This window comes from Hirundo rustica, chromosome 5 (genome assembly GCF_015227805.2).
Source record: "Hirundo rustica isolate bHirRus1 chromosome 5, bHirRus1.pri.v3, whole genome shotgun sequence".
In the NCBI taxonomy this organism is placed as follows: Eukaryota; Metazoa; Chordata; class Aves; order Passeriformes; family Hirundinidae; genus Hirundo; species Hirundo rustica.
Genome location: NC_053454.1, coordinates 47107815 through 47251993, shown reverse-complemented (window position 1 = coordinate 47251993; position 144179 = coordinate 47107815). Strand labels below are relative to the sequence as shown.

General features: G+C 36.5%; 1 long non-coding RNA gene across 1 annotated transcript; it reads right to left on the bottom strand.

The window, feature by feature from the left end:
* Positions 1-41419: 41419 nt before the first annotated feature.
* Positions 41420-74713, bottom strand: LOC120753338 (uncharacterized). Its single transcript, XR_005701058.2, has 3 exons — positions 74558-74713; positions 44631-44841; positions 41420-41539 (listed from the first exon to the last, which is right to left on the bottom strand). It is a non-coding gene; the product is annotated as an uncharacterized LOC120753338 (long non-coding RNA).
* Positions 74714-144179: the final 69466 nt, after the last annotated feature.

Here is a 144179-nt window from a genome sequence, read left to right as displayed (position 1 = left end):
TGAAGATACAAGTCTGCCCATGACAAACAGATGACTAAGCACTCACCATTTATCTTAATTAAAGTCTGTCTTAATCAAGGGACTGTCTGTGAGATATAATGCTACTTAAGACTAAGATTTGGGCATAGTTGCATTCTTAGTAATGCACCAAGCTAAATGTATAACTTCAGCTTAGTCCTGCTAAAAACAAAGAAAGGGAACAAAGAAATGCAAAACATAATGAAAGATAGATAGTTTCTTATCCATTGCTTAACTCCTTCAAATAGCTACTATGCTACATCACAAAGTCATTTTTATCCTCACTGCTTTACATACTGTATATTTTCAAGGGCCTTTCCCAAATATGTATTCCTAATTTAAATGAAATTATTGCTGAATTCTTCAAAGAATAAAGAACAGAATTTGATCCACCCTAAAGATTTTGGTAAAACTGAAATTTTAAAATTATTTTGAAACATTGCTTCTCCATTTATGTAGAAGTACATTCAAAAAGTAGGAAGAAAGGTCACACTGAAAGAGAAGACATTTCACTTCCTAAAAATTCCCTCTTTCATCTGCTCCACTTTGAATCTATAAATTACCTAGTTTTAACTTCAGAACATATGAATCCTGTGCCAAGAAAAGAGTTTTTAGATGATCAGTAGATCCTTTTTCAGAAGGATGAAAACCAGCTTCATTTGTTCAAGAATTTGTTCGAGTTTCAGAACATCAGCTGCTTACTAAGGTAATGGAAACAGGCAAGAGAAAATTATTATTTCATATTCTACTTTTAATTTCTTTTTCTTCTGCCTTCATTCCAGAAATCAATTTAAACTGTGCTACAGCTGTAAGTTCATGCTTTTCAATGAACTGTGTCACTCAGCCTATAGAGAAGTGTCCTTGGCTGCATGAGTCTACACCATGTACCTGGTGTACATTCTTGAGAAGTGTGTTCCTTTACCTTTAAGAACTCTGGAAACGATGAAGAGGGGATCTCAGAGAAACATGTTTTTCCTAGGGACAAGGATAGTTAGCAATTCAACAATGATCTCACCAAACAGCCTGCCTGATTCTCAAGACTTAAAAATGAAATAAGCTGATGAGACTTGAGCAAGTAAACTCCCACAAAGGTGAAAACTCTAAAAGAGAAGGAAAATAAGATAAACAGCTCGACACTGTGTATCCATAAGCAGCAGATGTCAAAAGAAGGATGACAATCAGAAAGCGCCTACCCCTCCAACAGAACATTTGGGAGCTCTCAGTGGGTTTTAAATTTTGCATTAATTAAGAATTGGAAATCAATCTTAAAATTCTTAGAGAAGATTGGGGAAGATTAACATGAAAGACTACAGGAGCTGATACTGGGGTTACAGTCTAGAATAAAAGAAAATTCTAAAAAAAGCAGGTGACAGATTACTGGTGTGTGCACAATTACCCAGGACAAGAGAATTGCAATTCAGCCTGAAAAGAACTTTCCAGCAGAAAGGAAGCTCTGGGCCCAAGCGAAGATTATAACAAACATTACTAAGAATGCCAAAACAAAAGGAGACCTAAAGCTGAAAGAAACACAAAGACAGATTAAAATCAAACTTTGCAGTTATACCTGTTAGAATAAGTGCAAGCTCATTCTAAATGCTGGCCCATGGCCTCTTGTCATTACTGGAATGTAGAGCTGCCCATTTTTTCTGCAATTTTCACTATATTACTGGCCTGAGGCTACAATAGCAAGTAAAGAATAATAAAATAATCTGACCTAAGTTAACTTATTTCTTTCCAAAACCATTCCTCTTTGAAGTATGTACATATCTGGACTTATATTTAAAATTATATTTACTCAGATTTAGTGCCTGATTTCCAAAAGCAGCTAACTGAGACACAGTACTGGTAACTTCACCAATTACAAGGATTTGCAGCTGCCATTGTTATTTCCCATTACTTCCAGTATAGACCCACTGCTGCAGATATAAAACCAGCTCAATATTAATTTCTCAAAGAATCATATTCCTCTACTGCTTTTTTTTTTCCCTTTTCCACCTTTTAGACTTTACAGACACAGTAGAGAAAAGAGTGTCTCCCATTGAACTTGCTGTTGTTTTAAAGATTTGAAAAGAAATAAAGAAGAACAACAACTTCTTGCTTAGGATGAGAAGACAGATCAATACTCATTTTTTGGCATTAGAAAAACGCGAACAGGGGTTACTATTTCCTGGGCTTTCATTTCAAGAAGAAAGGAGAAAGACTTGGAGAACTGCATATATCAGGATAAAAATCTATATTGTACTGACCAGCAACCATTCCTTTTTTCTGTGGGTCTGCATAGAGAGACGTAAATTTGATATATCCTGAGGATCCTCAAAACTGACAAAAATTACACTACCACTAATTACTACGAAGTAGTTTAATAAAAGATGTGAAAGGAGGCAATATTTTATTACTGACTTAGGAAGCAAATCTCAATTCACAGAGCTATGACTTTCAACATGAAAGTCATATCAGAAAATTAATATTATATTGGAACAAATTCTTCTCAAACTTTCTGGATTAGCTGTGCCAAGGACAAGACTGAATAGACATTTTTCTACCCTTCATTATACATTAAATAAATCATGAGGTTTTGGCACATTTAGATGATTGACTTATTAAAAGACATGCCATCAGGTTTCCAACATGAATTCCTAAAGGTTATTGTGCTCAATAAAAATATTAATTCAGAATTTAAATAAATGCAGCAGTAGCACCAGAAATTAAAAACTGAGTATCATCTTTAAACCTAAAAAAAAAAAATATTTTAAATCAACTAAAAGGTTTAATTTTATCTCATTGCACTAGAATGATGAAGTTACTGGATGTAACTCAATAATATTGAAGCTTCAGAAAGCTGACAGGACCTAGATTTGTCATGGGAAAAGCAGGCTTGGTGTTCAGCTGTGTGATGCAAACTTAATTTTTACAGCAGGTAAGTGCTGCTATTGCTAAGGGAAAGCATAAATACAAGAGTTTACAAGTTACATGATTTGCAATTCTTCTGAGGCCACAGTAAATATTAAAATAGAGACAGACTTCAGCTTTTATATTGTTGGAGATATTGTAGCACTGTTTAGTCTGTAATAACTTCAGCAACTTTCCCCACAGAGGAGACCATCCTATTACTCAATCTGACTCTACCATATAAGTATCACTGAACTCTAATGAATGGTCTGTTGCCTTGGCAGGGACCCATCAAGAATTTAAAGAGCTAGAAGCTAAATGGTTTTTTCCATGGTTAACACAGGCATTACTATGCAGTAATAGAGTAGCAATAAAAACTCTTACAACCAAAAAATAAGAGTTGATCAAGCATAGTCAGCAAGCCCTCACCTCCTTCAGATACACTTTACCCTGCAGTGAAATTCACACTCATTAAATTATTAGTTAGTCCTTTTTAGTCTGGATCAGAGGTGATAATCTGGAGTAGTGAATAGGATTTCTCTCCTGTTTCAGGATGCTGTGGGGCTCTGCTAATGTAAGCCAGTTCTAAGACAACAGCACCTAAACTTCACTTTGCGAGGTAGAGAATGGCAACTGGAAAAATACCACATCAGTCTCATTGTCTGGGAGTAAAACCGATTTGCTAGATTAAAATCTGGTGGAATCTGGACTCAGCAATTCTTAGCAAACCGTTTTTGCAATCAATCTCTTTGCTGACTGGAGAACAAAGGAGGTCTGATTTCTATAATACACTTCCATACAATTAAGCTTTTGTTAATGCAGCTATGCGTATGCAAATATACAAACATGCAAGCACACAAAAATCCCCAGTGGCCAGAAGACAGGACAGAAAGAAAAGTTTTTCTTAAAACTGGATTTCTTAGATTTCTTAAAATTTAATCATCAAATGATGCAACATCTACTAACTTTATTATCCCTTGTTAAAACAAGTTATCTTTTGATTAAAACTGTTATACTTTCATTTCCTTCTCAAACACCTTTTAACGTGTAACCGGTCCCTTGCTCCACCCTCAGTGTTTTTCCACAGTTTTTCCAACAGCAAAAGTGAGTCACACACAGTAGTAAATTCTAACCTTGTCTCTAAGCTCAGTCTTTCATTCACCAGCCTTCAACAAATCCTTTAATCTTTGCCTCCACCTTATCCATACAAAAAGCAGTGCTGGAGTTGCTCACAATGTTTACCACAGAAAGGCTTTAATTAAACATCCTCTCTATGTGCTGGAATCAATTTTTTATTGTCTAGAAAAGGAAACACACCAATCAGTGATCATAATTTAAAATAAGCGTGCCCAGGGCCTTTACCCAAGTTTTTTCAAGCAGTCTACAAGTGCTATATAGAAGCTCTAGCTAGGTTTCACAGGTACTTTTCTGTAAAAAGGTGAAACACTTGGTGATGTGCAGCTGGCTTGAAACTGTCAGTCCCAGGGACTAAAAATCATGACCCTGTTTCTACAAAATCGGAGGAGTGAACAGGAAAAAAGCAAATTCAAACTCAGATCATGTCCCTTTTTGACAGCTCTTTTTTTGTTACAGATTGGCCTGTTTGTGAACACCAAAGAATGTCCTCAATGCCTTTAGGACAGTATTACTCCATACTTTTAAACTTTTATGTGCAACACGTTAAGGCTGAGATTTCTTTTACTGCATAACTGAATGCCAAGGATTTTTGTACAATAACATTTCAGCACCTGGAAAACACTGAGTTTTTAATCATGAGTATTGCTGAAATCTTCACATTACCTCACCAAAGGGGATCTATGCCTGTTTTCTAAACCACACAGACATTACTCCAAAACCCGGTGGAGTAGTGGCTGCAGTACCATGACAGCCTGGGGTAAACATGGCAATTGCAGACCTGGCAGTCTCAGGTCATGGATCTAGACTCAAATATTAGAAACAACATCCAGGCAGCTCCTGTGCCAATTTTGGCCGAAGTTCTGGGTGCTGTGGAGGTGTTTTTTAGGATGCACCGCTTGCATGAGTCCCATTCATAATTTATATAAACGCTTAAGGCACAGAATGGCAGAAATTAATCTGCTTAAAGAGAATTGAGACCTTAGGAGGGTGAAAAGCAAAGAGAATGATTCTGGAAAAAGGTAGGGTGTGTAACTATGCAAAAACTTGAAATTGGGTTTTAAAATTCTAAGCAAAAATGGTCTACCTTGAAAAGAGAGCAGATAATGAGCATGAATCAATCTATTATTCTAATAGAATGGAAATATTTAATGGAAGGCATGGATAAACATTATCGTGAATCACAATGCATTTAAAAAAAGGCAATTACACATTACAAGATGATAAAAATGCAATTACAGTAAACCTTTTTGAGAGATTTTTCAATGTTATGAAACAGCACGATAATATTATTAAGCTTGTTTCTTTTTAGAATTATTTTAGCAATATTTCTTTTTAGAAATATTTTAGCAATACTTAATATCTTTTTCTTCAAAATTAACAGTAAACTATTTTATCTTAGTTATTAAAATGTTTCTTAAGTAAGTTTTACATTGTTTCCTATTTTTATATAGAAGATAAGATATATGCTGGTAACAACATACCCAAGAACTGGAAACAAAAAAAAAAAGGAAAAAATGTGTCAGATCAGATAAATTTGAAAAATCTGTGTTTTGAGTACGGAGTAGCAAACCTTTGATCACTGAAACCCAAAACTTAATGAAAAATTACACTTTGTGTTTCTGTCAATTAATTTAATTGAATGCCCTGTTTCTGGGAAAAAAAAAAAAAAAAGGCATGGACTTTTCTATTTTTCACCTGTTACTTGAATCAGGCCTTGCCAAGAAAAAGAGGTACATTACAGTGGAAGTGCCAAGAGGAGATCCAGTGCTAAAAGTCTGACTGCTAAACTTCACTAGCTCAAGACAGCATGAATTAACATTACAGCTGCTAATCTTCCATTTAAAGTGCAGTAAAGTTTGTCCAAAATCTGAATTTCTATTTAAAACATTGTCTTTTAGAAGCAGAGAGCGGGGAATATTGCCTGTTTCAAAGTGGTTTGAAAAGGTTAATTTAAATCATGTTACCATTAAAAAAAAAAAAAAAAAAATCAAAACCCAAACTTTCTAAAGTTGGAAAATTTTGTTCTGATTATATTTTACTAATTATCTATAAATGTTTTATTATATTGCTTAGATGCATAACTATGCCCTAAGAATTGCTTGGCGCATTGCCTTGTTATAATGTGAATAAATTAGGAAGTCTCTGAGATTTATAACAAAAGTCTTAATGAGTATATCAAATCATAGAACAGTATATCTAGTTCTTTCAAGATAAAGTTGTGTAGATCAGAAAGAAACTCCATTATAATCAGAGCTATCACTAGACTATAAAATCAAAGAACTAACTTAGATAGGCAGTAAAAATCTCCATTTGTTGCAGATATTGATCCATTCTACACATATCAGGTCTACTCTCATGTTACTGCTTTGCCAATAGAAGTCCTAGATCAGCAGAAGATGAAGCTGCTGGAAACTTTACACTCTTGGAAGAGGAAAAAGGGTCATGTAGACCTAGATCACATGTTGCAGATACAGCAAAGAGAACAAACATGGTTTAAAACAAGCCTGCTGCCAGGGAAAAAAAACCAGATCAGAACCCTAATCATTCTCTCATCAAAATCATGTCCCTGCTGAGTCCACTGCAAACTGGATGAACAACTAAATACAACTCATCATGCTCTACTTACAAATTTGAAATCTCTTTGAAAGTTTCCCTTTTTTTTTTTTTTTTTTTTTACAAGACACATATTTTATGTTAAGAGGTAAATAGGTGTTGCAAATTGATTAGTTAAGCCACCTGAAAGTTAAAGTTGATTTTTATAAGGAGGGAGAAAGAGAAAAAAAAAAAGAGAGGACAGAAGGGGAATCATAACAAAAAAATGTTATTAACTTGAGGCCAGTGAAAAGACCCACTTCAGGGATATTGACTTTACTGTGTATTGTGCTGGCAACGTAAAAATGACAACTGTGCGTTTACCAATTTATTTCCTACTGAAAGCAAGCACCATCCTCAGCTTTCAAACTCAATCTATCCTAGAGTGTTCATGGAAATATTTCTGTCTGTTCATCCATTTCTTACCTCCCATCCCATAAATTCTGATATCTGGTTCATTTCAATCAATTTCAAAAGGAGGCAGCAGGAGGACATGAGTTATTGCAATGCATTCCATAATGGAATACAGAGGATTCAGGTTTGTTTTTTCCCAGCAGACATGTGATTCAGGTTCAATATTTTTATATTCTCTTGATCTTTCAGTTAGCCAGTCACAAAATGCACCTCTAATTATACTTCATGTACTTTGGAGCTAACCTCTGCATTCACTGCCACTCACCACAGCAGTACTCAAAGAAGAAGAGAAATACATGAGAGTATGATAGCAGCCTTTAAAGCTGAAAGAATCTGGAAAGGTAACATTATGGGAGGAAAGGTTTGTGATAGACAGTTGTTTGCTGCAGTAGACATAAATAGACACAAAGTATCAAAAATGCGCTGCACAGGCTTATGGCACTAATACAGTATGTACACCAGCTTCCTTTTGAATTTTTTACAGTTCACTTCAATATAGAAGAATTTATATCTTTAACAGAAAACAGGAAAAATATTAGTTTCCTTCAAAATCTACCATAAATTTAGCTGATTCTGAAAAAGTGTAAACCACAAATTGGTTATTGTCCACATCTGATTTTCTTCAGGGTTGACATTCTTTACCCATACCCAGTCATACAGGATCAGAAGTAATCTTTCCTTACGCTTATCAAGGGACAGTGTTTGCTGGGAAGCTCCCGTCTTCTGTCTAACCCTAAAGTGACACATCTGCCATTTTATGGTATTTCCTCCCATCAGTGCCACAATGGTTGTAATTACGTCCCAAAAATTCCCTTAAAGATGGATGCTTAATAGAACTGACTCCCACCAGACAAGTATGAGAGAAATAAAGGCATTTCCTGATAAAAACAAAATTAATCTTAAGGTCGCCAACAATAACCATAACTCAAATAATGTTATATAAATAAAATTTCCTGCAACGTTCTCCTTGCAAACAAGAAACTTTGCATGCACTGCTTTCCCTTCTTTTCCCCGTACCCTTGCCACAGCTTGCAAAGCTCCTTCTCCACTAATCATATTTAATGTGCGCAGGAGCATCCTCAGGCACTGCTAGTATCCTGGCACTCAACTGCTTTCTCTGTAAACTCTCTTGTGCTTTAAGGAGAGGTGACTATTTCCAAACTGCTTTTTGGAAGCTGTCACTCTCATATGGCACCTGAGAACCATCTGCAAGCCTGTGGGTCAAAACTGAGGCAAGACTGTTCCAACAATTTATCAACATGACAGTCAAGTTCCAGTGCCTGGAACATTTCAGTGTTTAATTTCCTCTTGTTTATGTAGCCTAAATTTTAAATAGCCTGGCTCAGGTCCACTTTTTTTTACAAAGACAAGTTTTATTCCTAAGTTGTTATGTTTAACAGTTAAACAAATGCCTTGAGAAATACTTTAAATAAATAAACTTGATGACAGCAGAAATGTCACAAATCCATTTTAAGTAAAAATCAATATACAAAGGGGAAGTCTTTCATGCTGTCCTTTCATTTTCTTGTATTGCCTTAGACTTATGCTCTATAATTTCATGAGAATTAATTTCTTTTACTGGGGCCCTCCACTGTAGCCTTCATCCTACTGATGGCCTATTGATAAATAGCCACTCCTTAATACGTTTTCCGTTTTACTGAAGTCACTGAGTAATTTCAGGACTAAATACTATACTGCCAAGTGCCAATGTAATTTTTATAATTCAGTAGAGAAAGTTTAGGAATTGAATAGTATCATTATTAAATCTAACTTTCCTACTGCTGGCTGGTGTACTAGCTTTAGAAAGTTAGAACATCAAAGAGGTAGCAAGAGTTGAAAGTTATGCAGGACTTCAACTAGACCTTTGGATAATTGCGAAACTTGTTTGGAATTCAATAGGAAAAAAAAGACAGATAGTTATATGTATTCTCTCCACTGTAGTCGGCAAAATGAAAAAAAACAAAAGATACTAATGATCCACTATTCCATATAAAAATAATGTGTTTCAGAAAGCTGAAGCATAAAATTATTTTAATATATACTAAACACAAAATAATTTTATTCTGAAAAATAAAAAGACTTATTTTCCAAATGGGAAAATAATCCTGATCTAGAGTAAAAAAAAAATATTTCAGTAACTCACATTTTTTAATACCCCTCCCCAACTTATCAAAGCCTCTCAGATTCTAAGTTATGAATAATTTTAATCTATCAAATGCCATATATCAATAGAGTAGTAAAACATAAATAAAGATTGGGGAAAAAAATGTTATTTTTACATAATCAAAGAGTAAAAAAAATGAAATAGATGATTGCATCCACAAGCATAAAACTGCAGATGAATAAGCAAGGAAACTGCACGGTACTTGCAAATACACAACTTACAGCTTTCAAATACTAGCACTCTGGTGAGAAAGCCGTATCATACACAAAGTATTACTCAAATTTTCTAGATAATGATCTCGGAATATATTCTAATTTGAAGCAATGTTGTAGGGATATGCAAAGCAATCACATGGAGTCAAGAGATTTTCGCAGGGTAGAGTTGTTCCTCTGAGCGAGCTCAAGGCTGAGCCAAGCCCAGAGCCCCCAGCCTGTTTATTTCTTACTTTTTATACATTTGTGGATCTGGCTGTGGATTGGCTTCTGGAGTTTTCACCCCTCAGCCAAATGGCTAAACCAGCTGTCAGTTACAATTGTTTTCAGGTTAGAAATATGCAAACAAAGGACAGAGAATGAAAAACAAAGGATTTGTTTACGTTACATGTGTGAGAAAGGTAGAAACTGCTCCTAATATTGTACAGTAGCTAAAAAGTCTGACTCTATTTTATGAACAATCAAAAGGCTTTAAAAAACTCAGAAAAAACAGGGTGACAAAGCAATATATTTCTCTAGACAATTCTAACTGTAGCTAGTCTCACCACACTCTAAACTCTATATCATTCTTTTTGGCTGAAACAATCTCGTCACTGATTTAAGACAGAATTTTCTGGGGTGTTTTATATCTGCATCTTCTTATATTTCTTAAACTTTACAAATAATAGTATAGATTTTCCTTTCTGTTATGTACAATGCAACTATCATAGGTTAGTACAGTTTAGTTTTTTAGTCATAGAGGAATGTAGAATGATTTTCCTGCTCAGGACCTAGGAATTGCTTTAAAAATGAAAGGGACCTATTGGTTAGTTGGAATATTGGCATCTTGACCACTGAACATTGTCGGCTACGACTTTGGGAAGTACCATACAAACCCCCTTGATTTCCAGCAGGTGGGGCTTTTCCTTTTATCCTTTGGCCAGAGAGAAACAGGTTACATCGAGTTGGGCCTGCTGCTCTCCATTTTTGGGGCGGAGCTGGCCTGAGACCTGGCCGGATTCCATCGGCTCCTGGGTGGCGGGGGAAAAGGAGAGGTTGCTGCTTTACAACAACTACTTTCTCTAAACTTCCCTGGAGCAGGGAGAGATCTCTGCCGGGCCCCTGGTAAGAGCTATGGGCACCATTTAAGCTGAGGCCACCCTGATTTACACCGAGGGGTGGGCCAAAAAGGCATTTATGATCCTGCCTGGTTTATTTTTATTTTGTAATTCCAGACTGCCCGAGTGCTCTGATCTCTGATGTTTCTGTGTGAGTTCTTCCTCCCTCACCAGCCCAGCCTTGAACATCTAATACCATGAGCTACAGAGAGAGAAAAGACCGAGCAGATTTAACTCTTTCCTGGCAACATGAAGCTTCCAGGGTTAACCCTTCCCTGAGAGAGAAAAGAAAGGGACAGAGTGAACATAAAGAAGAAACAGCATGAAGTCAGTGGAGCGAGAGTGAAAAGACTATTCGGACAGGGGGTTGAGGAGTTTGTCATTCCATCCTTATTGAGCCATGGAAATGAACTCTATATTTAGATCATTCCTTTAAATCATGGGAAAGATATGCATTTGGAGAGATGATTATTTAGATTTATGTGTGGATTTGAGCAAAGGTGTTTGTGATGGACTAAGTAATATTAATCCCATAAGGTGCTTGAACAGAGATAGAGATGAGAAGCCCTCTGTGCCAGTGAAGAAGTAAGAGGATATCTCTGTACCTTAAGATGAAGAATCCTTTGCCTTTAGTTACTCATACTTAAAAGGTGACACCCCGGTGTGCAAAATTCTAAGACCCATGACCCCTAAGCAGCTTGGGAACCTGCTAATGGGAGAGGTCACAAAGGCAGGTTTCTCCGGGCAGTTGTTTTTGTGACAGTTAAAAAACCCACAAGAGAACTGTTCTAAGTTGTCAGTGGGATCCATCACTCTAAGAGAGACTCTTCCCCTAAAGAATTGATGAAAGACTATTGTCAGATAGCAAAACTGACTGAAAATTACAAGTTCTGTCTCTTTATGTTGCTTTGTAAGAAAGTGAACATTTTGTAAGGGGATGGAAGAGTGTTTTTGGAGTTTCATTCTGTTTTGTTCTAGGCTTTTTCCCCCAACTTTCTTTTGCCATTCTTTTAGTGTGTGTTAATAAAACTATTTGTTCAGTTTTAAAGTTGAGCCTGCTTTGTTTTTCTCTTAGTCTCTCTCCCACAGAAAAAGAGTGAGTACTAAGACCAGAACTTAGTGAACGTGAAATCACTGCATCAATTGGTTATAGTTGTTGTAAAGTAGTAATTTCTCCTTCCTCTCCCACTTGGGAAATGATTGATTTTGGCTAGGCTTTAGGCCAGCTCCCACCCCCCTAAAGGGGGGAAACAGTAGGCTTAACTTGATGTTACTTGTTTCTTTTCGGCTAAAGGAAAAAAGGAAAAGGCTGACTTGTAAAAATTAAGGGGTTTTATATGTTACTTCCCAAAGTCGTAGCTGATAATTTTCAGTAGTTAAGACAGATACTAATATTCTAACTAACTTTCTGATAGGTTTCTGTCTTTTTAAAAGCAATTCTTAGGTCCTGACCTGGAAAATCATTCTACAGTTCTCTATGACTAAAAAACTAAATTGTACTAACCTATGACAGCAAGGCATAAACCAGATAAGAGGTTTGCTTGACTTGTACCAACTACTTACATGTTTAAATTTATATTTGTGAATTCATTTTCCTAAAACACAACTCTCAACCACAGAGCATTCTGCTCTTTTAAAACAATCCACATAATGCCATAAAGTTCTTTGATATAAATCACGTTAACTGCCAGGCTATATATAAGGAATACATTCTAGGTCTGAGTATATCTACCTTCTTTGATATGCAAAAGTATACCACATAAGGGGAAAAGAGAAAATAATTCACATTACCAGAAAACCCTGAATCCCAAAGTCAAGTTTAAAAACCTGGAGATGATCCTATGCCAACATGTCTGCAAATGCAATGTCGTCAGTAACAAAGTCAAGATCACAGCTTAACATAACACAAACTTCTTCTTGGAGACTTTTGTTTACATTGCATTTAGTGTCTACTTTGTGCTATCTAATAAGTGGGAAAAAAACAACAAAATCAAACCTGAAGACAAGAACAAAAGTATAAAAGAATATAGTATACTTCATATAGTATAATATTACTTGCATAGATATAAAAGAGAAACTAATTTTAAAATTAATTTGAATCTGCTAAAACATCATTTTAACATAAATATGAAGAACACATTACAGAACCAGAGTTCTGGCTGTAAAAAGATGAAAAAAAAAAAATCAACCAAAACCACCAAGATGATTTGAGTGATCAATTTTTGAGCTTTTAAAACATTAAACCAAATATCTTATACATTAGGCATTTTTCATCCTCTGTTTTCATTTGAGTGCAAGACAAAAAACCCTAAATTCTAAGACTGTTTTAAGAAATGGAACTGTGACAAAAAACATGCCTATATAAAACATTTCAGATTCGTGTTTAACACGAATCTGCTTTCTATTGATGCAACCAGAGTCCACAATGCATTTCAGAAATGTTCCCATAGAAGGCCATTGAAATTCTAAACCCACATTAAATTTCCACTGTACCAAAATTTATATCTTTATAGATAAGCATTTAATCAAATATTATTGAGATGGTTTCTAACAATTTTCAAAAACTATGTCATTCCTTAACTTTTTTATATACAACACCTGTATTCCATGAGATTTGGAGATGTATCTGTTTTCCTTACTGACAATAAACTAGTTATAACTATAGCTGGCAATGACTCTGTTCTTCCTATCATCACAAATAGAACCCTCAACCAAGTTCTGATTGTAGAATCTGTTATCACCAGCAATGCTGATAGATGAAACTCTGAGGCAGCATCAGCCTCAGATCCTTGCTGAATTTGATAAGTGAGAAAACAACCTGCAGATCTGAAATCTGAGAAAAAATAATTTAATGAAATTACCCAGTTTTCCTCACATACAGCTGAAATAGAATCTGGTCATAGAAGAAATTCATAAATGTTACTGCAAGCCAGCACAGAACTGAAGACAATTCCAAATCTGACATGCAAAAAGAATTAACTTTGAACTTGTACTTACTAAGTCAGAAATTCTAGGGGTGATTTTTGTTACAAAATTTTATATTGTTTTTTACATATTTTTACATACTAGCAAAGTAGAACAAGGTTTATAGAAATGTAAGTTAATGCAAATCCTTCAGAAATTATTATTGTTTCAGTAAGGCTTCTTGCTATGAAGCCCCTTGACAGCAGCTCCAATCTCCTTCTCACATCAAGTGTAAATACAGGGACCCTGAGTATATTCTGTCAAGCACAATCTGACATCCTGCCGTCGATTCTGAAATGTCATATCAAAGCACCTTCTCCAGTGTAACATGAAAGTTACAGGAGCCACAGTTCTGCAGTGAAAGTTATGCCATTAAACCACATGAAAGATAGAAAGGCAGTCCATATTGAGGGGTTTTTATCATCTGTGGATATCTTAAATACCTTAACAGGAGTTTGAAGCCAATAATTATGGTTATATCAACCAAAGTCATGAACATACACCTGGTCTTGAAACAGCATGGTCAAGAGAATCTCAAATTACTCTGACGTGACTGTGGCCCTAAAATGCTTTGTAAACTTCCATTTAAAAATGCAATACTATGACTTTCAGAGCCTTGACTGATATTTCTTTGCCATGCTAAGGGAACTCCCCTGTCCAGCCATCCAGGATCCACTCTGGTAGTCACTCATATCACCTGAGATGGGATGGAAGTCCCTCCACAGCAAGACATGCCCCACCCACAGAATCACACCAGGTGTCCTTACTGGCTCAATCCTAGGTTTTCCATCGCAGCATCTCAGATGTCCAGATCCTTAAAAAATTTTAACTTTTGTCAAATTACTAAGTAATAGAATAATAGCTTGAGCTGGTACCTCCAAGGAGGGGCTCTGAACAAAGAAAATTGGGCTTTTATTCCCTCGCAGTCTAAGGGTGCCAAAGTCTGGGGTCCATGTCTTCTGCTGTGTCCCTGAGTGTCCAGTCACCTGACTGGTCTACAGGTCTCTGGGCCCTTTGTTGTGCAAAGAGTCTGCACGAGGTTGTGGCCTCTTACCCCAGGGTCTGATCCAGAGCTCAGCCCACACCCAGGTAGTGCAGCTGCACCCATGCTGCCTGCACAGCATGGGTTCCTCAACAACTGTGAGTGGTGTGATAGAGCCAGGTCTCTGCTTGATGCCCAAGGCAGGATAGTACTAATTCTCTCAGGACTGTAGGCACTTTCCATAAGCCTTATACAGTTACTCAAGTACATACGTTGCTACATAAAATAAGGGTTTCTTAAAATTTTCCTCTGTTCTTTTGAACCATAATTCAAGTGTCTCAGAATTAGACAAAACACATATAAATAACACTCTCCTTTTGTTCTAATTTATAATAGTTACTATAAAAATATTAGTCACTTTCAGAAGCATTCCAGAAACCTGGCTTCAATGTTTATGTTTTTTGGGGGGGCTCAGCTCTACATGCTGAGCCCCAAGACCAAAAAACATTCTTGCTTTATCTTTGACTCATAAAAGTAGTTTCTTGTTGGCATTCTAAATCAAAGTATTCTCTTTGCTCATTAGTTATGTTTCTTTTGCTGATTATATTTCTTTGTAATGAAAATATGATCCTTCTCTGCAGTATTATATTGATCATAACTACTTTCTATCTACTAGATGTAACCCCAACTTGACCTTTACCCCTAGCTTTCTGGGCCTGATTAATATTTTGTTACCCTTTTATTCTTCAGTTTTCCTATTTAACAAAGGCAAGAAATACTGTTTCTTTATTACTGGATGGCTCCGTTCCTTCAGACAGAAGGTTCCTCTGTCCCCCTAAATGTATCATTACATGATACAAAGAACCCCAGAACACAGTAAGCAATCCTCTGAGATACATAAAAGTGAGTAGCGTGTATGATGTATATATTAAGCAAGGAAGGATAAAAATTCTTCATGTACTGTGTTTTATTCTTATTAATATCATCTCTTTTTTGGATCAAAAGTGAAGATGAAAGAAGGACCAGGGTCCTTCTCATTTGTGCTTGTGCTGCAAAGCACAGAGAGGAGGACTTCGACAACAAAATAAGTGTTTCAAATATGCTTTGTTTGAAGCATATAGTGAAGGAGACATAACTCAGAAGTGTTGCAATCATGCAGTTAAATAAAAATAATCAGTCCTATAGCAGCTATGAGAGACTCAGAATCTGCTTTCCTTTCCCAGCAGAATGGGACTACACTGATTTTTTCGCCTTCAAAATATAAAATAATAAATAAATACGTAAGCATCCCAAAAACATTTTGGCAAATCACCCCCACCATCTTCATGACTCACTGAGGACCTCAAAAGCTTTCTTGATAAAAGTATGTATCAAAGCCAATATGCTAATATATCAGCCCAAATAACATATTTTTTTTGCTGCTAAAAGGTGCTACCAAAAATGTGTAGCTGTGATGAAAAATGTTCATGCTAGTTAAATGGGCAAGACCTGAGATTCTAATCCAAGGCAGAATATAATCATTAAGTACATTTGCAGAAAAACAGAAAAAAAAAAAAGTGTATAACTGATGAGTTTCAGTGACAGATGGATTTGATATCACACAAGAAGGCAGGAGTTTCATGAAAAATTACAGTTTGTCATATGATTGAACATATGCTTGAGCCTACGCTTAGACTAGCCTAACACTCACTGTATTTGCAGCCTCAACCAAAGGATATTACTGAGGCTGGATGACTAGAGTGGTTCAAAAACAGCAGGACAGGCAGACAAAGCACAGTCTCTTAAAGAGGAAGAAATTACCTTTGGTTCCAGAATAGCTGAGCTACAAGTCACTAGGAGTTGGGAGAGTGATTTAGGGCAGTATCATTATATGCTTGTTCCCTAGGGTTCAGCTATTAGCTAAAGGATACAGGCTAGATAATGATTTTTTCTGAATCGAAACTGTTGATCTAATGTTCTTATTTTCTGAGGTTTGTTTCCTGAAAGCTCAGCCATAAGCCAAGTCCTTAGAGACCATGTATGATACCCTTTGAATAGAAACTGTTCCAGAAAGTACAGTCTGGAAGCAGAAAATCCTAACTACAAAAGAAAAACATAACTATCCTTGCTTTCAGAATTTAAAGCATTCACAGCATATAGTCAATGTTCAAATATTCTTTGAATTCCATAAGTATTAATAGCATGCTTTAGAAAGTGTTTTATTATAAGATTAGAAATGCTATTTAATACCCAGGCCATGGGCAAGGCAATGTTAGAAGATTGGAAAATTATTCCATGTAAGAGTTGCTTTTTGATGTTGCTTTAGCTTTTCCATAGAGAACTTAAGATTGGTTATAAGAAGAGGGGGAAAAAAGGTTTCCTTATTCTGTTTTATATAAAAGGTTCAGAGAAGAAGAACTTAAGCATTTAAATGGCTGTACCTTAGAGTAGCAAAGATGCCTATTTGACATGCTGCAGCTAGATGCTTAAAAACCACAGAGAATGAGATAATCAACTCTTAGCAGCAACTAGAAGAATATACAGAAATAATCAGTGAGGTTCCTTCAGACATGGCAGAAAACCACGGGCAATAATGTGTTCCATGCACTGGAATCAGAGATATGTTTGTTGCTAGAGGACACAAAAAGAATGATACCCACACAGTCAAGTGGCCAGGGCAAAAGGAAGAAAAGTTTATTTCTTGACCTCACTTATATAGATTCTGGACAATGACCAGGGATTGGAGAATGAGGTTGACACCTCTCTGACCCCACTGGTCAAACTAGAAGTCCATCAATTGTCCCTCCTCCAGAAAGAAACGCGCAAACAATCACTTTGTTTATGTTACAATCCGTGAAAAAACTCCACTACAAAAATGCAAACAATCAGAAGGCTAAAAAGGATAGGACAACAAGATGTGGGGGAGGGAGAGAAAAGATCAAAGACCAACCTAAATATCTAGACTACAAATTGGACGGCATGAACGTAAATTACAATGTTAGTGTTCTACAGTTGATGCAGAAAAGCTCCTGGAGATTATGGGATATTGGTTCAGTGGTAAAGGAGGTCATGAAAATGGTTGGGCTTGATGATCTTAAAGGTCATTTTCAACCTAAATGACTCTACGTTTTTATGAAAAAATATTAAACAACAAATAGGAAAAAAGAAAAATCTTCCTGCATGTGCAGAAGTTGTTCATGATACTTGACAGAACCAAGACCACTCATCCAGAATGTTCAGGGAAAACATACAAAAAGCCCAACTACTTTCACTTCCTGTTCTAATACTGAAGCTGTATTTTTCACAACACAACTTTCTATCATTACTTCAGTACATGTTTTTTGAGGACAGAAATCTCTTATCCATCTTTTCTCCCCATGAAAAGCTACTTAAGCACATTTCACTGAAATTGACAAAAACCCTGTAGGGAAGAAAATGACATTTTCTGACAGTTCTTGAACACTGTAAAAGGTAAATATCATTAGTGAGACTGTGGAGGGAAACTCTGCACACAGTGAGAGGTACATTTCATAAAAAGGAGGTACTTTTGATAAAAATAAAATTGAATGCCATATTTATTAATAAAATTATGTCTCTTAAAGTAGAAAAAAATTCATAAAGTTCCTGAAATTTTTCAAGAGGTGTTTACTTCTTCCATGTTTTACTAAAGCATTAAAAAAACTCCCCACAGTTTCAGTTAGTTCTCAGGCATGCTGACACACATCATAATCTCAGAATGTTCCCTGCACTAAAGCCTCAGTCACAGATTTTTGATTGTTGCAGCTGACATTTTGAATAAACTTTCCACTAAAGTGCTTCTTTTTAAAAAGAGGAAAGGCAAACTTTGATGTGATGGGAAATGACAGAGTTATATAAAAACTGACTGCATATGGTTGCTCTCAACCTGTGGTGGGGACACCACACAGGATTGTGGCATGGAAATCTGCTTGAGGAATAACAGCCAGCTGCCACATTACACTTTCTAGAAAAACACAAATGCAGTTGAGTATGGATAATCAAAAGGAGACAGGAATTAGAAACTAAGCATTTTCCCAGAAAACATGCTATAGCACCACACTACAGAAACGGTATACATTGGAACTTGTGTCAGAAAAGCAACAGGAATGAGTTTAAAGAGAACACCCAAGACAGCAGTGTGCTGTATTGCGATATCAGCTAAATGCAATTAAATACAGAATAATGGCTCTGTTAACCAATTTTCCCCTAGATTCCTGCAAAACTGTCATGTCTCAGCCACTATGCATGGAACTTACACAGATGATTCTCGTGTCAGGCTCATTTGTAGCTGAACCTGTACGGAGCCTTTTCCTCCTTCATAATTCCACTTATTTGACATGGTTTAACTCCAGACAGCAGTTAAGCACCCTGCAGCATTTCAGAACCCTCCCATCTCAGTGAGATGGGAAGGAGAATCACAAAAAACTTAGTGGGTGGAGATGTGAAAAATTTCATATAACTCAGAAAAAGTGATAATGATAATAATGAAAAACCATAAACTCTAAGAAGAACAAGTGATGCACAATAGAATTACAATAAAAATCATAATTTATGAAAATTTTTAATGGAATCAGAGAAAAAACCTTGAGACTTCATATAGCATATTCTCTTTAATTTACTTGGTTTTTTGACTCACTTTCTGAAGCTAAGATAAAGTTATATTCCATTTTGGATGCCATGGTTTTATATTCTTTATTTTTGCTCTGTCCTTGACTTTGTAAGTTCATTTTTCCCTAATTCTTGTTTTTGAGAAGTACAAAGAAACAGAGAGCTCACTCAGACAATTCCCTAACCCCTCTCTCTTATGCTCTAAGTGTTACTAGGAAATTGATGTGTGGCATAGCTCAGTTTCATTTTTACATGTTGGGGAGGGGGCCTTAGATCTATACAGCGTGATCTGCAAAACACCAGAGCATTCAACACTGACATAAGAGAAGATACACTGCTTTCTTTCAGTAAATTCAGCATAAAGATATAACCATAACGTTCCCAAGACACTAGATGGAATAGAGATGTGGGATAAGGATATTTATGCTGATTAAAATGATACAAACAAAGTTTATGCAGCCCTAGCCCATCATTCTTGCCTATCCCATTATTACTTCTCTTTCAAAAAATGGTATTGACTGTTAACTATCTTTACATTATTGTGTTCTGAGCACATCAGTTTATTTCTTGCTCACAATGGCACCTAATATATGCAAGTATTAGTATTACAACTTGAGATATCAATTTTCCTTGGATGTTTTTCATCCAAGAGCCAACTGTGGCCAGCGTGAATGGTAGACAGCATTCAGTGAAATGCTACTCTGAAAGCACTTAGTAACTTTCTCCTTTTATCTGTATTTTGTTTTGATACAGGAAGCAAAACCAAAAGGATTTTATATTTAAAGAAATAAAAAGAACCTTCAGATATACTAAGTCAGAAGGTCTCTAACAGAACCTAGTGGAATTCATTTGTGCTTTCAATTTCACCAGAGTGCAATATAAACAACCATAGGAACCACACAGCCAACTTTCAAATTAAATCCTACAATGAATAATTTATATTTTTAAACAAGGATTAAAAGTTCCATTCAGTTGCAGAAAATCAGGGGTGGCTTTAATAATTTACATGCTTTCCAAAGGTGAATAAAATGCCCTCCTGAACAAAAAAATCAAAACAATGTAAATATTTTCTTTGTTAAAACCACATTGTGATTGACAAAAGAGAGGATCACTGTCATAAAACTGAATGCACATTCTGTGGGAGATAGGCAGAGGAATTCAACTATCTTCAAAGTAGAAGCTTCTGCATGCACTTCCTACACTTAACCAAGAGGAATATGGAAAAATAAACCCCATTATTCACAGGGAAAATCTGCATATATTTTTTGACCTTTACTGAAAATCTTGGAGTTCTACCACATAATTTTTTGCGTGTATGCAGGAAACCACCTTGTTCCCTTATAGCAACTGAAAAAGAACTCCAGGTCAAATGTTCTCAGTATTACCAGGGTCTTCTCTGACCTTGCAGAAAGACATTAAATATAAAAGACACACACTCTGCGAAGCACTATTACCTGGCTACAAGGAACACACTCTGACTTGAGAGGACCGACTTAAACTAGAGCCACCTCACTGGAGTTTTTGTAGGTAAACTGGCTGCCTTTGCTGTAATTCACAGCCTGTGTTCTTTTCAGTCCTAATAAATATTCTCCCGCTATCTTTATCCTGAACATGTGTACCCTGCAAAAAAGGGCAAGGAATATTGTACCTGATGAAATAGAGTTCACTCCTCTGGAGAACTCAATGCAGTCACAGCATGAGTGATCTATATCTTTAATGCTCAGGTAGCATTAACGTAAAATTTAATGCAAGACAAATGTCCAGTGCTGCAGACATAGTTCATAAATTAAACACATATTCTCCTTTGATTTTCATTTCCCCATGAAGAAATAGTAAAGAATATGGCTGCTTTCTTCAAACATATAACAGAACCATTATTTGCAAGGAAATACTTTGGACCAGACAATTATTTGTAGTTTTGATTTAACACTTTTAAGAACAGTCAAGCATTTTTATTCCCTGCTCACTGTAATACAGATACTAGTTAGATCTCACATATATCATCTGAAGCAATATATGAATGAAACACAGTTTCATTTCAAGCAAATGACACTGCTTATCATAGATCCATTGTAACAGAAAAAAATAACGGCAGTAAAAAATGAAAAAATTTCAAAAACAGGTGACAGTGAAGATCAAAGTGAGTCAAGACCAAATCCAGTCAAAATATACTTTTTTAGGTTAGATAATAGTAATCTCCAACTTATATTTAAACAGACATGATAAATGAAGCAGAATTTTAAAAAATGCAGAAACGAAAGGTGGAAAACAAGTTACTCAGGAGAGCACCAGTAAAAGAACAAAAATACATTAAGTCTGAGCCTGGTTCTTAATAAACAACTCCCTGAGCTAAAGGGACCCAGTTATAAAGCAGGAATACCTAGCAAGAAACCCCAGGCATAAAGACAGTGACTTTAAAACAAGTAACAGGCAAAAAGACATCTGCTGCACTTTCACTGCTGACTTTCACTGACTTTCAAATTTTGAGTGCAACACTGAAACCAGAAGTAATTTTTTGAGAGTTAAGGTCAATATTGTGATGGTACACCAAGTCCAGTAGAAAAGATATTTGTATGGCTTTTAGAGATCATTCTTGATCTTTCTAGAGTTCAGATTAGTAGAGCTGCTGCTAGTTACCTTGGAAGAATTTGTTCTCTTAGGTTGGTCTGGAGACAGGAGATAGACAGGAAGATTTTTAAACATATTTTATTGCCTGTAGATAGTCATACATTAATTTCACCAAAGAATTAAAGGCCCCTATGTTTCTATTGTTTTACTGTCTTCCAGTTTTGTTTATTTTCCAAGCAAGACTGAAGGACAGTTATTTACTAAATTAGCTGCCAAAATACTGAACTAAGGCATTCTGAAATGCTGTAAGCACCTGCAATTTTGCTAAGGCACTTAAATAATCTTAGGACTCAATACTGCAGTATATTGAAGCACTTTGTTCCCAATCTGATGATTGGGAACAGAAATAACACTTAATTCTCATATCCCCACAGAGAGCTTTTCCTCAACCCTAAAATAATGGATCAGCACTATGAAAACTGATGAAGTTCAAGTGTGAACATTGGGACAACAAAAATCCTACAGAATGCATACACATGAAGTGACACAGGCAAAAAAAAGAAACTCCAAACATCTCCATAACACAGTGTTCAGTAATGTTTGATAGGTGGAGAGGTTTTACCACTTTCCTTGCCTTGATTTCACTTTATCCACTCTTACTCATGTGTCCTTTAAAACTTCCTCCTGAAGAGCAATTATTTTTAGACAAAAAGGTGTTTGCACCAATGTCAAGAAATTAAATTACAGCAAGATCAAAATTTTCAGTTATAGACAGAAAAACAACACAGAACTATGAGACACTTCATTCTGTATGAATGCATGCAATTTGGAGTCCTCCTCAAACAAGATTATGTCCTTATTTACTTCTCATTTTTCACAAGGTCTTGACTTTATTCAATATTTTATTCAATATTAGACTACACTGCTCTACTCATTAAATTAGGACCCTATCCTGTGAACCATCAGATAGCTCCTCTTTTATGCTATCCCTTTTCCCTCTCATTTCAAGCCCATTGTATATTAATTACTGGAAGTTTTTGTGAAGTAGTCTTAAATACCATTTTACCACCAAAATATTTAATGGGTTTAATTAATTACACCACGAGTTGTAACATGTCATGATGAGCTGCAATTTCTAAGATGCAATGCAGGGTATCCTCTACTATTCCTGATATTTTGAAGGCGTTTCACAGCTCTTGTGAATTAGTGGAATGCTATACAAGTCAGCAAAACTATAATAATTTACACATACTAATATATAAGACATTAATTATGGAGTGGGGAGGGTGGCGGGGGGGGAAATCCAAAAATCTCTTTTTCAATTTGGGTAGCAGAGCCCATTTTATTTTAAACATACCAAGAAATCTTAGTTTTCCACAGTCGTACTATGATATATTTCTGGCTGTCCAGAATTCCTGAGACATATAAATATTCTGCGAGAACAGTGATATTACAGTTGTTTTCAATTGGATGAGAAGAACCAAGCAGCTTTCAGGAGTAATACATTCACTAGTGCAAAAAATGATAGATGAGGGTGGTCAGACTGAGGGAAGACAAATATCTTAATATGCTTTCAGAATCCTCTGCTATGTGGTCAGGGCACAGCACCACCAGCAAGTCTTTCAAATCCGGTAATTTCATCATGGAAAATTCTGACTGCTGTCTTGAAAATGGCAAAATAGGAGGCAGATAAAGCACAAATGCTTCCACCCAGTCCAAAATTTTGTTGAAAAGCTAATTTAGCATGTCTTATTGGACTGCAATTATTTTGAGTAGTCAATCTCCTGTCTGGATCATTTCCAGCTCAATATATATAACATTTACTTAAGTAAAAAGCTCTCATTTCTCCAGGGAAAGTATTCCTCTTTCAAGTTATAAGACTTTTTATTATTATTTTTAATAGAAAACCATCCACTTCTTTTTTTTCTTTTTTTTAACTGTAATAATATACACAGACTGTTAAATGAAAATGGAGGGGAATAGCCATTCTGCAAAGATCATCCACCCTAGTAAAAACTACAGAAAATTGCAGAAGATAAAATATTCTTCCAAGAGTATTCTTACTGGGGGATCTCCAACTTCTCACAGCTCTGAGCTGTGAACAAGCACAGGTAAAGCTGCTGTGGGACAAAACATACATCCTCTTGGGCTAGAACACAGGCTGACCTCCTGCACTAATTCTGAAAATTCACCGTATTTAGCAAATGGTGATAGTAAAAAGAATTTCAAATTTATGTTTCTATATTTAACATCATTTCTATTTCTAAAAAAACATTCTGATCCAATAGGGAGGAAAAAAAAAGACACACACAACAGCATCCATTTACCAGATTTTATCTGATGAAAAATCTGATAAAAACTGCTCACAGAAAAATTACAACCAATAAATTTAAAAAAAAGGAAAAAAAAAGGCGCAAAAAAAAGCCCTGTAAATTAATCTTTGTGAGTTTCAAGTAAATGCTACATTGCTCAAGCTGGTATTTGTCACATACAAATCCTTAGTCCCACAAGGACAGACAAGAAATTTATTTGGGAACAGGGCAACTTCCAAGCATGCACATGAGAGAATTTGCTACAGAGAGGAAATAGCAACACAGAACATTTCTCCATTTGTGAAGAACTGTCAGCAAAGCAGGAAACAACTGGTGATGAACGAAAATGTTTGTAACTTTAAAGTTTACCAAGAAAGCAGATACTAGTGACCTAGCGTTGCTGAAACCATCCTCTTCCTTTTTCACTACGTTTCTCTTGCTTAACTTATTTTCAGGTGATTATTGGACGTTAGGGTGAATATTGCCATAAGATTCACAAACGTACAAGGAGAAAATAGAGTCCATAAATTTACAGAAGAGGACACAAAGGAAGGTACTTAGTGTAAATCCTGCCATTTTCCCTCATCCCTTAAGTTGCTGTGTTCAGCCAGGTGGAGAGAGGAGAGGGAAGCCTCTGTGTCATGCACCTCATCTGCCTGTGGGGCCTGTCCCAGGGCAGACAGGACGTGATTCCAGTAGTGTCTTTCTCTGTCTCTCTTTCCTGCTTCCTAGTCTACTCACCTCCTCCTGGAGCTCTGCCACTAAGTGGAGGAGTTTCGCTACCTGGGTGCATCTCCCACAGCTCTAATTACTGCTGCCACCCCTACTGGCACAGGAGCAAGGGCCACCCTACAGCCTGGCACCTGGGTGTCAGCTTGTTCCCACCAAAGCTTCCTCCTGGCATCTGTGTCAGCCATGGTGAGTGCAGAGCTTAGAGAAGAGAGGCCACGACTTTCTGCTGGATCATCAAGACTACTCTTCCCTGGTCAGGCTGGCTGGCAGAGCTTCAGGTCCTTCCTGCACACCCTACCTTGCAAACTGCTGCACAAACTGTCCTACCACCTCCTGTTTGCCTGCCCTGTTTGGGATGCTCTTGGCTGCTAATGCTCCCTAAGGGCTCCTATCAAGTGTGGAATGGGGGGCTTGGTCCTCAGCACTGGTGAGGCTGCGCCTCAAATGGTCTGCTTTTGGGCACTTCCCTACAAATCAGACATTGAAGTGCTGGAGTGTGTCTAGAAAAGACCCTCCAAAACACATTCAAAGAGCAATTAAGCTGGTGAAGGATCTAGAGAAAAAGGAACTCAAGCACATGAAACACTGCAAGAGAAATATCAGCCTACACCGCTTTTAACTAGTATTAAAATCAACTTGAGTCAGAACAATCAATAAACCTTCTGATGCCAGAATTTGTTTCACTTTCATTCACCATTGGTTTTCAAATGCATATGGTAAAGCACTGAACACTGGAAGGTAAAATCTGGGAATGTAAAGCAGCTTTGTGCATTTTACTGGAGATGAGAACTTATAAATTTTATTCTGCCTTACAATTTCATAGGGAAAAGAAAGACCAAAATCCAAAAAGCAGAAAATCAATAAGGGAGATATATGAATCAGGATTTTTTTTTTTTTTTTTTTTTTTTTAATCCCATAGGTGTTATTTTGAGGACCATGATGACATTCCTACTTTTCCATAAAATATTTATCAAACGTATTTGATATTTTTGACTTTGTTAAAGACCAAGTTCCCCAAAGCCTGTACTGCTACGGATGCAATTACTCATCATTATAGCAATTACACAAGACAATTTAGTAAAAATTATAGAATCTGGCCCTTATTTTTTAGTTTTAAGTGCAATTTTTACCTCAAGCTAATTTACATGAGAACAATTTGCAAACAAATATATGTATCATCAAGTATTCAACAGATTTGCATGCAAATGATCCCACGTAAGGGCTACCTGCATTATGACCTGAGGCTGCTCCAGTGCAAAAATACTTTGCCAGTGTCCAAAGAATGCGGCAAACATCTGGCTGCTTATTTTCCTTATTATAATGAGAATAACTAATGGAGATATCAAAGGCTGCCATAAAAAGAAAAGGAAGACATTTAAAGACAGTAACAGGAAAAAAGAGCGCTGAAGAACTAATATTTGCTTCACATTAGCATATGAATATCAGAAAAACAGTTACTTTTAATTACACAGACAGGAACCACCTAGGTGTTTCACAGCTAATTCCCAAACACTAGAGGTAAGCTGTGACCATCACTTTAGTTCTTTATACTCCATGTAAATGGAATTCAATAATGTAAATGAAGGACTTTCAAAGCTGATGCCAAGCATTACATGTTAAATGGTATAATGTATAGGCATGGATTTCTCATGCTGAAGTTCACTAAGAAAAATTCCTTTGGAGCACTGCTTTACTCTCACTGTTTCACTGAGGTGAGATGAAAGAGAAGTTTTCTCTGTAAATTTTAATTTATCACAAGCTGCCTGGAATCTTTAAATTCGTGTTAACCTAGATCACTCCTAGGCCCTCAACTTACATTAACCTCATCAGCCTTTATCAGCAATTCCAATATCTTAACTTTCAGAAATGCTGAAACAAGATTTTGGATAAGAATCTTCCAATAAAGCGTTTCAAGTCTTGTGTGTTATCAGATGTGCCTGATGAGGAAAAATATTAAGGTCATTGTACCTGCTTACAGCATTTCCTCAAGACTCTAGAAGTTGGAACACTACTTGAAGCAATATGCTCTCCGTATTTCCCACTAGCTAAATTTTATGATCCCTTTTGATATCTTAGGGAAGACAAGCCACCAATTTCAGATCATTTATCTGAAAATAAAAGTGTACGTTGCTGACTTGCTTATTATCTGTACATTTTTTCCCACTAGTCAATCACTCCAAAGATATTTATTTCTCTTGACAGCTACTTTTGGAAAGGCATTTGACATCAACATGCATCTGAAATCCTCCAGGGAAAGGATAATATTATAAATAAAATACATGGATCAAGGAAGGAAACATACGCACCAGCTATGTTATACACCGGTTGCTCTAGAGATCAAATCTTTGATACTAAACTGGCATAATGGAAATGTAACTCAGTGAAGACAGACATGATTTAACTTAGACCTGAAGAGAGTCCCAAAGTGTAGAAAAGCTAAAGACATAATTCCAGTTAGTTAAAACATATTCTCTCCATGGAAAACTGCTTTTTAAATTACTTCTTTCTTTCTCATAATGAACATCCAGCCCAGAAGTCCACTTTATTTTCTGACTATTAACATTAGCTTTTGGGGAGAACTTGTGTTTCTGGTTTCAGAGTGCCTCTGTTTCTCTGCTAAATTCTGTGATGCAAAGCCTTTATCATTCAGGCAACACAAGTTTCTTTTTGAATCTGTCATTTTGAAACTCCTTTGAGTTTACCTGAATAAAGCTTAAGAATAGACTTCAGGATTGTATTTATTGAATATGTTCTACATTCTTTTAAAAAGAAAAGCATTAAAAAGTTCAATGCAAATATGGCTGTGAAAAATATTCTCTCAAAAAAAAAACCAAAAAACAAAACAAAACAAAAAAAAAAAAAAAAAAAAAAAAAAAAAAAAAACAACAAAAAAACCCACACCAACAACACCTTCTCAAAAAATTTCCATATATTTAAAAAGCAAATGTAAGTGAAGGAGGCAATCAAAATTACAGACTCCAAAACAAATCCTACATTTAGTATATTTGTATAAATGCTTATGACTTCCGTAACAGTGCTGAAGTGTCCTGAGAGTCTTTGTTATATCACATAAATGCCAAAATCTACCAATTTACCAGAGGTAAAGTGTCACCATACCACTGATATTTATCCCTTGGATATCACAATTTTAATGAAAACAGATGAATAAGAGCACAAAATTGCCTGGCCAGAAAATGCCTGGGCAGAATTTTAAACCCTGGCATGCTTAACACTGTTGAACAAATCAGATAGTGGACTGCTTAAAACTGGTGGCAAAAGTTCTGTTAGGCTCCTAACAGTAAGTTCCCAGCAACTTCCTGATTTGTTGCAAACTGTTCCAGATAAATGCTTTACAAATCAGATTTTTTTTTACACTGACTGTATGATATCAATAAACAAACTGTAGAAATGAAAATAAATACGTGAATTCTACAGGTTGCCTGTCAAGATGGACCTCATGCATGTTCCTTTAGTTCTGCCATAAGAAATAGTAAAATACAGCACAGTCCTGAGATTCATCTATTTTGAACGTATCACCAAGGTTAAGTTGGCCTATGCACGACATCAAACTCTTCCATAAAAAAAAAAAAAAAAAAAAAAGATGTGTCATTGTCCTAGAAGACCTCCTTCTGGCAGGAAAAATTGTATGCATTCCAATAAGGTGAAGTGCCAAGTGCTGTACTTGAGTCTCAACAACCCTGTGATCTTAGGGGTAGAGTTGCCCAGCGTAAAAGAACCTGGAGGTGCTGGTTGATAGTGGCTGAACATGAGCCAGTGGCATCCTGGCCTGTATCAGCAATAGCGTGGCCAGGGTGGTGATCTGCCCCCTGTACTCAGCACTGGTGAGGCCCCACCCCAAATCCTGAGTTCAGTTCTGGGCCCCTCACAACAAGAAAGACACTGAGATGCTGGAGCAGCTCCAGAGAAGGGCAATGGTGTAGGGTCTGGAGCACAAGTCTGATGAGGACCAACTCGGGGAGCTGGGGTTGTTCAGCCTGGAGGAAATGAGGTTCAGGTGAAACTTTACTGCTCTCTATAACTGCCTGAAAGGAGGGTGTAGCCAGGTGGGGATTGGTCTTTTCTCTCAAGGAACAAGTGACAGGAAAAGAAGAAATGGACTCAAGTTACATCAGGAAAGGTCTAGGTTGCATATTAGGGAAATTTTTTTCTACAGAAAGGACTGTCAAGTATTGGAATAGGCTGCCTGGGGAAATGGTTGAGTCACTATCTCCTAAAACACATGTAGCTGTGGTGCATAGGAACATGGTTTAGAGGTGAACACGGTAGTGCTGGGTTAATTGTTGCACTCCAGGTCTTTTCCAACCTAAATGATTCCACAACCCTGATTCTATCTGGCTTTCTTTCAGAAATGCAATCTTCAGTGTCCTAGCCCTGACTTCAAAAGGGCTAGGGATTGACACAGATTTGACAATGCAACGTTACTGCTAGCTGGGGATAGTTTCAGCCTTATTGTATGGGAGCAAGACAAAGAATTTTGAAGTATATTGCTTTCCTGTAAATTACCTCAAAAACCTTCAAAGGTGTCATTCTAAGCAACAGTGAGTGCCAAAGACCCAGTTCTGGCTCTACCTCTGTAGCAACAATACCTTCAAGCCTTGCAATAGGCAAAACCAGCTTTGTGGCATAGAATATTTTTCTCAAATTTCCAACTTTTATTGCAATGGTTAGCATGAAACAGTTATTACTCAGTTATGTTGTGAATAACTGATAATATATTTGCCAAGGAAAGAGAGTGTAAGAATGAAATTGTTTCCTTTTAAGAAAATCTAATAATTTTCTGAAAACAGTCAAATTTATCTGAGATCTCCCCTCAAAATACATGTTTCTCAAAAGCATTCTTCTTCTGTAAAAGACAATGTAGCACTATATAGTTGATTGTTTCTTTAGTAGGCAAACTACTGCCATATTATACCTAATTTTTTACTTTAATCACAAGTCTTTTGTACATTTGCTTACCTGTTACACGAATTACTCTCTTGTGAAATATGCCTATGTACTACAAGGCTCAGGAGGTAAAAGTTTCTTATCATAAATGGATTGCACAGATGGATTTCAACAGAAGTGGAGACTGTAAATATTTTACCAGTTTTGATTCAGTTCTGTCTCTCTTTCAGTTCCTAAGTGTGCTCTGGGAAAAGGAGGCTACAGCAGCTCAGGTCTGGTACGGTCTCCAGACTACTCATTACCTTAAAGAACATCCAAATGGAAGGGCAGAATGCACTGTGTGGATAACTTCCATCCAGCCTGCAGCACATTGTCAGAAGGATGTTGTCTGTTGTATATCTAAGTCCCTGGGAATAAAATCAATGATGCAAAGAAATGGTAACTTATACAGGGATGAAAATGTAAAACATGGAGCTCACAAAGGAATTGCAATTTTCTTCTAAATTTTGCCTAGAGAAAGAAAAATCTCACATTTTTTTCCCAGAATGGAGCATTAGCAGAGCCCCACCAGGAAAAGATTCAACCTGCGTGACTAATATGGCAACCTAGTAAAGTGGCTAACTAGTGAGCTGGAATATCGATATGATATCATAGCTGTCTTCTGTAGTGGTGGGATAATACTGAAAGACAATATAAAACTGCAGTCAACATTTTTCTAAAAGGAGGTAAAAAAAACTTATCATGCAGAAGATATTTAAATTACTCCACAAACAGGAATTTTTTTTTTTTTTTTTTTTTTTTTTTTTTAGCTAAGTGTGCTTACCTCTCAGGAAGACTTATTGAGAGATTAGTATAGTTATAGAATTTATGGAGCTTCACAGGGAAAAATAAAACCCCAACAGCAACAAAGGAACACAAGCTCTTTGGGAAAAAAAAAAAAAAAAAACAAAAAAAAAACATAGGAAACAGGAACCAATAGCTGAATGATAAAATGGGAAAAAAATTAGATGGAAAAAGTATGAAGCTGTATCATGGAAAGTTCAGACTGGATGTTAGGAAAAGGTTTTTCCTTGAACGGATGATTGGTCACTGGAATAGGGGCCCTAGGGAAATAATCTTGACGCCAAGCCTGCCAGAGTTCAGGGAGTGTCTGAATTACACTTTTAGTCATAGAGTTTTTCAGATTATCCTCTGAGGAGCAGGGAGGACAATCCTTATGGGTCCCTTCTAACTCAAGGTATTCCTGATTCTATGAAATTAGGCAGGTATTTTTTTATCAGAATTATTAGATTCTGATAAAAATAAGATACTGTTGGCAGTGGAATACTCAATCTTCTCTATGTCTTCTCATTTAGATGAGATACATACATAAAGATGTTATGAACCACATAGAATAAGTCAACAGAAATTGTCAGCATGAAGGCAGCATTATACAGTGAGCCTGGCAGCTTTAGAGGTCTTCTTTTTAAAAAATATTTGACTCACAGTAATGTAATTTTTATATACTCATGGCTCAGACATTGAACAATTCTTAAAGTTTCCCTTCCTCAGATTTATAGATTAAATCACTCTTCCCTGGGTTTATTACTTTCTCTATCTCAGCACAATCAGCAAAAAATTCATAACTTATGTTCTGGTCAGTCTTGGTTTTGAAATAGTTCAAAATACCAAGAAAGATAGATTGTGTTTTATGACACTGTTTTAAAGGAAATGAATTCTTTCAGCCTGCATCCTCAGCTACCAAGATAGTGTGTATCGATTTTATATGATTGCTATCAGTTAGTTACACAAAAGAAGAACACTCAAATGGAATCAGGTAACTTCACAGAAATGTATCTAAATAGCAACACAAATAAGCTCAACAGCATGCTCAATTTTCCACCAATTCTGACCACATGGAAGAAAAGTAATCTTTAACTTATGACATCAAAGGAACAGTCTATATATAGATCCCTGAAAAAAAAAAAATTAACCTATCTGGTTTAAGTTAACCGATTCCTCAAAAATGTTCATTTCTTTCTAAACATGGGGGAGGAGGTTCCAATCATCATTCTTTGTAACTTGGGGGTTCAAACCCAGAGTGGTTTATTTCCCTCTTCCTCCTTAGTGACTGCCACAGCTCCCCGTTAGTGGAAGCTTTCTTAGGTACAATATCCACTAATATGCAGTAACACATTCAGTCCTTCCTACTGAAGTTATTCAAGTCCTTGTAGAAAACCTGAGGATTATCTGAATCCGAGTAAGCACAGAAGACTACAAAAGTCTAACATCCTCCTCTGCTGATTCATCAGACATATATGGGTGGATGGGAAGCTTGAGGTATCCAGATCAGATTTTATTACTTATTAATTTATTATTTATTACCTGTTAAGACCTGTTCAGAAAGACTTTTCTCTAGAAGCGTGCTAACTGCCACAAAGTTGGCCATTATCTTTTGAGAGAGAGAACTGGTCTCAAGTTTCCCTCAGCAGCTCTTGACATATTCCACTAAGGTGGAGCTCTCTATGTAAGGCTGTAGCCTTCCTCAGTGACTAAGCATATATCCAGCAGGTAACCTTCACCCTCATCCCCTCTAGCTTAAATCTAAAACATGTGCTATTTTGCAGTATATGTGCATGTTTGCAGAAAAATTACGTGAAAAGTTAGTTTCTTAAAGAATGAGGGATTAGGCTGTTGATGGAACTAAAACCCCTAAATTAATAAATTACCTCCCACGTCTATACAACCCAGAATTTAAGTATCTGTCTAGAGTAGCCACAGTTGACTCCAATCAGCTCTACATTTTCACTTATATTCCTTCAAAGACCTTACAGAATTTTTTCCAAAGGAACCCTAATTTGTATTCGCAATCAGGAATTGATTTCTAATTGAATGATATGTGCAGTGAATTTCATAACAGACATCTGCCTGCACACAGTGCAACAAAATAGCATCCATCACATTCAGCAGCATTTCTTAGCTCACCCAGTCTTTTCCATGGGTGTGCAGCCTCAACACATTTGCACAAAATTGCTTTTAAACATCACACCGTTTTCATTGCAAACTCTGAATATGATCAGTGTCTAATATTTAATTATCAACATACTAGTCAGAGATCAGCGCTGCTTATTAAAATTACAGTGTAGGCAACTTCCAGTTTAGAACTTGTCTAAGGCTAGTCACAACTAGGTCACAGCTGATTATCTCACTGGGAAAGGGAATACCATTTTACATAAACTATATGGCCTCCACGTTCCATAACATTTCCCAGTTTCTTTTCTAAGTTCCAAAAGTTCTCCTCAATTTTAGAACTTTTACCAATTTTTCTTAAAGCTTTTACCATTTCTACCATTATTCAATAAATAGAAACAAGCTTATCTATCCACTCAGTGTGATAATTACACAGTTCTTCACTGAATTTGTTGAATGAAAGTATATCATGGCAGCACTGAAAAACACACAAGTATTTCTTAAATAAAAAGTACTAGCAAAGAGGCAGTCAGCAAGAGAGAAAACTGACTAGGGTGAAGCAAAGGTATACAAATGATAGAAGGGATGAAATAATGCACAAAACTAGAGCACACTGATGTGAAATTACCATGTTCTGCAAGTCTTGTCTGTGTATGCTAAAGGCGAAGGGGGAGAGGAGCAGACCAGTAGAGGGCAGAATATATACTTTATATTTTTCATACATATTAGCTCCTTAGGTTATTTACTCATTTTATAAGTTTTTCAGTTGCATTATTTTAAAAGTTTGTGGTGATTTTCATACCTTTTATTCTATTAATTAAAAAATATTATTCATACAAACAAGAAAAAATAGGAGGAGGACACTCAGCTGTAAAGCAGTGTATTGAAGTTTTTTTGGCCAGATTATCTTTTGCCTGCCACACAGCTTTCTTTTTTTTCCACTTCTAAACAGTCAGCATACTAATAAATACAATCCCAATGTACCATGAAGTTGAAGTTCCACTCTCTATATAAAGCATGAACCTTCGCACATGCTTGTCATTTAAGAATGTTTTTTACATAGTGCATTTAGAGTAACCTGAGAAAAAGAAGACAAAACAAGATCATAAAATCTACAGCAAAACTGCTGAAGCCACTCTCTCCTAGGACAGATTTCAAGGCACAGCAAGTTTATACACATTCACAACTTTCAACATGAGCTGAAACAACTTAGATGCGAGTGCAACTCTGGAAACCTTGCAAAAACTTCAACTCAAAACAGTCAGAAAGCAAAGTAAGTATTAGGTTGCATAGGAGATGAGACTTAGACAAAATACATTAAAATGCCATTAATGAAACTGAAAATCTGTGAAAATTTTGTTCAGCTTGATTACCTGGTCTCTAAATGATAAGAGCAGAAATAGAATAGTTCCAAAGAACATCCACGAGCCTGGTTAGAGCACAGACAAGGTGCAGGCAGTGCTGCCAATACGCGCTGCATCCCCCCTGTGCTCTGCTGCCCATCCAGGGTTGTATGGGAACTGTTGGTGGCGGGCAGGCTGGAAGCACTTGGCTTCCTTCTCCCTGCAGAGCTGCAGGTCCAGGTGTATTGAATGCTCTGGTCATTGCTGAGAACAAGACTTGTTAGGATACCTCCGGACCAACTTAGCCCAAACCCATTATCCGGACAACAAGGAAAGGGTGAGTGATGCAGGTGACTGATTAACAGATTAGAGGAGATAATTCAATTGTATATATTTCTCACAAACAAGAAGTGCTGGATGATGTAAAGATCAAGGGCAACCTTGGCATCAGTGATCAAAATACTGTGAAGTTTAAAAGCTGAAGAATAGTGAGCAAGATTAACAACAAATTTGGATTTCAAAAGAGCAAGCTTAGATTCACAGGGAGCTAAGCAAGCATTGAAGAAGACTAGCACTGATGAATGTAGAGCTCCTGACTTGACCTTAAACAGAAAAAGGAAATATACAGGAGGGGAAGGAAGGAATGGGCTATATGGGAAGAATAAGAAGACCAATCACATCAAGAGAAAAGCCAAAGCCCATATCAATCTGAAACTACCAAAAGAGATGAAGGGTAATAAGCAAGATTTTCCTAAGTTCCTCAACAGCAGAAGTAAAGATAAGACAAATGTGAACTCATTGCTCACTGAGGCAGGAAATCTTATATGGCAAGAGATAAGGCTGAGGTATTCACTGCCTTCTTTGACTCAGTTTTCAGTGGCAAATGTTGTCCTCAGTCATACTCCAAGCGGAATCTCAAGGAGAGAAGTTGTACCCACAGTAGAGGAAGAAAGTGTTATGGATTACTTAGGTGTCCTGTATGCACAGAAGTTTTTGGAATTGAAGTTTATGGAGCTGGTTGCATCACTGTGAGACTGTTTTCTATCATTGTGGCAATCATCAGATTCCTGATGGCTAGAAAAAAAAGACAAATGCCATTCATCTTCAAAAACGGCAAGGAGGATTCAGGAACATACACACTGGACAGCCCTGCCTTATGCCCCAGGAAGGTTAGGGAGCAATTTCCCCTAGAAGCTATTTCTTAAAACAAGAGACAAGAAGGTGACTGCAAGCAATGATTTGTTAAGAAAGAAAAAAATAAAAACGCTTGTTCCTAAAACCTGACTTCCACCCAAGTCCAGCTGGAGATGTGATGATTGCAAGGTACTCTAGCTACATGTTTGTCTAATTCCAGACCTCTCAAATTCCTCTATGACTAAATAGGAATATTGCACAATAGTTAAGTCTTCTATGAAAGCTTTTAATTATATGAAAAACAATACCTTTTACATGGAATAGTGTTAATTCTATTGCATAGCTTCAGATACTGACAGACCACCAAAAATGATACTGCTTCATTTGGGAAGATGTTTGAAGTCAAGAGACAACTTCAAGTCCAGTTATTTAAGGAAATTGTTTCTATATAAATCAAAATTTATCTGCAAGTTATAGTAAAATTTGGTCACATGATAAATAAGAAAGATGGGCTTACCTCTTTAATGAAAACAAAATGTTGCTCAGTACTGTTTCCCTTTTTCAAACCTTGATATAGACATCAATTTTCTATAAACATATATTACCTCCCCAATATAAACAGATTGGATTTTAGCCACAAAGGCACTAGAAGAAGCCAAGATTTCAAATAGGTATTGGTACATTCCTAACAAAACACAAAACAAAAAGAAAAAAAAAAAAAAAAAACAACCAACCAACCAACAAACAAAAAAACACCAACCAAAAAAAAAACCAAAAAACCCCCACAACATAGCAAACTTCCCACCATTTCTCAGACAGTCACAAGAGAATTAAGAACTTGACCATGGCTGTGACATTTAGTTCTCAAAAAGATGAGGTAAACAGTCATCCATTAAAAAAGCAGGCCATCATATTTCTTAATTTATATGAAGAGATAACAGTATATTAAGAAATCTTATTTAACATCTAACATGCATTTCCTCAGAAAGAAGGTTTGAATGGAAGAAAAAAATATCACTCAAAATGCCAAAGAAGATAAACAGAAGTACAGAAGTATATATATGACAAACAATTTGAAGTGATATTCTAAACAGAATAAAAAAAAAAAAAAAAAAATTTCAGCAAAGCAATTAGCATTTTATTGTTACCATTTAATTTTTCTCTTAGAGAAACACAATGATACAATATTCAATTTAAAGCAAATTGTGATTTTTCATGATTTCTCTGCTCTTTGAAGAAAGTAACAGTGATTTCTTCCTCTGGAAGTTCTAATGATCCCAAATACTCCATTTCTGTTGAATTTTTGTGATGGTCAAACTCCACACTAGTAAAACTTAATGTGACCGAGTCAAAGAGAGTTGTTTTTTTAAAAAAAGTAAAGAAAAGCAGGTGCAAGGAGACAGCATGAGTAGTATTAATGTAATTTTTAATAATGTTGCTGAGTGTGAAAAGAAATTAATATATTCAACTCCATTGTAAAATGTAGATTATATAAAAAGCAATGGTGTGTAATGGTATGTCACATCTGACTAACATAATGTCCATATGCCATGTGAAAAAGCAATCTTCTCCATCTCCAACTAATGCATAGAAGAAAAAGTTGATTTCAGTTTCAAGTACCTGGAACTCCTCTCCAGAATTTTCAATTCCCATTTGGCCATCTTTCAGTCAGATAATTATATAGAACTTGACAATTTGGGTGATGGGGGAGAAGAAAGCAGCTATTCATAGTGATGGTGAGTGAGAACAGGTGACGTCTTTCTTTTCTTATTGTAACCATTCAGCGCTAGCCGGCTTATTGCTCTGGTCTTGTTAACTCAATATTATTTACCTGCTTTATGTTCAGTGCCTTTTGTATTTTTTTACATCAGTACACTCAGCTTGGGTTTTACTTTCCAGTTTCTTGAACGTACTTTTATGCCGTACCAAGAAATTCTTTATTTATTCTCCCTCACTTCTATATCTGTTTGAACAGTTAATGCATTTGTCATGTAATTATTTTTTGTGGGTTTGTTTGCTATGTTCTTCCTACTGTGCTGAATGTTTTAGTTCTGGACAATATTTGAGACAAAGTTTACACTTTACAAGTAAAGTGCTTTGCACTGTAATTTTAATCTAGTTAAGTGTAAAATTACATCTACTGTAAAGCCAAAGGAGGGAAATGAAGATACTGGATTTCAGAATAACAGTTTAGGGGAAAAAATCCAGCAGGTTGAGCGAAATCGAGTGTAATGAAATGGCAGAGAGGAAACAGCAGAGAGAAACTGGAATGCGTAAAATGAGATTAAAGTGTGCCCAAAGGATGCAGAATGCAGAACATACAGCAATAAAATGAGGAGTTTTAAAAACCAATATGGCCAAAGGAGGGAAAATAGGAAAAAAAGCCAACAACCTACACAGTAAGGAAAAGCAATACCAATGGAACCTCACTGAAATTAGGTATGAAAAGATTTGTGTGGTCATCTTGACCCACAGGTTTTGATAATATTGAAAATGTCAAGTACAGAGAAAGATTTGAAGGACTAGAAGGAGAAGCTGTGAATACTAAAACTAATTAAAAAAACGATCCTGCAGTGTCAAGACAACTGTACCAAAAATAGATTAAGCAAAAGGGGGACCAATGTAAGAAATTGGGAGGACCTCCATTTTTCCTGCCTACACATGTTCCTATTGCCCATTAAAAAGTGGGAGTTGAGAAATTACAGATATCCAGGGCAACAGCGATCAGTGCAGAAGGCCTTAGGGTTTAAGTGGGTTTCAAAAAACTGAATCTGTGAACAACAGTAATTTCTGACATTTAAAAAACACACATTTTTTCAAAATTCTGATTTGGAGTGAGATAGGTGAGCACAAATTTTGAGAGTATTTTTATAAGACAGAAAATCCCAGTTAGGATATTTAAGGATATTGTCACAATATTCAAAAATGTATCATTCAGTCTTTGAACAGTTACGATTGTTTTGGTTTTAAGTTTTTCAACATCAAACATTACTTTTTCCATATTATCCCACTGTACTGTGAAGACAGTTTTGTTTATCTCCACCACCCCATGGGTGTGGGCTGGTCCTCTTATAGGTGTCATGCAGAAGGTTGCTGAGGAAATAATTTTCTCTTAAGGGAGCTACAATACTCAGGAAGAACAGAAAATATCATAGCAAATCTTGATCACTCTTACAGAGACTGTCAGTTCAAATAAGTTTTGAAACTACATTTTACTAGACCTTAAAAACTTGTTATTTCTAATGATTAAAAAATATCTAGCAAAAATAAGCATAATTTATTTATTTTAGTTAGAGAAAGTAAAAGATTCTTCTGGGAAAAAAGTAAGATTTTCAATTTTATTGAGGAGTATTTTCTGTTATCAACAATTTCTGAAAGATTAAGCTCACAAATACTATCACAATTAAAAAGCACTCAACAAAAACCCAACCTACCTCCTCCAAAAAACTGGTTTCCATCCGAAAAATACTAAGAACATTTTGTCTATTATACTGTGTATCATTACCTTCCTCTCCACCTCTTTCTCTTTTCCTCTCTGGCTTTCTCTGTCTGAATGTAGTTAAAATTCTTATACTACATGGGTGACTCACACAGATATTCTCACAAATTAAAGGCTACCACTTAATCCTGTAAGCCTTTGTAAGGATGGTAGGTTTCTGGAAAGGTAGTCCAGAAAATCTAAGCTGTGATCCATCAGTGAATCATCTTTTGATAACATTACTGTCTATGAGTCTAGAGGGAGCCAACGGAGATTAACTGAGTAAGTCAGATTCATGAAGCTGAACAGGTTAACAATGTTGTATTTTCCTTGTGCAGTCACCTATCAGACAAGCAGCTTATCAATAAACTTTCAGGAACAAATGTTTTATGCTAGCAGGTATCCATCAAGCCATTAATATATTTGTGAGTTACATATAACAGGTTGAGAAAAGATTTAGTAATTTTTTTTCAAATAATAAAACAAGATCTTTTCAGAAATAATAATCACATACTGAAGCAAGTGATTGGTAATAAGAGAAGCTTGGGTTTAACAGAATCCTGATTAATACATTTTTTCCTGCTTGACTGCTGACAGAATGAGACTACTGAGCTACCTGACCCAAGAGGAAAGCTAAGGAGGGGAAAAAAACCAAAACCACATGAAATTAGAGCACAGGAAAAAAAGGACTAAATAGTTTGATGGACTTACAGTTCAAGTGACATTTAGATATAATATCTGTTTCTGGAGAAAATTTATCACTGTTGCTACCAGCAAGAAACTTAAGTACATCTGTACCTCTCCAGTCATAGGAAGATACATTTGAGACTCTTCTACAGTAAAGCAACTCAGATAATTGCATAGTCCCTGCCACTGTTTCCTAGCACTGTAGCACCATTGTCTGGAAAGGGAACTGACCCTTAGCTACCTAGAATTATCATCCAGAATACTTCAGAGGTAATTTAACAAAATTAACCTGGAAAATTTCCCCATGGGAGGAAAATAGGGGTTTCTGGTAATTAAAAAACACTTAGAAATGGGATTTTAACAATACTGATTTGGGAAGGGGGGCAGCTGACAAAGAGAAAACAAGTTAAACTAAAATTTTAAAGCTTAGAGTGAAACCAGGGCTTTTTTTTTTAGGCATAGTACTAATTCTCAATTTTATGCCTGTTACTTATATCATTATTTACATGAGAGCATGATTGAAGACTGAATTTCAAAGTTAGCTGATCATTAAATAAACTGGCTGTTACCCAAGTTGCTCTCCAACTTCCTCATTTCTCAGCAAGCCCTCTCTTTAGACATTTGAACATAAGATTTCAACGCAGCAGAATAACCAAAAGGGAATTTTAAGGATATGATCACATACTTTGATTTCCTTCTTTTATGCTATCAATTAGGTCATCAGAGCAGCAAGCTGATCATTCTTGTTTTGATCATCTGGGATTTTATATCAAAGGAGCATAGAGAGACATTCTGAGCTGAAAACTGTCTATTTTGAAAGAGGAAAAAAAGTCCAGGTAGCGAAGTGATAAATGGATGTTCTACCAATTGCACACTGATAATCTTCTGAGTATTATTTACCACTGCAAAAAGCAGAAATAAACAAAGATTCCAAAGCTGATCTCTTATACAAGATGCCCTGACTAACCCAATTATTTAATACTAACTCAATACAAACCCGTTATGGTAGTGAAGAAAACAGATTGTGGTAAATCAAATACAATGATTAGCAATGACAAAAATAAGCAGTCACTATAAACACTGCCTCTAAGATGTAAGTAAGTAAGCTGGTATATATGGACTTCAGTGATCACAGGCACGAATATTTCTCTTGTTTGTTTTCTCTGTAGTTGCACCACACTCCAAAGAACCCTTAGCAACTGCTGCAGACTTAAACCCTCTTCAGTGCCAAATATTTCTGTGAAGGTCAGTATTCTTAAAGCACACATGAAAACTACAGTAGGTTTTGAAGATTTATCTAGAAGTTCTTTAAAAGAAAAATAAAACAAACAAAAAATTGCCTGAGAAGTTTTCTATGAATGAATTCTCCTTGAATTCTATTCTGTTATTAGCACAGGATGAGATCATTCAAGGTCAAACATGTCTCAACTCCATTATTTGCTCGAGACCTGGGAGGCGTCAGAGCTGCCTGATAATTTACTCTGATAGAGATCCTAGAAATACTAAAGGCAATGGGAGAAACACGTCCAAGGCACAGACTTTATTATTCTGTCACATTATTGCCTTACTACTGAATCTTTCATCAGTTCAGTGTTACTCTGAAATAAAACTAAAAATGCTCAGAATTCATTCTCACTATTAAGAAGTAAACTTAAAAGCCATGAGTTTTACTGTGACCCTTTCACAGTAAAATGAGAGATGGTGTTCTGCTCTTATGAATTAAAAACTCTTAACCAAAAAAAAAAAACAAAAAACCCCCACAAATAATAAAAAAAAACCTCCAACAACCCCCCCCCCAAAAAACACCCCAAACACACAAAACAAAAAAACACCAAAAAACCCAACAAAAAGAAACAAAACAATCTCCCTCAAAACAAATAAAAAAAAACACCACCAACAACAAAAAGTCCCCACAAAAAAAAAAAAATCCAAATATTTCTTCTTGAAAAAGAAAATTATGATGAAGAAAAAAATTAGGTTGGTGATACAGAGACTAAAAAACTTTTAGGACTTTTAGTACTGTCAAATCATGTATGTTCTTTTCCATTTCACTCAGTTGTGCTTCAATCTGAGTTGACAGGGCTTCACTTCTACATCTGCCAGAGTTATTGCTATTGTAAGTTTAACTAGAATGTACTATGCCATATCCTACTTACCTGTCTTACACTTCATGTTGCCTTGAGCAGAACACACAAACCTGCTCTCAGAATGGCAAAGAATAAAAACATACAAAGGAGGCCCAACCAAAATTGTTTTACTTTGATCCTCAGCTGCCAGTATTGCAACCTGAACTTTTGGCTCTACTTTCTCCAGCTGAAACCAAACAACACTGACGTCCGTAAGTTCTGTGCAGGAATCTGGAAACACAGAGATAAAAAAAAGAACCGCGAAACAGGGATTTTTTTGCTTCCATTTAATCCATAAGCAAGAGATTCATCAACCAAAATTTATTTTGATTTATGCTTGCTTAAAGTCTGTTTGCAGGTGGGAAGAAAATGTGAAAGTAGACACCAAAATGGGAACTGGTATACCTAGTACACATAGAAATATTCTGGATCCTTGCACACAGAGAACTGATTTGAGGTGTCATTTCCAAACACCCCGTGAAGAAATGGCCAACAGATTTATTAGATAAATCAATTAATACAAATAACTATGCTCATCAACTGAGTACAGAATAACAATCTGTAAATTTAAGAGGAAAGTGTCGGAGTTTGGTCTTGCAGTTCCTATTAGAGGTCTTAAGATTGCTAAAGTAGTTCAACAATAGGCAGGACAAGACTTCTGCTCTTACTGAAAGCAGGATGAAGAGGACATGAACAGCAGTATGCATAGCCATTAAAAAAAACAAAACAAAAAAAACGCACGCAAGACATGTGCATGTATCATGTGGACATTTGTCTACAATAAACAGCATAGTTACAGAAATATTGGATTATGTGAAAACTTGAATTCCTGCTGGAGAATTGGTAAAACACGAGAAGAAGCATTGAATATGTTAAACTAGTATACAGATATGCAGTTCTGTTAACACTAGTTATTCAAAAGTCCCAAAGAGGTTAGGTTTATATATTTTGTCAGCAGAATGACAGACAAAGCATTTGCTCTAAACCTGTACATGGGAATCTACTTTGGAAAGAAGAAGTTAACCTACTTGTACACACAGAGGTGGATAAGTAATTCAGAGCCTTTTCACAGGAGAGATTCAAATGTCCATGTGGACACCATAAAGTAGCTGCTTAGCTTGAAGAGACGGAGATAGGTCTTGAGAGCAACACAGAAAATTATCAAGAATATCTGAAATAAACATCTCAACAGAAACCTGTCTACCAATTCATTTACTCATTACCTCCATCCATAAGAGTGAACATCACAAATAAAAAAGTGCTACTCCCAGACTCTATGTTGAAATTGCAGCATTTTCTACCTGTATGTTGGAGAACAGTTTTTGCCATTAAAGAAATAACAAGGGCCAAGTCTATCAGACTAATAATTCTGGGTCATGTCTCTATGGACTATTTATCTTTTTTTTGGTCTTTTGTGTGTGTGTGTCTTGGGTTGTGTTTTTTTTTTTTTTTTTTTTTTTTTTTTTTTTTTTTTTTTTTTTTTTTTGGTCTTTTGTTTGTTTGTTTTGGGTTTTTTTTGTTTTTTCCCCTGTATATGCTTGTGTTTGTGAAAAGAGCACCCAAGCAACGTCAAAGTACATTTGAGTTTGTGTGATTTTTCTACTGGTCAGTGTAAGTAGCTGTGTCCACAAACAAGATTTTGAATGAATCATCAAAATTATTTCTCTTTTATGACATACTGGAAGTGTTAAATTGTCTTGTTACTAGGAGGTAAACAACTGTGAATTTTCTAGGCATACAGACACTTAGTTTACATAATTTTGCTTTGTTTAAAATGGCTATCTTGTACTAAACCAGGGTTGGGTTTACCATTCCATCAGACTTACTGCAGAGTACAAAGATGACTTTCTGACTGGAAGACAAGGGGGAAAGAGAGGTGTGATATTTTCATTTGTCTGGAGCCATGCAGTCATGTCCAGTTATAAATCTGTTGTCAGTTCCACTGATCAATAATGGTTAGCAATAAGCACCACTAGTCTCCAGCTTGACACTGATGAATAGTATGACCAAGAATGGGATAAATCTCCTGATAACAGCATGTAGATTCAAAGAAGTCATCCATCTTCTTTCTTTCTCCTGTCCTTCATCCCAAGAACTTATTACTCTAAATGAGTACTACTACTTTTTTTTCCCTGTCTCAAGATACGCTTAGCCCTAAATCTGCTTCAGTGCTGCCTTGCGCATATGCATCTTCCTATGCAACTCACTAATTACTCCATTCTTCCACAGCAATTTCTAAAATTAAGAGCAAGAACTTCAAGTACATAAGTATTTCTGTTTTACTACAAAGAAATTCAGAAGAGGGAAACAATAAGAAGCATTCATCATGCAGCAAAGGTACCTTTGCATGAATAAAAAGCCTAGCCAATCTTTAAGGCTAGGTGTTGAAAAATTTATTTTATCTGTTCCTGAGAGAAGAGTCTTAGATTTCTACACCTTTATTCTATGTATGTATTTAACTTCAAGTAGCTTGAACTTTAGGTTCCCAAGTCCACATGAACAACATGGTTCGCTATGGGTAGCATCAACTTATGTCAGTGCGACTAGGACAACTAAGTTTGGCTTGCACATTTATGCAGCACAGATGGACTCTATTCATCCAAAACATTGTAAGATAACTTGTTGAATTTCTTTCAGTTTTAAAGCTAATAAAGTTATTATTCAAGTTTTAAAGCTCATATAGTTATTATTAGTGCACATCCCACTGGATTTTAAAGAGATGCTTCACAGAAAGAATTGAGGCACCTTGATCAGAAAATACTAATTCTGCCCAATTTCACCAAGAATAACACTTAAATTCTTCTTTATTTCAAAATATCACAAACACTTTCAAATCAGAAGTAAAATAATGCAGATTTTTCATGGGATTTGCAGAATTTGATGATGAGATCCAGTTTTATTTGAATGCAGGGATATTTTTCTGTTCAAATGCAATTTTGTGTAAAGAAATGCCATCTGCAGTTTAAAGATTGAAGTCAGATGTCTATAAAACTGAAGACCCCATTCCTCTCTGAAAAAAATATTTATTTAAAACATATTTTGTTCTCACTATAATTTGGGTTTAATTTTCTTATTTGATCGTAATAGAATTCTTTTTTAAAAGCCTAAAGTAATTTTTAGAATTTTTTTTTTTTAGTCCAAAATAGAAATCAGCAAAACACACTGTTGTACAACCACAAAATTTTCTTCAGCTGCAATGAGTTGGAAAACTTTATTCTCCAGATCAGCTGGAGAGGTGCTACCTCACAAGGAAAGCAAAACACAAACACACTGGATTACTAAAGGATAAAGTAATACTTCAAGTATTTTAAGAGAAGGGTACCTTTATCCTTTCATTGTTCATTTCTTAAGAAGTGAATCATGTAAGATCCATTTCATGCCATCTCATCAACATTCCAATGTTACTTTTCAATTTATCTCACATTTGTTGAGCACACAGGAAACCTTCTCAATGACACCCTCTAAAACGTCTGTTGATTATTGTTGTACTCAAAAATTCTTCTAAAGTAGAATTATTGTATTCCCAAATGGACCTTGTGGGAAAGGAGAAAATGTATTATAGAGGACAAGTCACATCACAATTGCCAGTATTATGGCTAACACCTGTTTAAAGAAAGGGTACTATCAACTAATGATTTCTGTCAGATTTAAAATGCACAATCATGCTCTAGATAAGCTTACCTAATTTTAACACAGCAGTACACATCTCAGTATTCTTAACACACCAAGCAGCCCTTAAATTCTATGGCTGTATACCATTCATATACAGATCATTTTTTGGCCAATCTGCATTTTATATCCCCTAATTATCTATTCAACCAGTGAAGCACAGTGGTCAATCAACTGCACAGTAGATTAGATATGTAACTGGAGTGAACCAAAGCAAAAATAAGATTATCAGGACCGAGGTTACACCTCTAAAGTCTTGTACAAAACATAATGACAGGAAAAACTGAACTAGAGATGTCAAATGTTCAGATAAGTCTTGCTGTCAATAGTCATGATGGCAATAAAGAAGTGCCAAGATGACACTGAAGCAGTGCAAAAAAATATATGTACGTCTGCTGCTTTTTTTGTGTTTTTATTTATTTATTTAAAATTTGGCCTCTTCCTCACCTTATCTTTTTTGTATGAGAAATTTAAAGCACTAAATATCAAATCTATAACCACCCTTCATTACAGCCCAGAAAAGTGAATTAATTTGTTAGCAGTATATTTCTAAGTAATCATGGTGCTGTCATGAAATCATGCTTTCCAAATCCATTTTTAAAACCATGCTTCCCCACCTTCCTTTAATCTTTTATGCAGCGTTTTTGTGCAATAGCAATTATTTCTCTAGCTTTCTCACCGGTATTCTCTAAATCTCAGGAGGGAATTATGCATTTCCTCTGGACAGTCAGACAGGGAATTACACTCCAAAAAGCAACATTTCTATGTGCATTTTTCTTACTGTAACACTCAAACTATATGACCACATTGATATATGGTCAAATTTAAATTGCTGTTTAATATGTTAGAAGTCAGATGATTAATAACATAAGAAGGCATATTATTATTATGCAAATAGATATGTCAATAGCATCTGGATTGTTATACAAAGTTGAAAGAAGATACTGTGTCACTCTATGTTCATTTTAAAGATATCCTTATTGTGTACTCTTCATATTTATGTAATTAGTAGTATTAATTAACAGTAGTAATTAGTAGGAAAATTCAGCACTCTGCTAAAGGGATGTAAAGCCATTCTTGTGGACACTGGGACTATCATGCACTAGGCTAGGCTGGGACTGAAGGGCCTGGAAGGCTCACCAGGGTGCCAGTTTTCCCAGAGCACTGCTTGTAATAACTACTGTCTGTTCTGTCCTGCAGTGCTCATGACACCCACCTGGCAGATCTGTCCTTCCAAGAGCACCAGAGCAGAGAACAGCCCTGGGAGAGATGTGGGGAGAAACTCTTATGCAAACACTGACCAGAAACTCTCCAGAACATCCCTTTTCTAGTTTATGAGATGCTTGGTGTGACAAGGGAAGAGGCCAATTACTAATTGATAGCCTCAACCTATGGATGAGGTTCTGCAGGACTCCCATCAGGTTTCTTTGAGCTCCTCATCCTCCAGCCACCTCTCCAGAGAGTGGGGGTCTCCTGTTGGTTCCCTGATATTCTCTAGCCTAAAACATGTTCTCACACCTCAGAATGTGCTTGCAGGGCATGTTTCCGCCCCACTAACATGGGCTGAATTCCAATGAAACTCCTCTGGAGCTTATGCAAGCTGTTTAGTGGGATGACACTGTTTTGCCGCCCATGGGCGGCATTCACTTCCTTAAGTGGGAGCTGAGGACATGAGATGACCATGTTTGGAAACTGACCTCTTTCCCTCCATGCAAAGCTTTGACCTTTGCCTTCTCCCACCTGATACGGCCACTGCCATGCTATAGCTCTCCTACAGTCTCCAGTGTCTCTCACAGCTCCTGCTACAGCAACACAGTACTAGACATTACCAATGTTTACATTCCTAGTTTCTGCACCACCAAATCATAGTGCAATTGCACAGCTGATGAGGAAGCTGAAATTAAGGTCAAGGTCTCCAGTTTCTTGAGGTGGAGTCCTTCCAAAAGAGGACTAGTGGAAATTCTCCTCGTGAGCAGAGACTGAGGTCAGGCAGACTTCAGTGGACAGAAAAGAAATCCAGGTGGGACTGTCAGTGTATGGGTCTTGTTAAGATATGGATAAACAGAGTCAGAAAACACTGATCAACCCACAAAGGCAGGATTTAAATGTAAGTATTGAGAACATATTTTTCATGTCTTATAAAATGCACTGATTACACACTAGTATATCTACCAATACTAGATTCCTGCGACATCATGTTGAATGGTGACTGTTTTGGCAGCAAGAACTAGGCAGTCCAGATTTCCATTATTAGTGCAAAATTGTAATCTATACTTTAAATTAATCCTAAATAAATCTTGGACTTGTCACTATTTGACTTAGATTTGGAAATTAAAATACCTTTTCAAATAGTTTCTTAGTTAAAGCACATATAAAAATAAAGAAAGTCCAGATTCTTCACTCCATAGGTGTCAAGCTACTTCATGAAGCAAACATGAATATTAATTCCATATCTAAGAATAGTATATTTCTTATACAAATATCCAACATAAAATAGGAAGCCTTCACATACTGCACCCCCCTATCTGATTCCTTAACATATCACTTTTCTTTGGAATAAGATGAAAAACTTTACAAAGGTTCAGTGCTACCATTGGAAAGCAAAACCACACATATACAAAACTGGAGAGTTTCTAAAAATTAATATTACGGTTTAAGATCCTATTAATTTTAAGGATTTCATGCCAAGGGTCAAATAATAAAAATAAGTAAAAACCCAAACAAACAAATCCCAAAGCAAAAACGCACACACCATCCCACCACCCCTTTCAAGAAAAAAAACTACAAAACCCAAAACATTTGTCTAAGCAAAATTTCTTGCACCAGCACTTAAGTACCTGGCTGAAATCACTATAAGCTTGGTTCATTACTTCTCTCAATTCTACCTTGTTCCTCTTGTGCCATTGCTTTCTAAAACTGTATAACTTTGTACATGTACCCTTTCTTTCTGAACCTCTTTTTTTTCCCTGATGTACCAGATACTGTACTCACCCTATTTCTCTTCTGTTAATCCCTTGATGCACTATGACTGTATTCTGTCCTCTCTTTTCCTCTTACTATAACCTAAAGTCTAAGCTCAACAGATGCTAGTGTCTTTAAATTCATACTAGTTTTTCCTTTAATCTCTCATTTCTCCTTTAATTTTTTTAATGAAATGTTACGGAAGCATTTTAATGGAGTACAAGAGCTCAGGCTAATGAGCAGTTATGAACAATTCATAACTACTCTTCCTGAAGACAAACCATAAAAGAAGATTTCCATCAGATTTTCGGTTTTGTGAGTGCCTGAGGATAGCAAAGGACAGTGGGGACAGCTATAAAGGGAATTAAGTATATTCCCTATTATTATAATGTTTCTGCCTGCTAATTAAATTCACCCAGAAGTAAAGATCTTCCAAAACCATTGCATCTTAAACTCTTCCATACATTGTGTAAACATGACGCACCTTGAAACCACAAATTCCTTCCTGGGTGTGCCAACAAATCCTTCTACACTCATAGACTTACTGTGGATTTTATTGTCTATTTGGAAAAAAAAATCTAGTCTTAAAGAGTTGATAACAAACTTTAGAAAAAGATTAAAGCAAAAAGTCAGGATCCAGGTTTCTATACAGCCTACTTACAATACAAAGCAGTGATCCTTTGAAGTTCCTTAAATAAAGCAAGAGTTGGTTCCTACACTAAATTAACTTTTTGAAGTAAAAATCAATTTAAACAGAATCCATTTTTAAAAAATCCCATTTTCTACTATCTGGATTGTTTTGCTTTATATATATTCAATATTTCTGACAACATTTAAAACCTAACAATTTTGAGTACATTAAAAAGTTAATATAGCTGGTTTTCTCAGAATGCAATGTCTGAGTTCCATAACAAAAGTCAACAGGAGAGAGGGATTTGCAAGAAAAAAAGAAAATTTATAAGATGCTCAAGTAAAAGTTTTCCTTTAAGTACTGTTTATCGGTATACCTGTGTCAGATTATGGTGCAAGTAGATGCAATTCCCATCTCCTGTTGCCTGCAAAATGAAATATAGTGTTGTATATTACCTTGATTAATACAGGAAGAACTCCTTTCAACTGAGCAGAATTTAGCCTTGAATAAAAGGGTCATACTGTCTTCTTAATAAGCCATTTCTTGAAAGCAGAAGTAAGTATAGATAACATTCATTCAGTCTTATGACTCAAAAAAAATTACGAAACTGCAACTATTCTACAGAAAAAAAACAAAAGCATTTTTATTAAATACAAATTGGCTGATTATTACCAATAATGAGAATAATGAGTCTTCCATCTCCACTAAACTTTTCATGCTATCACAAACACAGGTGTGAGTACTTTCTCATCCATATTCCCTTTCATTACTGGTATTACATTTTTCATTATATGAAATAGCAAAGAAAAGGACATATGGGGGTAGGGGGAAATCAGTCACCATCTTTTAATTCAATTGAAGTGATGAGAAAAGGAAGACTATTTATCTTAATTAATGTTCATCTGAATCACATTTCTGCCTCCTGAAAGTAATACAAAAGCTCTTCAATCAGAAGGAAGAATTCTGTTTTGTTAAAGGGTACAAGTGATAGGAAACATTTATTTTATTAGCCTTATGATCCTTGACATGCAGTTCTTAGACTCAGCTAAGACTTATACGAAAAAAAAAAAAAAGCCAAACAAACAACAAACAAGGGACAAAGAAAATGGCATATTGACACTGTAGCAGTTTCAGACCTAATACCAAAGTGAGACATTAAGACAGACGGAAAAAGCAAAGCAGAAAAATACCTATAGCCATTCTGAAAGCAAGTGAAGTAACCTGCACTTAGCAGTAAACAGAAAGGTTTTTGATTCAGTCAAGACTTTGGAAGGTATCTAGCCCAGAACAGTCCTTACTCTGCAGCCTAAGGCCTAAGAGCTCTTACAGACATATATATATATATATGTATGGGAACTGGGGTGGAGGGAGTAAAGAGACCTGGGTCACAGACTTGATCAGTCCTGCAACCACCTCCTGGCTGATGACCAGATGAAGCTGAAAAACAGCTTTTTACTTGGAGAACTCTCAAAAACAAATATTTGTTTCTAGAATGCCAAGCTTCTGAAATTGAAAAAATCTGCAATGGTCACTTCTTAAGATCCAAGTAATTTCCAGGGATGTAAAAACTAAGGTTTTCTTCAAGTTCTTCCCTTCTTCTGGCTCTTTCTGATAGACCATTGTGGGGAGAAAACCTCAATGTGCCTTACTGGAATCTGATTATTTAAGTGCTGTCCTATGACACCAGAGAGAAGTCAGTGCTCTTCCAAAAATGGCTGAAGCAGGGAGTTTCAGACTTGCCCACATTTCACGCCTTTTTTATGACTTGAAAGGAAATCAATTACAAAATACTTCTCTGTTTCTCTAGAACTGCTCAAAGTACCTAAAATCCTTCCTCTATAATACTTTGCTTTAAAAAAGGAAAACATCAGGTCAAGCAGAACCTTGCATCTTGGCATCTTCAGATATCTTTTGGGACAAGCTGGAGCCTGGCCTTTCTATTTTACAACATTATTGAGTACCATTTGTGATCTTCAATCTAGCCACAGCAGATTAAACTTGTCAATTAGTCCGACCTCTCACTTGCCCTTCAGCCACTTTAGAACACTGGGCTTAAGAAACTCAGTATTAAAATATATTGTTAGATGAGTATCATTAATCTTTATTGTAAAAGAACAAGAAAAGTTCTTCAGCACCCTGTTCTTTTCTGTAATGGGGTAAGAAACTAGTAGCAACAGGCTCAGGATGTTATATACAATCTGTAGGAATTTTTATGTTCATTTTTGGCTTAAGCTCAAGCTGTTTCTTCCTACTATCGCTTCAGCTGCGTATCTTCATCACATGCATTCAAGCTGTTCTAGTATCAATACCTCTGTAGCCTTTTAATATCTAGGAATAATCATATTATCTTCTAGTCTTTAAGATCTGGTAATTGACTATATTATTCAGGCTTATGCTTTTAGTATAGTAGTTTAGAGTTGAACCCCAGAGAGAGCATTCTGGAATACAATTATACCTTTTTGATTTGTGTTTTTTTGCCTTCTGTTACAACAGCAACCATGCAGACAGATCAGAATGAAGTCAGTTTTTCATGCCAATGTGTGATATTACATGCAGAAGTCCCAGCTTTGACCAAAATTACCTTTTGATGTTTGTTGACTTCTTGCTCCTTTGCCACCCATTGAAAGAACTCATTGCATTGCGCATTCTAGCTTCTCATATCACAGTAAGACTGATAGTGAAATAAATATTGTAAATCAAATCATTATTTCTGTTACTTCAGTAACTTTAGGAAATTCTGAAGTAACATGGTAACAACTGTGAAGAACAGCATCTAAGCTTTTTGGCAATACTTGAATAGCAAAGTACCATACTTTATGAATTATAGTGTGTATTGTATTAAAGCAGATCAGTTTCTTTACTATAGTCTGAAAGACAAGGATCAAGAGGTTCAAATCCACTCTGCTGATGGGCTTTTTTATCTTGCAACAGAGATAACAAGCAATAAGTTTAAACATTGCCATTAAGTATGATGTCTTAAAAGCATAAATATTTTCCATTAATTTGTCTGTGAGACCCCACTTTTCTCTCCAGGTTCCAAAAAAAACCCCACCCAAAAAAACCAAACAAAACAAACAAATTTAAAAAAAAACCCCAACAACAAAAAACCCAACCAACCAACACCCAAAAACAACTCCACAAAAAAAAAAAAAAAAAAAAAAAAAAAAAAAAAAAAAAAAAAAAACCACAAACCACCACCAACACCTCAACAACAGTAAGACTAACTAACATGCCAAGAAAGAATGACAAGAGATCACAAGAAGATAGGAAACTCTTCCCTCCAATGATTTCAGAGTGAGAGGACAAGTTAGAACCAGAGTAGCAAGGAATGTGAACATTTCACCAGGATAAGAATATTTTCCATTACAAAGTTTCTGATAAACCCCATATCACAGTGCTTAAAATCCAAAGCTGCTCAGATTGTATTCCATCCAATGTACTTGTTGGTTGTATTTCTTGGGTATGTAATTTACTTGACAGGCAGAGTTTAAATGCTTTAAAATAAACCATTGTACCAAGAACAGATGCAGCGTAGTAACAGAGCTTTAAGCCTTACTGGGCTTTTAAATGCAACCAACTTCTTAGGGTGAAATCTTTAGAAATGAACCCTAAACCCCGTAAATAGAAGAATCCATTTGCATTGCCTTTTTTTTCCCCCCTCACTGAACAACTCAAACCTTTTCCATTATTCATATGCAGAGGCTCCTGTAACTTATTATCTGTAGTGCAGAAGATCTGGCCTGCTACTGTGACTGCAGCACCTATGGCTAATCTAACTCTGGGCTGAACACTGATGAAAACCACAGTCAGCAAAAGATTCTGCTGAATACATCAAAAGAGATTAAAACATTACACTGTCTTTTTATAACTGCTCATCCCATCCTCTTTTATTTCTTCCTATATATTAGGTAATCTAAAGTGGTTTGTGTTTTTTTGCTCTTGTTTTGATTTTTATTTCACAAGTACTTTAAAAATAACTGTATCCTCCAAACTCTGTGATAAAGGTTGCCTCACTTAAATGAAAGGTGTATAAATACATTCCTAAAGTCAGCCCTAGTCAAACATGAACTTGATTCTTCTAAGCCAGATAAACACCCTAAACCACATTACCAGTCTATTATTTCACATTGAAAAGAGCATATCCCATTCCACACTTCAATTATTTCAACAGGGTAATAATTTATGTGAAACAGCTGATGACTAAAATAAACATATTAGAGTATATAAATTCTGAAACTGCAAAGGAAAAATAAAAAGGGAAAATAGAGTCAAGGTGATGAAATTAAAAATTTCCATGACTATTTTATTATCTTACAACAGAGACACACAAGAAATAAGGTTAAATATCATTCTGGTTAAGTGGTCTAATTTTGGATACCAACTGGAACAAAAGATGGCAGTATAAATGAAATCTTAGATTTCTTTAATATATACTTCATGCTCTAAAACATTTCCTTCTCCTTCTTGACTTGCTGAGAAAGGCTCTATAAATTTTTACTGTTTGTATTTCAGTGAAGCTGACAATGATTGTCAAAGTTACCTATTTCTCTTCTATTGATTAAGAGCTTTTATTGATTAAGTAACCACTCAATTTTATTGCTAGATGAAGTTGTGGGGGTTTGCATAATTTTATTATTTTTTTAATCTAATTCTAATTTCCATAAAAATTTCCATATTTTATGGAAATACTGGTGTAGACCAACGCTAACATTTAACTTCAGTAGTCACAGTGCAAGTATAGAGTTTCATGGATATACTGAAAATACTGAGATGAAATCAGTACAAGCAAAGAAAGAGATAATGCTATTTTAAACTAATAAAGTTCTATTGAAAGATCATGATCTTAATACAGAAGCATTTTCTAGTAAATATACTTTCCCATGTAGTTGTCAGACCTATTATGAACTATAGTTCTAAGCCAGATGAATTAAGTATTCTTTGCCAAGGAAACAGGCCTTCTACTCACGAGCTGCAGAAATCATCATCTAGAAATGAGTAAGAAAGGGCACTGTTTTCTGGCAGATATCTACAGTTTAAACATAGACATAATCCAAACTGTTAGCATGATCTCTCTGTCCTTATCTCCAGACAAGCTAAAGCAACATGAAAGTGATAACAGCCTGCAGTTTCCTGCTTAGGTCTATGAATGGCAGCTTGTATGCAAATATAGGCAAAAACCTCCCAAGCTGGAACAGGAAATCCTACTAGCAAGGAAGATGTGTGCATATAATGGGGGAGTCACGATACTTAAAATGGTAGGGTTTACATTGGCCATACAAGACACAACATAAATGGCCAGGGAGAGCAGTCAGAAAGAAATGAGCATAGGACATCCCTTTCATGTACAGACAGGGATGACCAATGTTGAATGGAAAAATAAATATACTGAATTTGAAGAAACAGTTTCTTTTGGCTTTCACAGACTTCCTTAGATCAGGACCAGATAAAAGATCTTTTCTGAGAGGAAGAAACTACAGTTATTTTAACTGATTTATCTGTACAACATAGGTCTGGATTAATTACCCCCAACAGTACTAATGATCAGGGTTTTTTTTTCTTTTGCTTAAAAAAAACCTTCAAACTTTTAATTATTCAGCAAGTTCTAGTGTAATCATTAATCTGTAGAATTTAAGACAGGAATTGACGTATTCTTTAAGAAAATAAAATTGAGGCAATTTGTCCATTCATTTTGTGGAATAGTGTACCATTTCCAGCAACATTCTGCGAAAGCCAGAATTCCTTATCCTGGTGGAACAGAATTCTGGTGTCCTCACTGAAGTTAGTAAATCCACCAGCATACAGGACTGAACTCTTTACTTCCAGTTTAGCGCACAAATCCTGTATGAAGTTTAATCCTCTCAACTAATAATCACACTGGCCATAAAGCCTTATACATGCTCTATTAGGAGCTCGTATTTCTTTTTCTGTTCCAGTCTAGCAAGACTTTCTTGTACTGAGAAGGTGCAAATGTGTTCTACATTGTACCTTGCACTTTTCTTTGCCTTGCCTCACCTATCACCATCTGAAGAACTCTGCAATTTCTTAGTAACCACAAGACATTACCACCCATTCTTTTCCTTCTCTCATGTTACAGTCCACCAGCGACTTTATAATAAAAGAAATGTTCAGACCCAAATATTTAAAACCAGTTATGGGTACAGAAAAAACATTGTTGGATCTTACACAAACACTTGAAAGGATGCTATAGTGAAATCAATATTGCTTTACAGAAGGCATAAGAAACCTGAAAATTATCACATCCCAGCCTCAAACTGGAAATAGATCAAGATCTGTTACTTATTTTTGATCAGTAATAATGGCATACAAGAGCTAAGATATTAATCATTCATCTAATGGAAAAGGAGCTTTTCAAATTAACATCAAGGTATCATCCTTATATCCTATTTATTTTCTTTAGCAGTATGAAGTACTAAACTAGTCTTTAATTTAAAAGTACTCAGCTAAAGAAGGATACACAAAGGAACACCAGAAAGAGTAAAAAAAAAATTATTCCAAGGAATCACATTTTTATTACCAGAATTCAAATTTCTACAGAACTGATATAATCAAGTTACTTGTAAAATGTGCTCACAAGATATATGCATGCCTGTGCATTCACACTTTGCAGCAGCACTCCTCTGCCTTATCAGTGAATCCTACAATGAAGTAAAATTTAGGGATTCTCCAAAGTACTACCAGACAGAGGAAGACTTTACTTTTATCCAGTGATAGTCTGAAGTACAGACGTGTACTTTCAAAACTATCCGTACTTTTAAAGTATACATCTACATCTACCTAGATTACCTAGTTATATATCACCTATCTGTACAGATAACTAGCACTTCCTCTCAGACGACTTGAAGTTAACTAATGTTGACTATCAAAGAATATTAGTGAGAAAAACAGTGGTAGATTCTGAATTCACTGCTGTGTGCATTTAGTTTGGTTTCCAAACTATATAATTTTCTAACTTGAGAGAAAACATCTCCTAGTCCGCTCTGTCAGTGTTACTAGTTCCAAAACCAGTATCTGTAATGTCAAGAGAATGAGACAATTTCAAATCTAACAAAGCCTAAACTTGATCCTAGCTATCTTTTGTAACATAATACAACCTAGAATGGTATCACTTTGTATATTTTTATGTCACAGAATAAGCTAAAGTTGGAAGGGACCCACAAATATCATTGAGTCCAACCCTCTGTCCTGGACAGCATTGTCTCCAAGAGTTAAAACGTGTGCCCAAGAGTATTGCCCAAACCCTTCTGTCCCTCTCCTTCCCCCAACAAATCCCCAGCCCCCATATCAAGAGAAAAGGCATTGGTTTATGCCATATCAGCTAGAGAGCAAAGTGTACTACCCATCTTCAAGTAAATTTAATAGTCTGTAATATCTTTGCTATTTCCTTCTCATGTCTTCCTCTCAAGGATCAAGCACAGTCAAAAAAAAAACCCCAAAACACTTCAAAAAAGGAGTTAGAGGGTTTGCTCCTTCACAGTTCATGAAAGCAATCAAGAACTTAAGATCATGTACCTGTGATTGAAAATAAGATTTTAACAAGCAGGGAAATGAATAATTCATTTTCAATGTGATCTCTGGACTGGTGTCCCCTGGTTCTTCTCAAATTCACCCTTCAGAAGAATTACTCTGAAGAGATTTCACATGACACAAAGATTCCTTTGTACTTGTCAGAGAGTCAAGGTGGCCTCCCATCAACAATATGGCTTCAGGTTGATTTTCTTTCTCCTTTTCAGAGCCCCTCTCCTGAATACTGATTAAGACCAATCTCTGCTGTGTTCCTGTGACTTTTAACAGAATCAAAAAAAAAAAAAAAAAAATCAACTTTGTGAAGACATTGACTGGAAACTGAGGCAGGACTACGTGAGCTCGCTAAGATTCAAAGGATTTTCTACTTTCCCACATGCATTTTCACTGCACTGAGCCTCAAAATTGGTATGAATAAGACACATTTCTGCCCTTCCCTGAAACATTTTATATAGAACATTTGTGACAAGAGCAACAAGATATTGATTTTTTTTTTGTTATAAAGCTCTTTTCTTACCATTGCAATATAAGTGGAAAGCCAAGTCAAAATAATATATCATGGAGCATAAATTAGAGATATGAAATTAAATACTTAAGAAAGTGACGTTCTTGAACATCAAGACATACTGACATTAAAAAATATGACCTTGACATTTTTCTGTATTGTTCCTGTGTGAGCATCAGCCACTTTTTTTCAGAAGGAAATATACTTTGGCAAGTATTTTTTCTGCTTATTTCAGAAGATATAAAAAGATATCTGATACAGACCTTATACGTCATTTCCAGATCAGTAACAAGGTCTTCTAGAAACCCAGAGTTACCTGTTTTATCAAATGCGCAGTGCTTTGTATTAATCACTATAAGAATGATAATACTTAGGAAAGGCTGTATTACCTATATTTTCTATTTTGGACACCAGCAAGATTTAATGTTAGAACACATGGAAGAAAGGTAGGCTATTTCTTTTTGAACAAAAGCTTTCCAATATTCCCATCACTGGCCCAACACAAGGTGGATAGGAATGCAGATTTCCTCCCCCCCACCCCACCTCCACTCTGGGCATTGGTTGAAGGGATTTACCTAGCATAGCAAAAGAAATCCATGGCAGAAAAGATTTAACTAGGAGAGAACCCATCTCTCCTGGAGCACATATTTACCTTTTTTTTTTTTTAACTGGAAATTTTCTTGAATTTTGGCAAAAGTGAGCTCACGGAAGTCAAAAGGGAGATGACTGTATTTAACAAGCACTAGAACATCTGAGACTGGGGAAAGAATCAGGAATCTGTAGAACAGACATATTCCTTTGTTACTGAGATCTTGTTAATATCAGAGAGAGCTTACCCTGAAAAGCTAGCTACTGAAGGGGAACAAAAACTATTAAGGCATAACAGATCATGCTTCATTGATAATTTTATATATTAGGCAGGATTTCAGAATAATTTTGATTATTAAACCAGTACAATCCCACACTACAGCAAGACAGACCCCATATTAGTTAAACCTTTCAAGGAAAGCTAAGAGCAAATAACAGTATACACAGAAATACCTGTACTCCTACACACATTTCATTAATGACCTTGAAATGAAAACCGCTAAGACACCATAAGAGCAGGTATTTTTAATAAGAAAAATCTGTATAAATTGATAGCACAGCTTAATACAAAGCTGGATTTTACCAGAAGTGATGTAAGACCATATTCACTTTATAAGTATAAAATTAAGCATAAATATTTTCAGATATTTTCAATTCTCTGAACAGAAAAGAAGGTATGATTCTAATATAGTCAAATTATAGCAAGTATGCTACTAAAGAGAAATTCATACAATCAATCACTTCTACCTCAAACTCCAATGGTACACAGAATTAGCTGATAACTCCTGCCCGATTCCAGATTTATACAGAGAGGAAAAGAAAAAAATTATGGAGAGCACAGAGAAAGTGGAGTACTAGTGCTAGGTTTCCAAAGGACTATCAAAAAGTTTAATTTTGCTATTTCTTCTCTGCACAAAATAAACTCTCCCCCCTATCCCCAAGAGAAAATTCTACACTGTCAGCAGTGAAGTGAGAAGCAGGATCTCTTGGTTCTCCTTCAGTCAGTCTCTGTTCTTTACTATATAGTAGATTTTCCTAAGACAAACAAACAAACAACAAAAAAAAAAAAACAACCAAAGAAACAAACCCGCCAAAAAACACCCCCTAAAGAAACCAACCAATCAAACAACAAAAAAATCCACAAACAAACCAAAAAACCCAGCAAAACCAACAAATATCCGAAAAACCAAACCCAAAACAAACAACCCCCAAAAGCCTACTAAGACAAGCATTAAAATAAAAGTCCATGGTTTTCAAAATACTATGTATGTAAAACATACACACAGGCATATGGGCATTTATTTCTTCCACAGCACTTTTTGACAAGGTGTTCAGAAGAACTCAATGCTGTTTTGCAATTCACAGAAACTGCTGCTATGTAAGAGCGCAAAATAAACTGTCCAGTGTCTTACACACATCTTCAACTAGCACATCTAAGTGGGAGCACATATCAGCCTTTGAAATGGAATCGGTTAGACAGCGTTTGTTCCTCTAGTCCCTAAAGGACTACAGACTATTTCCACATCAGTAAATTCAGTGGGAGCTTACTTGCTGACACAAAAAACTCAAACTGGGACACTAGCAGGCACACTGTAGGCTACCGTGTGACTCGAGGCAGGGTTGAGAGATACTGATAGTATTTTAGCCACTACTCTTACTAGGCAAGAGGTATTTATACCAGGAGACATCCTAGTCCAGAAAGGCACATCAATATCAACTGCCCTCCTTTTTTCTTTAGGGTTGACTTCGTTGTTTTAGAAAGGACTCTTGGTAATTTACCATTCACTCCATCCAACCTCAAGCCAATCTGTCCAGGAAGCAGGAGAAGAGGCAGAAAAATAAGTATTAGAAAAGGACCCAAGTTGGAACAATTCAAATTATGGTGTGACACGGTAGGTTGAGGCACTGGCCACATGAGAACTTGGGAAGCTGGTATGAAACTGTTGTGGAGAAAGACTGCAGGAGCCATATTATGCTGAGTGTATGGATGTGAATGTTGGGTAAACTCAAACTCTATCCCCTGTATTTCATATCTGCAGAGATATATCTTGCCCTGAAAAAGTGTAACAACTACTCTGCTATTTTGTTTTCTTAGTTTTTTTTCCTTATTTTTCTCCAGAGGAAAGTTAATTGCAATCAAACATACTATCATATAAAATTACCCAAAGTAATTTAAGTACTGAGGAAAAAATGATCCAGCTGTAATGCAAACCAAAGAAACTCTGATCTTGAGCCAAACAAGAAGGTTTTGGCTTACCCGTGTGTTGCTATCTAAAATGACCCCAGAAGTCACTCATCGTAAAATGTACTAGGCTAAGGAGTGGACATGTGATGTGAGGTGATCCTCACCTGGGCTATCAAAGCCAGAGCTATCTGGGCCATCTCCTCATGGGCTCATACCCTAGGAGAAAGAATGCAGGCAGTGCTATTCTGCTCCATTACAGAGGATGGAATAGTACTTTAACTGAAAGGCAATGTTAATTTTTCTGCAAACAGAACATAAATGAAACAACAGCTCATACAGCTGTGAGCAGTTGGCCTTTAGTCAGGCTCTGTCTTGTGTCAAGGTCTGTCTCTATCCTGGTATTACTATTCTGTGTGTCATCCTCCTCAGTGCAGCCTTCACTTCTTGTTTCTGAGGCTGTGGAACAGAGGGTTCAGCATGAGGGTCATCATGGTGTAGATCATAGTTGCCACTTTGTTTTCATCCACTGAGAAATTAGGTCTGGGATGCGCATAGATAAAGACAATAGTCCTGAAGAACAGGCTGACCATAGTCAGGTGGGAAGCACATGTACTGAAAGTTTTCAGCCAGCCATCAACAGAGTAGATAGATGACAGCAAGGTTGATTATCTGCAGGTGATGACTAAGTTTAGGAGATTAAGACAATGATGGTGTTCAGTGTGCTGAGCACAAGGGCAGGGTGAAAAGCACTAGCTTGCTATTGAGAGCCTAATGCAGGAGCAAAAGATCTCTGTGGGGATACTACAGAAGAAGTGGCAGATTGTGCTGGTGGCCATGTTCCCCAGCACAAGGGACTCCGCTGGAAGCACAGTCTATTACTGCCACTCCAAGGGCTCTCTAATCTTGCTGCTCCTCAGAATGCTCCTGGCTGCATCACCAGTGCCCACAAACAAAACTGGTTAAAGGTTACTTTGAGAAATTGGAAGATTCTGCTTGAAAATAGCTTTTGAAATCAAACACTGAATTTTTTTTTTTTTTTTTTTTTTGCACCTTGCAAACACTAAGAGTGAAAATAGTAACTGAAGTAACTGAAGAGTAACTTCTCTGAACATTCAATTTTTCTTCAAAGTACCCTAAAACCTCACAACTGTTTTTCACTGCTATTAATCTGAATCACTCTTTAGTGGTCACAAGTAACTAACATTTTTTATGTCCTTTGCTCAATGTTATTTCCATCATTATGAAGAGAGAGGTAATCACTAAGTAGTCAGAGGCTGCATTAGGGTCAGGGTCTTTGAGCAACCTGGTCTAGTGGGAGGTGTCCCTGCCATGGCAAGGGGTTGAAATGATGATCTTCAAGGTTCTTTCTAATCCAAATTGTTCTGTTACTCTGAAAGGTTTTTGAAGAGTAATATGAGGAGTAACAAGCTGGGTTAGGAAAGAATCTCCATCACATTTCTTTAACATTTATTTTCCAACAGATGAATAATAGGATACACACTGTATGCTGTTATACCATGGTCAATTGAGTACCCCACTAAAAAGCACAGGATAACTGAATTCAGATGGCTAACAGTAGATTTTCACCAAAATTTAATTCATGTTTTTTTTTTTTCAGAAGATGGAAAATAGTATCTTCTACTGGCAAACATAAGCAGAATATAGACATCTATGTTCAAGATTTATTCTTAAATATGCTTTTTAAAATTCCTCACATGGTTTTCCTATCTTTTAAGTATACATTAATAAAATGTAATTATACTCCAGAAGAAGTATCCAGTTATTCTGATGGATCATAGATACAGGGTTAGGCAATTCCAGTCTGATCTGGAGTCAATACCAGCAAGGCATTCAATAAGAAAGAATTCTAGAAATGCATAAGCATCCAAAGGAAGGGCTTGGAAAAGACTGAGATACTCAAAGTCTTATCAGCCTGTCCCTACTAGTCAAATCGTCCTTCAGGAATCCCAGGCCCTGGAGATCAGAGGGAAAGTATGGAACATTCCATGAATGTAATTTATGCTCAGAAAAACACATCCTAAAGCATTGTGCGGGAAGTCCTTTGAAAGACTTAGCACTTTGTTTTTACGCCAGGCATTTTGACAGAGTGACATCTAATGTCTCCCTTGTAACTTAATTATAAAATTAATTAATTTAAAAGTTTATTTGTTGCTTTAATCTAGTCAGGAAAAGAATCCTGTTTGTCAGCAGGAAAAATATCTACAAGACTCTCTAGATGTAAATCAGAGGTTAAAAATAAGGATGCATTTTACTAGAATGTTTTGTATTTAACTTAAGTAAACTGGAAATGGAGAGAACAGTGATGTGAGTGATTCTGACACAACTACTGCACCCACTCAATGCCATCAAAAAGTGGATGCAGAATGCTCAAGGAATTCCTTCACAGACCTCAGCTAACCTGTAAGACACTGCGGTGGGACACATATTGAGAGAAGTTCCAAAAAGCAGGACACTCAAAAAAAGGGTTATAGGTTGTATGTATAACAAAAACATCTACAGACGTGATACATATACCAATCATTAGAGAAACCTCCTTGAAAGGGAACATTATGTCCTTGAAAGGGTAGTTATGAAACTTCCAGTATCAAATGAAATAATTTTCTCTGAAACACTTAGTACTCCTATTCTAAGCAAAGAAGGATAGTACTACACTCATTGCAGCCTATTGCCCTAATTGATAGGACTCACATGGATTTACAGCTAAAAGAGGGAAATAAGCTTGTTTGGTGCAGAGAAGAGAACTATAACTATGGATTTCTCAATTTATGTAAGTGAAAAGGATTATAAGTGTCAATATAACATAATGGTAGCAGCAGCACCTTATCTTCCAGTATAAGTCCTCTAAGTTATCTTACAAATATATTAGTGCAAAATAACATCTGTGAGGGCTGTGCTAGCTTTAACAGCTAACATTTACATTTGCACTTAGAGATGCCCCATCTGCAGCACAAAGGAAAGACCTAAAGTTAGAAGCTTACACATAGCATTTCCCTCAAGAATTCGTACACCAATAACATAGAAAATGAAGCATGGGTAGGTGCATATTAAATATTTCTTTTTTAGTTTCCCCTTTATTCCTTGAGATGGAAGCAGGCAACAGTCAGAGCCTATCCAAACCCATTGTACTGAAGGGAATCTAGCAAGCTACATTTCTTAGCTGCACTATCAAAACGCTTTGTGGAAGGTAATCAAGCAGCAAGTTATTGCAGGGCACTGGCAAGATGGGCTGGAATTTCTGGCCATTTTTGAAGAAGGGAGTCATGCAAAGGAAAAAAAGTAAATGAAATCTAAGACTCAGCTGAAAAGTGTGTGGCCAATTTTGAGTCACAGAAATGTTTAAAAGCATTATTTTCATTCTATGGTGCAATGAATAGTAATGGCAAGACTTTGAATGTTAACACAGATACATTCACTGTCATTAGGCAGGTAGACCAAAGTCAGAGCCTGGGGGGGCTTGAAATCTTGCCTCCTACATCCTACCCAATCTCTTGTTTTGAAAGGGGCATGGGGGATCCCTTACAGGAAAGCACTGATTTACTAGATCATGTAAATCATGTCTAAAAAAGAAAAAAGCCCAAATTGCTAATTTAAGTTCATAAAAGAAGAATGAAGTAACTACAATATAAAATTAAATAATTTACATACAATCGCAGTGCATTTAAGTAACTTCAATAGGAACATATGACCAGCTTTATCTAATAGCAGAGAAATGTTAATAAAACAGGATGGGTTTTTTATTTTCCCACTGAAGTGTGCTGTAAATAAGCAGCAGCATTCCCACAGCTGAGGAGAATTGAGTATGAATTATTTATACTGCCTGGAATAGATTTAGATTCCTTCAGACACTCTGTGAGTTTTGCAGTCAAGATGCAATCTTTCAATAATTCAAATGTCATCAGAAAAAAATAAGGAGTCATGTTTGGGAACATCGTAATAAATAAGTTTGAAGTGTTGAAAATATACAATGCAAGGGCAAAATAAAGTTATTGTTTAGCTGGCATTTGAATTAAATTGTTTATATTATTAGGTTGACTATGAGCTACAAAATAAGAGATTTTAAAATGATGTTGTCCTGTAGAGGAGTAGGATGAGCTGGCAACATTTATGAGTGTCAGACAGAGATGTCCTGAATGTAAATGTTAATACTGAGAGAGAAAATTTGTGCAGATCACCTTTCTGATTTTAATTTTAACCAGTTCAAGAGACTTTTTTAAAGTGAAATGTTGTTTTTCAAAGCTCAGAAAGGATACCTATTAAATGGTTACTGCAAAATCTGCATATATGAAATTATTTACAGATTTTATCCAGAAAATAGCTTTGTGGGATTTGTTTGTTTGTTTTTTGCTAACATGGTAATTCCTAATCATACCTTTCTATTTCCAGCAATTCTCAATCTTCCCTCAACAAGGTTGACTTTGAGGTAGAATTGTACCAAATTTTTCTTGAGAGGAGTTTAAACTGCCTTAGGTGTTCTTACTCTCCAAAGATGACTCATGTCTCAGGGAAAGTGAAACAAGAGGCCTCTAAACAATGAAGATTAAAACTCATTGATGAAGCAGATAAAAATGTCCTTTCTGTCCAGTATTGCCTTTCTTCCAGTTCTGTTTTCTAGTACTCTGTATTGTGTTGATACTTTCAGTGGCTCTCATGGGTTGAATGCTTAGACCTCTTGAATTCTTATAAAGAGTTCATCCTTTCCACTCTGTAGCAGCTTAGCTCCTGGTCTGCCCAGAAATCCATTTCTCTGTCTGCATTGCTCCTGTGGCTGCCTGTTTGCTCTAACCCACTCTGCATGCTCAAATCCACAAGTTGGGAATTCCCCAATCTTAGCACTCACAGCCAAGACCCTCCTTCTAAAAGACTCAGAGCCAAAGTAGGAGAAAAGCAAAAGCAGCCTCATGCATTTTAATGAGCAACAAAAAAATCATGCAGTAGCCCATTAAACAAGGCGACAAGTCATGCATTTGCTATACATGTACTTTTTAATCACATTTAATGACAATTGACCTTTAGATATTTATGTAGCATATATATATATATGCATGCATATATATATACACACACACACACATATACACACAGCGATAAGAGCTTTGGAAAGAACCAAACTGCACTGGTCCACAGAAAGAAGAATAGTCCAACCAGACATCACTCTCCATCCTCCCCTTCCAGTTAGCAGGACTGGGATCTTTGTAATGGATCTGGGATAGAAATAGATCACTGCTGAAATGATGGTCAAGATGATATTTTATCTTCACAGAACAGAATAGGGAACTCTGTCTTTTTATATCTGGTCCATTTATACTTAAATGATATCCTTGTTTCCTTCACTCTTGTACTTCATTTAGGTGGCTGATGCTGTAAAAATTTTTCTGTCTCAGTGGTAATGCAGTACTTCCAAATGGCAGACACAGAGTGGGCACATTATAAGGGTTGTTTTCACCTCTCCCTCAGGCATCATTAACAGAAGTGAACATCTGCTGGGTTCCAGAAATAGTAATTCTTATAAGCCCCTGTCTCTCACAAAACTACAGAATGTCTAAAAGGTTTTTAGAGAGATACGGCTGACAGCACCAGTCACAGCAGAGGGCTTTATCTGATCAGAGACCCTTGATTTCTGGTCTGCTGGTAAGATGTGGGAGGAGAATCAGATTCAAAACTAGCCTGCCAACAGAACTGCTTGAACTGCCTCCAAGCAATGAGTTACACACACACACTTTCACAAAACAAGGCTAGAAAACACAGTACATTCCTCACCTAAACTGTTAGTCATGTCCACTTTTACCTCATTTGAGAATATGATTTATTAACTCCTGAGCTAAAGGACTCTGAGGGCAACACAGAGCTGAAAGCACAAGGAAGGGAACTAAACCGTGGCATTGAAAAGCAGGCACCTCCATTGTCAGATATGTTTGCTTTGGGTAATCTTTCTGTCCTTGCACAATAAGGTCCTTTGAGTTTCACGCGTCGTTTTTTTTCCCCCAATCTATTTTTTCCTCCAAAAATAACACTGCAGTTACCACTGATGTAACTGCAATAAGAGCAAACTCTACAAAACATGTAGCAATTTCAACCCAATAGTTGCAGATTTTTCCTTAACTGAGTAAAAGTAAATTGAGATATGTTAAAATAAATTATCACACAGTCCTCAGGTATAGGGAGTGCTAAATGGGAACAGTAACTTAATACTGACAGCTTGAAAAAATATTCATTTCATGGTGTCACAATAGTTTCTGGAGCATAGTAGTGGAAAGACACATGCTAATAATATCCCAAGGTCCATGTAACCTCCTGCTGGTATGGGGCAGATTTCACCAACAGATGCAGAGAGCAGTTACTAGGAGACTATACCTTAACACAGAAATATCAGAGAGAGACTTCTGCTTTTCTTCAAGAATTTGTGCTATAAGTTTGGAGGAAAAGAGAAATTACAGAAAGGGTACACACAACTACTCCAACGCAGAGGAAGAAGTGACATCTCAAGTTTTTCCAGACCCAGCAGTTTCTTTCAACACCAAAACTTTCTTGAGAAAAGTATTCTGAGCAACATGCACAGCGCTCCTCTTCCTGTCGGCTCACGTGTTGGTATATGCCACTCATCTGATAAAGGTGTACATTTCCATGTGGTCAGATAGCTAAATGCATCTTCCTCCATCAGAAAACCATCGGGATTTTGCTTAAAATATAAGGCTCACAGCAATGCACCACACAACATTCTTTTAAGACAACCTCCAATTCTGTTTTTTCGCCAAGTCTGAAATTTTTAAACCTCATCACCTCGTCTGGCTGACCCAAATTTCAGGTTCTTTATGCTTTTACGTTGGACTACTGTAACAGGTTTGTTTGATAACCGGGCAGGAACATTAATTTATGTAATGGTTTAACATTTACTTGTCTTTGCCAAATTTAGTGTAGTGGTTTCAGTGTCTTTTCTGCTGTGAAGTAGGATTAGGAGAAAAAGGTAAGCAGACCTAAACTTAAAGGTATAAAGATAGACTTATTAACAGACACTAAAAGAAGAAAATAAGAATTACAACAAAACTTTCAAAACACTTCTCCTCCTCCCCCTAACTGCTTACTTTCTCACAAACAATGTAAAGTGACAAAACTTAGAACTCTAGGTTTGTACCACTTACGAAATAGTCTTCTATTCAGTCCCTTTAGAGAGAGAGGTCTCTCCTGATTTGTTCTGGTAACTTTCTTTGTTCTGGTAACTTTCTGCAAGGAAAACAGTCTGCTTGTGGCTTTTAACATTTACAACACCAGGAGCCCGGGGGAAAACCTGCAGCTGTGGGCTTTTCATAACACATAGCCTTTTTCATGACTACATAGGGGCTGCGGACTTATGCATAGTGGGGTGCTATTTTAAAAACTAACACTTTGAACATAAAGGATTTTTTAATCTCATGGGATAGAGATGTCCTTGCTTTTTTACTGCTGCAGAGGACTTTATCTTTCTCTGTTCAAACACCTTATGGGATCACAGATTTTAACTTAATATTCACTCAATTACAAATACTTCCACTTAAATCTAAAAATCTGAACAATCGATTTCTCTAATTTATATTGTTCACGAATTAAAGGAAATTTTAGCATATTCATATTACAGTTTGTCACCACAGCTCATAGGAGATTTTCAGCCTTGGACTAAGGCAACTTGTCATCTCTTTCACCTAAGGGGTCACTTCTTTCACTTACTTTGATATCTTTATATTGTCCCTTTACGTGTCTCCAATTTGGTCTTTTCTCTCTCTGAGAAGCTCTGGAAGCTTCATCTGTGTCAGGAAATAGTTAAATCTTGCCCAGGTCTTCTCTCCCTCGGCTGGGGCTCACGGTGTTAAGAGTTTAAGGCCACGCCGATGAGGGGAAATTGACGCCATGAGATGGGAGCAGCTCAGGCGGTCAGGAATCTCAGCAGCCGGGCGGGACCAGCCCTGCCGAGCCCCGGAGCTGCTACCAGGGACTCGGCAGAGATCTCCTTCGGGGCCGGCCGTGGGGCAGGCGGGTAGGCTTTAAAGTTAGTCAGATGTTAAGCTGCAGCCTCGCCCATCCCCGCTGGGAGCTGAGCGGGGCACGGCCAGGCCCGGTCCGGCTCTGCCCCACAGCATGGCGGAGGGCGCCCAGGCAGGCCGGGCCGGGCCGGGCCGCTCCCCGGAGCAGCCCCGGAGCCGCTGGGCGCGGCTGGAGAGCCGGAACGGAGAGAGAGTTACCTCGGCTTCTTCGGGTTCTTAAACCTGTGCGCTCCCAGAGGCGCGGCATCTTCCTAATTAGTCAATCTGATACGTGACTTTTAAGAGTTAAGATTTTAGCTAAGGGTTAGAAGCAATTTATATTGATCAAGATGTAAATTAGATTAGTAAATGGTAGGTTAATGATTATTAGATGCCCAAGCTAGAGCTAACTGTTGTATTATGAGTTTGTTTATAGAAAAAGTGGAGTAAGTGAACCGTCATAAGAACAGATTGAAACAGTAAGAACAATGGCCAACACCTGGACTTGGTATCAATCAATCACGAAGCAGGGGACCTTGGACACTGCCAGAGGGTCACAGAGACCTGATGAAAACTCTCCTGACTTCATCCTTTGAGACCACTGACACAATTCGAGACCACCGACCCAATTCAAGAGAAGAATTGCACACACGTGAAGGACTGATAGCCTCATTTTAATACAGAGCGGGGATGGGAGGTGCTGGGGTTATGCATATGTATTGTGTGTAAGATCTTGGAAATAAATAGAGAGCAAAGAGCCTTGTTCGGGGCAGTCACGCCTTTCAGAGATGACTCCCGTGCCGCCCGCCGGTGAATAAACATACCACTGTCTAACTTTAATTAGTTGGAGGGTCTTTGTCCGTGACTATATCGGTTTCCAATTATTCAAATCAAGCTGTCAACTTCAAAGCGAGTAACTAGTTAGTTCTTGCTATCCGTGCTAAACCAGCGCAACTATGATCCTAGAGATGTTTTTCTAACCTAAATGATTCTATGGGATTTTTTTTGCCAAAATCCTAATTTTTACTGTTTTAATGTAATTTTTTTCCCTTCAAAAAAAAACAGATTTAGGGAAAACAACAACAACAACAACAAAAGAAAACACACAAAACAAAAAAAAAACCAAAAAAAACACCACCCTAAACAATAAAACCCAAAAGTTATCTGAATTTTTTTTTTCTGAATCAGGCATACCTTTGTAAATATAAACTTTGATGTATTTGATGTTTGACACCTGTGTTTCTTAAAAAATGTTGGCCTACAATTGATTTCTATCTTTGCTCTTTCTATTTGTGATTCCTTTCGTTATTTCTGCGTGCCCAAGATATTTACAGAGAAGACAGAGCCATGATCAGCCCCAAAAATAATTTGGATAACTGTTAAGTGGGTAAAAGGCTTCCCGAAGTGAGCTTATTTCGGCACTAGAAATGCTTCTCTCCTCGGTAATAAATTAATGTGGCTACTTTCACATCCAATCTCATAACACGATAGGCATCATTTCATCCATTTTCATTTCCCCTAAAGGATGAGAGTAGGAAGGAAGTGGGGGAAAGACAAAACCATGCAATAGGAGGTAGCAACAAAGACCAAGGCTGGGTACTTCAAAATATGGAAATGCACAGTAAAATCCTATTGTTACAAGTGCAAACATAAGCATTTCTGCAGCACTCACTGTAAGTACATTCCTATGTGTTGATCAAGAACATTAATCCTTTTGTCAAAACCCTTACTGAGGCTCTCTAGGCAGTTATTTAGTTTTCAACAAAACTTGCTATGAGAAGCATTTCTGTATTTCTTATTTTTGTAGTTCTTACTTTTGTTCTGTTGGATATTAGCATGGAAACAAGTTATTTTCATTAGAAGCTTATTCTTTACCTGGAGCCATAACATTTCCACAGAAAAATTACAATGACGTCACAGTGGCAAATCAAAAGAGGTTATTCTATTTAAAAACTGGTGATTACAGGGTTGCTCTAAAAGTGAGAAACAGGCAGTATCTCAATGATTGATTCAGAATGGAGTTTCCCATTTCTATTTTTCTTTAAAATAAAAATCAGATTGGAATGCTAGAATTCATTCCTTAGCTCTGTATGTACACCTTACCTATAGTGTTACCCACTGCATAGCTTCCATAATTCCTACAGATTCATGAGGCAGAGCAGCCCACCAACTCCCTTTTATCCATGCTACTGAAAATAACCCCTTCTGAATATGACTTCAACACCTTCCTGTAACAGGAGCACACACAGAACAGCTATTGACTGTTTCTTAAAGGTTACTCAGGAGAATCAGCAACTGAGTGGTGAACAAAGAGCAACACAACCATCACTGCCAAATTAGGCGAAATACTGAGACTAAACAGTACAATCATAGCAAAGGAAATCACAGCGACAAAGAAAATAATATTGCTGGACTTTTGAAGTTCCATTGGTTCAAAACTATTTTGTCTCATAAGCCAGTGTTCATGAAATAACTATTAGAATAGGGAGGAATTATGTTTGAAGTCAGATTGTTTCACAAGAATTTTTTTTTTAGCTTCTCCAAAGCAACAGAGAACAGTTGCAGTAGCCATGTTTAAGAGGGCTAGGACAAGAGCAGGTGAATAAAGGAAAGGGAAACTATTGAAAACTGCTACATCAATAAAATTGTAATGATAGGTCTCTAGAACAAAGAAGGCCGAAAGAAGCCTGCATATGACCTCCACAGCACAAGGGATTTCATCTAGGTCAGAAGAAGAAAGCAAACTTCAAGATATAAGCAGGCACCTTAGAATCACTGAGGTTCATGAGGCTCTAAAGAATTCCTTTTATGAATAAAACCTGGAGATCAAGTCATGTTTTTAATCTTAGAACATTACATCCACCACAGCACCAGGGTAATAAAGGAATCTTGAATATGCAAAATGAAACAATTTGGCAAGTATGGCAAAAATACAAAACTAAGCTTACTTTAGAATCTATTGATATATTTAAATCAAAGATGTGTCTTGGCATAGTAATAAACTCAGAAAAAATCATATCCGGAGGGTGCTGGAATATTCAAATCAGGATATCTTTATGGATATCTGGAAATATTCAGAGCAAAGAGAATCTTGGCAGGAAAATCTTGTAGACAATTGACTCCTCTCTTCTGAAAGAGTCTTAAAGCATCTTAGACTTTTTGAAGTATTTCAAGATTATGCTCCATCCCATCTCTTTTTGGTTTTCTTTTCTACGTTCTTACAACAAGCTATTAGGGGAAGGAAGAAAAAAAAAAAAAAAAAAAAAAAAAAAAAAAAAAAAAAGCCCCACAAAACAGAATTAATCAAGATTTGGCAATTGTCTTGGTTGAGAGAAGGTGTGGAGCTGAGCACTGTGTTGTTGTTCTACACCATGTACCTTATCAGGATGGGGTGGTTTCAGGAGGAAAAACTGTCTGCCTCTCTAGAATTTAGAGATCTTATTTGGAGTTTTATTTCTGGTTGGTGTTAAAACCAGCACAGAAGTGAATCTCTTTTGTCCCCTGGAGCAAATATGCTTAAAATATAACACCTTTCTAGTGACTCAGCCTTAATAAGCAAAATAACAATCAAACCACAAATTTAAAGCATCAGGCACCTCTGACCCCCTTCTCCAATACCACCAAGATAAATTCAGACTTCTTACGTTAATGGTAACTGTCTCTACATCATCTAGATGTGTTGTCTTCATCTTCTTTCTAACAAGAATGCAGAATAAAGTACAATACCTTATCTTTATGGACAGCTATGTCTGTATATAAGGGGAAAACATAGTAAGCAGTAACATAAAAGAGTTATGAAAACATCACCTTACAGTGTTTCTTATTCTACTGCAAGTTGTGAGAAGTGGATAAACAAGGACTAAAAGGGATCCAATCCCGTTTCCTACACTGCAGAGAAGTCTGCAGGCAGCATAAGATAAATTGCCCTAGTCATAGGTCATCTTTAATGTTTATAGAGCACTTTCCTTATGAACAATCCCAGAGTGAATCATGGATGTTATAAACAAATTACATTAACATGCACAGTAGCTTGCACTTGACAGAAATACCAATAAAAGGAATTCAATTTGCAAGTAATACATACAGTTTCTTGGCTAAATAAGAATTTTGCTTTCATAGACTGAAAAATTACTTTACAAAATCAAAAATGGCCAAAATTTTACCATTCTCTACCATCTCAAACAGAATTTAGTATCAATCCAAAGAGTCCCTGGCTCCTGGCCAAGAGTCACTATCTCTTTCCTTCCTAGCCTTCAGCAGAAATTTGCTGCCCAGTTTAATCACCAGATACAAACTTTGAATTACTAGTGTTCTTTAAACACCCTGGTTATTCCTACTAGAATTTTCAGCTAGTTACTACTAGCAAGTTGGGGTTTGTGGTGGGGTGTGTTGTGTGATGCATGTCTCTGCTCTCCCAGTTTCACAAACTTCTGCTATAGAACCTATCACAGAGATCGACCAGACTTCATTTGGTGGTGGGGGTGTATGATACGGTGTAAGGCATATTCTTGGGAGAAATGCATTAGTTTTCTATCCCTTCTCTTCTGAAAATAAGTTTTACAAATTTAGAATAATTCTACTGGATTCTGGCCAGGAAGCAACTGTAAGTTGTTTGCTAAACCAGGTTTACCATGCCCCCATGTAAATTCCCACTGTCTTCTTTCACATATGCCAGGAAACCCAACCATGAGAACTAGAGCCATAGTCTGACCCACCCAATTTCCTGAAGGGAAGGTGTTTTAATGAGTCAGTCTGTATTTTCAAGCGCAGACCCACAAACCTGGCGAGTGATTCGAGGTAATGGGTGTACATTTTCATAGTCCTCTTACATTCAGTGCCTTTATGCCTAGCTACATCTGTTACCCTTTACAGGTCCCTAGTAATGCTCTGTTCCTAGAGCCTTTGCAGACCAATTGACCACATACACACATGTGTCCAAGTTCATTGATGAAATTCTACATTTCATAAAAGCAAGTCCATTTCATGTCGCAGCTTGGATACCACATTCTCATGAAACAGATCTCTGTTATAGAAAGAGAGTTCACTGTCACAAAAAACCTTTTTTTTCAGAGAACTACTATGGAAGAATGAAGTACAGACTTTAAATCATGTAATTTCCAGCACAATTCCTGATTTTAGTGAAACTACACTGTAGCAGGGAAAATGTTCTCCTATGCCACTTCTCTCAGACCTATAAAGGACATGTTCTTGTTCAACAGCCTTTACATGGTACTAAGAGAGTGTTAAATGCCCTTCTACAAAACAGGCAAAAGTCAGTTTTAGCAGATTTTTGTCAGTTATAGTGCTTTGAGCCTAATCTTGCCGGGGGGGGGGGGGGGGGGGGGGGGGGGGACAAAAGCAAGAGGGGGGAAAAAAAAGCTCGTTTTTATTCCCACTTTTCACTACAAAATTTCATTCATGTATCTTGCATAGCATTCCCATATTCCTGGCCATTCAGAGTTCACTCATATTCTGAAAACAAGATTCAGTGCTTTTTCTTTTGTTTTCCCTACCATTTCTGCTTCACAGATCTCTCTGCTGGTTGCCTTAAAATCATCAACATTAGTCTAAAAAGAGCAATAAAGAGTGTCAGAGATGAGAGAGGAAGTTGATACAAAACTCTCTGCATTTGTATTCCTCTGTCTGCAGTGCACACTGCATTAAGCTTACATCCATATGAATACAGCATCCAAGCACTTTATGAAAACATGACAAAAATAAAGGCAGAACTGATCAGTCCACATGAAATATTTTGAATTATTCCTATCTTAAATTATTAGTTCTCTTAGAAAAAAATCTTTCAACTTGTTAGCACAAAACAACAAAAAAAAGAGCAAACAAAATAGCCTCTGTACCCTCAATGCACAATATCCATGCTATTACTATAGGTAATACCGATAGTCCAAGCAAAATTGTTTCTTAAAATTTCCAGTACAAATAAGTATATTCAACATCTGCTATTATATTTGCATCATCGTAATTTATTGAACTCCAGGAACTACCACCTGTCAAAAGTAGGTGGTAGATTCTTTTCCAAGTCCAGCAGTGTTTTTATCATCTTGGAATTAGAGAATATGCACATATTGGAAAAAAAAAATTATACTAATTTGAAACAAGTTGAAATATACACAGCTCAAAGCAACTACAGGTGTTATAGGTATTTGACTTTCTATTGCTCAGAATATAAGTAAAAAATGTTAAATGAAGCACAAACACTTTGGGGTTCATTTTGTTAGGTTGTATCACTCAGAAAAAAGAAACCTCTCCTAATTAAAATACAGAATATATCTGGAGATTATAATTCTCCAGAATATAAATTAATTGTATCATAATGCCAACAGCAACGTTTTCTGACTTTAAAACATTTTAACTGAAACAGCATGCTTATTTTATTGCATATTACCTCTCCTCACAGTTTCAGGTGCATAAAAGATCTAGAAAATCAATTCTAAAAAACCACAAAAAAACCCCTGAAAACAAATATGTCTATGCCTAATCTAAAATTAATTACTTTTGCTTGTCATGAGAAATTAATCTGGTAAACATGGTCACTAGGGGGGAAAAAAAAAAATCAAAATCATAACTACATTATTTAACATTAAACCTCCAGCAAGAAAATGAAGTGATCCAAAGTCAACCAACAGGTGGAAGGCAATACACATGGAAGGTAGGAACAAAGTCTCTATTCTAGAACAACTTATAGCCAGAAAGAGGAACATATTCAAAATAGCAGTTAAATCTATAGTCAACAAAAGCACTCTTAAAAGCCTTAGCCACTACTTAACCAAATTGCACTTCAAGCTTTTCCACTAAAACACGTTCCCATCCTTGAAGGGAAACACTAAACTCGAAAATTTTGTTTATTGTAATACAGACTAGAACAGTAATCCCTAAAACCAACGCTAATCAAGTAAATACTTCTTTCACTTCTCCAGATATCCATAGCAACAAAACCTAATGGCCAGCAGGCCCTATAAAAGCATTCCAAAAAGCAATGAGTTTTCAGACAAGGAAAATTAAAAATAATACACAAGAACACACTACATCAACATAAGAAGATACAAAAGCAAAGAAAAAACAAACCCCACAGCAACGAGGCTATAAGTACACAAACATATTAAACAAGCAGTAGAGCCTTCTTCTTTCTATTTCTTACCTTTCTTAACGATTTTGAGGGTGCAGTCCAGATTCTCATGAGCATTTAACTCTGGTTTCTTCAAGTAACAAAGGCACTCCTGCTAGCTTTAGAACACTTTTTAGTTTCTGATCTATCTTTCATTTTCTTTAAAGCAAAATAAAAAAAAATCTTACTGTTAAGAGATTTATTAATGAATTAGTAACTCAAAACCCTGAACTTGAAATAGCGAAAAAAAAAATCCCAAACAACAAAAACCACAAACAAACAAAAGATTTTAAGAATCAAAACAACATGCTACTAGGTAAAAAAAAAAAAAAAAAAAAAAATCTGTCCTTTTACATCCCTAGGTCTTATCCTACTAAAAAGGCAGAAGGTTAAAGGAAAGTAACACCTTTTTAAATCCCTATTTATATTGGCACATGAACCTAATTAAGTTCAAACGCAAAATAATTTCAGTAAGAAAAAGACAATTTAACCAGCGGGCAACTGAAAAATGCTGTGTAACTTCTCAAATGTTTCATGGTTGCTCTAACAGCGCTATTACCTGACTCCTGACAGCTGAAAGTCATCTGAGGTTATCAGTACTTATCAGGACAGCTGGTAAGCAGGGAGGATACTCAGCTGGTGCTAACAATCCAGACATCAATGGATCACTCTTTTAAGACCCAAGGAATTAATTTGGCACCAATTTGGCAGATAAAGGTCCTGAAAGTTTATTTGTTTAATTTTTACAAGGATACAGAAACAGATACATAGTGTATTTTAGTGTATCTTAAGCATTTTAGGAGACTTCTGTAAAAAATTAATTTAGTCATAGTTATACCAATTCCCTTTTATTCTTTTGTAGATACATCAACGGAAATGGTGATCTCGAAGTGAAATTCAATAAAATGTGGTAGGCAGTGTATGTACTTTATCACTATGAAGTAGATTCATGAACTGCTGCAAGTGCTACTCTCCAAGAGTTTCAGACTAACAGCAAGGAAATCAGATGTGCTATCTATTTAGGGTTCCTGGAATCCACTTTCCATGATGGTATTTGAAAACTAGAGTACTAAAAGTAGCATTGATCATTATTACCCTCAATAACAGTATTCTGAGTTTCCCATGTAGCTCAGTGGGTGGGGTTTTGAGGCCTTTTTTTCTCTACTGCCATTGTCACAGGTGTACCCTGCAAACAGTGGGTTGTTGCTAAAAACACCATTATCAGAAGGACTTTATGTAGTATGATAAGCTATGATGTTCATATTTTTTCTATATGTATATAGCCATCAAATCACAAGGATGACAGAACACAAATGCATGGGGAGGATATTAATGAATTACAGCTTCATTAAAAAAAGCCCCATTGTTCCTACAGAAATCAGTATATCCAAGCATCTGAAGAAAGTTTTTAATAAGGTTTTAAACACAAGAGTGAGCAGAAACAACAATTTTTTTTTGTAAAAATTAAGAAATAATAATAATTTGCAGGCTCATTCTAACGAAGATTGGTGACTTTCAGCAAGTCACGTATGCAGGCTCAGCAAGCCAATATAACTTACTGACTAATTAAAGAATCAGTCATGAATGTAGTTGAGGTTTACCTGTAAAAGTGTGATATGATAGCAGAGCAGCCAGCTATTTTAGTCATGGACAGATGACAAAGGATAGCATAGGAAATAATCAAACCTGATAGCTAAATGGGATAGAAAGCATGGTTGATGCCAGCTGCATACCCAAAGAGATGCTTACCTGACCGCCATGGTGCCATTCACCACTGCATGTAGAAAAAGCAGGATCCATCAGCAGCTTTACACTTTTTCCATGGAAGAATTCCCTGAATAATGATTCTTTTGGATGACCAAACTTTTTGTTTATGGGACAACAATATAGAACAGAAGAAAGCTGTCCTTATGTTTGTATCAGCCTATTGTCATTGGATAATCACAGATTTTAATTACTTTCAGATATGAAAAGATGGATGAGAAAATGCATGTGTGCAATTTTTTTAGAGGAATTATTTATTCGTTTGAGCTGTTCATGTAGGGGTGTGCAGCAGTAACACTGATGTGCTTTGAGCTATTTTCTTTTAAATTATTAAAAAAGTTAAAATGGACTCATATTACCTAGTGTGACTCTGCAAAGTTTAAGAGAGTAGCTCCATGAGACACTGAAGAAGAGAGAGCTGGGAACTACACCAGGGTCTGAGCCCCATTAGCACAAAAGTGAGGTGTTTTTACTATGGCAACTGGCTTTGGTTAAGATTGGAGGTGGCTGACATTTTTTTCTCTGCAATACCCCTCTTGGCCACATAAGAACTGGGGAAAATACATTTTTTTTCTGGAGGTTTGTGTTTCAGCCCCCCCAGAGCAATTTTCACAGTGTTCACTTGCAAGGGCGGCAATATGCCCCCCACTTGGAGAACTTGCATTCATTTTCATTGACTGTGAATTCCAGACAATCTCTGTCGTTGTTGCAAATAAGAGGGCATGATACCCTAAGCTGCAATTATTTTCTTCCTGTTTTGTCTTTTCAAAGCCTCATTTCAGTATGGAATAGGCCTTCTCTTTTTATTTTCCCCTGTACTTCATGAGAGGAACTCAATGCCACTGCAATAGTTGTTGAACACTTTCCTGCAAAAAAGGCACATTCACAGGCACACATTTATCTGTTCTTCCTTTCTTGGACAGACTTAAATGCCCTAGCTATATTGGCTTTATCACTGTGAAAATGGGTTTGTTGGCATCTTAGCCAGAAGAGTAAGAATGAGTTACATCATTATGGAAGGTACTGCACTGTAATTTATGAACTCCTTCTCCTTAAATGCATCCACATCCCAGAGACCAAATTTCAGAAATTACATACATGTTCATAGAGAACAGAGGAACTCACAGTAGTGTTATATTTTTGAACACAGCTGGTATTGAATAAAGCTGGTTTTAAGATGAATGTTGGTTTACCACTTATACAAGCGCTAATAAATTCAGATTTCCTATATTAAACACACAAAATGAGTTCTGCATGATGCAGGCTAAAGATACATAAAAACATAGCAGTTTTTCAAGGAAAAAATCTTAAACTTAGCAAAAGTAGATACTGAGAAAAGAAATTCAAAATTTTCTCTTTAAGAAACATTTTTTATTTTGCTGTAGCTTTTTCTTTAACACTTCTGCTAGCATTGAAGTATTTCCAATGCATAAGGATTTTAAATGTAAGACCTAATTCCTTTGTTCTTTGGTTGGACCAGGATGTTAGACAGCTACATGTAAAGTAATCTGCAGGGTTTTCTCCATTGTTTTTCATTTGGCATTTCTTCCTTTAGAAAGGGTCATAAAGGCAACAGTCTGTAAAATCTGTTTCAGGTTTTCTTGCTCAGTTGTACTAATCTTGGTATCTTATTCTTTTTATCAGAGGCTGGTGTCTTTCTTTTTTCAATTAGAATTCTCTGAATGATTCTTCATGATGTGGAAACTCTTCATCTCTTCAAGGAATCTGATTCAGTTAACCTAAAGTGACCTCAATTTTGAACACAATAGAAATAATTTGTTTTCTTTACCTCTACTTCTTAACACCGTCATGCCTAGATGATCTTTTCTGGTAACCTCAGTAAGAACTTAAAAAGAGGATTTGGGTAAAACATTATGGGAAGAGAAAAGCTAATTGAAATTTCAATAAAAAATTAATTGCCACATCCCACTACAATAAAGAGGTCAAATCATCCTCTTACACTCATTGTGCACATTGTCAGAAATACTTTGATGCAGAAAAACGGCCAGTAATGGTACCATTGATCTTGCATTCATTTGCAGTTGGGAGAAGGGTAAAACAAAGCAGTTAATAACCCTGTTCTCATCCCAGCACTGTGAACTTACTCAGAGGTATATGGAATGTCCAGTTGTAAGCTATCAGATGTATGTAGTTTTGTATAAATTTATAAATTCATATAAAATGTAATTCTGGTATACATCACATTATGAATTTCTATCAACTAAGTCAAGAATGGTCTGGAAAAACCCCCGGAAGTTTTTCTTGTATTTTCATATCTTTTAGACACAGTATAATGAGTCCTTTCCTCCTGGCTGTAGTTTCTCTTGCTAAAATATATGTTTTTCATTGCAAAGGATACTTTTGGGAACATCTCCACTTTTTCCTGACCTAAACGAATCAGATTCCCATGGTAATGTCATACCCGTGGCACTGCTGTTGGCTGCTGCTGTCAGGATTTCTGATGAATCTTGATGTATTTTTCATATAGCAAATTAGAAGAGAAGTGTAATCTCTCTGTAATACTGATGGTCCACTTCTACTACAACCTGAACGTAGAACATCCGTGACTCTATTCTCGTAACCAGTTACCTGTTTATTTTGTGCTAATGATGGAGTTCTATCTTTCATGCTTGATTAATCTGCTTACAATAAATGAACAACTGTGTAGTCAGTAGCTTTCACCCAAGAATAAACTTTTCTTGAATCTTAATGATATCAAAATTGCTGATAACAGATACAGTTGTTTGAAATAAGTTTTCTTAAGATCCTTTCTATTCAAATGTTAATGTCTTGATAGAACTAAATGAAGTATATTAATTCATTTTCCCAAAATGCCATAAAACTCTTCACATACAGACTTGCATTTAACCTGAATGGTATCAGTCCATAGCAAATGTAATCTTCACTTTGTTGTTAAATGGAAAAGAAAAATGTGTCTAAATTTATACCCAAATTCTTGCACTATCTCTGAAGACATGCTCCAATATACTAAAAAAAAACCCCTAAAGACACTGAATTAAAAACCACCACTTTATGCTGTACCATTACTCTATTGTTTCACATGACTTCATGCTGCATTTATGTAAGATACATTTTCAGTTAGTTTGTTAAATGTTTTTCTTTTTCTTTTTCTTTTTCTCTTTTTCTTTTTCTTCTTTTTCTTTTCCTTTTTTCCTTTTCCTTTTCCTTTTCCTTTTTCTGTAAATTAGTATGTAATGATCCTGTAGAAATTTTTGTTCCATGACATTAGAAAATATTTAAAATTGCAGTATCTGTAATTGTTTTTTGCAGACAATGTCTGAAAGCACTACCTAGTCATAAGCGTCACTGAGTAGAGATCCATGTCTTTGCACTAACGATTTCAATTCCCTTTTAGAATCTTACATAACTGGCAAATACAAATCTCATGCACAAAGAAACTAAATCTGAACTATTAAGGTAACAGAAACTTATTCTGAATCCAACTGATGCTGAAAATTACAATAAGACTATATTTTTATTGTCTTAGAAATTTTGCCTAAGTACCTTAAGAAGCTGGACTGTGTCTAGACTGTGGCATAGAGGTGGCCTAGAAACATTGCCTTGAAAATATTGTACAGCTTCCAGAAGCATGGGGTTTTTAAGCCAACTGAGTATTTTCAAACTCTTTTATTTCCAGAGTCAGTATTCATGTGATATACAGAAGATCACACATAGTTCCTAAACCAAACAGAAAAGATCAGAGGTCAGAATATCATGGCTTAATGACAAAGGACCCCTCTCAGGAGTTAAGAAGAGTGAATTAAGAAAAGCATTTTCTTTACTCTTTTTGAAGAAAGTCTAATGTGTTTTGAAAAGGGTTCAGCTGGATAGCATTGAACTTTGAGTGAAATGGTATTGAAATTGTCATGTCATTCCCAGCCTGGCATTCAAGACTGAATCAGCAGCTAATTGCCTGGTATACCAGCGCCCATGGGGAGGACAGTACTGTGCTTTGTGGGTAAGAACTTTTCTAGAGCTGAACAGGGGCAGAAGGCCAACTATTGGAATTAGCACATGTTTATCTCCATAACAAGGGGAATAGGGAATAACAAGGTGATTTTGCTGTAATCACTGGAAACATATTTTCTTGCTCTTTTTTTCTTCTATTGCCTTCCCTCACTTGAACAAAACTTTGAAAGAGACATTTTGACTTCAGTCTGCATTGAAAAACAGGATGAAGCACTGGAAAGACTCTTGCCAGATTATCTCGTGTCTAGGAAAAAAATAGTTTAGAACACAAAAAACCCCCACAAAAAACCCCAAACAAACAAAAACCACGAAAAAACCCAAAAAACCAAACAACCAACCCCCCCAAAAAAACAAACAAACCAAACTGAATGAAACTCAGCAAATTTTCTTCCCAATTTGATAAAAGTAGTTAATCTTCAGTTCAAGTTTTAAGCCACAACATCTTTCATAGGTAATAAGCCCATTTCAAGGAAAGAAATGTGGAACTAAACTTTAATTACACTTCACCAGACAAAAAATCTGCCTACTAAATACAGAATATATTAATATCTTTACCAGTGCAGAAGGAAGTCTTTAACAGATCTTTAATAGATTTCTAGATAGTGAGTGTATGAATACTAGGCCATTGCTGACTTCACTGGGAACAGCACGTGAACAAGGCAGAAAATCATACAGAATTTCAGATTCAGAGAATCAGAGCAGCGATGCTGAGGAAGACAAGGTGAGGAAACTAAAAGGGATATTAGAAGACTGAATTAGAAGACTTTCTTTAAGTCTTTTAATAACTTAAATCTGTTTATGATAAAGGATGACATGAATTAAGAATGGCTTTAGGAAAGTCAGTCTTATACGTCACTGTTTTGAATAAAGCAGAATTGTGTGTGAAACATTATATCTTCTAAGGCTACAGAGAAAAAATAAATCTGTTAAGATTTATCATGTAGCCACAGGTGGCCAGTGACTTTCCAGATGTAAGCATTATTGCAAGGAACATTATTCAGCATTCATGGTACAGTGAGCTGATTCACTTTGATATTGACTGATTACATTTAGAAAGCCAAAGAAGTTTTAAACAATTTTTTTACTTATACATTCTTCAGAAATGTCCTGGGTATCAATATTTACCCTTAAAGAATATATGTACAAAGTCAAAATATAAGTAAGGAGGAAAAGTGAGAACATGAAAAGTATTTCCAGTCCCTTTCTATTAAAAATGAACCATTTTTTGCTAGTATCTCTGCCAGTTCAATGGAACAGTAGCATAACACACTATCAAATGCAATCAGTGGTATTTGCTGACATGAATGTTTTAATTATGCATTACAGAAATACAGTCAATTCTGGAGGATCTTTATACTTGTATTCTCAACTCATAATTATTTCAACAGTCCCATATGTCATAATTTGATCAATTGAAGGGCACAGGAAGCCCTCATGTATACATTACAATGATACAGTATCTGTAATAAAAATGCAGCACGCAGCAATCATCCTCACTGCTGCCTGCAATATCATTTAGCCTTTGATATTAGAACTGATGTTATCTACCTGGTGATAACGGCCCTGCCATCATTCCCTTGCAAGGACTAACTGAACATAATGACCAAGAAATAAAACTATGAGCTGTCTAGAAGCATCAGTGGCCTCAAAAAACTGTACCTGCATGAAATAATCTCCTCAATAGCACAACATTTGGATTTCCACTAAAATCAGCAGTGCTTTTCACCAACAAAGGGTCTTTCCATCTTGACTGTTCAACTTAAAACTTCCCACGTAGCACAATTGAACCTTGGCTATGTATTTTGCAGGCTTTTCCACAGGAAAGAAATAATTGTCATTGCTCTTACAGTACTGGCTGTATGTTTATCACCAAAAGGGATGGAGGAGAGGTAATCTGCCACTCAAATCACATTGGAGCATAAACATGAGTTTGCCAGTCTGAATTTGAGTTGGCAGCAGCACAGCAATTACAGAAAGCAGACTGACAGCGAAAGGTGAAGTGTGATGTGAAGATCTAGAAGGTGTCAGTTCAAGGGTGGTATTTAGTGATATCATCTGTAAATGGGAGCAGATGAGGTGGCCCGAGGACAATCTGTAGGAGATAGACGAACGAGAATGAATCTCAGAGCTCTAATGGAAACTGAAAGTAGATAGAAGCTGAAAAGAAATGCTGCTTGGATAACAAGAACAGAAAGAAAACTATCAGGATATACAATACTAGTCCAGATAAAAGAGCAGGGACTTGCGGATTATAGTATTTGAGAGAAAGATTATGGTCGTGATACCTGAGAAATTTTCCCAACATTGTACTGCTGTCTTCATGTAAACTGATACAATTTCTTAGGGGAAAACAATTAAGTATTTTTAAAAGAAAATCGGAAAATCATAATTGAATATAGCTTTGCAATGAAAAAAGCCAAACTTCCCATCTATGCACAGCTCTTCATCTCCTTGGTGAAGATCAACTCGATAGGGGCCTTTGTACATCAGGTGCTGACAAAGGATGATGTTTTACTAGCAAAACTTAGTATGTATTACCATGTAACTCATTAAGAGAGTTAATGTGAACTTCATCGCCTCTTGCAAAGAACTAGGATTCTGCATTGCCTCTCCAGGTCAGTGCTGCAACACTGTATGGGAGCAGGTGTTCTGGGTGCTCTCCCAAAAGACCTGAGATGTGGATTTGGATCCATTTCTGAAAAAAGAGGTATTGAATTTGTCTCACTCATATTCAAGGCAAATGTGCTAACTACCAAATTATTGTGGGAGACTGAGACCACCTTTGTGAAGGGATCAAATCACCCAAGAAGGAAATCCTACTCCTGAATCATAATAGTCTTGTATAAGGTACACAAACTTTGCAGAGGAAGGAAAGATATACCCCATAGTCTGTGCTTTTCATCTCCCTCTAAATGTGGAAGCAGTTTAAATGATGCAGTCCTGTACACTAATGTACAAAGACCTTTCCAGTCTAACACAAAACATACAAGTTTGTTGTTGGATTTTAAATTGTGATGTAATATCAACTTAAGAACCCGATTAAAGAAAACAGAAAGTGAATTCTGCATTATTGTTTTAAGCTAATTCTTCACAGTGTTAACGAATAATGTTTGATCTAGGAGGTTACCCTGTTGTTTTTTTACCTAAAAATGTTGGATTAAAACTCAAAAATGTTTATGTGTTTGCTGGAAATGAAGCACGTTTCACTGTCCCTTTTTTGTTATTGATGAATATTTTCCCATTAGAAACACTGCTGAAAATTAACAGTTTTGAGTGGGCTACCTCTTAGAATTATTAACATGGAAATGAGAATGAAACCACACACTGAAAGGTAAATTGAACCATCCACTAAGCATTGTGACGGAGTTGTATTGTTGTTTTTGCCCTGAGAAAAATATTACTTCACCCGTGTCATAGAGCTTTTACCTCTGTTCTTTCAGTTCACTGACATCTTGATATGGAAAACCTATAGCAGGAGCTAAAAATGAAATGTACTGTTACTTATTTGAATCAGCTGAACCTTTGTCCCATGAACCAGTATAGGAAAAGGGGATGGGGAATGTATATTCCATTCAGATGACATCTGATGGAAAGCAATGCTAAATTTAAAACCTCATATTTACCAGTAGCAAAATATATTATGTACATCACCAAACTATTACTGCCTTAGACAGTGATACAAAAACATCATGAATACTATTTTTAGCTAAAAATATGCTAACAAACATCAGTCTTGCTGAAAGGACAAAATCAGCTAACTAAAGCACTGTATATAAGTATCTAGTAATGACTAAGTCTTAAAGGCTTTGTTAAGCAATGAGTCATAAAACATCTTGCAAATCACTTCGGCTTGGGTAAGAGAATGAAACTATATTCCTTTAAAAATAAAATTTTTCAACTTTTCCTGGACATCAGAATGACAGAAGAAACATGGCAAACTCTCCAGTGTGCATGCAGCACTTCTCATATCCACTCTCAAAAGGCTTTGGAACAGAGCACAACCCATCTGGTTCTGCCATCAGCACACCCCAAACACAGGCGGAGAAAGAAGAAGCAGGGGCTGCTTTGCATCTAAGCCCAAGAGAGACTGGAAGGGTTCCCTCCCTCTGCTCTCACTTAGTTGGTTTTCTGACTGGGTCTGAGGCAGGGGCTGCAATTCCTTAGTTGTGGCGACCACAAACGCACCTGGGATCCCGGCACTGCCGAACAGCGTTCCAGACACTGACATGGTCCCGTGTCTGAGTCGTGGCTGCTGTGATGCTGTTTCATTTGCTCTTAGGCACACCCAAAGCCCCCTGTTAAGCCTGGATGGTTTCTGCTTCTGCCTTCTTCCTGATCCTGTGTAGGGATGGCACACCTCTGTGCTTTCAGGAAGCTATTCTTGAAAACTTCCAGCATTCCAAACTCCTTTGCCCTCTGTGTATGCTTGCCATGGAATCTCTCACAGCTGTGTTCAGTGCATACTTGACTCTTCTAAAATCAAGGTTGTTACAGGTTCTAGAGGATTCCTGTGCACAAAGTCTTAAATGCACTTGCAAAACAAGTTTTTATAAGGCTATTGCAAAGACTACATACCGACCCCTCGATTGGTGAAAAGCCAGTGAGTAGGAAAAGGAGATGGAGCACGGTTCTCAGGTGTGTGGGGCAGGCAGTCCCTGCACCTTCAGGGCATCCCCTGCATCAAAAGGGCATTCACTTTGTCCTTCTCACCCCTCAACCCCAGAACCAGGCACGGTATCTCCTCCTCTGGAGTGGAGTTTTTCCAGTTAAGATGCCATCTCACGCTTGGCCAGTGCTTGAGATGCGGTCACAATGGCTTGTGATACCTCCTTCATGCCAACAACAGCTCCATTGTGTATTGTTCCTCTTTTACAAGTTAACTTTCCATCAATTGACCAATCCATTGTTCCTCTTAAGGGTCAAACTTTTCCACCAGTTAAACCATAAGGCTTTCTTCATTGTCTGTTTTTCATTATCTTGTCGACTTGCACAAGAGAGGCGTGTTCCTTGGAGTGCTCCAGGCGCGGTGCTGGGCTGAGCAGCGACAGCAGGCCCAGCCCAGGTGGGAATGGCTGCAGGTACCTTCAGTGTTCTGCGGAAGCGGCCACGGCCAGGCTCCTGCTCTTGTGTTCAGTCTGTTGCTGCACCTGTCAAAGAGCAAGCACAGCCAGAGCTGAGGGGCTGCAGGAGAGGCAGAAGAACACAGCCCAGCCCTGTGCTCCCCAGGCAGGGACAGTCCTGGGATGCCCCAGGGGATGGAGCATGGCCAAACTCATATTGCTATTAAATTATGTTTGGATTTTTTTAATAAATATTCTCTCTATTCTTCTTAATATCTTTAGCATTATAAAAGATCCTAAAACTTTTTGAGTACAAAGAAATGTAGGGCACTGCACTGTAGAGCTAGATTTATATTGCCTCAAGGTATTTCAGTTTTAATTTTGTTTTAAACATAACCCAAATATTTTATACTGGTCTGCACAGACACGATCCCAGAAGATGTTTTGATATTCCTCCTTGACACTCAAGTTATTCATCCTGCAGTGGACTGTAACTCTCTTGCAGTTCTTTTTCTTTTTCTTTTTTTTTCGCTCCTTTTTTTAGTTTGTTTTTGGTTTGGGGTTTTATCTTGTCTTTGTGAGGCTAGGAAAAGAAGAAAAAGAGAAAAAAAAATGTTAGCATAGTATTTGAATATATCAGAAAGAGTAAAGGAAGACATCATCTGTGCTGGGGCAACTATGGAAGAGCATTCACACACTGTTGTAATACAGATTTGAGACAGAGTACAAATACAAACCAAGATCCACCTAAACCCATGTTTTACTGCCAGAAGAAACAACACCAGGGGGGAAAAAAAAAAAAAAAGGGGAAAAAAAAAAAAAAGCTGGAGCATAAACCATCACACAAACAGAATTAATGATCTAGATTTGGATGGAAGCAATCCAAGTTCAAATTTCATTAAGACTCAAAGTAAAGTGAAAAGACATATCACAGGAAATTTAATAGTACATTTTGTGCAACAATAAATTACTCACTGTTACCTGAGGATTCAGAATGGGCCTGTTGGGAAGTGTCCTGTATTGCCACAGATATAAGTTTGAAGATATTAAAAATCACCCCGTTTTCCAGACCTGGGCTTCCAGATCTTAAGGGATTTGTCGAATTTTGTTCCAGACAAGAAGACCTTAAGATAGTCTTCTATCACAAAATCACTGAATCAATGAGTTTGGAAAAGGTCTCTGAGATCATCGAGTCCAAACTACTACCAAACACCACCATGTCAGTTAGGGCATGACACTGAATGCCACATCCAGCCTTTCTTTAAATACCTCCTGGATTCCACTATCTTCCTGGGCAGTGCATTCCAGTATCTAAACATGCTTTCTGTGAAGAACTTCTTCCTAATGTCCAGCTTAAACCTCCTCTGGCACAGGTTAAGACTGCATCCTCTCATCCTGTCATTGGTTGTATGGGAGAAGAGACCGACTCCCACCCGGCTGTCCCCTCCTTTCAGGCAGTGGTAGAGAGTGACCAGGTCTCCCCGGAGCCTCCTCTTATCTGGGGTAAACAACCCCAGCTCCCTCAGCTGCTCCTTCTAGGACTTGTGCTCCAGATCCTTCATAAGCTTGGTTGCTTTTCTCTGGATATGCTTCAGCACCTCAATGTCCTTCCTGAATTGAGGAGCCCAGAACTGGACACAGCGCTCAAGGTGTGGCCTCACCAGTGTGGAATACCAGCCAGGGAAGAATCCCTGCCCTGGTCCTGCTGGCTATACTATTCCTTACAAATGACCAGGATATCATTTGAAGATTGAAAAAGCCCATGTAGAAAAACATATTTTCAAGTATGAGGGGACAATCTAAGAATTTGTCAGTACAAATGCAAAGGCAAGGCCCAGTAATGTGTCCAAAAGACAGTTTTGACCAAACTCGTTTTCTTAATGCAGTAACTGCACAAAAAGAATGAAGGCTGCTTCTGGTTCTGGTTTGACACTGACTGGAATGTTTCCAGTTACATATGGGAAGGAAAAGCTCTACTTAGTCTCTTTTTCTGCTCTTTGGGCATCCCCCAACATATCTCTTTAAACTTCTTGCCACTAAATGCATGTTGCCTAAAAATGCTTTGAACTCTGTGGTTCCTTGAAGAAAAAAACCAAACCAAACCAAACAGCGTGAGGGAAAAGGAAACAGTGTTCAATCAGCAAATAACAAATCACCTTTAAATTTCCACCTCAGCCTCCAAGTGAAACAAAGATCTATCTCTGTTTCTAGTCCTGTTGGCTTCCATTACATCCTGTTTCATGCCTCATATCCTGCCTTTGTTCTGTGCCTCTCCCCAGTTCTTTGGGCAGCAGAAGCTCCTGCTCCCCACTGAACAACTCTTAGACTTCCTTCTTGAAAAAAATAGCTCCAAATAGCTACTTTCCTTGAAAGTAATAAATTTTCTCCCTGATTTGCTACTGACTTCTGCCCACTCACACAGAAAGTCACAGACATTTCCTACATCTTTCTAAGCACTTTTGTCTGTCCATTTTTCCAGGAGCTTCCCAGAGTAAATGAATCTATTTGTGTTTAATTTATGACTAATCTGTTTATATTTAAACCATGAATTATCTTAAAGTTTCTCATTCCTCTATAGTATAATGTCTATAGGTAGGGTATTTGCCAGAGAAACAAAAATGGGTTTAAAAAATAGTTAGTTAGCAGACAAAATCGAAGTCTCTAGATTTAGAGCTTAATGTTGCTTTACTCTGTGCAAGCAGAAAACAATAGCCACCAAACACCACAACAGTACCAACTGTAAAATACTGTGCTTTAGACTGAGCAAAGAAATTTTTTCACTCATTGTTTAGAAATTTCAAGAAGAAATTTTGAAGAAATAAGTATAATTGGTGCTAACTTTTCAGATAAACAAAAAGTAATAATAAAGTTTTTAAAAAATTCTAACATAAAATAAAAAAGTTAAAAATAAAAAAAATGCATTGCAAATTGTCAAAATTCAAATACTTTGAAAAAAACACTTTAAAGCTTTATCTTCAGGGTATAATCTAAGGCAATGTCTATCTTGTCTCTTCCCTTTGCAAATGGATTTATCCTCCCTTATCAAGCTACCCATGATTTGACACTCACTGGAGCATCACTTTTGCAGGACAAAGGATAATAAAACATAAAATCTTTTCTAAAACCCCTGAACTTTCCCAATGGTATTAAGATAACATAAAAACTCTTTAATGAAAGTTTTCAGGTACACAAGTATGGCTATATGCACACATGATAAAGGATGTCTACAATTTTTTAAAGGTTAGTTTATTAATATGTCTAGCAGGTACATCCAATAGGAGATCAGTTGCCCCAGTAACTCACCCTAGTGTCAGTCCGTCAGAGATAGTCCAGGATCTTCTGTGCCCCATTTCTTTTTATGTCTTTTAAGTTCTGGTGCAAAACAAAATGTCCTTGTCAAAAATGCTTTAGTTAGAAATAAGACTAAACAGAATAAAAATTGTGTTAGTAAGGGTTATCTTATTGTGAGAAAGGGCAGGAAAAGTATTAGAAACTATATATTAAAATATTAATAATATTAAATTATTATTATATAATATTATATACTATATAAAATATAGTATATATATTATAAATATTATATAGTATTTATAATTATTTACTTATTATAATGTATTATATATAAAATATTATATAATATGATAAAATATTAAAAATCTATGAGGCTACAAATATATGAAAAATATAAAACAAGCTAAAAAATCTTCAGACATCTTTGATAGTAGGAAGGAGACATGACTTAGCATTATATTCTGCATAGGTAGCGTAGGTATTCTGCCTTCTTTGTGTGATGTTGCTACCCTTTATGGTCTGCTATGATACCATGATATGCTGGAACTTTCATAAATATCCCCACCTTTTGGCCACCTGTTAGGCTTAATATGGCCAGACTCTTACGATGGTAACAGCTGTTTCTTCATTTTCTATTCTCATTCTATCGGGGAGAGAGAGAAACATATGTATGTTATGCTTTTAGTCATTTCCCCTTAAGAGGACAAAACAAACAAACAAACAAACAAAGAGAGTGAAGCTCTGTGGAGCTTGACTATAAAGCAAATAAAATAAAACATTGGGTTTCCTGTGGTTCAGTTGCAATTAATTATTTCAGTTTAACTAGATCAGAATTAGAGAATGATCTCTTCTTTAAGTGCTTAACTTTCAAAAGAGAATTCAAAACTCAAGATAGTCACAAACAATGGTGCCTCTTTATTCTCTTTAAATTTTCATGAATGTATTTTCGTACTTTGCTTTTAATTTGGTCTTAGTAATTTCCACTTTATCTTCCTTTCCCTTCCATTTTAAATCCATTCCAAGATTTTTGTAAAGATTTCTGAAGAAAGTCTGATATGAGATTTGATGCCATCTATTTGTTGAAATGAGAAATGCATTAAATAATGAAATGTGAGTAGAAAAAGGACAGAAAAAAATAGAAAAACTGTTAATGTAAAGTTTCCAGGAACACATGAGGATCTGAAAATGGCAGTACCTTAATTTCTAGCATTTGTGTCTGTTTCAAGTCTGTCCTTTCTCAGGGACTTTGTTTATTTATATGTAAGCAGAAAAGAAATTTTATTTCTGCTTTGAAACATTGTAAGCTAGGAAGAAACATTCAAATGTTTTCTGACTTACTAGCTGCAGTTTCAGTCTCTGCTACTGCTTGTTACTCAGTCCACATTTTCAGTACTCTTCATTATGCATTGATCAATGCACTGAATTGTGCCATGGGTCACACACAATTTTGTATTTAAATTACAAAGAAATATGCCTGCTAGCTGAATAACTAGCATTCATAGTATATTTGTGATCCATGCATTTTCACAGGTTTCACATTAATGACTGACACCATACAACAACGGTTGTATTCAAACAAGAAAACAGCATGACAGAGAATGACACATTTATTTTGACATTATTTAACCTGCTTAATATTGAAGTTTTCCATATAAGCAAATTCTAAGCAGAATCCTAAATGCTGATAGTACATTTATATTGCTCATTTCAAACACCTATTTTGATGGTTGTTTTCATCTTTCTGGACATTTAATATCTTCTAAATATACTTCAAAATTCAAAGTAATTTTTAATTTTTTTTAAATATTGAAAATTTATGCACAACCTAAGTACAAATACCCAATAAATCCATCTAACAAAGTACCAACTAGACAATCACAGCTTCTCCAGAGCAAAAACCCTGGCTTTTCTTTCTAAATGATAAGGGGTTTAGCATCCCTTAGAATTTAAACTAGCACTTACTTGTACAAAACTTATGACCTTTTTCACTACTACAACTATGGCAGAAACCATGATTGAACCAACATAGAATGTACTCAATTTGGAGTTCTCAGAAAATGCTTATATATCCAGACATTATGGCGGAGGGTCAATAAAGAAGATGCCAATTAATAGATACATAGTTACTCAATTTTTCTTTCTCCTGTCAAACTGGGTTTTTTTGTTTGTTTGTTTGTTTGTTTTTCTCATAGGAACACAACTGTGAATTAAATGTTGCATCTAAAGCTCTAAGAGCTTTCATTCCTCTTTTCTGGCAAAACCCCAGATTTTGTCCTGTAAGTGAAAGATCCCTTTAGCTACTGTAGCTTTTGGACCCATTTCTGTACATTTGAATGGCTTGCTTTTTTGTCTGGAAAAATATAACCTCTGAATCTCGGGCAAAAATAATTTTATTTCAGTGTGACTGTGAAACTATACAGAAAGTGTCACTAATTATCAGTGTCACTTTTACATCAGGATAAAGTGCAGTACAAAAGTTGAGCCAGTTGATAAAAATGAGACATGAGTTATGTTATAGAATGCTACCTAATTCTTGTTAAAGTTTGTGATTTTATGTACTGCTTACTCATTATTCCTAGTATGTTTCTAAGTGCATCAAATAAACGCAATCAGGAATGGTTTCAGCTTACTGATAAGATGCATAAAAATTCACTAAGAAATAAATAGAGGTATCTATGTGTGACATCTTCAAGATTCATTAGATTATTAGATGTTAAAAATACAAAGACAGGAAAGGGAAAAGGGTGTTGGCAGTTCATACCTTAACAGTCTGAAGAAAATTTTAATAGTCAGCTACTGATTAATAAAATGCATTTTATTATTTTATAGTATTGTATTGTATTTATTATTTATCACCACTTACTCTCATGCTTCCTAAAACATACATGACCAGCAAAGGCTAACACTTCCTGCTTTGTATAGCAACTGAAGTCTTAAAATTTCTGTTCATTACACAAAGAAGTTGTTAGTTTAAGCAGGTGAAAAAAATTATAAAACTGAGCACAGAAATTCAAACCATGACAGTGTTCCTCCTGTACTATCCATATGTTCACACAGAAGTACCTGTTTGTAGATAATCCCTAAAATGTAGGACGTTGAGAAAGATTTTTTTCTCAAAGATGAGTCAGTTGTCAGTGCTTTGTGATGCGTTTTATAAAATGCAGAAATGCAGCCTTATAACATCCCAGTAACCTCCAAACAAAGTATCAGCCTACTTGCTAAGGAAGTCACTTTCTGAAGCTTCCATTATAATTGAGGAGCTTTGCTTGGTTAGTTTTTCTAGGATTTAAATGTGTTCATGTTAAACAGTACATAAACATTACATGGACACCATTTAACACAATGAGCAGCTTTGCTCTTTTTAAGCATGGGTGCTATTTCCATGACTGACAAGCATTTCTCTTGAAAATTGTATTCACTTAAAAGCTGGTATCACTGCTATCAGGTTCATCAGGTTTCTCATGAAATGTGAGAGATCATCAGAGGAAATGTGAGAATGTGACCTGATCTTAGCCTCTTTAAAAAAAAAAACAACAACACATCCTGAGGCAATCAAAAACTGTTGTTTCAGAAAACTGACATGATTTTTCTTATGAGTGAGGAGTGCATGCCTGAAAGGTGCATAATACATACCTTGTATTTACAGCCTCTCTTCAGTCAGGGCTATAGAGGAGTTAATTAGCAATTCTGGGCCAAATCTTTAGAGATTTTAAGCATCTGCTAATTAGCCCAAGAGCTGTTAACAGCAGGAGACACTATAAAGTCTCAGCACATCCATAAAACACTGAAAGAAACACCAGCATTGCAGTTTATCATTTTATTGCAGTGTGTTTAGTAGTTTAGTGTTTTCTTGCTTATTGTTGTACTTTTTGCTGATTGTTTTATGTAATATTTCATTTTTAACTCAAACCAAATGTTCCATAGTTTCAAAAAACTCACATCCATAGAAAAAGAGGGGGGAATGAATAACATGACACAATCAGGATGCTGAGAGTCATCAACCCTACCATATTTGTCTATATACAAGTTCTCAGCTACTTCATTACTAGAAGCTATACACTACAATTTGAGTAATTTTTCTAGTATAGATAACACTTGAGGAGAACATTCCAAAAAATTAGTACCTTAGTGCACAAAGAGAAAACATCTTAGTCACCTGCCAGATCTCAGCCAACACATTGAAATTAATGACTCGTTTGGTCATCTGATAACTTTTGCAAAACCATTCCTTATACCTAAACTTAAGATCCTCTTGTAGGAAACATGTTGATTATTGTTTGTGCAATTTTGTCTAATTTTATTTGCATTCCCCTAATATCTCTACTTGTTTGTTTTATTGATTAAGCTTCAATCAGGAAGTACCTTCAATCATTTGATAAAAGTCTATTCACATAGGAATTTTGGAGAAAATGTCATGCAATAAGATCGGTCCATTTTTAAAAGTCTAATTAAAGACATCAGAAAGAAATTACCTGAGGGTAGGAAGAGCAGTTAATGGATGTTTCTTGTCAGAAGTTGTGAAATATGTTTTGCCAAAGGGATTAAACATACCCATTGAATTCATCGTGTCATACAAACATCCATTATTTGCCAGTTCAGTCTGTGAGAAGGAGAAATACTTCCCCATATCCTGTAGTTATGAAGCTGCTACTCCTGTGGTGACATGTTATGTCATTACTGTTTGAGAAGGAATTCCCTCTAAATTAGGGGAGGCCAGTTTTATGTGTCCCCTAAAGCCCATAAATTAACCTCCTCTTTTCTTAACTCCAGCTTTTCTAGGAAATATCACAGGCTTCCTTGTAACCCCAGCAAGGAAAACATGAGAAGCCCTTCCTGATGACAAGATACTGCACTCACCTTCTGTACACACCCACCATGCTGTGCCACAAACCTGGAAGATGACTAAATCTTTGAACAAGGCAGGCACTAACCCACTTGGCATTTATGACTTACCATGATAGTTTCAAGCAAAGGCCAACATTTAAAAATGTGGGCTTGCTACTACAATATTTTTAAAGAAAAGAATTACTCAAGGTTTGTTTTCAAAAAAGACTTCAGGCCTGTATATGCTAAACACAGACAGCTCCTCACTCAGAGTCACTTGCTAATGCTCAAAGTAAGTTTTGGGTAAGATATAAATAATTGAATTTTCATACTGGATGTTTCTCTTCATCTCTCAGGAGTTTGGGTTCATCATGAGGTGCTTTCCATCTTAGCACACCCAACTGGTTTCTGCACTGATGCCTTGAAGACAGAGCCCTGAGTGCTGTTAGGGGAACTTCCCTGTTCAGCTATCCAGGAGCCACTCTGGCAGTCACACTCACACCACCCAGTCTGGGACCACACACTCAGGCCAGGTTTCCTTACTAACTCAATCCTAGATTTTCCATTGCAGAGTCTCAGGTGTATTGATCCTTTAATCGTGGTGCAAAAATTGAGTAAAAGCTTGAGTTGGTGCCTCTTAGGCAGGAGCCTAAAAAGAGCCTAAAAAGAAAACCTAAAAAGAAACCAGCAACTGGAGCTGAACCTGCAGCTCCCACTGCAGCTGCTCGCCGAGCTGCCCACACTGAATGCACCCCAACATAACGCTGCCACTCTCAGCACCAGTTTGCTCATGTGACTCCAGCAGCATTTAGAGGTTGCCTTTCGCAACAGGATTGCACCCAGAAGTGGTGGCACTCTGAACCCCTCAGGGGAGAGCTGGGTGGGATGAACCTCGTCAGGTGAGAGAAGCTAGGTATGAATGATGCAGGTCAAGCTCATCACAAAGCAGCACTGAGCACTGTGAGTTGCATGGTGCTTGAGGCTGTCAAGACAATTCTGCACAAATGGGATTTCACTTAAAGCTAAGGCAAAAATGGAAATTCTGCAGAATGGAAACACTAAAATGATAATAATTCAAGTATTTAAATAATAATCCAAGTCTCATGAGGAAACTTCATGTTTAATTTTATATGTGATGTGGAGGTTGGGTTTATTACTGGGTACCGATTAATCTTTCTGCAAGATTTGTTAATTTTTTTGCAATGCCCACTGGACAATGATAAATTATTGCAATTAAGATTGGCCTAAATTAATCTTGTGGCTTCATTTTATGTCTGTTCTATCTCACTTGATTTTGATGATCCACTTGTAAATTTCAGATGATGGCAGCAAATAGGTAACATCACAGCACAGCTAGAAATCTTGTATAATTATGTATTGCTTTTAATGTCATTTGCAATGTGTGAATTTGCTATGTTTGATTTCTTTTGCCTGATGATTCATCCCAAAAGCAACTTTCAGGCATACCAGAGACTTCTGAAACTTCATGACACTGATTTACTACTGATCTCTAGGAATCACTGACATCCAAGTAGAACTACCAGCTATTATTTCAGGGAGAGCTAATCATACTGGCCATGGTATTGCTTCTGAATATGCTTCCATTCTCTTCCACGGTCCCCATCCTTGCAGGTATGTCTCTTCCTTTGATAAAGTTAGTCTGCAGCTTATTAAAGGGTATAATGGCAGTTACCAGCCTAAAGAATGACACTTCAGAGGCTTTTCCAGAAATTCCTGAATGTCTTCTTATCTGTTTACACTTTGACTATTTTTATGGATTACAAAAAGCCATTAATAGTTTATCAGTCATTATCTATTTGCTTACTATCTCCCATTTATAATTTGACAAATATAAGAACTAAGTCTTTTTCAAGCCTGCATTTTACCATTTTCTTTAGTAAAAATCCCCATTCTTATTTGCTTATTTGTAGGCTATTGAAAAAAAAAATACAAAGAAGGCAAGCCTGGGTTTTTTTTTTTTTTTTTCTTAGTCTATTGTTCTCATACATATGAAAAAAACTCCTCAGGTTTACAAAAGCTGCCATCGGTAGATCACACCCTGATAGAGCTCCCAAGACAACTTTCTTCACCCTGTAATAAAAATCAAAAAAATTTTCCATTATGCCCATTCCTATTTTGCAGCTCTTTTCCCCCTCATTCATTTATTCTTGTGCTGCATCTGCTTAATAATTCCAAGCAGTAACTACATATCAGTAAAGAATATATATCATCAGGATTTACAAGCAAATATCCCAAACAACATTACAGTTCGAAAATAGTCTAAGTTAAGAATAATGCATTATATATCTGGAACACATCATCTGTAATCCATTTTCTTAGCAATGTGCTGTGCTTGGTTCTTGTATAAAAACACCTTCTGCTCAATATGTAACACTCTTAAGCTAGAAACAAATTTAACCCAAATAGTATTAAACTGAAAATTAATAGAAACAGAAGCCTCAAGCAAATCAGTTCTGCACAAGGTCCATTGTTATCAAATCCTTTCTGCCTTGATAGCTGGAAAAAACAACTCGCTCCAAATCTCCCCTCAGTTAAATTTTTAGCAAACTATCAATACATATAGAGTCAAAATCTTGCATGCCTATTGCTGATGTTCTTATGTGGACGTCACGTATCTACAGAGCAGCAAGACCAATAAATGAATTTTAGAAGAGTCTGGCAACATAAGTCCTGAAAAAGCAAGTGTGGGCATAAATTACACCAAAACAAAAAAGAAAAAAAAACAGTGGGTTTTTTCTGATTCTGAAGTGTTTCGGAATTTTTCAGGTTGCCCATGAACACTTTTTCTAAAGGGTGAGTGACTAAGGAAACACAAAATCAAAGTCCAGTATCATCAGTATCAGCAGATATCCCAGAACCAAGTGGTGTGAATGGACAAAGTCAATGAGTAGTTGTACATGTTATAACCTTTTGAAGACAGAATATGATAAATGAATAATAAAATGCTAAATAATACATGGACCAGCATATGGCTTAGTGATTTTGTAACTTCTGGTGTATGTATGTTTGTGCATGTGTACACATAAATATATCTGCTGCTATTTTAGTTATGCTCATATAGGCAATAGCTTCTTGACAGCTTATTAGTAGCAGGTTATGTGGTTTTGCCTTCCTAAATGTCACCATTTGGTATTTAATAAATACCAAGGAATCTCACCAGGTGTAAAGTGTGTTGAGAGGTAACTTTGCACTGGCTCTTTAACACATAACCCCTACTCTTTTGACTCTTGTCTAATCAACATATTATACAGGAAAACTTAACCCCCAACATTTTGATAAATTAGGATAATGGTTGTCAAACTTCAGAAAGAATTGACATGTCCAGACCACTCTGATAATGAGAAATGGATTATATCCTTACTGAAAAATGGTCTTCTGACTGAGAAAGCCTTATTTCTTAACCAACTCAGCCATCCACTTAAAGAAACTATCCTAAAAAGGAGTTTCCACAAAATTTTAGGGATAGCTTTTCAGTAAAATGTGACTTAAATCGAAATAAAATTTATGCACCAAACATTGATCATGTTGAAATATAGAGCCTAAAAAACTAAACTTTGTGAATTTGTAGTCTTACTCTTTGAACAAAAATGCAGCAGGAGAACCCAGAACAACTGAGTGTCAATATGGGCAATTCTATGGGAGTGTCCAATTTAAACGAGTAGAATTTGATTTTAACTTTATTTCATTTTCTTTAGCTGGAAGAGCCAGTCTTGTCCAGACTGACAGAATACTACAGTACCAGAGATTGGAGAGATTACTCATGGAAAGGTTATTAGCATTTGCAGTTTCAAAGACCGTCTTGCTGATGCTCTAGGCTAGTGGATCACAAAACAAAAGCCTGCAAAATGGGTGATTTGGCTTGCAGCTCTCTGTGCAATGAAGAAAAATATTAACAATCAGAGTTCATCAATGGGATTATGTCATACAGTTTGAAGCATTTTGAAGAGTTAGTAAGAGTTCAATTTTTCAAAATCAGGAAAAAGGTGTATAATTATTTTTCTTTGATTATTGGTCCTCTACACTATAACAAAAAAGAAAAAAATCTAGTAAATATTAGACAATACTTTTATATACTGTAGGCCTTGGTTTTGTTTATTCTGCTAGGAATGTAAAAGAAACACAAAACCAACGAAAGAACAGATTGGTTAACCAGTCTGTTTCATTTATTACTAAGCAAGAGGTCATTTTCCTTTCCATTTTTGTTAGAAGAAGGAATGTACCTGCTTAGAGTACTCTGAGGAAGTCTCAACTCATTCAAGGCAATTGCACTCATATTTGTTTAATTTATGCGGGCATTAAAAACATTGCGTTACTCACCAGTTTTGTACAATAACATGCACCATGCTTCAGAACTTATTTTTCTGTTTATTTAAATGAAACACATTTTATTTTTTATGTATTTGCAAGAATGCGCAAGCACGATGTGTATTCTGTGACTATTTCCTCATACGTTTCTCAAGTTCCCTAGGTTACATTTGGCCTTCTAAATGACTTTTTTTTCCTCTTTCAATTGCTACTTTTGTTGCAGTAGGGAGAAGATCCCTGATTATCACTCTTGGACTGGAACTTGAAGTGAGAATTGTCAGGAATTTTTCTATGTCTTCTCTGAGGATTTTCAAAGTGAATGTGCTCATGTATTGAAGTTCATATTCAAAGTTGGGGGCCAGTTTCCAGTTTTCCATGTGTGTCAGATGCTAATGCTGGCCAAATACTGGAGATAAAATCACTTAGAAGCAAATGAGAATTTCCACATTTAGAATCTTTGCCAGCAATTGTGATCCATATTTTTTTCTATCTAATACCATTAGGACAAGTTTTCCTTTCTTGGCTATGGTTCCTTACTTCAAGGGAAATTTATTAGCATACATTAATCTCTTCTGCATAGTGTAGCTATGGTCTTATCTCCTTACTTATATTTATTACCTGCTTTATTTATTTAAGGTGAAGTATTGTGTTCATGGTGTCCTCTCCTAGAATACTAATCACTTCCTATATTTTAGGCACTTTTGCTTTTGGGTACTTAACTTAAAATAACTAAGGAAAGTGTTCTGTTGCTTCATCACTGACAGAAGGATGCTCTGTGTGGATGCTCTGTGTTGAGCTGAGGGGAAAGAGTAAAGTCATACAAATTCCAAGGTGACTCTTCATTCTGTGGAGGCAGAAAACAAGCCAGAAGTGGAAAAGACCTGGAAAATCTTCTCCTAGAATCTGTGTACTCTGATTAACCCAATGTCAGAGAGTAATAATTTATGATAGTCTAGGTGCAAACAGAAGGTGATCTATGAATTTCATGCCATTATCCTTATTATTCTGCATTATTGATGAGAATTGTTTCAACCTCTCCCAGGAGCAGGGTTAAATCTTAACACCTGTACACCTATACCACTAGAAGTTGTAATAACTTTTCTCTTATTCCCACTTCAGATAAGTGTTTCTCATTAAACTTTGAATTCTGTTTCATTCTACCAGTGAAATTAACATTTATATAGCCGACCCTCACTTCTGATACATTTCAACACTCTATAGTCAATTAATAACAAATCTAGAAACCGTATTTTATGCCACTGTAAAATTTAACTAACCAAATGGAAGTCTGTTGCAAATGAGTGTTCCTTTCTCTACCCTGCCTAAAGAAACATCGCACTACTTTCCTTCCTTTCCACCCTCACTGGTGAAAGTTAAGTTGTAAGTATATCCTCCAAGAGAGGCTGTTGTAGCTAGGAGATCCTTTTCAATTACTAATTATTCCACATGGAAATTTTTTCTTTAACAGATTCCTATCACATAGAATAAAGAGCCCTTGATTGAGTTCATCCAGACTAGTTACTTGCATAAAGCATACAAACAGAGTAGAATTGACTTCAAAGGAGACCCTTTCTCAGCTTTCCTGTGGAAAAGGGGTGGCATTCAACTACCAGATTACCAGGAAAGATAAACTGGATGCCAGTCGAATGACTGTAGTAATATATGTGGATTTTCTGTGAGAATTGTAATTGCATGAGTTAATAAAATTTGAAATTGTGATGTATAATAGCAGAAGCTTCTTTTCAAAACATACCTGCAACTCTTGTTGCAACTTATCTCACAGATTTTCCTTTTCTAGTCTCTCTACAGACCCATCCCATGTTGGTCATAGCAAATTACTCAGTATTCATACTCAGCAAATTTCAGCATTGCAGTCAGATTTTAATAAATAATCTCAGGTATTCCCATGCCACAGAGTGTACCTGGTTCCATGATTTTCTGCATGAGAGGAGTAAGAAGAGAAATTCTCTCCCACAAGGATGAACTTGAACTACATGAGGGATAAGGGACATCCATGCAATTTTTCTTGCATCAGACTTCATTGATGTTTTCCATGGAGAGGCTCTACCCCCATGGACAGGAAAACAGTATCTCCTTCTCGCTCTTTCTTTATATCATATGGTTGTCTTTTCTCAAGATGTCACCTTCCCTGGGCAAGTTTCCATTCCTTTTTTGGGAGAAGCGTTGGCTGAAGTAGCTTTGTGGTTACACTGCAATGAGAATGGATTCAGCAGTGATGGGATGGATGCAGGACAGATGTGTCCAGAGGCAGCAACCGCGATGAGACATAAGCCAGCGATGCCTTTCTTGCCATGTTGATGGTAGGCTGACAATGAATGAATGATATGGACACAAGCTGTCAAGAGGGGTGCAAATAGGCAGAGTATTGATTAAATAAAGGTGATACTTACAGCACCCTGCGGTGAGTCATCATATAGATAAATGACCAGCTATGGGGGTTGACAGATGGTGAATGGCTCTTATATAATTGAAAAGTACATTTGAAGTCTGCTGAGAATGTTCCAGCAGCAATTTTATGATTTCATTCAGTTTTGAGGAACAATGAATGACTGGGAGTTTTCATAAATTTCACATTTGCTTGTGCATTTTTCACATGAATATTATCGATGTCACTGTGTATAATTCACAGTTACTTCTTCCTAAAATAATTTTCATATTCTCTAAAGGGAACTATGAAATCTATTTTTTGAAAATCTCATCACTGTTTTCTTTGAGAGTATAAATTGTTGCAATGACCATAGTTCTAAAAATAACATGGAAATAAAATTTAAAAAAATTAATGTTGCGGTTTTCAAAAGATACTTCAGTTTCCCCTAAACATTCTGCCAAGCCTTTAAAAAGAAAGCCAGAAAAAACAGAGCACTTACTAATCAACAAGAAAAAATCCCATTTTATTTAGGACAGTTAAACAAATCAATATCGGTTTATCAAAATATTTGGATCTAACTGCCTTCTAGATTAAATGTATTATAAATATTAAAATACCTGCTTAAATAAGCTCTGAAAATTGTACACTAGCTTTTTCCCTAAGAAATTATTTATGCAATTGCAGTATGCAAGTAAAAATGTGTACTACAGAATCAGAGAGGATTTGATGTGAACAAAAGAACAGAAAAGGGTTCATAATATTCATAGCTGATGGAACATTTTTTTTTTATAAACATCAATATTTTTCAATACATGAGTAGAGAAAGAGAACCTAGCATTCACCTTGTAATGGAGGGCTTACACAAGGCTAATGCAATGGCCAGGGACAGAACAACTTGCTAAGAATTGGGTTTTCTTGGGTAGTTGCCATTCTGTGGTAATTATCATGTTTTGTTTAATCTTGGATATTCTGTCTGTGCAGACCTGATCTATCTGCCAAAAGTCTGTTGCTTTACAGGAGTTTTGGAACTGCTGTGCTTACACCATTTTTCATTCATCAGGGAGAATGGCTCAGAACAGCACTCTTCCTCTCCTGCATTCACGCATTTCATTTACACAGTTGTATTCTTGATTAATAGCTTCTCATGCACTAAATGTGTGAGCAGATTCTTTAAGACTGGTTTGGAAAACATTTTGAAATATGTAAATCAAAAAATAACTTTCATACACTCTTTTTCCTGTTGAGTGTATCTTTCCATCTTTATCTAATGAGAAATATATTTTCCTGTGTCCGGCATTTACTTAGTTACTGTGCCTGACTGCGAATTTCTAGATACTGCTCAATAAATTTTGCAGGCCAGACTTCACTAAGAATCTGCTAAATACCGTATCCAAAATACCACTTTAAACTGAATGTTTTCCCAAAACAATTGGTGTGGGGCATAAAGGTCCAGGCAACAGAAGTCAGGACCTTCCTTCTTGTGAGAAAAGATGATTGAATAAATAAATAAACAAACAAACCAGCAGAGTTTAAAGAGCATAATACTGTAGGAAAGCACATTTAAGATCCCCAGTGATTTTTATGATGGTGTTTTGATCAGATTGAGTGGAATGTAGTGACAAACAAGAACAGAAACCCATACAAGAAGTGTTTTATATAGAGCAGATTGTGCTTCCAGCAGATATCTGAAAGGGGTATCTGATTTATAATCAGAGCTCTATACCTTGCCAAGCAGTAAAATATTATTCAATTGAATTATATAGTTGTAAACTGAATAAAAAAATTAATGATAAGGTTATGTATTAGCAGGCGAAAAATCAATGTCCATTTGTGTAGCCATTTATATTCACTCAATTTTGCACATGCATCTGAGAAACACAGTATATGCAGTTGTGCTAATGAAAGAAAACCATTCACCCTCACATAAGCAAGTTCACTGAAGGTATGTGAAATAGGATTATTGATATTTGAGGTATATCCTTACTTGCCTCAACACATCATGCCAATTTCTTCTTTGAATTGAGCCAATCTCTGCTCCCAGAATAATTTTTTTCACAAAACAATTCAGTCCTAAATTCGTAACTCCAACATGTATCATCTTCTCCACAGAAATCTCTTTAAGGACAGAGGGATGAATTCAAAGAACTGCCTTTTATGTCTTATTTTTGAACTGTGCATTCTACTTTTCTCAGTCACCTCCCTTATCCATTTAGTTCACTTAACTGAGAAGACATGGTTTTCAGTTAACCACCTTACTTTCTACTGTGATGCTGGGTATGTGACATGATCTGCTTAGAGATATGCAGCTTTTCCAATCAGACAATAGCTCTGATCACATTAAACTTCTGTGTTGTTAATATAATTGACCAAGATTTTGTTTAATTTCCAAAAATTTTATTTAAGTAGCCAGGGTCTACACCTCTCATTTTCCATGGCCATGATAAAAATGTTAATTTCTTGTAACATGGGAAAAAATACTTTCCTTCAAACTTGTAAGTCCTCATTCATGGACTGGAGGCTTCCAGCGGCCTTCCATTTCAGTGAAATGTAAGTATAGATGATACTCAGAAAGCTAGTATGGATGTATGCAAATACAGATGGTATTCAGAAGGCTAGCAACTGAAGGCAGGATAATGTCTAGAGGAAAATTACTATGTTTAAAAACAAGACAGGTTTAAAATATTTCTAATTCAAATTAAACTTTGCCAAATTGATAGAACACCATTTACATCTGCATATGTAAAAGGTGCGTGTACATGTATATGGAGAGATAGATGCATATCCTAAATTACCAGATAGTATCCTCTAACACAGAATCAGCTCCAATTCCCATCCATTTAGAGATGTCACAGTATATTAATCACTGAGATTGAAAAGAGCTATCATATCTCTAATGGGACATCTGGCATAATAGACAGGCAGCCGTATTTTCATTCATCCACTGAGGCCTCAGCAGATTATATCTGAAGCTTTGGATTTTGAAAGTACTTTTGTTTAAATGAAGCCCGTTTTGGTAATGATTATATATTAAAGCATAATAGAGGAGTGTCTTTATAGTTCCAATAGGGATGCAAAGTATACTATGAGGAAACATTAGAAGTATTCATTTCTAAATGTCACTCAGCTACAAAGTTCGACAGTTGTACAGACTAGCCCGAATGGGAACTTGGGGAGCAATACAGAATCCTGATATTGGACAGATTTTGAAAGGCATGTGGGGGCAACAAAACCACATTGTAAGTACTGTCTGACTCTCATCACATGGTAATCGTTGAGCTCTCTGGAACCGTAAAAGAAAGAAAATTAAAATATGATGTATTTGTTCAACAAATACAAGTTCAGAAAAGCACAAATGGTAGGCTGCTTCTCCAAAATGTACGTCTTTACAAATGCATAGTCACATGGAAAAAAAGATAAAGCTTTCTAAGGACATTTGCATTAAATATTTGGGTAATACGTCTTTTGTATATTTCAACTGATCAAGCAAAAAATCTTTTTATACATCCTTAGTTTTATTCTTGAATGAACCATCATTTGACTCCTACTGATTTTACTTATACAACTGAAGTTCAGGATACTCAGATATGCTTTCCTGGATTCTTTACTCAAGTCCTGATCCTTATCATAGGCCTCTGCATGTACACTGAATTTGTTCAATTGGATTTAAACCAGGCAATTAATGTAGCCAAAGCAACAGCTTCATCATAATAGCTGCCATTGTTATCAGTTGTTTCTCCCATTTTTTGTACAAATGTCTCTTATTGATGCTCAATATCAATATTCCATGATTGTGCATTATTGAGATTTAATGTGAGTTCTGCTATTGATTTCAGCAAGGAAGGGCCCCTGGTCAGAAAGGAAAACAAAAAAGAGGAGAGTGTTCTGTAGGTACCGGACCAAACTTCATGCTGTAATCAATAAGTTTATAGGTAGTGTAAAGCCAATAGAGAATTTAGACTGAATAATCTTGAGCAATTAGATGTACCCAGACTTGCATGGCTTCAGTCTTCTATTGATTTTGTCATTGCCTTACAACATGTGTTTTAGTAGCAATTATACTTTCTGGCAAACTTTTTTTTCTCTCTCAGCATCTAAATTGTTGCTTCTTGATTAATCAACAGGAAAAATCAATGCTCTATCCATTGCACTTCCAAGCTTTAATTCAATTACCATCTGAACTAATCAAACATTGATCTAGCTATGTCAATAGGCAGAAGGCATTTTTTTTTATACCACTATGTTTCCTTGTCATTAAAGGTTACATTTTAGTTCACTCATCACAAGTCTAAATATTTAGTGTAGTTAGAAAAAAAAAACAAAAACCCTCCTCTCAACCTTAATTTCATTTAATTAAAAACTCATAAGACCTTTTACGTCCTTTTGCCTATTTTCTGCCATTCATTCTATACTAGTGCAGGGCTATTATGCAAACAAAAGTCCAAAGTACTTTTTCCAGGTGATTTTAATAGACTGAAACTAGAGAAGACAATTCCTTTTTCCTTGTTGTCAGAAATTACATGTCCATAATTTCAATTCTATTGCCACTGACTTCCAGCAGCTCTTAGCAGCTGTTCTGTCTATTCACTTAGGAAAAAGGCCTGTAGTTTATTTTAATGACTAAATCCCTAGTAAGGGGTTTTTGTCTTCCATGAGCTTCCCTGTCACTGCTTACACAATTTTGCTTATGCATGTCTCTAGCTAAATGTCAAACAATTTTATCTGAAAAACAGCTACCAGAAGTTTTGAGAAAAGGCAGGGTTAAGATGTTATTTACTGTCTTTGTGAAGAAATTACCAAATGGTAACTCCACTATTTTTACTGCCCAGCCCTAGGGCTACCATGGTTGAAAGAAGTAAAATAATCATAATGATCAACATTAATACTAGTAATATTATTACATTAAAAAGTGAAAATTTAAAACAAAATAAACAACAGAGAAACAGAAACAAAATCCCATAAAACAAACAAACAAAAAATTCCAGGGCCCTTTCATACCTTGTATTAAAAGACTTTTAAAAAACATAGAAGTGTCTGCCCTAAGGGGAGAGGGACCTGTCTTGCCTACCATATAAACAATCACTAAAAACTGCTGAAGCAAATAGGTAAACCTCTTTTATGTCAGTTAGCTTTGCTTTAGGGGAGACTGGATACCCTGAATATATTTTAACAGCTCTAGGGGTTATAGCCTAGAAATAACTCCTAAAAAACCCAAAGATAATAGTGAAGTAAATTTCCTAGGAAAGGCACATAGGAAGTAAAGGAAAGTCTTTGAAGAGCAGGAGTCCTGAATTGCCCTGTCCCTTTCTTCCTCCCAAATCTTAGCTTATGCCTCTGCTCTGAGCACACATGATCACTGAGCAACCTGGTATTTCACAGGAACTGCTTTCACTGCTATACTACAACCTCAGGAATCCATGTCAGCTTTACCAAGGTGTTTCAAAATTAGTCTTTAGGAGTGATTAAAACTTTTTTTCCTCCCAAAATTCCAGATGCATATTAAGTATTAGCTGTATTTTCTTTTTCTTTTATTAATTTAATATTCTGTGTAAGCTGTCTCATCTTATTTGTGTTTAACAAGTGCTTTTTTTTCTTTTATCTCAAGAAAAAAAAACCCCAAACCTATTAGATTCTGATATAAATCCTTTCAAATTCTGACACAGTACTAACATCCTCTGGAAAGAGTGCTCTGGCCTTGCTGTGCTTGGAAGGAATTTGCCTAAGTGTTGCCAGGTAATTACTTTCTCCAGTTGGTATCAATATTCTTATATTAATAACTAGTTGTATTATCAAATGACCTCAATATATTTTTCATAAATCATGTAATTATTCATCTACAAGATTATTAAGAAATTATTACATGAAGGTTATATAAAGATACAGAGCATTTACAACGTGTCTTAAAAGGCACTTGTCATTGTAGACATAAAGAAGAGCCAAAATTTATTATACTGAGAGGAAGTATGAGTCAAATAAAAGCTAAATGCTTTTTAAAAGCTAAAAATGCTTTTACTATATTCTTTTATTGAAAATACTTTTCTATGAATCATAGGTCTTCATTTGTGAAAGGAGTAGAAGCAAGTTCATTTTGTAACATTTACAACTCTAATTGGAATCTTGATACCATTATGTCCACATGTTCCTCAGTAGAATACTCTTACATTGTTTTACACTAAAGATATTTCAAAATCAATCTCAGCCTGTTTTCCAGCTAAAAATAATTCCAATATTACAATTCAATTCTCCTAAATGTTACAAGTTCTGAGAAAACATTCCTTATTAAATGGCTTCTGAGTTTTTGAGTATTTATGACTTGCAATTACAGAAAACACACAATAATCAATATTTATTCTTCAATGGAATATAAAATAATATTGAGAATTAAAGGGGCATGTAAATTATGAAAATCTACACTTTGAGGTCTGTATAAAGTATGGTATTTTATGATCTTGAATTATACCAGCTGGACATTGTTTTATCTATATACTGGGACTCCAGAAACCTACTGGTGTGTTCTAAACCAGTAAAGTGATAACATGAACAGCTGAAACAAAAATCTACACTAGTATATCTGAGTATAATTTCCAGATAATGGGAATACACAGATCTATTTCTCTTAAATATTAAAAAGACTCAGAGAAGATTGCAATTACCTAATTACACAATGAACACTAGTAATTATAAATAAAAAATCCAGTCTCATATTTCAAAATAGCTCTGTGCTATTTTTATACTTCAAAATAGCTCTCTGCTGTGAAATTTTAAGTATCTTCAGAAAACTAAAAGAAGGTACTGAAACTCCAGTACCTTTCTGTGTCGCTTTGTTCAGTACCTCACCAATCTCATAATGAAAAATATTTTTCGTATGTAAAAGTACAAACTTGTCATCTTGTTTCTGTTGTGACTGTGATTATTTCACCCTACTTGTCTGAAAAGTCTGGTCACAGCTCTTCCTTGTGTCCTAAGTACTGGAAAAACACAATTAGCTGTTATTACAGACTTTTCTTCCAGGCTAAACAAATCCCTGTCTAGAATCAAGTAGCCCAAAACTGAACAAGGCTGTAGCATAAAGAAACCCAAGCAAGAGGGACTATTCATGGCACTTAACCTCTAGCTACTGTCTTTCTAATACAGCTCAACTGCTGTTAGCATTCCTCCACCCCAAAGGAGCATGGCTGACTCACTAGTGAGATGCTATTCTACATTTTACACCTTCATCCAGAAAAAGTCCCACCTGCAGCAGTCTGTGGGATGAAGGGAGCAGAAGAGAGCACTTATACAGGTGGAATTACTCAGCGCAAAGTTTAGTGAATGCTTAAATGCCTCTTGGAATGGGACTATAAACATTGGTGTATGTGTCTTCCTGAGCAGGCATTAATAGTCGAGGCAGGTTCAATTAAATGTTAGCCTACCTGACCATTCATTCCAAAGAATTGAGCATATTTCCACTTGTTACACCGGAAAAAAAAATTGAGGGTACTCTTCTATTCTTGGGTCTGAGTAACTATGGGACTGGAGCTGAGTGGCACTGCCACTAACCTGAGCTCCAGCCTGCATTTGCTGCTTGCTTACCTGATAATAATAATCCTGATTGCTTACCCAAATGCAATCCCATTAAAATCAATGTACAGAAAGAAGTCCAGCACGATCATTTCGCTACACGATACTTAATACATTTCAGAGCAAATCCTGCAGAATTTGCAGTCATAGGATATAACTCCCTCTTTTAGATTTTTCAGTTAGGATTCAATTGAAATTTTAATTTGTTTTAGAATTCTGTTGAATTCTAAAACAAATTAAATTATATCAGCAAAAATTACTCAAAACAACATTATGTTATTAATTTTACAACTTTTTCAGAGCATGCCATGTTCCACTCTTATTAGTTAATTGATCATTGACTAATATGATCAATTACTCCAGTCCTTGTTCAGTCACAGGATATCGTTATTGTATTTGGGACGGCTGAAATAACTATATGACTCCAATCTTCTTGGAGGGCGTATATGGCAACATTTATTAGAAACACATGCTTTTTATACACTGTTCCAATATGCTAAACATGACTGGGTGTTCAAGCCGACACACTTTCGTAAACATCTTAACAAGTAAACAAGTTGGAGAAGCAGCAGGTGCAGAGATTAGAAATTGTTTGGAATATCTTCTCATAGCTACTCCACAGCAAATGCCTGGGAAAGTCTGGATTGCTTTCTCTCAGGCTCTCTCTGCTGCCTGATGCCTGAAGATTTCTCTTTGACCACTGTCAGCATCCACAACAGGATCATGTTGTTTTTAGTTCTTGGGTTTTAAATTTTAATATGCAATGCTGACCTTTTTGCTTAGTTGCTCTTTCTTAAAGCACGTTTTGTGGGAAAAATTTACAGACTTCCTTTCATGCCAGCTACAAATAATGAGATTTTTCCTTTTATAATTTTTGTAATAGTCCAGCACACTCACCTCCCGCCAGGCAGTTTATACAAATTACTATAAATATACCGGTAAATGTTATTTTAACACTTGTTTTGGACTCCAACATAGAAATATATTACATATTTTATTAGCTCATTTACCACCTACTAAGATATATTATTAGCTAATTCATTGAACATGATATGTGTTGGGTACATTTAGTTACGACTTTAAAGGGATGCTTCTCTCTCTCTGGTCTGTGCTTTTCTGAATCCACAGAGTTTACGATGTTTGTGTATTTATAAGTGAAAAATAAACCTGAGAGATACAGGAAGGCATAAAATGAAAAGGTAGGATCTGCCTCTGTCTCACACACCATACCTTATTATAATAAGTAATTGATTTCTCATTGCCATTGTTCAATAGTTCTGATTCACAGCCCATTAAGGTTAATGAAAGAAAAAGACTCATGAGTGAAACCTGAACTTCATTTAAGTACTTGTTAACATTGACAGTGACTCTATAGGATTGAGAATCTGGTAAATGTCAAAGTGGCAGAATCTCAGACAAATTCCTTTGGTCTTGAATTTTGGTGGGACACATAATCCAAAATCCCAATTTCTGTGGAAAATCCTCATCATAAAAGAGATATCAACTAAGACTTTTAATAGCCTAGTCCTCCTGAGCATTATTAAAGCCTTGTACTTGTATAAGCTTCCTACATTTCAGGTTGTCAGCAAAAAATGAGTCATGCATGTTACAGTTAGTGCATAGAGATTTTAGGGATTGTCACCTTTGAAAGCTGGTTCTATCTTAATAAAGAGCTTATTCTATCAATGACATATATGTCATGTGAAAAGAATTTGGGGTGGGTTTTTTTGCTGTATCTTAGATAAAGGGTTTTTTTCTTATAATTTGACATAGCTTTTCTCATAATATATAGCAAATATGTTTTTAGTAACATTGTAGTCCACAAACACATCAGGTACTTCATGGCTCTAACCAGACTTAAGAATCCTCCTGAGGATCTTAATGCTATTAAAAACGTGCAGCAAAAAGCCATGCTGACTGGAGTGAGAATAGAAAATGAGGAGCATTATTTAGGGTAGGAAAGAACAAAAAAAATCCTGTCAGAGAGAGATGTTGCAATAGCTGCCATCAGCAGAAGGATTCTGCAGTTTTACAGTAAGAGGTAAAGACAATCCCATGCCATAAAGGGGAGTCAGCTCAATGAATGACACCAGGTCAAAAATAATAGGAAAAAAAACATAAGTAAAAGTAAAAAAAAATTAAAAGCAGAAGGCAGAGGAGCCAAACTTTGACAAAGTCCCATAGTAACTAGAAAGACGGGAATTCGTTGATAAAGTAGAGAGATTGAAGATATAGTAAGTAAAAAGCACTGATGACCTCATATAAAAAAGAGGGATCATACCTCTGAATGCCTCTTACAGTAGGCAAAACTAAAGAATGAAGAAATAAAAGAATGGGAATCACACTTAGATCAGAGATGGAAGGGAAGAAAAATAAAAGCAAAAAATACAAAAATGGACTGAGGAACAACAGGAGAAATCCACCAACATTCTGACCCCCCACCTCGTGCCTCAACCCTATGGTAATGAGACATAAAATAACAAAACTGAGAAGAGCAAAGAATTCTTGTCTGTAATTTATCTCATGTCTGAGCTTTGTCCCTTATGGAGGACTGAAACTAGGCTTAAGAACTCCAGATAAACTCCTGTGTGACACAGCAGCATCCTTTTATCTTACAGAGAATTAGTGCTTCTTTAGCACTTTCTAGTCTCCTGTGAATTTAGCAAAGGGTTGGAGGAAAGCAAAGGTCCTGTGGAGATTATTTTTCTCTAATACCAATGCTAATCAATACTTAGGGAAAATAAGGAAAACGAAGAAAGAATACTCAGGAAGGTAACTCAGCCCTAGAGTTCACCCAGCTATACTTGAAGGGTGGCCAGCTGCAGTCCATGGAATAAAATCTGCTTCCAAACCTGTCATATAGTACAGTTGACAGCCTCCAACTTCTCTGAATTATACTTTTATCATGACTATCCTGCACATTAAAATCTAAAAATCAACATGACAGAGGGAGACACTCAGGAGTTTTATCTGCAAGCTGTACTCTTGTATTACCAATACTGCCCCAAGAGGCTGAAGATTTGCCAGCTATGTTGCTCAGAACTTCTCATTAGAGCGTTTTTGACCCTTCAGTATAGGCTGTGGCTGTGGAGTAATCCAAATTCTTCATGGTGGATGTTCAACGAACCCACTTGAAACTATGGAAGAGGGCTGGGCAAGCCTTTTCTTAATTAGCAGCTTATATTTAATATCAGTTGCAATAGTAGTATTGTAGTAATAGCCATTATTAGCTCAGCTGGTTTCTGTTCATCTAACAACATTCCACACTTAGCACTGACTTTTTTTGACAGAACTGGGTCAGGGATAGGGACTGAGAGAGCCAATGGGTATACTTCAAAGCTTTCTTCATGCAAAAGAACTAATTCCTGCATTTTGCTAGAATTTACCCATTTGTTTTGTGGAACACAGCGGAGTTTATTAGTGGGACCCATTATGCTATCTGTGCCAAGAAAGCTTTACTTTTCTGTCTGGCCTCTCTTGGCATGCAATCAAGGCCAATTGCCTTTTTGCCTCGTAGCTTTTTCTACAGAGATGAAAGTGAAGCCTTACTGACACACACAGGATGGCAGTGTGATCACTGAAACAGCTTCAATCTATTGGTACAGGCATGATTAAGCTTCTCCCTTGTCATTTCCCTTAATGCATGCCAATTTGGCCTTGTCAGTCACTTTATCGAGTTTGACAGGAGCTTTCATCCAAAGAACATCTCCAGGAACAATCAAAAAGCACTGTGTAGAGCTGGACTGGAAGTACATTTCCTGTACTGAGCACTCTTTGTGTTCAATTAAAAAAAAATATTAGGCATTATCCATTACTGAATTGTAAAATCAGTTTTAAATTTTAGAAGTGATCAGCATGTCCAGACTAGAGTAAAAATAAAAATTAAAATTTAAAAAACCCGGCAGTGTCCGAGTTAGTCTCTTAGTCTTAAAAAGAAACATAGATTTGCTTTAACTTCCAGGTGAAAAAGGAAAATTATTGGGGTTTTTTGGCCAACAAGCTGATCAGAAGTGTTCATCTCACTTCTGCAACAGGCAGCCCCTGATCATTCTCAGCAGTGCAGCACTATATGTCTGTGAAGTATTTTTGCCTTATTGTTAGCTGATCTTCAGTGCATTCCGCTGGATGTCACTTTGATAAAGATATAACTTGACTGCTGTACCATCAGGCAAATCTGTCTCTAGGACTGTCCCTTCATTCCTCTTCATCAAAGCTTTATGTATAGAGGGGAAAGTAAAAGTAGGAAAAACCACCAAAAAGACAGTTAAGAATGAGAGTGCTTTTTGGGTCAGTTTATCTGATATTTAACACTGCATAGCCAATCTGCAAAAACTGGTCTTTTTGCTGTTCTTTTTCAAGGGGCTTAAGTTAACTGGAAGACTACAATTTATTTTCCCATTCATCCAAATGTCTTCCATTCATGAAGGAAAACTTTTAGAATATTAAGAGAATTTAGTATTTAATTATTCTCTAAGTATTTAGAGAATAACTTTTAGTCTATTAAGCATCAGGAAATTCTAGCTTAGATCCCTTCTAGATGGAAAATGCCTTTAATGCTCTTTTTTTCAAATTAATTTTTAATTTAATTCCAATAGGATTAACGAAGGTTGTGAAAAAATCTTAGGACTTTTTCCTGTTGGGAATATCAAACTGCCATAAATATTCTCTTTCCTGTTTTCTGTTTAAAAAAAAAAAAAAAAAAGAGAGCAAGAAAGACAGAGAAGTTATTGAAAGGATAAGTACCTTTGTCTCCTAATGCTTTCTTGGGACAGAGGCTGAAGACTTGAAGAAGCAGTCAGTTGTGTGGACTTGTTGCACTGCTCAAGGCAACTGAAGATATATTTCAGGATTAATGACTTCCTCTGTTTGAAAGAGAAAGAGAAACAACTCATGGATCAGAAAGCGACGCCTTCAGGGAATAAAACAGGTTGGATAGTAGATATGTTTTCTGTTTCTTTTTACATTTTCCAGGGTGAATCTTAAGCAGCTCTGAATCTAGACTTTACAAGACACCCCTGGGATTCTGAATGAAATAGAGAGGGCAATAAATAGATAGCTGAGATGAAGAATTAGTCATAACTGAGTCTATTGTGGAGGACTAGCAAGAAGGAAAAGCAGTTGAAGAAAAATGAGTATTTTTCTTGTGGGATATGAAACATTTACTCATAATAGCATAGATTTACTTAGCTTGCTAATCCCTGTGACATTCCTGGTAATAAATAAGGCTGAAAATGCTGATGACATGTCCTCCCTTTTGTGTTTATGGATATGCAGGCATATCATGCTTAGTATGCTTGCAAAGCAACTAAAACGCTGAAAAGCACAAGAGAAATGCATCCTAATCTTAACTTATATAGGAAGATAACATAACAAGCTTGATTTGGAAAGGGTCCTGAAGTTTTGAATCTTTTTTCTGTGCCACACATATGGCTCTTGCTAAGAAGATAACTTTGAATATCTGAAACTTTTCCTTATCTTTAATTAAGACCATAGTAATACATAGGTCAATTTCTTGGCTGTTTTTTTTTTTTTTTTTAATAAACTGACAAGCTAGTCCAACATCCTAGGCAAGTATTGATGTGCCTTCCAAAACTGAATGGCAGATGCTGTACTTGACTTTGTTTCTTGTTCTTAAAAGTAGGCTTTTCCAGCTGAGCTTTCTAATAGGAAAACCTGAACAACACTATTTTGGCTGGTATCTGTCAGTGACAGATCAACTGTGCTATTTTCTCCTTCCTGAGTTAAGTATTTTTGCACTTCTCCTTTAACCAGTCCCAACTACATGAAAACATATTTAAATAGATTCAAGTAATTGTGAGTCTTCTTTTCCAAAGCTCACATAGGTAATGTAAAACAAAGTATTATTTAAAATGGAAACAGATTGCTTAGAAGAAAAAAAAGGATTGCAAAACAAGTAATGTACACACTGCTTTACCGTTCCCAGTGGTTACGTAAGCAAGAATAGATAAGGTTTTTCTTGTCAATGTTGCAAGACATCTACAAAGCAGAAGATTTCAGCACAATACTACTGCTGCAAAGTAAGATAAGAAAGCATCTGCACTGGTTTAACAAAGAGCCAGCTGGGGTCCAAAGGATTACAACTGTACACAAACAGAAAAGCAGACACTCTTGTAGCATCCTCCCAGCAGAGTTCATAAACATGTGGCTACTGCATGAAGCCATGATTAAACCATACTCTGCCCCTAAGCCGTCACATCTGTGAGGCAGCATACAGTTCTGTGCATTATACCTTGCAAATATCTGCACCAATGACTCACTTCTTTGGAGGGTGTCCTCCCTCTCAAATTCACTAGAGTTCCTTTGATGCTCCATGGGGCTGTTATATATTTATTTATTTGACTTCTGCCAAATCTCCAGCACCCACTGATGGATTTTCCATAAACTAAATCCATTCTTGTGGGTAACAGGCATTCCACAGATAGCACCCATTACATTGCTACAAGGTGGCTCCAGGTTTTGCCACCACCTACTGCTGCAGCTCTCTTATCTCACCTGCAACAGATAACCTCAGGTGACTCACAGCATTTTCCTTAACTCAGAAACAGAGCTGGGTGCCCAGAGATGGAAATGGACCACAGAAGAGCCTCATCTGAGGGTTTCTGGCATCTGCCAACATTCCACATAGCAAAGTCTTTTTTGTAAATCCTGTTTCTGCCTTCAAAGAAATATCAGGAGTCCAGTCTAGAAATTAAAAGTCTCTTCCACTGAAGTAGCTTCACTGCTAGCACAGTTTAAACTAGTCTTTGGCTGTTAGAGAAGGCAATGTGCTGGTTGTTCTGTCATCTAGATACTCTTACAGTACCTGGTAGCTAATTCACTGAAAATATTAAAGGGATTTTTAAAAAAATAGTTACAGTAAATTTTCAGGCAAACAAGGGGTCTTGAGAGGATGAGAGGAAAGATAGTGTATTAGATTTTGATCAGACGCACAAAGCTTTGGTTCTGTAATGGGTAAGTAATAAAGCAGATATTGTGTGTAGCATACATTCAAGAGAGATTAATGGTCACATTAACCTTTTTAAAAATGATGAAATAGATACATCCCTTTGCAATTGGTGTGACAAAGCAATAAAAGCATAGTAAAATAGAATAGGATTCATGTCTTCTGACCATCAAATAAATAAGTAAAATAATCAGAGATTTACAGCATGAACACGTGCATATAATATTTGACATTTCATCTAAGCAACAGAGAAGCACAATTAGAGGGATGATAATAAGATCTTATAAAAAGTGCTTGAAAATTGTTCCAAACTAATTTCAGCATCAGAAATATTGGTACCATTACCTTTAATAAAATGCATAGACACATCCAAATCAATCTCTTGGAAGGTACTAAATCAAGAACCATTTTTCAACATGTTAGCCTTTTATGTTTGGCAGTATTTACATAAAGTCAAAGTAAGTTATAATGTGAAGGAAACTGACCAGAAATAAAAATAGAAAACGCCATGTTCATGAATATTTTTGCAATTGTCATAGAAGTCAATGTTTAGCTGTAACGTTGATTTAATGATCTTTAAAAATGGGCCTCTTTTTAAAGTAAATATTATTGTTGTAACCAGCTTGAAGATACTATTTTCTTTTTGATGTAAGTAATCTTGGAAAAACAGAAAATTCATCAAATACTGTTCAAAAATCAATTTCTTGGAAAAAAATCATGCCAGCACATTATCTATCATCAAAATGCATAAAAATCACCTTATGAATATCACTGTCAAAACCAAATGCTTAGAAAAGATGAAATCAGAAATGGCACTTGAGCTGTGTGTACGTTGCTACCTACCATGAATAGTGTCTCTGTCAGACAGACTCTGAAAAAATCTGGTCAGGAGCGCAGCTGTGTGGTCTGCGCACCTTCACCTGTTTCACCCATGGTTTTACTTGGACTCATTCCCACTGGACTGGACTTTCAATCAATTATAAAGAAATCTCTTCATAGCTGAATTCTTATGGACCGCATAGAATGGACCAACTTTGAAACCAAAGAATTGCACGAGAATTGCAAGTTATGTGCTGTGCCTGGGAGAACTTTCAGTGAAATTTTGATGACTGAAAGTCAAATGTCTGGTTGAGAGTGGTCGTCTTGGCTCTTCCATAGAAAATAAAAGACACAATAACCTAGAAAATGTGATTCCCTACTTTGTGAGTGTTTTGCACCAAGCCCAGTCCTAACTGTCAATGAACAATTATGCATGTGAAGGACAATCGTCAGTTTTGGGAATTAAAGCGACAAAAATGATTGTTTATTTATAAAAGTAGCTGTAGTGACTTGACCCTGGCTGAACACCAAGCACCCACCAAAGCCTCTCTACAGCTCTCCTCTGAAAATGGACAGGGGAGAGAAAATATAAAAAAAGGTTCATGAGTTGAGATAAGGACTATGAGAAATCACTCACCTAATGCTATCACTGGTAAAACAGACTCAGTTTGGGGATATAAATTAAATTTATTACTAACAAAATCAGAGCAGGATAATGAGAAGCAACAAAAGACCTCAAAAACACCTTTCACTCACCCCTCTCTCCTTCCCAGATTTTTCATTTTAAAAGCAAAATGAAAACCAGATCACCAAAAACAATGTTTACATAGCAATGCATGTGGATTGGAAAAAAACTGATTTTTCTTTGTAACTCTACAACAGTGTTGTTACACCAGAATGCTAAAACAATGAGCAAAATATTTTTACCACTGTTTCTTGCAGAATTACACACTGAGTAGCAGTCTATGTGTAAAAAATTGGCCCTGCATTTCAGTACCCCTCTGTTGCAATTAAATATCAAAAAAGGACCTCACAGGAGGTGCTGAAAACAAGAAGAAACAGACCTTATGGAAATGCAGGAGATATTCCCAACAAAAGGGCTGTTTCCTACAGTGCTTGCTCCTGTTTTGTGTTCTACAAAACCTCTTTGAATATTTCCAAATGCTTCAACTTATTTTTTAATGTATTTTAAAAATAGTCTCAAGTGTCTTCTTTCTTATGTCCCTTTGGGGTAAAAACAAACAGTGCTGTAAAAAGCAATATGCTATTAAAACATAAAAACTTTAGAAACTCCATCTTAAACTTTTATGGCATCAGGGACCATCTATGGTTCCTTTCTGCTGATGGTGTTGTCATTAAAATGTGCATTAGTATTGATCAGTTATTCTACCATCCTCTTCTTGCAGCTAAGTCAGCAGGAAGATAGACCAGAATGGAACATACCTTTTCTGAGAACATCACAGATAAAAAGGAAATAAAAGCTTATGTGAAATGTTGTATTTAAACCACTGTAAATATTTCCTAACTCTTTGAAATAATTATTATATATATTTGTATATGTATATTCCTTAAAGTGCTAGCGAATAGCAATTTGATAACTGTCAAAATTATTACGCACGATATGCTGGGAAAAAAATTAAAGATTTACCTTATTTTGTGCATTCATTTTACGTTAGCTGACTACTTTCAAATTTTTAAATTAACATTTCTCTAAATTAAATAATTTCAAAATTTTTTGATCTCTTCCTTTGGATGATGTCTTTTCCTAACTCATTTCATCTGGATGTTTAACATGCAATACCTACTCATTCTCTTAGCAATTATTCAGATGCTTGAAATGCTAAAACATTTCCTTAGAAGTAAGGAAAGTAAGGAAGAAAACAATAAGGTAACATGATAAGAGTAGGGTCAACAAAAATCGTAAAAAATTTAGGAAAGTCTTGCTAGGGAAGAGATGAAAAACCCAAATGAAGGATGGTTTTGCCTCAAGCAGAATCCTTGGCAGGTATATAATGGGTGCAGGAAATGAGGAGTCTGATAAACCAGCACTATCCTGGAAATAGCACAGGGTGTTACAGCATCATTGCAGTGCTCATGGGCTTCAGAAGAGGATCTATGCTTCTTGGAGGATCCAGTTGACTATCTTCTGTCACAGCTGAATGATAACTTGATAGCATCCTTTGAACAAAGGCACGTTATTGAAAATTTCCATTAAATCTCCACAGTAGCTAACTTCCCACTGAAGACTTTTTAACTGATACCGATATTTCAGTCTTTTGAAAAACTTTGTGACTACCTGAAGCAAAAACCTGCTGTCTAATCCCATAGTTTACATTACAGGCAAAACAGAAAAGCAGACACTCTTGTAGAATCCTCCCAGCACTTAATTATCTGAAACACATCAGAGAAAGGATATAGCTACTCCATAAAATACTAGCTAAAGATTTCTTCTCACACCAAGCACAATTTACCAGAGAAGGAAAGTCTTTCTGCTCCTCTGTCCCAAGTCCCAGGAGTTTGTATGTTTCACTTTGCATATGGAGGAGCCACAGGAGGATGGGACTTGTAATATGGCAGAGGAACATTTTGTCTCAAAAAGAACACAGAAAAGGTAACAATGACAATAGACACATTCACATAACCCCGTGTCCAATGTGTGTTTTTAAGTAGTGAGTTAACCCTGGCTGGACACCAGACCCCCACCAAAACTCTGTAATCACTTGCCTCTGCAACTGGACAGGGAAGAGAAAATACAACAGAGAGTTCATTGCCCAAATACCTTGACAGGCAGAAGAGACTGACAATGGGGATATTCACGGAACTTATTACTAACAAAATAAGAGTAGGATAATGAAAAGTAAAATACATGTTAAAAACACCTTCCCCCCAGTCCACCCTCCTTCCCAGGCTCCACTTCCTTCCCCGCAGCAGAGCAAGGAGACAGGGAATGGAGGTTGTTGTCAGTTCATTCCACATAGGATCCCCTTCTCCAGTGTGGTGTGCCTCCTACAGGAGACAGTTCTCCAAGAATTTCTCCAGTGTGAGTCCATCCCCCACGGGCAAAGTTCTTTACAAACTGCTCCACTGTGGGTCACTTTTCCACGGGGTGCAGTCCTTCAAGCGCAGCCTGCTCTACAATGGGCTCCCCACAGGGTCACAAATCCTACCAGGAAACTTGCTCCAACATGAGCTCCTCTCTCCGTGGGTCTGCAGGTCCCTGTGAGGAGCCTGCTCCAGCAAGGGCCTCCCACAGGATCATTGCCTCCTCTCAGGCAGCCACCTGCTATGGCATGGGGCCCCTCCATGTGCTGCAGGTGGATATCTGGATCCCTCTGTCCTTCCATGGGCTGCAGGAGCACAGCTGCTTCACCATGGTCTTCACCACACGCTGAAGGGGAATTTCAGTTTTGGTGCCTGGAGCACCTCCTGCCCCTCCTTCTCCACTGACCTTGGTGCCTGCACGGTTGTTCCTCTCCTATGTTTTCATATGCACCTTGTCTTTGGCCACAATTATATATGTGCAATAATTTTTTTTGTTGTTTTATCCTTGTTAAACATATCACAGAGGGGTTATCATCATTTCTAATTGGCCCAGCCTTGACCAGCGGCACATGAGTCCTGGGGCTGGCTGGCACTGGCCCTGTTGGATGTGGAGGAAGTTTCTAGCAGCTTCTCACAGGAACTGTTGCCTGGAATCAAGAGATAAAACCTTTCCAATCAATATTAAGAATGATAAGATAAAAAAGCTTTAATTAAAGCTTTCCTGTGTGCACAAATATGACCATATGCACACATAGCTAAACTATGATAGGGGACAGGAAAAATACTTGAAGCTACGCAACTATATATTAAAAATCTACAAAACTACAAATCCGAAAAAGGCGAAAAATCTTTAGGCATCAAAACCACCTCTGCAGCCTCCCTGCTACCAAAACCTGGCCATGCAACCCCAATGCAACTTCCTTCAGCAATTATTATATTTGATAGTTACATGATTAATACTGTACATTATACGGTTACTGATCAATAAGGTTACTTGGCTCTCTCAAGTAAGATCACTAAAGTGTAGAACAAAGCGCTGGAAACATTCAGCCTGCTTTAACCCCTCTGGGTGCTGTCCAAATTCATACTGTTTAAAGGATACAGAATGGTTTGGCTTGGAAGTGACCTCCATGATCATCAAGTTCCAACCCCTCTGCCCTGGGCAAGGGCACCTTCCACTACACCAGGCCATTCAGAGCCCCATCCAGCCTGGCTTTGAACACTTTCTGAGACGGGTTAACCACAGCTTCTCTCAACAATCTGTTTCAGGGCCTCACCATCCTGACAGTAAAACATTTCTTCCTATTATCTAACCTAAACTTACTGTCTTTCAGTTTGAAGCCACTCCCCTTTGTCCTGTCACTACAGGCCCTTGTAAATTGTCTCCATCTTTCTCATAGGCTCCTTTCAGGTACTGGAAGGCTGAAATTAGGTCACACCACAGCCATCTCTTCTCCAGGTTGAACAATTCTCTCAGCCTTTCCTCATGGGATGGGTTCTCCAATTGTCTGATCATCCTGAAGGCCTCCTCTGGACTTTCTCCAACAGGTCAATGTCCTTCCTGTGCTGGGGCTCCAGAGCTGGATGCAGTTTTCCAGGTGCAGCCTCTCCAGAGTGGGGCAGAGGGGCAGATTCCCTTCCCTCACCCTGCTGGCCAAGCTACTTTGGATGCAGCCTAGGACACAATGGTGTTTCTGGAATACAAGTGTACGTCACCAGCTCTCATCCACCCAAGTCCTTCTCATCATGGCTGTTCTTCATCTGTATCAAGCTCTCTCAATTGCCAATGTGAGAATGTTCATGGTTACCACAGATTTTTCAGCACAACTTACAGCTGGTGGAGAGATCAAAAGTCCTAGTGAATAGAGTTTTGTCAATCCACACTATTATTTAAAAATATATAAAAGCAGCTGTTTGATCAGTCCGCTATCTTGAGCCAATGACTCAATTTGTGAGTAATCTGTAGTACAAATGCATGGAACTTCATGAGACTAACAGAATTACAAGAAAAAGTACAGAATGTGAAGAGAAAGGTACAAATAATGGACTTGGGACCAAAGGAAAAGCATCGTTTGAAGAGAGAGATTCTCAGAGTGCAAACTTGATATACAAATACCTAAATCAAAGGAATCTTTTAAGGCATAGCACAAGATTTGTGATGAGTTGTTGAGAATGAATGTTTCTGCAAATCTCCACAAAAGAAGAAAAGCGTTAGAAAAGTCAGTGAGCACAAAGATCTGCGAGGCTATTGGAAATTATTGGCACATCTCCTGGTGTATTTGTATCATAGACAGAGTTTGATCCCTGGTGTCTGCACAATGAACCTTATCTCCCTGCTCTCTCCATGGTTTCCTAATCCTCTAGTCTCATCCATAAGCTGGAACAGAAGGCAGAGAGAAGAAGATAATGCTATTAAGAACATTTTAAGCTGCCACTCTTTTTTCCCACTGGGTATCCCCAAAAAAATGCCCTCTTTTCCTCCACATATCACCATTTTATAGCTTCACTTTCCTCTGCCAGGTATTTGGGGATGCTTATGTCTTTGCTGTCCCTGGAGCATACAGTGAACATGTGAATAATTTATCAACTATTTTGATAAATATTTAGAAATATGATGAATGGACAGAGTATATCACCAAAAAAAGGTTTAGAGAAAGAGCTAGGAGTTGTGGGGACAGGTATAGAAGTAAGAATTGGCTAAGAACCTAGTGAAGTTGGGAAGGTGAATGGATAGGGTCTCTGAAGCGAGTAGGGAAGGAGGACATAGAAATAAAACTCAACCGTCAAGTAGTTCCTGGGTCAGACATCTTTTTATGAGCCAGTTCTACATAAATAGTCCAAATAATCCTGAATAACATACACAGTCCTTAGTTTCAACAAAGACCTTAAATGATTACTGAGGTTTTTCTTTAGAGAAAGACAAAAAACACAATGCAAGAAAAATGGACCTGACATTTACCACTGACATATTTAGTTGGTTCTATATTAGTAATTTTTTATTAACTGTTATACACATGAATGCACCTTTATATTTTTGAATAATGTTTCCCTTAAATAATTACCATCTATTTCATGAATTTTCTCATTCATTTCTTCTCTTTTTTTTGGTTCTTATATTAAGTCAGGTGTTTATAGATTAGCTGGTTTGTTTTGTTTTTTTTACTAAATGTACTGCTCCCTCCCTGTCTGTAAAGTGAGATGAGAGCTTGATGTTTATGTGGTTAAACACGATTTGTGCTTCCTGCCTTTGAGGCACAGCCATAGATCATGCTGTGTTATTTATCTTGCTTATTCTAGCTTTTTGTCATGAATTATTAAAATATGCCTGAAAGCATGGAGCCATTTGGAAGAAGGGTCTTATTGGAGAGTAGAACAGATAAAAGCACTGAGATAAAACAAGCAACCCTGTCACCAGCAGACACAAGCAATATTGCAGAGAAGAAAGAGACCATTTTATCGGTCAAATTCTGCTTACAGCCACACTAGTGAAACCTCATCTAGTTCAGTGAATACAGCTGGCTGCTTGAATTCATCAACTGCTTAGAAAAGAGTATACTGACTATCCAAGGGCAGAACTGCTACATGAAGCATGAAAATGTGGTTTACGTTGTTAGTATACCTGCAGCAAGACTGCAACATGACTGTAACAAGAGACTAGTCCAGGAAAAAAATGTTCTTCTGCATCTGAAATCATCATAGAGTTTCTTTTTCATCTCAAGAGAGGTAAAGCACTACAGGATTTTTCTCCCAGGGGAATCACTTGAATGGTCCCGTTATTGTGTTGGGTGAAAATATGCCTGGCTTTTGAAATAATCAGGAAAGAATTTCCGTGCCAAATATTGTTACCTCTAAGTTTGTAATTCTCCTTTATTTTATTTCGCTAACTACAACTAATTTTGAAAATTTTAAAGCAGTACATCAAATTTTGCAAGCAATATCTCAGATTTTTAGACAAATCTCAATTATTTTTAAGAACAAGAAACAAAAAATAAACATGTTTTTATACCCCATTAAACTCTTAGAGCAAATTCATACAGAAGCCCTAAAACTTGAAAGAGGACTGACAAGAGATAAAGATCTGCCTTTCCTGTAATTCCTAAAGATCTTCCTCTGTTATACAGCTATTAAAACGAAGTTTGCATATGCTGAAGTAACATGGGTCAGAATTTAGCAGTGAATTCTGCAAAGATTTGCCATCCCTGACTATTCCTGTACTGTGCAGGACATGCACAACCACTGCATTCACTGCATTCATGGTACTCCAAGAGGAAGTCACGTACTGTGCTCTCTTAAGGGAAGGAAGATGCTTTTTCTCCCCCAGATTCTCCAAGTCGTTTCTGGACTCCAGCTGCCAGGAGATAAATTGATGCCTATCCATAATTAAAACAGGCTTGGAGAGAAAGAACAGAGGCAGAGGCTAGAGCATGAAGAAGCAAACACAAACACAGATCATCAGGCTGGGACAAGCTAGTGTAGAATCAAGAAGTAGAAGACAGTGAAAAAAAAAAAAAAAAAAAAAAGGGAAAATATAGAATAAATAAAGCTAGGGAAAAGAACTGAGGAAGTTACCTGGAGTTGTAGGTTTGTTGTTTTTTTTTTCCCCTGGTGATAGTTGACCATTTTACATGAAAATGAGCTCTGAACAGGTCTGAGAAAGACATAGGTATTTTTCCTAATTGAGCAATCAGGTGAGTTGGACAGGAAGATATCATTGTCAAGATACAAGAAGATTTTCCAGGAAGTTGAAATTAGAGTCCTTTTAGGGTTCAGATGCCCTTGGGATTAGGCAATAGCTCAGCCAGGTTTCCATAGTTTTGGATTTAACTCCTTAAGTACTGTTCAAATGGCTGTTTCAATAGCTGCAAACTTCAGCCTAGCCCAGAAAACTTTTTCCATTCAACTCCTCCATACATCTGATAACATTAAGAAAGTCATGAAATTCTGAGTATGAGTCATAGAATGTCACATAGAAATGCAGGAAGAATAATAACAGGACAGAATTCTCATAAGAGAAAAGTTTAGAAAGCCTTCAAAGCCCAACAATACCAACACAAAAATAGCTCCTTTTCAATAACTGAATGTGAATATGAAAAGAATATTTGGTGGTAGTGCCTTAAGAGTCATGTGAACTGCACCTTGATGTGCTGTAACACATGCAGTGTGTTACACTGGTTTCCAGCTTAGTGAGTCATACATATTTATCTTCTGTCAAAGGTAATAGGAAAACTGGACAATTAATTCTGTACAAACAATATTAATGCCTTACTACACAACCCTACATACTCTAGATTTTAGATACAATGAGGTACCTGCATTAAAATATTTAATCACCTTGTGAATTCCTAGAAGTTTTTTAATAGTCTCTCTTTATAACACCAGCTTATGAGGTGTGCAACTGGAGCTTGTTTGGAATGCAGAAATTAAGAGAAAACTGACAGGTAAATGAAACATATGCAGGTGTCAAACAAAGAGACAATAACACCTTGGTCACAGTGTGGCTTTAAGAATCTACGCAGGAACTCAGAGGTGCTCTTGCTAAACTAATATGCTCTAAGAGAAATGCCCTGGAACCCAATAAATGTATTGCAAAATTTTACATTAAATTAGAGGCAAGTAGGTTAAAATAGACATTTAGTTTAATTAGCTTAATTCTACAATTTGTAAATACAGATAAAAAAACCTAAGCATAATTTCTCTGTGAGGTTCACTGCAAAAATATGAATAATGAAAGCTTAGCAATTAGATTCCCAATTTAATATATTGCATGCAAAGCTTCAGGTGTATACAGATATGTAAGTAATGTTGCTACTATGCAGATAAGCTTCAAACATTTAAATACTCCTTGCTATGATGTGTTTGCTGCCATTATTATATTCCTTAAAAATGCGCCTTGAATTTCAATCTAAAAACCTATTAACATTCTAAAGAGGTTGCAAACAGATCACATCTCAGAACAAGTATCAGTAATAGTGCCCAACACCCTGTATTCACTGCAGTGTTTTTAGCAATAGTATTTTTCAGTAAGCTTGTGTGAAATTGTACAAATATAGACCTTCATTTTGGTGATGGAGTTCTGAGCAGTAACTTTTACTAAGCTGGAAAATCATCAATAAGATGAAGAAATCCGCCTGTCAGCAGAATATCTACTTATTCAAAAAAGGTGCATCCATCCTCGATTTATTCAAGTTTGATACCACTCTTCTGCCTGAATGAAACAGAGACAGAAGAAATGGGGTGAAGCAGAAGAAATGGGCAGATAAGAGGAGCAGGGGGAAAAAAAAAGGATCTACGTGGATTGGACAGAAAATTTAACATAAACTTTGCCAACAGGCATCCTCTCCAAGGAGGACAACCTGAGATACAAGATATGATGTGTATAAGCAGGATCTCATGAGGAAATGAGGCTAAGGTTCCCAGCTGAGGAGAGAAACTATTACAATTTTGTCTCGAATATCTGGTTTAAACTTGGTTTCTTTTCCTTTCACAGTCATGTTCTTATAGATATTTGTATCTATGTTGTCTATGCTGGGAAATGTAAATGGACATTTTTTGTTGCATCTTTCCTTAGCTCAAACCCTACACATAATTTCAAGATGATGATTCTCCTCTTCCAAACACATTGAGAGACCAAAAATAGCAGTCCCAGAGCCCAGTGTCACAGATTTCTGTCATAAAGGTCCAGCATATCAAAGAAGACTAAGATTTATTTTTAATGGAAAGTCTATTGGATTATATCTTTTATCAAAGGGAACAGGAAAGAAGTGGGGTCAGTCACTGTCACAAAACCTTTCTGACATACAGTTAAATGTTTGAACCCTGAAGGTTCAAAGAAAGTTTTGTAAAGTAACTTGTTTAAGACAACCCTTTTCTGAATCTTTTATGGGTTTATATTTACTAAGAAATAACCTGGACCTCTTGATTCATGTTGTGTTTGTCAAGGTATGGAGAGATTTCAACTTTCCAGGATTTTTTTTTCCACCCTGTTTTATGACAGGCAGAGGTGCATTCAAACAAGGAAAGAGGTTATAGAAAAAATAATTATTTTGAATTAATAAATGCATAATTTTATACTTTATTTGCCACCCTTTTACACTCCATTATTTGTACAAAGAATGCAATTGGAAGAGGGGGTGAGGGGGGTTTGAGTTTTTGTCTTCTGCATTGTTAAAGATAAAATCCAAATTATGGATATTTTCATCACCTAATAAGATCCTGACTTTCCTGAAAGCAGAAATCTTTATTCTGGAAATCCATAATCATTGCTTTAGTATTATTCCCTCTGGATGTTTTTTCCTCTCAGTATACTTGCAGTTAGAGTTGTAACACAAACTAATACCAAAAAAAGCCACAAGACATATTTTTCCTTCTTTTCCTTCAAAGGATAGATTGCATCTAAGGAAATATCTTCACATTTCTAAGTTGCACGCCTATATTTTCATTTTCTGATTTGAAAAAATAAATGTAACTCTACTGACTACATGAGAACATTCTGGGCATATATTCCCAGACATATTAGGGATATATATTTCACAGAAAAGACATGGCCCTTTCAAAAGGAAATTTAAAAAGTAATAAGCGGATTGAGCCAAACACTTTAATGAAGGAGTATTAAAGAACACAGTTGTCCTACAAGCCAATAAGTTTTAGTTACTATACAAGTTGTGTGTAATTATATTTCTTTCAGACAACTACATCAGAAAAAATAGGATTTCCTCTGCAAGTAACTGACCTGTTTTACATAAGACCAGTTATGTTGAAAGACTTTTTTTTTTTTTTAATGAGGAGTAGCGTCTTATTCTATAGAGACTTTGATGCCTTCTGCAACCTTACTGGAATGTTATGGTTTCTATCAAAGCAGAACAAGGATTGGTGGCATTTCCATTGGCTTTTCCAGGAAACCAATCAGCTTTTAAAGATTTAATTAATTTACTGACAGAAACATTGGTAACTCCGTGCTGGAGTTTTACTTAGCCCTGATGGGATATTTCATTGCAGAGTTTGCTGATGCAGCATCAGTCAAGAGTTAAATGTTTGTCCTGGGGTGACTTTTTGATGCTTGTGTCCCCAGCTGTCTGTTCTGTTTAAGCTGTATGTTAAGTTCTGTACTTCTAAGACTAAGTAACCCTTGATAAGTAACAGCTGTGTTAATTAACCAATACAGCCTCACCCCTGAGAAGTAAAAGCTATATCCAATAAGGATGAGTGAGATACCTTAGCTGGTAAGGGGAGGATCATCATGCAGGAGCAGCCTTGAGGAGCATGAAGAAGAGACTCATGAAGAAGAGACTCATGAAGTAGAGAAGAGACTCATGGAGCAGGATCCTGGAGAGAAAGAATCACTGTGTTCTGAGAGTGAAGAGGGAGAAAGAAGACACATGGAGTTTGTTTTGAAAACAGCATCACTCCTCTGTGTTCCTGCTCCTGGACTGTGCTTGTATGAGGCATGAAAACCTGCTTTGCTCTTAGTTATTGTTTCATATTATTCATTCTATATTCTTGTGGGCACTTTGTTAAATAAGTAGTTTTTTCCACTTTTCTCCAAGGAAGTTTTTTTCCAGACCGGTCGGGGGAAGGGGCCATTTGGGTTTTGCTTCCCAGAGGGACCCCATTCAGGGATTCTCTCACAAATTTGCTGTAAACCAGGACAATGTTATTAAAAACTTCATTGATATAAATAGATGCAGGCCCAGAGTAAGGACTTCACCGCAAAGAGTCTCCAGCTGACCTACCCTCTCCAAAACAACCACTTTTTCCTGTAACTGCATTAATCTTCTCCAGAGCCCAGATAAGGGCTCAGTGTCCTGTTGCTCTTAACCAGTTATGCTACCATTCCTCTAAAGATGCAGTTCACAAGACTATTTTTCATTCAGTTTCATATTCTCTGGGAAACAATCAGCTTTAAAAATAGCGGGCTTGGACATGAGCCTTTCCAAAGAAATAGACACACTAAATTATCTTTGCTTTAGACTCCAAGGTATAGGGCATAGTACATTACTTTGCCCAGTATCGTTGCTCAAACTGCTCAAATTTAATTGGACCAGAACAGGAAAAAGCAATCTGAGAGTGGGCTGAGCAAAACCCTTGCATTTCTTGGAAAGATAAGACCAAATATTATGCAGTATTTGAATATTCATTACTGTTATGGTTGAAATACAGGTATTTAACTTTCCAAATAAATTCCCTACTTACTGATTGCACTCAATACTCATTTTTTTGAGTAAAGAAACCTTAATAAGCATCTAAAAATGTTCTGCCAGAAAAATATGGAAAAAAATTTTTGTGCAAATATGTACATATATGTAAATTTCTCCAAACAAGTAGATGAGCAAGAATGAGCCAAGTTTTATACAATGGCACTTAAAACTATTTTCTAAATAAAACCTTGTCCAATGGAGATTTTTTTTAACTGAACATTTACTGATGTTAAGCCGTGTGCTGAAGTTTACAATCGTATAAATGGTCTGCATTCATTTCAGTAGGGAACCCTTGTTCCTCACAGGACACTGTCCAATAAAGACAAAGAGCAAGAGGCACATCGTATATGTAACATACAGCTGTATGGCTGAGCTTGCGAACAGTTTCATAGGCTGGCTGATAGTTTGTATCAGCCTTGCTCAGCTTAAAAAAGATGTGGTCAGAGAACTGCTGACATGGTGCATTAAAAGGAATAGAAGTATAATATGTCACTACCAAAAGAGCTCTCACAGTATTCTGGGTACTTTTCTGAGGGTATGATCCAGTACATAGCCCAATATGTATGAAAAGATTCAAATGGCCTGTGGAAACCAAAATAAATAATTTTTAAAACAATCCACTTTTGTCATAAATGAAATCTACATCTCAAAGAAGAATGATGTGGGGTTCAGATTTCCGACTTCTAATGTAATCCATCCATCAAAGCTTAAGAAATGGTTTCCCTGCTTGATCACAGCAGAAATTCTTTGTTTCTTTTTCATCACTACTGGGAGTTTTTTTCCCATTCCATTAAGAAAGCTTAATTCCAGCTTGGGCCATTTGATTTTTTTTTTTTTTTCCCCCTCAGTATCTTTAAACCTCTGTTGTAATGGAATCAACAGAACTACTATCTAATCATATTGTTCTGCTATTTATGAAGGTTTATAAATCTCTCTGCAAGTAAATTAGTGTCATATCAAACTGCTGAGCCCGAATTTTGCTGGCAGAGACAGATATAGGGCACTTTCCTTTAGCAGGGAACAGCAAATCCTGTTTTAAAAATAATTCCTTTCTCTTCCCTCCTAATCTAGTCTATTTAGGAGTAGGACTCTTATGTGGGTCACGACGATGAAGCCCTCTAAGCTGCTGTTTGGCAAAGTATATGACAACTATTCATTTTAACATATTCACTAATGTTAATTTAAAAACGCTAACACTTAAACTCCTGCTAATATAAATATATTAAATCTTACTTCTTTTCACACAAAAACCCCCCAAAACTCTTCAATTACTTTCAACAGAAATCAGCTTCAGTGAAAGAACATTTAGTGATGCTGTAACAAGAGCAAATCAAAATCTTTCCTCACACAGTGAAGCCCATAAAGCAATGTGCAATCCCACATACAAAGATAAATTTGCAGAAGTGCTCACTGAACCACTTTCCATCATTTACCAGCAGTGATGACTTTGGACAACTAAAACCCCACAAATGTGATGCCCATCTACAAGAAATGTTGAAAGAAGAAGGTGAGAAAGTATAGTCCTGTCAACCTGACCTCAGTGCAGGGGAAGCAGATCATCTTGATGCCATCTCTTAGTATGCCCAGGATAACCAGGAGATCAGGCCCAGACAGCAGGGGTTTATGGAATGCAGGTCCTGCTTGATCAACCTGACCTTTGTGTGACAACGTCCCATTAGTGGATGAGGAAAGGTTTTGGACGTTGTCTACCTGGACTTGGTAAAACCTTTGATGATGTTTCCCACAGCATTCTCCAGGAAATAGTTGAGTCACCATCCGGTTTAGTGGCGGACTTGGCAGTGCTAGGTTAATGGTGGGAATCAATGGTCCAGCCATTTTCCAACCTAAACAATTCTGTGACCTAGGATTCTATAAGCTACTCTTAAGTAACTCTTTAAAGTTGCTATTTACACATAAGTATTAAGTGTATTTTAGTACAAATTAAGTATAAATTTAGTTTGGAAGAGTTTGCTGTCCAAACTCTTCCAAGCTAAATCCTAGAACTAATTTTTTTATGTGATATGCAGACAATTAATTCTAAAATTGTGTATTCTCAGATGTGCGATACACACAGTCACTCCCAAGCTAACTTCCACACGTTAAAAATTCACTTGGCCATTGTAGGAAAATAATAAGCTTCAAGGGACTGGTTTTGCAAAGAAACAGAATGTTTAGATTTAGGATGGGTTGGTTTTAGTTCTGAGTCTTTACGTTTGCTTTGTTTTTTAAAATGTCTGCTAATGTTCTGGTATGTTTTGAGTTGTTTGGCTTTATATCAAGTTATGAAAACTCTACAGTCACTTCTGAAAATATTTTGCCAGCCTTCACATTGTTTGTATTTCTAATGTTTTGTCACTGTGCTGTTGTAATAGGCAGTCCTGCTTTATGTGGCTTTATAAATACCTTGAAACAATTGCTGTTTTACAGGATACTTGAGAATTTTTCAGAGTACTCAGGTCCCCTGACATTAAAGTTTCTAATGAAACCTGGGCATTCTTTCAACATATGATCAAGACTGAGTAGTCAGAACAAGAATATGTATGACTACTTCAAAACAGGAGCTAGAGAAGAAATATCATTTATTTAAGATACTAAATTGGCAGGGTTGAACAAAGTCTACTAAACAGTGATTAAGCCCCTTCTGGTCAAGAGGGAAAGACTAGAAAGACTACTATTTCTATTTATAAACTGTATAGTTTGAGGTGTTAAGTTCTGTTGGCAAGGTTTACTAACAAACAAACTCCTTCTTTTGCTCCAAAAATTATATTTGCACTTTTTTTTTTTTTTTTTTTTTTTTTTTACTATGCTGGTCAATCCCAATTACAGTCCAAAGATTTTCTTTCTTTCAAGTAATTCCTGCTGGCAATAAATATTCTTATAGCACTTGTCTTTGGGGGTACTGTATATTCCATAAGCTTCTATGTTACTCAAAAGATATTCCAGATAATTTTCTTTCACTTCTCATCATAAAGCCCTTTACTAACACAGTACTGTGTATCTGTTTTCCAGTTTTTCAACTGATTATTCCATGTTCCACATAGTATCACTGAGGGACATGTATCATATGGAGAGAAAAAAAATAATTTATGTTTAGTAATCCTAAATTGTTTTATAGCTGATCTCAGGGGGTTTTACCTCCTTTAAAGCCATTTCTTTAAATAAAGCACCCTGGTAACCATTCATTCTGAGCCTAACTAGGCTATCACAGGATAGAGTTAATGAAAATATTGCCACTGACTGAAGTAGAATTAGGGCTAGGAATTGTATATTTGAAATGAAGCAAAAAATATCTCACAACACTACTAATTATACCCTGGGGAAGACTGCACCTGAAATCTATAAGCAATGAATTCTGCTTTATATTCCAGCCATTAAAGTTATGCTAATTAATAAAATAAAATTAAAAAGTTTGAATCTTTCTACAAAAACTTCAGCATTTCAATTTTTCTCTAAGTGTGTTTATGTGAAAGATGCACAATACTTTTGTTATTGTTCTGTTTGATGTTGGTACGTTACTCCCCTCCTAAATCCCTGAGGGAGGTTTCAAGTTTTGAGGTAACAAACTTCCCCATGCTGTGCCTGCCACCCACCTCAGTTGGTGGGAAGTAATTTTATATGCTACATTTACTTTAATGATTATGAATTCCTAATAATATGAAAATCTATTCTATTTGGGAGATAAAGCGATTACATGCAAACCCAGTGCATTAAATGTTTATAAATATTTTAGAAAGCAAAATCATTCCTTCAGTGCACAGGTCCCAAACCAATTTTTTTAAAAACACACACCATCTGTTTTTTTCCTGCCTGTAATGCCAGGGAATGGTCCTGCTTAATCCCTTCAGTTTTGTTAGTCCTGAAGACAAAGACATATTTTCAAAAATACTAGCGAAGACTTTTTATCACAAGTAGTTTTCTCTTGAAAACTACTTGATCTGCAATGACTTGGGTACTTTTGAGGCATTACACTCAAGGGCTACCTTTTACAATAAGGCCAACAAATCCTAAGAAAAGAATACTACTAAACTATACTAAAGAAACTACAGATTTTCATATAGTTGAGGAAAACAGACACAGTAGAACCAGCCCCCCCAATTCAAAAATTCAAAACGGCTCAGCTGATATCCACGAAAGCTAACAGCAGAAGTTTCCATGATGTCTGACCTTCCAAAGCACCACAGTTTCTGATACTGAGGAATGGATTGTTAAGTGCAGTTGTAGAAGAGCTGATCATCAAAAACCACAAAATATTATAACTGAAGAAGGAAAAATGAGGAGTACAGCTAATATGAGAGATTATTGATAAAGATATCAAAACAGGGCACATAGCAACAAAGGTGCAGTTGACCCAAGCTACTGGAAATGATGTGTTATGAGCATGATTAATATAAACTGGGAGAGGGCCAGCAATTGAAAGAATAATAAAGTTCAGTAATGACCCTCATGAAGTCTCTTCCTTCAGGACTAGAATAGCAGCTATAACACACTGATGCAAAAGTGTAGAAAATTAAAGCCTGAGAAATTAAATAACTTCTTCATAGCCCACTAATTGGGCTCTTCTCAGATTGAGGTGTGGACCACAGAATGGTGAGAGAAGAAGGTGACAGTGAGTAGTCATTGCCTTTTTCTACCAGTCCTGTAAGCCTAAGGAGCAGGACAGTCAGGCCACTTGCTAGAGTACTATTCAGGCTGTTGGGGAAGGACACAGGTGGGAAACAAGCTGAACTTTCATCTTCCAGTGACTATTTGATTGATTAATTATTCAGTGAATTCCATAATTTTAATAGAATGTTCAGATATTTCAGAAAATGCACGCAGTCAGAATAGCTCTTTCTTTGTATCTACTTAATCAACTTGTGTGAGAGTGGAAAAAGGTTACTCTTTGATTCTATACTATGAATCCCTGTCTCAAGTTTCTGGATGGGTCGTACGCTATCAGTTTCTCAGGTATCAGTGCTGCCAGTCAGTGACAAGAGTTGTCACAAATCATTGTGCCTTTTGCTAGAACGTGTCATTCATCTCAAGTAAGATGGTTGTGGAAGGCAGGAGACCATGAGCAGGCTCCCCTAATGTGCTAGGACAGCATTGCTGCTTCTGATACCCAGTCTGCTACATGATCCAGCTTTCCCTCAAAGATTTTACCCAGAAGTGTCACAGTGCAAATGGAATAAAAACTGACAATTTCCTTCAGAAAAAAAAGCCCAAAAAACAAAAACCCAAACACACACACGCACAAAAAAAAAAAAGCCACCAAAAACACCAAACAAGCAAAAACAAGCCACACCCCACACCGCACACAACCCGCCCCCCCCCCCCTCCAGTGACCAAGAAATCTGTGATTTGCCTGTTTCAAAAGGGTTTTTTTCATAGGGTCACATATATTACATTTTGCTTACTTATGGGAACATGTCATAAAAAGCATAGCTGCTAATTCGCAATACATACTGACATAATGGAAAATGGCAAATGTGCACCATCTTTCCAACTTCACATTGTGTCACTTAGTAGTTTTGAAACTGAGATATAACAAACAAATAAGAGATTTTGGAGTAAAACTATATAACCTGGCTTCAATGAGAAAAACCAAATGAATAAAAGACTGAGCACAAAGGACTAGGGTATTTTACATTTGAGATTGCTATTTACAATGATGAAAATAGAAAAAATGGAGCAATATTTCAATTCATTGCATTTCAGAAGCTTTTAGCTCCGTAGAACTTTACTTGAACTTTACTTTATCTTGAACTTTACTCACATTGACACAAATCTGAGATCACACACTACCTTATTCTTCACTTTCCCTTTTAATCTTCTATTACAAAAATTACATTCAATAAGCATGAACAAATTATTGTCCTTTCAGGTTGGTTTTGTTATATCTTATCAAACCTTTATTATTTATTTGGTTGTGGAAGTTTGATTTTACAATATTTCTTTCAACTGCAACTATAGAAATAATTCCTGAAATTTGCATTTTCTCTGACTTCCCTATAAAAAGTAATATTTAATTGAAATATTTTCATATATTTCATTTTGTTCACCTAATTTTCAAACGTTTGTGAACTTGAGCTTCATTTCTTAAAAATAATCCAGCAAATACAATATGCAATTTATTCAGTAGAAAAATATGTTCTGCCTTTTTCAATCCTATGAATTAATTGAAAGCAAAGCAGTAATCCTAAATCAGTTCTGTATTTAACCTCTTAAGTACGTACAGTCACACCTTTCTGAAAACCGATATTGTGTGCAAAACTAGGGACCTACTAACAATAAATTCTTCTCTTAAAAAATTACACTAAACTGTTCTACATTAAAGGCCTACATTAAACTGTTCAAGAAATGTAGTTTAAATGTCTTTCTCTTGCAGATGAAACAGACTTTAAATCAGCTTTGCAAAAGGTTAGGGGGAGTTCAGCATTTGTGAGGGGCTGTGGATGTTAGATTGTCACAGTTCTTCAAAGCCACACTGATCAGAGTCTCTGAAGTAATTTATCCATGCCCTGCTGATTTCCAGCAGCAACCAGCTGAATATGCATCTCTTTTCCATGTTCCTATGTCAAGGTCTACAAGAGTGTCTCTAAATCAGAGTAATCCTCCCTTGTCTGTACTCACGGCATCTGACAACAGTTTAGACAGTATCGTTCAATTTAAACTCATTTTGTTCTCTTGCTGCATAGAAAAGACTCTGGTCACTCTCCTACTTGCTTATGAAAGGTGCGTTTGGGGGTAGGGGATGTTGTCTTCCACAAGTATGTAAATGTTTCTCTGTTATACTGAAAGCCACTGCTCTCACATAACAATTTTTTTCAATAAGGTATAAAATTCTTCTCTCTCCCACTGAAAGCTCCTTGCTCTTCCTAAATGCTCTTTCTCTGAAGTTTCTATTCCTGTATAGCTTATTATTGCAGCCCAAACACAGCAGTAATCTACTGAACAAGCAGTAGTCTAGGTGAACAAGTGGGCGCTAAGTGATCCCTGCAATATTTTTTTTTTAGCCAAATCACAAGGAATAAAAGAAAAACACCAAAAGGAGACAGACACGTGGTAGGGAAGATACATGCAAAATCAAATGTTACTGACTTAAATTAAGATTTACAGGAAACTGTAATTAATTTAATTGCTGTGCAGTAACAGTGACAACATACACCTGTCAATAAGGTTTTATCAAAAACAATGCATGTACGTTATTCCTGAGATGACAAATGGATCAGCTTGGATTGCCACTTCATTTTGCTTTATTTAGCTCTGGAGCAAAACACATTATCTCAGGAACATTTAACAACTTCAATGGCAACAATCCAAATGTAGAGTTTAACCTACAATGATCAAGTCTGTGTACCTCAAACTTCAGCATTTGCTCAGAACTCCAGTGATGTCCTTCAGACTCTCAATGCACATGTGACCTGGAAATGTACTGCAGGTGTTGTTACTCATACTTTGAATTAAATGGAAAAATACCAAGTTGTTACTAGACTTTTTTAATGTCGAGGTAAAAAATATTTTAATGCTTACCAATTCTGTCAAAATGTTTCAGGAAAAAACTACTGTTGAGAGTGACAAATACATTGATGCTGTCACACACACTGCAAAAGAAATTCAGAAAAGTTCCCTGTCCTTCAGTAGTTTGTAGGTGAAGACTGTTAATCTTGAAAATTTAAAGTACTCTATTTGATGGAGTGAACAGAATAGATATAGAACTGTCTCCGGAGAGTTTCCTACCTTCGCAGTTTAAAGCACAGTTATAATCTTGCAGAGCACTCCATTTTGGCTCAAATAATCTCTTATCTTAAAGCATTTCTAAGCTTAACTGACTTACAATAACCTTACAGATTTTAAGAAAGTGAACACACTCATCGTTTCTTTCAACAGTAAAATGCCAAGCCAAAAATCAACTGTCAGTGCAATTTCATTGACTTCCAGGCATGCATTTGATATGCTGTAAAATGCCAGAATGGAGCTAAGTTCTCTCACAATTTTTAAAGGTTTGGCTTTTAATATCATTACTAAAATTTTCTTACTTTTTTCCTCATTAGTCATATACTGTGCCAAAGATCTCAAAGCATGGTTATTTTATGAAAATCTTTGTATAGGAGGCAAACATCACATCAGTATCTTAAAGCAAAAGTTGCCCTCAGGCTCAAGATCTCCCTTGCTGAATTTCTGGAAGAAGATGCTCCTGATTCATAACTTTTCCACTTCCAGTAGGTAGGATAAAGCAATGAAGAGAGACTAGACTTGCCCTGCCATGAAGATAGCCAGATGTCGTCACAGATATGGGATATCACAGATTGTTGTATCCACTGTTAATCCTGGCAGTCCAACAAAAAGTAAAAGCCAATTCAACCACTCATATGGTCCCAACTGCATGATCCTGCAGTCCATGGAAGTGCAAGACAGCCAGAAAACAAAAGAAAAAGAGCTCATCGATCAGATGGGCAGGTTTAGACTGATCACTGTAAGCTTTTCCATACATGACAAGTCTTGGTTTTAACTCAGTCCACTCCTAATATTCCTCTGCATCTTTGCATTATACCTATTTAATCTGAAATACCTCCTTAATAGTACTTTATGGCATGGTTTTAGCATTGCTTGTGATGTTCCAAAACTTTCCTTGACAATGGCTGCCACTGTTCCCTTGGTATAAGAAATTATTGCCTTATTTGTGTGCTCAACATACATTTGTATTATTTAAATACAAAGCAGTAGTAAATAGCAGAACATACCTGAACAGCAAACATTCACTATGAAGGACAGACATGTGCAAGCTTCTAGCAAAAGCAAAAAGTGAAACTGAAGACAAGCAAGTCCAGAAAAATACCTGTAAAGGACAGACAGAGCTGTTGTCAAACAAGTTGCAGTACTGAAAACACACAGAAAACAACCTCATGTAATACTTTGAAATCAGCCACTCATGTTCCTCTCATCACTCAACTGACAATAGATCTAAATGCTTATAAACCTGTTAACACAGAAAAAAAAAAAAAAATTGAAAAAGTTGTTCTTGAGAAAAAAGGTGGAGAAAAGTTTAAGTTTTATGAGAGACTGTGAGCCCCAGTACAGAGATGGTAAATTAATGCATAACCATAAAATCATACAATCCATTATAAAAAAAAAGATTAAGAATTTACCACATTTGAAACTCAATAGACAAGTAATTTTCAGTACTTTAATACATATAATGAAATACTATAGTAAAGTAAAGTAATTTATAGATACTTCTCCTCAGCTTCTGACTTGCTCCTTTTCTGATGGATCTGGATCTAAAGCCCATAGTTATTAGCCCCAACAGCGTTGTAGCCATAACTGCAAGAGAAGAATCTAGGGGCATTTCACAGAAACCTTTAAAGAAAGGCCAAAAGGTTTGTAAAACAAATTTAGCTGATAAAAAGTTCATAATCTCACCTAAGAAATTAAACTGATACCTGCAGAATGTGTTGCCATAGAATGCCATTGATTCTAACTGTGTGGCACTGTCTTTGATTTGCAGATTAATTCTCTTCTTGTAGCTGGAGTTATGTATTTGCACACCCAGACTTTTGCTGGAAGTGAGAGTACTGAAAAGTGACCTATATGACATTTGCAGTAGGAAACTCATTTATTACATCAGGGTCCTGAAGACAAAACCTCATATTCTGAGGTGTTGAATAATGTATATTATTTAATTTAATCATCTTAAGGAAACAAATAACAAAAAAACATTAACTCCAGACATGAGAGACTGAAGGTAGCGGGGTGAAAAATATGCAGCACAGACTGAAGAGAATTATGTGTAATGAATACAATGAAAAATAAAAGGAAAGTATAAAGTTGAATACATGCCATTACGAACATCATTTATAGAGCTTGAATTTTGACAAAGTGGACTGTAGAATATGCACATGGCTCTCTTTATTTTTATTTAATTAATTTTTAGACAGTGAAATCACTATAAAATAACTGTCTTGAGAATGTTGAAATATGATTTTGAAAGTTGCAAGGGCTCAACATGAAACATTTGAACTCCAACACAATTTTTCTCCCTGGTTATATTATTAGTCTTTTAAAGGAAGAGGAAAGCTTCTTCTCTTGTAAAGCAATCAATTATAGTACTCTAGACTATCTTGCTCTGCACCATACCCTGCTAGGATGCACAGGGAAGGTTCTAGTCAATCAGATGTAACTTGGCCCCTAGAGGCAATTTCTGTCCTTATGAATCAAAGGATTAGCAAAGCAGTATGCACACCAAGAAACACAGATGTGAGGGGAGAAATGCAATTTTCAGTAGACATAAACCACTCTTGACTCAGAACTTGAATTCGAGCTTGCAGTCCTTTCAATGAATAACATATATTTGATATGTCCATTAGACTGTCAGCTTTTTTACTAGAAACTTCCTTTCATGGACATTTTTTCTTGTTTTGAAGAATTTATATGGATAGATTATGATGAATAGGATGAGATACCATGAACCAAGACTCCAGTTAGATGCTCTAATTTGATTAATACTTGCATCACTCAAAGTCCAAGGAATTTTAAAGCTATTATAGAAGACAAACGGGTTTTTCAGGAATCTGAGATGCTAAAAGCAAGATTTAAAAGTGTAAGTTTCTGCCTGTTTTTCTGATGATAAAATCCCACTGAGCCCTTAAACTTTCAGCTGGCTTCTTTCTTGAAAAATATTTTTCTTTTTATTTAGATCAGCTAGAATATAGATGTATATTTTTTCAGTCTTCCACTCCTTATTAATTTCCTAATTTTTTTCACATCCCAATTTGCAATGAATGCTTATATTTCATACGCCTTCCAATTCAGAAGTTATCACATCTTTCTTTCTCTTAACTAGCTTTAAATGTAAATCAGCATTGATGCATTAGAGTAGCCAAGACTCTCTGGACAGAAATGCAAGCGAGGGTTCTACCTCAGGCCCCCAGTGTGACACTGGAGGGCCAACACTGTCCTGGGGGGCATCAGGCACAGCATCACCAGCCAGGCAAGGGAGGGGATTGTCCCACTCTGCTCTGAGCTGGGGTGGCCTCACCTCGAGTCCCGTGTGAAGGTCTGGGTGCCACAACATAAGACATTGAACTATTAGAGAGCGTCCAAAGGAAGGCAGCAAAGATGGTGATGGTGAACGGCCTTGAGGGAAAGCCATATATGGAGTGGCTGAGGTCATTTGGTCCATTCAGCCTGGAGATGAAGAGATGGAGGGGAGACCTCATTGTAATTACAGCTGAGAGTCTACAAAAGGCAGAGGGAGGGCATGGATCACATCTCTGTGGTGAGCAGTGACAGGACCCAAGGGAATGGCCTGTTGCCGTGTCAGGGGAGGGTTAGGTTGGATATCAGGAAAAATTTCGTCACCCAGAGGGTGGCTGGGCACTGAAACAAGCTCCCCAGGGAAGTGGTCACAGCAACCAAGCCTGGAGGAGCTCAAGGAGTGCTTGTACAATGCTCTCAGCCACATGGTGTGACTCTTCAGGGTGGTGCTGTGCAGGGTTGGGAGATGGACATGAGGATCCTTGTGGGTGCCTTGCAACTCAGCTTATTCCATGATTAATAGTGCCAGTAATACCTATAAGCCACATCCTCTTTAAGTAAGATTTAATAATGATTAAGATCTGTTAATTTTATAGTTGCATTTTACCCCAATAAATACCAAGTTTTGCTAAAAAATAAACAAAATATCTTCTTTTTCCATGTTATTGAACCTGTAGAACCATTTATTAACCTCTCTGATTTTACTAGATGCCATCCTTCTCATTATCATGTTTCCATCACCTGGCTTTCATTCTTCATCCAACAAAATTATAACCATTTATACCTTTTTATTTGAAAAGGAGTTTCTACTTTACTCCCACCATTAATTCTCTCATATGCAAACACATCTATGTATATAAAGACCTGAACAGCATGTGAAGAAGGTTAGTGGTATGAGATGCATGCCATACATTTTTAGGCTCCCTCATAGAAAACCCCTATGGAATACAGAGATAAGCTCCAGGAGAATTTATAGTCTTCATTTGAAATCTGTAAGAAACAATAAGCTACTCATCAGAGAGTTCCAAAATATAACCACCATCAAAGTACACAGAGTGATTCAGAAACTAATCAACAGGGACTGAACCAAGCCTCAACACTCAAGTACTGCCTCAAAAAGATCCACAGTTTCTCACCCACTAGAAAATCATGCATCAAATTTTAGACACAAAACAACAATTCACTTCAGTAAAGGAGTGGGAGAGACAGAGCATCACAAGAATACCAGGTTTCTCAAGCTCTTATTATTTTCTATTACATTTTAAGGGATTTCCCTCAAGGCATCTTTTTATTAGTAGTATTTCGTTGTATTCCCAAGCACATAAGAATTCAGGCTGGCTTCATAACACGTTACAGTTTTTTCTTTCTTTCTTGAGCATTTGAAATATAAGCATAGATAAAATTGTAAATCCCTTTCTCTACCATGCTCTGGCAGTGCCTCAGCAAGAGAAACGGAGGAAAGTTGCCTGGGTTTCAAGAGAGAAAGGAACTACAGTAGTCCAGCTGGATATGAGGGCCGTGGCAAGGTGTGACAGTGTTGACAAAGGTGTGAAGAGTGTGTGAAACTTGACAGCTCTTCCATCAGAGCTAAGGAACAGGAAAGGACTATTGGAAATATGGGAATTGGATAGCACATCCGTAGTGCAGAAAAATAAAGACGCAGTTAAAGAATGAAAAAAGCTCATTAGATAGGAAAATCAAATCTATCAAAGGAAGCAGAAAAAATAGGAAGGAGAGGCATCACAATATAAAATGGGTCAACAAAGTGAGGAATCTGTACATCGCAAAAAATTTTCCATCAATTGAGTTTTATTCCTACAGAGACCATTAGGAGCTTCGATCCAAACAAATCAAAAATCACACCTTTTGGTTGAGATCCTCATAGTGTGTCATTATTTGCTAGACATGCAGATTGAGGAATCAAATTATATTATTTACAGATTCAGCCTATTGCTTCTTTTCTTAATATTTGTTTTGATAGCGTATTTGAAGTATGCCAAAGGAATGAAAACTTGAGATTTCTTAAACAACAAGCAACTTTATTCACATGCCAATTAAATACTGAAAGAAAAGCTTCTATGTGAAAAGCAAAATACCATGACTGATAAACTGGTAGTCTTAATTCAGTACCCTTTGGAGTTTAGCAGGAAAATTAGTCTTTCTGGATGTGAAGTCCTCCTTCTGTCACACCTTGGACAGAAAGAAAAAATATTCAGACAGAAGGAATTAAGAGTTACTTACCCATCCATGATGACAGTGATGTGTTAAGTTGATTTTAGCATTTGTCAAAAGAATGAAAATAGGATGGCACCATTCTCCAAAGCTGATGATCTGAAAACTACTACTGGATTTTCCTGGCTGATCACCCATGACATAAATATAGTCTAAAAAATAATTTATCAAATATAAGTGGACCTTAAAGAAAAAAAGACTGCAATGACTTACACCAGTGATTGTAAAAAGAAATATGTGCTCATGTTGCTGTGCTTTAGGCATTACTAGAAGAGTGAATGTACTATGGAATTTACATTAAACCGATACCTTATAATAGGAACAAAACAGAGCAGAATATTCCCCAGGTTTCTGTTGTCCACAGAGTAATTTTTGTGGTAAATTGATAATGATGTACTAGTGTTTTTTTCCCCTTATCTCTACTCGCTTCTAAAAAGGGTACATGTTGCTTTATTTATATTTTTACTCAATTATAATTGCATATGTAGCAATGTCAGCCGGTACCTAAGATGATCTTTCTACTAAGATGGAATCTACATTAAACCCCTTTCACTAATAGTTTGCAACACTATGGGAAAAGAATAAGACTCCAAAGGCTCCTGGCACACCACTCTACTTGTAGGTTTCTGTATCCCGTAAACAACTACAAGGTGTTCTTTGGTAAATCATATTTTCACAGAAAGACTGCTGACAAATAAGAGCTTATTTTTGCTCAAGCCTTTGTCTGTGGTAATAAACTGTGGAAACTTGCCACTTTTAAAAGTTCTGCTGACAAAATATTGAAGAGAGAGGCTCTAAACCTCTTCCTAGTTGGTGTTGTCTCTAGATTAAAATACATATTTTCCTGTTTCCATCAGTCAAAGTGACAAGCAGTGCAAATAAAAGCAGACTTAACATTGCTAAGATGCCATTCCATAGTTGCTCATGCTCAGATAATGTATTCCAGAGAGAAAGACTAAGATTAGAGAGAGATTTATATTTCTCTCCTGACTGCCCCCCAGGAGGTGGTATAGTAGACAGAAGATGATGAAATTCTATCAATTACAGGAAACTACATAAGCCAACCTTACTTGTACAAAAAAAAAAAGGTATTTTCAAGGAATTATAACTTTTCTTTCTAACATGAATTGAGATGAATAGCTATAATAATACTCTGGACCTTGCTGAGACAGATTGTCTAACTTTTCTCATTTGAATTTTATCTAGCACATAAATATTGATCATTTTAATATGTGAGTCGATTACAATGCCTCTTAATAACCGTATTTCTATATCCTGGATTATGCTGCACAATGTGTTATCTGTTGTATATAGTTCTGAAATATTTCACAACCTTTCCTTCAGAATACTTCAGGTTGGATAGGCTTCTCAAAGCTTATCTCTGATTCAAGGTTTGTCAAGGGGAATTGAGCTATTTTTTAGTGGATTTCTGAAATTTCTACCAAATACTGTTTCCCAAGTCATAAGTTACTGGAAGAAACATCATTCAAAATGTGACAGCAGAGCTTAAATGTAAAGTTTTTCCACTAAACTGCTTTTTAAGGACCAGCCTGCAGAGAAGTTGAAAATAAAATGTATGCAGCTTTTGTGAAAAACACGGAATTGGCCCCATTGATCATCCCTGGTGATTTAGAGCTGTTTATTTGGTCATGTCCCAATATTCTCTTCTATTTTTATGCCACCTATTTTAATAAATGTTAGTAGAAACATATGAGCAAGTTGCCCAGTGCTTTCACACAGATAAAAGATAAGCTTTTTAGTCCAAACAGGTTGAGTTAGCTGAGATGAAATAATATAAAAAGTAAATGAAAAGGGTATAGATGGGATTCTATCTTCTATTAAAAGACTCCAGGAAACTGTTTCTGCCCCAGAATAAAACGAATTACTTGAACTGCAGGCTGAACTGAACCACCAAAAAGGCCAGTTCACTCATCCTTATCTAAAGAGACTTGTTTGCAAGCGTTTGAACCTCTGGTGAACAGCCTGATGCAGTACTAATCAAAAGGTGCGCGGTTTCCTTAGATGTGAAAGATGGAGTTTTTCTGAAACTGTCTGATATTCATTTCAGCCTCAAATTGCCAGTAATAGATTGCCACTAGCCAGTAAAAAGTTCACTGTAAAGAATTATTTGCCCTTTCTGTCCTTGGTGACAGTTACTGTGTTATCTACAGTAGGCAATTTTCTCATGTGTTCTTCAGAAGGTCATTCAAAACTCTCTTACTTGGCAAGATGATGGCAATCTAAAAATATTATGATCTCCAGGCATTTAGCTTTAGTTAAATTTCCCAGTGTTCAAAATGAGATGAAAGTCAACAAGAAAGGTTAAATTCAAACAATCCAGTGCTTATAATTTACATGATATAACCAGAGCCCAATTTTGCAATTTTGTCAGGAGTTTGAACAGTTATTATTAATAGAAGTACCAAGGACACAAAACATACAGTCTAATAAATTCCTAGACTATACCTGCCCTTTAGATATATATAATTCTCTAAATGCATATAAGTTTGTACTTTCTGGCTTAATTTTTCATTAACCAAAAAAGCAAATATCCTGGGAACTTGAGTATTCATATTTCATCTCTAAAAAGATGTCCTCATGATGTACAAATCCTACTGCTTCTGAAGCATATGCAATAACCTTGGAAAAATTACATGGGGGGGGGGGGGGGGGGATAACAAACACAAAAACAACAAAAAACCCCTCCAGAAATATTTATAGAGAAAAGCCTCAAGCTGTGCAAGACTTTATCAAAAGTTTGGTGAGGTTTCTGGGTTTGGTGTTTGGGTTTTTTAAGACCATGATTACAATATATGTATGGTACAAAAATTTCAACAGCTGTCACATTCATATTCATCCATGACTTTAAATAAATATTTCAAATTATCCCTTGATAAATCAGTTAATGTATTTCCTTATTTGCACAGAAATGGTTTACATCCATCTTCCTTCTGAGCGTACATGATTGTTAAGAGCAACAGCTTCATAAACAAGTTCCAAACTTATAACTTTACTACCTCTCTACCTCTCATAGGGCCAGCATAAAAAACTGACTATAAATACCATAGAGAAGGGATTCTTACAAAGACTTGTTTTAGCTAATGAAGACTAAAATGAGAAGGAAGGATTTGTATTTTCCCAGTCATCTGCCACCTTTCTTTCTTTTTTTCTGGCTATGAATGCTCTT